Source organism: Sturnira hondurensis, unplaced genomic scaffold (assembly GCF_014824575.4).
Source record: "Sturnira hondurensis isolate 20B ecotype Veracruz unplaced genomic scaffold, ASM1482457v3 Scaffold0022017, whole genome shotgun sequence".
In the NCBI taxonomy this organism is placed as follows: Eukaryota; Metazoa; Chordata; class Mammalia; order Chiroptera; family Phyllostomidae; genus Sturnira; species Sturnira hondurensis.
The window spans coordinates 5,662,187-5,806,365 of NW_028094648.1; the positions used below are offsets into that span (position 1 = coordinate 5,662,187).

Here is a 144,179-nt window from a genome sequence, read left to right on the forward strand (position 1 = left end):
TCTAGGTCGAAGAAATGGAATGAACATGGCAGTGAGGCTTGAAAATGCAGGGCATGTTCAGGTCATGGTCCCTTGAGTTTGGGGTGTGGAGTGGATGGCTAGAGCCAAAGTGTTGAGGTTATGAAGACAGGCTGGTGTCAGACTTTGAAAGGTCTCAAACGCTGTATCAACAGCATCGGAACTTTATTATGCAGGCGAGAAAGACCCGTTCACGTTTTCTGAGGGGACCAGTGACCTGACAGGGTTGTATTCTATCGACACCATTCTGGCAGCAAAGAGTGAGTCAAAGGGAAGAAGTTGTGGGCAGAGAAACCACAAAAGAGCTTGTTCAAACAAGAGATAAGGACAGCCAAAACTAGGACAATGAAAGGGACGCAAGACTATTTTGTCAACCTAATTTACTCAATTCTTTCCTTTATTTTAAAACAGATTGACTTTCAGTAGCACTTGAAGAATGAGGATGACAGTTTAATTTTTTTAAAGCAGGCCTAAAGAGGGCATTTCTAAATGCTGTGTTAGATTGCCAATATCAGAGAAGCATTTGTTGAAGCCCTAGCGTTTGTAAGGCCTTCCTGGGGGTACACGGGAGGACAGAGGCTTCACAAGACACAGTCCATTTTGAAGACCCAGATGCAGTGTCATAAGAAAAAAGCCAAGGACTGCAAGCACTGAGTCCAGTATGAGGTTCAGATAATAATATGCTCCAGGAAGATCATTCCCCTCCAACCATTTTATTTTATTTTATTTTTGTAAGAAGAATTCAGTTAGCTTCCTTTTTTCTGATAGCATCACAGCAAGAAGCTGAATGTAGAAGAAGCAGTTGGATATTTTCAAGAGTACCTGGTGGAAAAGCAAAAGCTTATCATTGCCAAGGCCTCAGATCTTTGTTTGCTTTTATAAAAATTCGATATGAACATTCTTCAGGAATGCATGACCCATTCAGTTCAATTCAACTCACTTCTGTGCTGTACCTGCAGTGTTCTAGAATACAAAGACCAACACCAAGGAAGTGCCGGAGTCTTTCCTCACCGGTGGGAGGGCCTAGGCGGGTGCTTACACCACTGTGTGCGGTTGGAAACCTCACTGGCACACTGCTGCTCAGATAAGGAAAACGAGTGGGGGGCAAAGGAAACAGTGGTAGTAAGTCAGTTCTCTGTCCTCTTGTTTTCATGTTGTTAGAGATTTGGCGGAATTGGTTTTTTTGTAATCACTCTGTAAAATTTATGGAGTCACAGTTTATTTTCCTCATCTGAAGTATAGGAGTCATAATTATAAATGTGCAAGTGCCCAGTTTTGGGTCCCAAGTACTCAATAAGTTAATTTTATTTCCTTTTCCTGTTAGATCTAAGTCCTCAGCATCGGAATTTCAGCTCTTTCTCAGATGAATTTATTATTTTCTCTGAGGCTCCATGGTTGTTTCTTTTTTCCTTTTTCCTCATTCTCCCTCTCACCCCCTCTCCACCACCCCCATCCCCACATGAGATGATTTCTTTTTGCCTCTGACTCTTTCCTTCCTTAGTTGACTTGCTGTTTATTCTTTCCTCTGCTTCTTGATACTGTCTGCCTCTTTGGACTATAAGAGGGATTTAAGTTTCTACTTTATGACTCTATTGTATCTATTATATAAATTCTTACGTTCCTGATTCTATGCTTAGAAGTAGGTGAATGTAATGTTTCGTGTTTATTTCAGAAAACCAAGTGGTACCTTGTATGTAGCCTTGTCATTTCCCATTCTTCGCGGAGAGGTGACCTAGGGTGGAAAGTCTGTATCCCAGCGTCTGTTGGAGATAAGAATTGCCCTAGTACACTTTATAAATGGATTAATCTGTGTCTGATTATTGTCTTAGGTAATTGGCCAAGCCAGCTTTTGCCAAGGCACCTCACTGTTCATTTCTCACTCTCATAGGCAGCCAGATTTCAGACCAGCTATTGAGCAGAGCTGAGCTCTGGAATAAATTTTGAAAGGCAATTCCAATGAAGTTGCTTTGCCTTTGCCTTCTAAGAGCACATGTTCTCTGCTTTGGAGAGGTGAACTCGTCCCCATAGATTAAAGTGAATGCCTGGAAATCTACATATATTTTTCTTGCTTTACATGAAGCATAGTAGCATTCATTTGTTCATCCGTAATGCGTGTCGATTTGCAGCCGGCCGTGTGCCAGGCGCTGCATGTGGACCCTATCTCATACAGCTCTTTATAGAAGAGGAGACTGAGCCTCAGAGACAGTAATGGTGTTGCCATGAGAAGTTCTATGAGGTTTAGGCCCGGCTCTGTGTGATTTCTATGCCTCCTCCCATTTTTTAAATATTTACCAAATGCTTACTTCCATGCCAGGTGAGTTTGTGGTTAGTTAACATAACAACATAATAAAGAAATAAAGGTTATTAATCCATTTTACATGTGAGGAGCTTGGAATAATGACTTCAACTTAAATACTGAAGACAATGGTTTTGAGACGGAGTGGAAGGCAGGATTAGGAGGGCTGATCGATCAGGGGCCTGGTTATGGAAGGACCTGAGTACAAAGTGAAAAAGTATAGACTTTAGCTGAGACGTATTGTGAAGAGTGGAGTTTTGGGGTTTTATTTTTTTGCTTTATCCCCAGAAGAGGAGTAGTATTCCCCCCAATTTTAAAGCTTAGAAGTTATTACAAACATATACAAAAATTCTTCTTTTCTTTAGAAAGGAAACTTCTTAAATTAAAGGTATTACTATACTTTAATGTTTATAAAACATAATATATATTTTTGGTGGAATTTATAAATGAAATAAATGAGAAGCTGGCTGTATGGACTGATAAAAATTAAAGTCACAGCAAAAAATAAAATATGAAGAAAAAGCAAAAGAACTACTCACTGAATTTAAAAAAATAAGTAAATCTATTCCAAAGAAGGACCTTACTTAGAGATGTTTCACCAGAGCAAGGGCCAAGGATATCTGCAAAATCCGCATTGAGAAATGATGGAGCAATCTTACCTGACTGGGATTTTACTCTAAGCTGAAGACATTTTCATTAATTGGACGCCATGGATTCCAAATTCATAGAATTTTACTTTTGTGCTATGAAAAAAAGGACTGCCAAATAATTTAATAATCTGAACAAGAGGTCATGAAGATATTTAAAGTGCTTGAGAGCGCAAATCCGAATTAAGTGCCTCCACGTATTTCAGAAAAACATTTTATATACAATTTATTATCTGCTAAAATAGTTTTCTTAGGCCATTTTCTAAGCCTCACGTTAATTATTTTGGTTTTAGTATACATTTGAAGGTAAATGGGCATATTTATAATCTTTTAAAATATTAATTAGTGCAAGTAGAAGGTTTTTAATCTTCAAAATGTATGTGTACTTTTAACATATTATACCGAATAAATCAGGTTTCAAAATGTAAGACAAGTTACATGAGCCATGCACACTCATTTGGAGAAATTGGCAGAGCTGTGACTTAATTTCAGACTTGCAATCTGCTTAATATATTTGCAATTAGTATCTGATGATTAGGACTAGAAACTTCCTTTTACTAATGGTGTTCAGAATATTTTGGAAAATAAAGGGTCTGAATCTTATTTCGTAAATTTGTGGCATACACTTACATATTACATATGAAAATGGTTATTTTTAATTTGACACAAGAACTAGGGGATTATGTGATCCAGGCTGAAAATATCATCATAAAGGAGTAGTGTAATATGTACAGCTGACTTTAATCTTCATTTTTTTCCTTTGTAAAACTTTATGTATGTAGGGTGGAAAGGGGATCCGAAGCTATTATCCTTAATAAACAAAAGCCTTCCATTATGCATTATCTTCAATTTCCTTTGTGCTTCAGGTAGAGGAAGTTTTTATTTTTTGCCTATATTTTTTCAACATTTATGTAAATTCTCCATTCAGGTTCTATCGATACTTAATGCCCTTCATTTTGAAGCTGTTTTCAGACTAGCTCTGTTGTGCTCAAGGATAAAGAGCCTGTGTTTCCTATACTTTGCATTTCCCCAAGTGCCTAGTACAGAGTTCTGCATATACTCAAACCTCAACAAAGTTTTTAAAATGGTAGTATTAGAGTTGATAGTGATGGTGATGGTGGTGGTGATGGTGATAAAGATGGTCCCATACTGACCACATTGCAACACCAAAATATGAACTTAATATATTTAGAAAACATACTGAATTTTTTTAAGTATAGCATATAGGGTAGGAGTATAGACTCTGAAATTTGACTGCCTGAGTTAAAATCTCTGCCACTCTACTTATTAGATCTGCAACTTTGTGCAAGTTTCATAGTTACTCTGTCCTTCCGTTTCCTCCTCTGTAAAATGGGGATGGTGATGGTGCTTACTTTTTAGGGTTATTACAAAGATGAAATGTTATAGGGTTGAGTATTACTGATATATAAAGGGTTTAAGAGAGTGCCTGCCATAGAATGGACATTTGATATGTGATAGTTATTATCATCATCATCAGTATTAAATAGAGTCTTAAAATAAAAAGGTACATGTTTATTATAGAAAACTTAGGAAGCACAAAGACAGAAAGAAGGAAAACCATCCAATGTGCCGTCCTCCAGAGCAACCACTTATTAATGGCTTGATGTATTTACTTTAATTGTATATCCAGCTGTGCAACTTAGTAGTGTAGTCTTATAATACATAAGATATCCAGTTTACACCAGTGATGGCAAACTCGGGTGAATTTTAGATAAAAAAACATTGATCAGTTATTATAAAAATGAAATGGTGTGGCCATGTGGAAACATGAGGAAGTGTTTAGCATAATGTTAAGTGGAAAAAGATAAATGTAAAATTAACATGCACATACAGTAATATTCAATTTTATAAAATTAAATATGCAAAATAAAATTAGAGTTACTGGGGTAGAATAATGTATAATATATTATAATCATCATCATTATTAGACTTGTTATTGGTATAATTATTGTTACTTGAACCTTTTCATATCAAATTAATTTTTTAAAACACGGTGGCTGGTTGAATTGTAATTGTTCCATGGCTGAGTCATCAGATGACAGTGTGAACTCTCCTGTCCCCTCGTACCAGAGGCCTGGAAGGCACATGTAAAAAACAGCAAAGTGCTACTTGCTGTGCACTCGCAAGAGACCAATGCGTTGGGTTACTTTGAGCAATCGTATGGTCTGAGTTTGTTCAGGGGTGTATCCTAGGGTGTGTGTGTTGTGTGCGGAAAGAAGAGAGGGAGAGACAAAAGATGCAGAAGAAGAGGCTAGAGGAAGCAAGATCTAAGATAAAAAGGGGTTACGGTGGTTCCCTGGGCTAGAAGTTGAGGAAACATCCAGACAGCCAAGAACTACGTATTTTGTTTTATGTGGTAATCAACGCATCCTCCCAATAGCTGAATTTCCATTGCCACTTTTTGACTTTTAAATAAAAACTCATATTTGAGTTGAAGGCTACATGCCATCTGTATTGCGAACCCTTAAGTGACATAGCGACTTGGCAGAGTGGACTACGTGGGACGTTTGTAAAACTTATAAAAATGTCTCACAATAAATAACTTTATTTAAACTGCCTGAGGCTGTCCTAAAGAAGCAGCCAGGTTATTATGCTGTGTGTCTTACTCTGTCAATGCTAACTTGACCCCTGGCCCAGGACGAATGACAATGTTCGCCAAGTTCCAATAGCAGTCATTCTCCTAACTGTAACTTTGAAAGGGGCAGGTAGGAGGCGGAGGTTGGTGAGAACCCTAGGGTGCTCAGAAATATTTGTTCGTTGGACTCATTTTAGAAGATGGAAGAATGAGGTGCTTCTGTTTCACAGAGTGGCTGCCTGCTGCTGCCAGACCAGAATTTTCCCCCGTCAAACCTCTGCTGTTGAACAGCGCGGCAGCAGCAAGCAACTCAGAGGGGGCTTCTCTCAACTGAAAGAAAATCCTTCTTTAAAATTAAAGGCACATTTAAATTTTACCTCTTGGGATAAAAGAAGATAATGGCAATATCTATTTTCCATTTTGCATAGTTTTATAACACTTTCTCTTTAGGGCCTTTACGTTACCTCTAGCTCTTGGAGGGTCACAGTTTCAGCCTGGCAGCCAGCCTCTTTTGGGGGTGGTTGCTGATGCTGTGGGGAGGCAATGTTTTATTAAAAGTGACATCAAAATACAGAAAATAGTCCCTGTGAAAAGGAGCAGAAAGTGGCTTGTGCCATGACACTTGCCAAGACACGTATGAGAGCAGTGAAACATTTAAGACTCAGAAGGAAAACGGGGAGGACAAGAAATTCACTTTCGGGGACAGCCAGAGGACTCGGGAGAACTTCCTCCGTAACCCTATCTTCTCTCCCTGTGTTTGTGTAGCTAACAGCCTCCATCTGTGCAAACAGATCAAGGGACCTGTGTCCTTCGGGCTGTTTCACTGGGATCTGGGTTGAGGTGGAGGACTTTGGCACTAACTTTGAGACCATCTTAGATGGCCGGATGGATAGTTAATGGGCACAGTTTCCTGGGCACGTTTCAGAAAGAGTCTGCACTAAGTTGTGGGGGGCGGAAGATGAGTTGAACTTTGGAGGTTCTCTACCCTATCACTTTTCCAGCAGTTTACTGATTGACCAGATACTTACCAGCAAATTAAAAACCCAGTAGCATTAGGCAGACAGACACAACTGGGCTTTTGGTCATTAACTCAGTGGGGCCCAGTGGATGGGGATGTCCGGAACTGATTTGAATATTCCACCTCACTTTGGGTAACGGAGGCGTTGACGGGACCAGGCCAGGCGTGTGTCACCCCTGGGTTAGTAAACATAAGATTCTTGTGTTCTCTTCCTCCACTTTGCTCTGTAATGCATTTAATCTTTTATTGAGTACTTGTATGTGATATAAATATTTGATTTTATCTATAGTATATATATCCTCAGGCATATGGGGTAAGGCAGTACAGGAATCTGTATTCTAAGAGCTCAGGCATGGTTGGGGAATGAACACACAAAAAACCAACTGCAATAGTGTGACTATTGGAATAATTCCAATGTGTAGAAACTGGTAAGTGCAACCAATTTGAAAAACCCTTTAGCAACACATGCTCAAGGAAAGTACACCTGTATACCCTGTGACCTAGCAATTCCACTTCGGCGTATATACCTAATAGAAATGGGTGCACATGCCCACTGAAAAAGGTACGTACAAGAATGTTCTTGGCAGCTTTACTCATAATAATAGCCCCTGAGTTGAAGCAATTCAAATGCCTAGTCACAGAAGAATAGACAAACTGTGTTACAGTCATGGAATAGAATATATGTAAAAGTATACATAGTGTGTGATATCCTTTATAATAAAGTTTAAAGACAGGAGCGTTCATCTATTATCACAGAAGTTAACAGTGGTTACTTTTGGATGTCCAAGTACTCCTAGTCAGGAACAAACCAGGGTTTGCTTGGCTGCTGAAATGTTCGATATCTTGATCTGAGTGGTAACTACAAGGGTCCACCTTCTTCAAAATCAGTCAAGCTGTATAGTTAGGATTTGTGCCTTTTAGTATATGCAAGTTATCACTTAATAAAATAATTTTATTTTTATAGATTTTATTTATTTATTTTTAGTGAATGGGGAAAGGGAGGGAAGAGAACGAGAGGGAGAAAAGCATCAATGTGTGGTGGCCTCTTGCACGCCCCGTACTGGGGGCCTGGCCTGTAACCCAGACATGTGCCCTGATTGGGAATGGGACCAGTGACCCTTTGGTTCTCAGGCCCACACTCAATTCACTGAGCTACATCAGCCAGGGCTCAATTAAATAATTTTATACAACAATTATGTTAAAATAAAGGAAAGTGATACGGTAACGTTGATGAGGAAACCATTATTTTTCTCCTGGGAGAATGAGAGGCACACACGAGAGACATTCGACATAGTGTTGGGGCGTTCGGGCCTTCCGATGAAGATCCCAAGGATTTGGGAATGAGCCAAGGGCAGTGTTAGTGGTCCTGGGAGGAAGTTGACTGGGGCCAAGAGTTAGGCCATGGGAATGGAGGCAGAGGGAGGGCACTTCAAGGTAGGATGCCAAGGGGTCTCCAGTGACTGAAGCTGTGTGTGTGAAAGGTGGGGAGCCGGAAAAGGGGAGGATAAAGACCAGAGGTGCTTTAAGTGCTCTCCTTTTTAGGTGACTGGGTTGCTGATGCCCTCACTAATAGAGAAGTTTGGAGGAGGAACGCATTTGGAACCACTTTAAATCATATGATCAGTCAGCTTAACTTGGCAGCAATCAGACCAGCATTTAAGATAATTAACAATATGGACTTCCGCCAAGATGGAGACATAGGTAGAAACACTGTGCCTCTCCCACAACCAAGTTTGACTACAACAAAGGTTTGGAGAACAAAGACACAGTCAAAGAACAGAAAATTGAATTATACGGAAGTCCAACAACAATGGAACCATTCAACCGGGATGGTAAGAGGGGCGGAGCCAGCAGCGGAGTTGGGTCGGGCAGGAAAGATCCCGGCCGCGCAGGCAGCCTGGACCCAGTTGGGGTGCAGGGCAGACTGACTGCGGTTGCACATTTGTGCACAGTGAGACGGACCACGCAGGCCCCAGAGGGCTAACCCAGTGGTGGAGGGCTGACGTTGGTGGCACACTCGCGTGCAGTGGGATGAAGCGCGAGGGCTCCCAGTGATGGTGGCAGCTGCGGCACCTGAGGCGGCAGCGGCGGGAGGCGGCAGACGGGACACCATTGCTCCTCTTTGGCCCCGCCCCCACATACAGTGTCACAACCCAGCGACTGAGTTGCCCTGCTCTGCTGAACACCTAGGGCTCTGATCCTGATACTTAACAAGCATGAACAGCACAAAAGATGGTGCAAGAAGAACTCAAAGTCCCAGAGCTGATAACTCTAAGTGACCAAGAGATTGCCAGCCTCTCAGACACACAGTTCAAGACACTGTTTCTCAGGATGCTCACAGAACTGGTTGATTATAGTCACAAATTAGAGGAACATATGAAGGCTAAACTAATTGAAATGAAGGGAGATGCACAGGAAACCAATAGTGATGGAAAGGAAACTGGGACTCAAATCAATGGACTGGACCAGAAGGAAGAATAAAACATCCCACCAGAAAGGAATGAAGAAATGAGAATTCAAAAAAATGAGGAGAGGCTTAGGAACCTCCAGGACACCTTTAAACGTTCCAACACCCAGATTATAGGGGTACCAGAAGGGGGAAAGAAACAGTCACGAGTGGAAAACTTATTTGAACAAATAAGAAAGGAGAACTTCCCCAGTCTGGCAAAGGAAATAGACTTCCAGGAAATCCAGGAAGCTCAGAGAGTGCCAAAGAAGTTGGACCCAAGAAGGAACACACCAAGGCACATCATCATTACATTAGCCAAGACCAAAATGAAGGAGAGAATCCTAGAAGCAGCAAGAGATAAGGGGACAGTCACCTACAAAGGAGTGCCCATCAGACTGTCAGCGGATTTCTCAAAAGAGACCTTACAGGCACGAAGGGGCTGGAAAGAAGTATTCCAAGTCATGAAATCCAAAGACCTATAGCCAAAATTGCTTTATCCAGCAAAGCTTTCATTTAGAATGGAAGGACAGATAAAGTGCTTCTCAGATAAGGTCAAATTCAAGGAGTTCATCATCACCAAGCCCTTATTATATGAAATGCTAAAGGGACTTATATAAGAAAAAGAAGATGAAAAGTATTAACAGTGAAAGGACAGCAAACACACAGTTATTAACAACCATACCTAAAACAAAAGCAAACCAAGAGGACAGCTAGATCAGGAGTGGAACCATAGAAATGAAGAACACATGGAGGGTTAGCAACAGGGGAGTGGGAGGAGAAGAAGGGAGGAAAAGGTACAGAAAATAGCATAGACAGTAGGTAGAAAATAGATAGGGGGGAGGGCAAGAATAGTGAGGGAAATATAGAATCTAAAGAACTTGAGACACGTGGTTATAAACTAAGGGGGGAGAATGGTGGGGGAGGGAGTGTGTGGGTGGAGGGGAATGAAGGGGGGAATAGAACAACTGTAATGGTATAATCAATAAAATATATATTAAAAAATTAGCATACGTGATTAACTGAAAACATTCTATGCCAACTTTTATATAATTTATAAAATACAGTTACATTATTTTTGTTTAAAGTAGAAAAAAAGATAATTAACAATCTAATACACAGCTTGAATTCTGTTTCTTTTTGTTCTACATGTGTGGTCATGTCACAAGGCCCTTATAGCATGTCTGCATAATGTAGATCATAAGTAGGGTCTTTTCAGCGCCCTGAAAAAAAGTTTCCAAATGTTTCATTGTGACATTTACACACTGATACAGTTTGACATGTTCAACACTTGATATTCTTATATTTCAAAACTCAGGTTCATTCTGGAGTATTGTTACATTTTATGAAAAATTTCTAACACAAACTTTCCAGCTGTGGGTGCCCCACTGTACCAAGTCTAGGAGGCTAGGCACAGTGATATGTGTGTGTATGCGTATGGGAGCATGGGATAAGTTTTCTTATTACTGCTTTATTTGCTAGGGGGTGCTGTAAGTCATCTTACTGTTTATGCTCATTTGAATTCTTAGAGTTGACTACTACTGTGATGTAGCATAGTGTTCACCCAGAAGACTTATGGGCTCAATAAAAGCCTTTTGGAGATGAAAAGTAGCTTGTCTCCTGCTTGTTTACTGCTATTATGTCCCTTTTTGTTTTAAACCTGCTTAATGTGTTTTTAGGGGATAGTTCCTTTTCATTTCCTCCGTATTAACACTGAATGGATGTCACCAGGATGTTAGGAGAATGATGGGGGTTGCAGATGCCTTCTGCTCTCTACCTAACAGTCCAGGTCTATAGACAGAATAAACCATTTTATTTCCTGGGATAGGTCAAAGTGACTGATGTGGCTCCTCCTCCTGCTTTTCCTGCTGGGGGTGGGGGCAGGGTAGGGATGGCTGACAGTTTCCTGTTTCCTGTTTGCCTCTAGGAGAGTACAATTCTAAATGGCCCCATTTCTCTGCCTTTGCAAAAGCAATTGTCCTCTGCTCTTAATCAACCCTCCTGGGAAGTCACCTGTGATTCTTTGGGGGGGTCTAGCCTTCTAGAGATAACAGTGTTGTGAAAAATTTCTCACTGTATGGCTTGTAAGAGGGAAAAAAATGAACACGGTAAAATTGATGATTTACAGCTACTGTTATAGCTAATTCAAGAGAGACTTCCTGAAATTAAAACTTTATTAACTAATCTTTTGAATGTTTTTATATTTTATTTATTTTAGTATGTAAGGAATTATGTCTTTTATCTGGAAAGCCTTATGATAAATTTTTATTACATTTTTAAAAGTAAGAAAAATTATTTTTTTAGGTCAACCTGTTCAATTCACAAATTTGAACAGATTGATTTTATGACTCATGAAATCAATGAGGGTTTTCATGAAGTAATTTACGTTGTGAAATGCATTGAGAAGGCCAACAAATTTACATTCAGAGGTAGAAATGTACCTGTGATGTGACCCTTCCCTTGAGACTCCAGGCTCTCTCTGATTCTATCTGTGTAGTCTCCGTGTTCTTAGGTTTTAGAATCCTCTACCCTTGTGAAATCCATCCATTCTCAGCTCTCTGAACCTGCTTGCCCTCTTTCCAAACTCTAGAACAATGGCTGTTGGAGCGGTTCAGTGCTTATCAGAATCTCCCGGAGGGCATTTTACAACGTAGATTGCTGGGCCTCAGCAGTGTTTCTGCTTAGTGGGTCTGGGGTGAGGCCTGAGAACTTGCACTTGTAACAAATTACCAGGTGATGCTGACCTTGTTGGTCCAGGGACCACACTTTGAGGACCACTGCATTAGCCTTTTGCTTGAAATGTCTGTGGTAGACTAAATAATGGACTTCCAAATATGTTCATATCTCAGTCCCCAGAAACTGGTGGAGGGACTTTGCAGTTATGATTAAGGATCTTGAGATGGGGCTATTATCCTAGTTTTTCGGTTGGGGCCCAGTACAATCACAGTGGTCCTTCTTGGAGGGAAAAAGAGATCAAAGGCAGATAAAGGAGATTTTGATGACAGAAGTAGAAGTTCAAGCGATGTGCTTTGAAGATGGAGGAAGGGGCCACAGACCAAGAATTCCAGGTGGCCTGCAGAAGGGGGAACAGACAGGAGACCTTCCCTCCCGTAGCCTCTAGAAAGAAGACCACTCTGCCACTGTGCTGATTTTAGCCCTGAAATTCTCACTTCAGACGTCTAACCTCAGGACCATAGGACAATACATTTGTGGTGTTTTAAGCCATTCGGTATGTGGTAATTGGTTTCAGCAGCAATAGAGATGAATCTGACATCCTACCCCACATTGCAGGCTACCTAACTCCTATCCACTTTAGCTCTAATGTTAGCAGCTGTCTACCTAAACATGCATCTTCATGGTGTTTTACTCAATGACCTCAGAAGTTCTCAAAGTTCTACTTCAAAGTTCTCTATCCTCCTGTGAATTCCTAGAGTATGTAATATCTTGACCACTTATGTAGACTTGGAAGATCTCATTTGTCTAACATTTGGCCACGTTGCAGATGTTGAGCTGAGGCTCATAATGAAAAGCTAGAATTCCTCTCTAAAGGCGCTTCTCCTCCATCAGGGGAGGCAGACATACCTCCTTAATCATCCATAGCAGATACATGACTATGTTCCATAACTGCATGTGATTTATATGTGTGGCATATATCATATATAACATAATGTGCTGTATTAGGATATGATCATTCAGTTACATGTCTTTCTATAATACATAGAGATTATATACTTCTGGTGAAAAGGGACAATTTCCTTTACCATCCATTTTCTGAAGATGGAAACAGGTCTTCTTTGAGCTACGTTCATTATTTCAAAAAGCCTGATCCAAAAGGATACTTTTCTTAAGATTATATAAATCATCATTTCAGAAGTACAAATATGGTATAAAATCTTTCAAAACTTTGGGTCCATAGTAGGAGAGGGGAGAGAGAGAAAGAAAGGAATCTCTTTTTCAAACCAACTTCATCATGAAACTTCAAACTCCTACTTCATCATGAAAAGAGTACTGAATGGGAGTTGAAAAACCAAAGTTATTATTTTAGAGCAAATAAGTCTTCTGTGAAATGAGTGAGTCTAATTAGATGATCTCTAAGGTCCATTCAGATCGGCAGTTTTGTCCTCTTTTCTCACAACTGAAGCACAGTGTTTCCCAGGCGAGGAGGGCTGGGCGAATGAAGCATTCTCGGGCTGGGTGCCAAGTGTCCGGCCGCTCTGCGCTCCACGCAGCGCTGAAGCGCAAGTGTGTCTGCTTGTGCAGCCAAACGGGCTTCTCAGACACACATTGAAGTGAATACTTACACTCAGGAGAAAGTCACTTATTTGAAAATGAATTCAGATAGGCTATTGTACTGTAGCAGTTTAGCATATATGTAATATGTTTTGTCCTCTATTAACTCAAAAAAGAAAAGGGGGTTAGGAGAGACCGCGAGTCACTGCAGGGCAGCTGGCCAGAAATCCTCAGTCAGGACAGTTCTGGCCGAACTGTGGATCAGTTCTTCAAATGGCGACAATCAGAAATGATACATAAAATTTAAAACTGTATCTTGATATCTTTGAAGGCACCTGAGAATTCGCAAGACAGAGTTCGAGGAGCCGAGGTGCTGGGGAGAAGAAAAACGCAAAGCAAATCCAACTTTTTGTTGCCAGTATTTCCCTCCAGGCGTTGGGTGATTCACAAGTGGAGGGTGGAATGTGAAGAAACGGAACAGGAAATGGTGGCCGGGAGGCTCAGTTTCTACTGTGTTGCATGGCTGATGGGACAATATTGGAATCAAGGGCCCACCAAGAAGTGGGGGAGCTCTTGTAAACACTCCAGGCTTTCATTTGGGATCCCCCTAAAGTTGCAACCCAGGAGTGAGGCTAAAATAGACAATCCTTACAAAAACAAAACCCTTTTTCATGCCAGCTCAACTCTTAATTGGATGACAGGGATCTGTGAATACTTGCTAGGAGCAAAAGTAAATCATCTCTGTAGGACTACAGTATCACACAGAGCTCCAAATCCTCTCTGTAACTTTTTATCTTCAATGTCTGCCATGCAGTAAAAATTTGCCAGAGATAGTAGCAGACAAAACCAAAACTCAAAGAAAATGGTGGTAAAAAATCAAGACAAGAAAAACAGACTGTAGATACAGAGGGACACAGGCAAAGACACAGGCTCCAACAGGATGTGTTTGAAAGATTAGATGATGAGATGGAAAGTTTCTGGTAAGAACTAGAGCCCATGCAAGAAAGCTTAACCGAAAGCTTAAGCTCAACTGAAAATTTCCGTCATTGAAATGAAGAATTGACTAGATGGGTTTGAGAGCACATTAGACAGAGCAAAGAAAAGGTTAAGAAACTGGAAGTCGGATCAAGAGAGAATATCCAGACAGAAGAACTGTGAGAAGGCAATGAGACGGATACAAAACCAAACACAAGAGACACTGGGACACAGCGCAGGGACGTAATATGTGTGGCTGGAGTGCCGGGAGACGGTACAGCAAGAGCAGTGTTTTAGTTATGACCAGAGTTCCCTGGACTGATGGACGATATCAAAGTACAAATACAGAAAGTGCTGTGGACCTCAAGCAGAATCTTCAAGCAGAAGACTCAGTCTGGGGCCAGGATTGCCAGATTGGGTTACTTAGGCCTAGTGCTAGTTCACCCAACTAGAATATTACAATTTTCAGACTGTCGTGCAATGAGGGGTGGCCACTGAGATGTAGCAGAAGTGGTTGATTTGGTTCCCCAGGAAAATTCTTTAAGAGAAACAGACACTGTCACATGCCCTTTGCCCTTGCACATTATCCCCTTTCTGTTTCATAGAATAAGGCAGGACAGCTGGGATTCAGCAGCCTTATAGGTTCATTGTACCACTGTAGTGGTTAATTTTGTGCCTCAAACCTGTGGAGGCCACAGCGCCCAGACATTTGGTTTAACACTAGTCTAGATGTAGCTGTGAAGTATTTTTTAGACCATGTCAATATTTAAGTCAGAACAAGCGTAGATTTCCCTCTATAATGTGGGTGGGCCTCACCCAATCTGTTGAAGGACTAAGAGACAAGAACTGGTATCCCTCAAAGTAAAGGAAGTTCTGCCTGCAGTTTCCCTTTGGACTCAAATGGAAACGTTAACACTTTCCTCGGTCTGTGGCCTGATGGTCGCAATATCCTACAGATGTTGGACTTGCCAACCTCCATACTCATGTGAGCCAGCTCCTTAAAATCCCCCTTCCCATAGATTATACATGCCTCCTATTACTTTTGGTTCCCTGGAGAACCCTAATACAGCTGTGAAAATCATATGCCAAGGACAATGTAGGAGAAAGGCACGAGTTATCTGGTATTTTCATAGCAGCTCTAAATTGCCTCCCTAAGGACTTCTTTTGTGTGGGAAGCAAGTACATGCTTAAACCTATATATGCTTATGGGTTTTTCACAAGTTTTTTTTTTATTAAAGACATAGCCCAAAATAATACTCATGGAAAAAATGCATTTAAAAAGTACCTGAGGTCTTGGCTGCATAGCTCAGTTGATTGGAGCATCATCCTGATACACCAAGGTTGCAGGTTCGATCCCCAGTCAGGACACATACAATGTTTGATATTTCTCTCTCATTTTCTCTTTCTCTCCCACTCTCTCTCTCTCTGCCCCCTCCATCTTTCTCTCTCTGAAATCAAATAAAAACTAAAAAAAAAAAGGAAAGTACCTGAATGATGACCAACTTTTATTTTTACTCATACAGACATGCAAGGCAAAAGTCCAAGTCAATTCCATTTTCATCATGTGTGTATTAGTCTCTATTTACTTTAAAATATGTGAAGGGACAAGGAACATAGAATCTCTACTGTGTGTTATTAAGAGTGAATGGCCATAAATCAGACCAACTGAACATTTCACATTTATCTAGTTCTAGCACGTGAAGAGAAATTTCTCTTGATTGGTATTAAATGCTCTACATATGTAAAAAAGTCTAATCAAATTTCCATTTGATTCATATATGACAAGTGAATTAAGGCATTAAATGACATAATATGTTATAAATAGCGTTTATAGAACAATGATTTTAAGACAATGACTCAGATACTTATTTTTTAATTCCTTTGAAAGAAGAAAAACAAACTAGTTCAACATCACAAAAATGAAGCAAAAATATAATTTAGACCAAACCTAAAACTAAGAAAGACAGGCTAAAATTATTTACTTTTATTCAAAGGTCAATTTAAGACTAGAAATTAAATATCGTACACTAGAATGTCTTATATCTGTAGAATCAAAATAATATTACTTAACATGTATTTTCTTACACCATTTGCCTTGCCCCTACTGTGTTCTTAATTGTATCCATCACGACAGTGATTTTATTCTCATCTTTAAGGAGATATTTGGCTTTCCTTTAACAATTTTTTCATGAAATATGTTGGAAGGAATTTATAGATGCTCTTGTTACAGGTTTGGTCTGGATTCTGAGAGAAATTTCCATCACATAAATTGTGATGTGAATAAATGCTGCATCACTGGCCTAAAAGAAATTATGTCAAAATTTAGCAAAGTCAAAAATAAACAAAATGCTTTGTGGCTAATGCTTAATTCCCTTAATTAGGATAAGTTTTATCACATGCATCCTATCTAAAGTTGGTGTGGCTGGGAAATACATACCTGGTAATTTTTTTTAACGGCCCAATAGTGATATTTTTCCGAGGCTGACTGTAAAAATGTAAAAAGCTTTCTTTGAGAGCAGCGTTTTCCAGGCCCAAGAGCCGTTCTCACTTTCGCGTGCCATAATCTGGAAAATTAACTGGGTGTTCAAATTGCAAAACCACTATGTCCAGAAAGTGTGAAGGCCGAGAATAGAGAAGTCTTTGAAAATCCAGTGCCAATGTGAAATTGGGTTTCTTTATTCTCTTTATTTAATCTTTTAATTAAAAAATACTTGTTTTCTGTTCTTTTGTCTATCATAAATACCTCTCGTAGGCCTTGCAGACTCACAGGCCAAACTTAATTAACCAGCTGAGTGACATATCTCTACTTTCACTGGCCCCCTGGTTTATTTTCCCACCTTTATCTACATCCTGTTCTACTGTAACTTTCAACTCTTTTCATGTTATGATTAGCCAACTGGCCTGAAAACCCCTTCAAAAATTTCCCTCTTATTGTGTCTTTTTGTTTTATCCTGAAGAAAAGAGTTTTAATAGTTTGAAAATAAAACAGAAGGCAGAAACCGTACAGGGGGTGGGAGTGCAAAAGTGGGTTTGCAGTTGTTCGTATGGAAAAAACATGAAGATTATGGTTATTACGAGAACTCTATTAACTCAAAAGAGTGTCACTCACAACTGTAAGTCCACTATTTAGTTAACTTCCTCTGGGGTTTTCCTTCAAGGCTGTACCTTGTATTTAATTTATTTATTAAACATTTTTCAAATACACTTTGTACTTTGAGATAGCTGTGGATTCACATGCAGTTGTAAGAATAATAGAGCAATATTGTATTTTTTTAACCCATGGTTCCTAATGGTAACATCTTGTAAAACTATGGCACGATATGATCAGGATATTGACATCGATACAGTCCCGATACAGATTCCCTTCACCGTGGGATCTCTCATGTTGCCCTTTCATAGCCACAGCTGCTCCCCTCCCCCACCCCTTACTCCCTGGCAATCAGCAATCATTGTGCATTTCTACAGCGCTGTCACTTCAAGGATGTTATGTAAATGGAAACATAGTAATAGTAACCTTTTGTCTGGGTTTGGCTTTCGCTTTATTTTCACTCAGCATAATTCTCTGGAGTCCAAGATCTTTTCGCATACTTACTTGCCTTTTGTGCACCTTCTCCAGAAAAGTATTTCTTCATGTGTTTTACCTATTATCTAATTTTCTGTTTACTCATTTCTGTTTGTCATTTTTTTACCATTGCTGGTGATTTTTTATCATTGAGTTCTGAGAGTTCTTTATATATTGTAGATACTAGTGCTTTTTAGAATTTGTGGTTTGAGAACTTTTTTTCTAGCTTGTAACTTGCCTTTTCATACTTTCAATAAGGACTTTTACAAAGTGAAAGTTTTGAATTTTGATGAACTCCTATTTATCAATTTTTCCTTTTATGGCTCATACCTTTGGTATTAAGTGTACACACTCTTTGTATGAACCTTTGCATAAACTCTTTGATTCCAAAGATCGCTTCTCTTTACTAAGTTTTATGTTTTACATTTAAGTCTGTGGTCAATTTTGAGTTAATTTTAATCTAAGTATGAGACTTAAATAAAGATTTTTCCTTCCTTCCTTCCTTCCTTCCTTCCTTGTCTATGGATGTCCAATTTATCGAGCATCATTTTTTGAAAAGCCTGTCTTGTCTATTGAATTGTTTTGCACCTGTGTCAAATACCAGTGGAGTGTGTTTCTGTGGGGATATTTCTGGGTTCTCTATTCTGTTTTATTGACCTATATGTCTGTCTCTCTACCAATACTCTACAATCTTCATTATTATAGCTATTAAGGTATTATTAATTGTAATAATAATTAAGATATTATATTTTAAATTTGGGTAGACTAAACTTCTCACTTTATTCTTCTTATTCAAAATTGTTTTAGCTATTCTAGTTTCTTTGCCTTCTCATCTAAATTTAAAAATCATCATGTATCCACAAAACAGTCTTGCTGGGACTCATAGGAACTTCGTCAAGCCCTTACACCAATTTGGGGACAACTGACATCTGTACTATATTGGGTCTTCCAGTCTATGATCATCCTGCCTCTTCTATTTATTTAGATCTTCTTTGATTTCTTTCATCAGTGTTGTGTAGTTTTTATTATACAGGTTTTGTACATGTTTTGTTAGATTTACATATAAGCATTTCATTTTATTAGAGTTACTGTACAATGACTTTATTTTTAATTTATGTGTTCATGTGTTTGTTGCTAATATTCAGAAATATGATTGAGATTATTTTGCTTATTTTATATCCTGTGACCTTGCTGAACTCACTTATTAAGTTTGGGAATTTTTTTTGGTAATACTTCTCGAGATTTTACTATGTGACAATTATGTCATTTGAAAATAAGAACAGTTTATTTACTTATTCCTTCATGGGCTTCATACCTTTCATTTCCTTTTCCTACATCATTGTGCTAGCTAGAACGTCCAACACTGTGTTGAAGGGTGGTATTAGCAGACATCTTGTGACGTTTCTTTTCTTAGAGGAAAAGCACTTTCTTTCATGACTGAATATAATGGCAGCTGCAAGTGTTGGTACATGGTCTTCATCAGGCTGAGGAAGTTCATTTCTATTTTTTTCAGATAGTTTTTAACATGAATGTATTGTCAAATGCCGTTTGGGGTATTTATTTTTATGATAATGTGATTTTTCTTCCTTGGCTTATTAATATGATAGATTACATTGATTTTCAAATATGAAATCATTTTTTACAACTGAAATAAATTCTACTTGGACATGATGTAAAATTCTTTTTGTATATTGCTAAATTCTATTTGTCGCTATTCTGTTAAAGATTTTGCATTTATTCAAGGAGGATGTTCTCCTATAGTTTTGTCCTGTAGTTCTCTTTTATTGTACTATCTTTTCCTCATTTTGATATTTGAACAATGCTAGTTCTAAAAATGAATTGGGAAGCATTCCTTCTTTTTTCTGTTTGTTGGAAGGGAGTTTATAGAACTGGCATGAATTTCTTCTTCAAATATTTGCTGCAATTCTCCAGTGAAACCATGTGGTCCTAAAAATTTCTTTGTTGGCAATTTTAAAATTGTGAACTCAATTACCTTAATAGTTAGTTATATGCTATTCAAGTTCTTGGATAGTGTTTGAGTTGTGGTAGTTTATAGTTTTTGAGGGCCTGGTCCATGTTGTCTAAGTTGCTAAACATGTGTGCAGACACTTTGGCAGTGGTCCTTTCTTCTCCTTTCATGCGTGCAGCCTCCCCAGTTGCATCTCTTCTGATACTTATTTTGGCACTTTGTGTCTTCTCTTTTTTTTTTCCTTTGTCAGGTTTGCCAATTTTATGAATCTCTTCAAAGTACCAATTCTTTGTTCTGCTGATTTACTCTACTGTTTTTTTTCATTTTCAAGTTTATTGATTTTATCTTTTTATTATTTGCTTTCTTCTTTTCAGTCTGCCCTCTTCTCTCCACCTTTCAGAGTCTTTTAATGTTTGTTTTCTACTGAATGTCTGAGTTTTCAGTTGTAGCTAATGGGAGGAATACGCTACTCACCTTCCCTATCTGCACGTTCTGTTTATATGTTGGATAATGTCCTTGTGTTTCACTACTGGGGCATAGGTCAAGTTCAACCTTATCCTTTGCTGTGTTAAGGGACAACCTTTGGAAATACGGGGCTTGTTGAGAAATAGCTTTATATGTTGGCTTTTCGTCCTTGTGTTGGATACTCGGCAAGTGAGTATTGGAAGTGAGCATAGAACAGAAGACAGTGAATTCAGTGACTATTTACGGTGGATCTAAAACTTCTGCTAGTCAGCTGCTGCTAGTAGGACTGCCCCTGAGTTCCCGACTTTTGGGTGGACAGGGGAAGGAGCAGCTGGCTCAGAAACCTTGTTGTCAACTCCCCTTCAGCCTCATATTGTTACCTCTTCCTTTGCTTCAAAATTATCTCAAACTTGGAAAAAGAAAAGTAATGCATTTTCATGACAGAGATAACAAAAATCACTCGTATTTACAGTCATTTTTATATGCTTCAATGACCCATTGAATTGTATTCATTTAAGGTTTTATATTACTTGTGGGTTACTTTTACACTGCAATGGTGCTCACATTTTGGTTACCCTTTATCATTCTGATGTAAAAATCATGTTGAAGGGAATATTGTTTGTGCATATAATGAGTATAACTTGCATCCTAGGGGCCTTGAAATGTAGTTTACTAAACTAAATATGACAAACAACAGTCTAAACATAGATTTGTCCGTAGTCAGGCTCTTCCTGTGAAGGCTTAAAAAAAAACCCCAAACCTAGGGAATTGTCACAGTTCCCATTGTTATCCACACGCTTGTTTGGGATCCCATGGTAGCAGCTGCCAGAGGCCTGACCTCTCAGCAGGGAGGAGAGGCAGGGACAGAGTTGAAAGTCTCTGGATCTAAACAGCACTGCCATGTTCACTGTCACCCTTGGGCTCACTTGAAAATACGGTAATGGTTGTAGAATTTGATTAGATGATTCCAGTAGTAAAACAAATTCAATTAGCTGACAACACACATGAACGTTGCAGAATACAGAGTTAAAATGCCGTTTTAAACTCTGCTTTTTAAGTGGCTAGCCATCCAAGTGAACAAATATTTGTTAAGAAATGGCCATGTGCTGGGCATTATAACAGGGGCTATTGGCAACACAGTAATGAACAAGCCCCAGTCCTTGAATTTAAGGAATGAGCAAACTAGAGGGGAAATAAAAATGCATACAAATAACCACTGTACAATGCGCTGAAAATGAGGCTTCATGAAGCAGCTGCCATTTGAACTGAATCTTGATGGATTATTTAGTGGCTGCAAGCAGCAGAGATGGACTCTGGCTAAGTGGAGAGTTGGAGAAAGGAATGGGGGGATCTATAGAGAATTGTGGGTATAGCTCCTGAATTGAATTGAAAACAGCCTCTGAGGGCACAGGCACTGGGGATTGGTGGTAGATTTTTCTTCAGAGTGTGGCTTATAGGATGGGTCAACGCTAACACTATCGGGCCCAGTCACTCCTCTCAAGATGCACATCTCAAGGCCAGAAGGCCTGGCAGCCATGACTTGGACCCTGTGTCCACCTCTTGGCCAGTGCAAAGCCAGGGGAGTCATTCCTTAAAGGAAGATCACAGGGTTAAAACCAAATCCAGTAGCTCTGATGTTGTGCTGCACAAACCACAGACAGACAGGTGGAGGGAATAATTGAGTAAAGACAGAGAGGTAGGGAAATAAGGAAATCTTTGAGCACAGCAAAAAGCTAGTCTGGCTGGGGCCTAAGGTGAGGGAGGGGCTAAATTGGCAGAGATGAGGAAGGAGAGGCAGATTGGAAGTGGGCAGTGAAAGGCTTTGGCCACTATGTTTGGAATTGGTTTTAGAATCAATGGCTGTGAGTGGGAGGAACCGGTCTGATAAGATCTGTGCTGGAAGAACAGTTCTCTGTAAATAGCCTTGGGTTGTTAAAAGGAAAGTCTAGGGCAAGAAGATTACAGAGGAATTTGCCTAGGTGAAAACAGGGGGAGAGGGCGTATAATATTATACTTTGCTTACCATTAAATAAACACAGCAATGAACCATTTTATATGCTTTATTTTTACCCAGTAAAAAGGACAGGGTGTGTATTATCACTCCTTTGAACAAATATAGTACCAGAAGCTTGAGAAGCTAAAGACTTGCTTTAGATCCTGTGACAGGTAAGCAAGAGATCGGACTCCCCCTCAGGTGGTCTGGGCAGGGCCCCTCTCTAGCAAGGGAGACCTTGCAGCCAGATCTGTATGACTTGGCTTCACTGCACCCCCGACTGTGACCCGTTTTCTTCATGACTAGGAGGATAGAGGCTGTGCCCTAAAGTAAATAACCCCAGTGCACCTGAACCTTGGCTTGTGCTTGACTTGCTTATATGCCCCGAATGGGTTTTTGTTTTCTTTCCCTTGAAAGAGGATTTTCCAAAAGGAGTTTCAAAAAGAATCTGTGTGAACCTGTGCTTAGCAGGTGCATGCGAGGACGATGGTAGGGCAGGAGGAAACTGAATGGTGGGCAGTTATGAACATGAGGCTGTGGGATGTCAGGTTACCTAGGTTAAAACACCTGCTCTGCCTTGCACTGGCTGTGTGACCTTGGTCAAGATACCTGACTTTCTGAAGGTCAATTTCTTCATCTGTAAAATGGAGATAGTAAGGGATCTACCCTAAAGAGTTGTTGTGAAGTTTAGTTGAGATAATGTTTTTAGAGACCTTGGGAGAGTGCTTGGTACACAGTAAGTGTTTCTAATGTTGTTATTATGACTATTGTTATTATCTCCTTAACAATAACCAAAATAATATGGCGGGAGAAGTGTTCCAAATAGTTCTGTGACATTTGAGCTTCGGTGCCATCTAGTGGCCAGGACATTTCAGAATGTGATTTCAGTCTAGGTATTGTGCCCACAGGTGACTGATCCAAGGACCTGTTACTCTGTAGCTGGATGAATTGCTTCTAACTGATGTCAAAGGTGAGTCTTGGGCGTGCAGGCCAGGGTCAGGAATGCTGTATGACCTCATTACCAGTCTCAACTGCATAAAGAAGATAACTTTGTTTCTATAGACAAAAAAGGAAGTGGAGCTTCTGGTGCCTTCCCTCCCTTGGACTGGCCCCACAATGGACCTGATTGTGCTTCCAGTGGGTATAGCAGCCTCTTGGAGGGATGCAGGCTACTAGCTGACTTGCCATTGTAGTGGTTAGGAGTGTGATTATGGTGGTCATGAGTATTATGACTCATCACTGTAATGACTTCAGTAAGTTACTCGAGCTCTTTCAGCCTCTGGGGGTGTGGAAGGTAACCATACCTACCTCACAAAGTTTTCAAGAGAATGTGCATATGTGCTTAGCATAGGATCTGATGCATAGAAGGTGCTCAGTAAACATTAGTCAAATTTATTTTTCACTTTTGCAGTAGAATCTTACGTTAAAGGAGGACCATTCATTCATTCATTCAACTGACACTTGTTGAGTGCATACTAGGTGCCAAGGACTGAGCTGGTTGAAACAATGCATAAAACAGACATTGCTCCCTCTGGTTTGGGCGATGGCATCAAACAAATGATTCCCAGGGAAGCTGGGTGTCATTGAACTTGATTTGTAGACTGAACCAAGGACTTTCTATTGGACATCATTCACATCCTGACCATTGTGGACTTGAACTTTATGTGGCGCTGTTTCAACAGATGGGAGTTACGTTTCTGATTCTTAAAAATGAAGTTGGTATGTTAAAAATCACTCTTCAGATGATGAAAATAAAGTGCATTGAAGAATGAGTAGTTCCTTTTCCTAGTTTGCCTAAAAGGGCTGTATGGGCTGGTGGTGGACCTAGCAATTACATTAAGAGATATTGTATTCATGTTACTCTCCTTATGGTTCAGGTGACTGCTTTCATTTTGTTGAGGGCGAAAGACCATGGTAGTTTTTTTACTTGTCTATATAATCAAACCAATCCTCTTTCTTCTTCAGTTTCTCTCCATATTAGCCTTATGTTCTTGAATATTTTCTTACTTCATTTGACAAGAATTCAGCAGGTTCCCTAAGTTCACTGCTTTAGAAAACCACCATGCAATATGTATCAAAGATGGACTAATTCTCCTAAACTAAGTTCCAAAGCAGCTATTTGTATGAAGGGCTTGGTGAGGGGTTGGGGAGAGGAGCAAGTCACCTGTGTATGCTTGGGAAAAGCAGATCAATGTAATAATATATGTAACATACAAAGCAAACTAGCACTATGTACATGAAATATTCTATATTATACTGAACCATAGAAAATATGCACTCTTTTCTTAATATAAGCAACAAAACAGTAAAGCTCAACAAATTCTTTCTGGCTGGTGAATGAACACAGATGATAGACTCCCTTGGGATTCCTAGGGTTATTCCCACACAGTTAAAATCTAACTGAGACATTGACGTAGCTTTTCTTTTTTCAAAAAAAGGAACATGAGTTAAAGGAAAATTGGCCAAGAAGCCCAAAGTCTGGAAAACAGTTGATTCTGAGTATCTCCTGAATGCACTTTGCTTGGGAATGTCCAGACAACAGCCATGACCATGACGGTGACGGCACTGATTCTGTGGCAGGCTCTGTGCTCGGAACGCACCACGTGGCACCTCTTTGCCACATTTACTCTTTGGCACATTTACTCTTTGCCACATCTGGGAGGTAGGTTGGTTAAGAAGAGTTTTGGTGCGGAGGCTGCTACCGTTGCCACATCAGTACTTCCGGCGGTCAGTGGACTCTCCTTCCTGGGCCCTGCGCCCCTGCTTTGGGGCTGTTTGCTCCTGAGCAGCTAGCATCTTCCTTGATCCTACTTGGCAGCTTGTTCCGTAAAGTAGTTTCCTTTCATTTAGAGACGTTCTGAAGCCCCTAGGGGATAATTAAAAAGTTAATTTTATAATACTTTATATTAGTGCAGGTTTTCAGGGTCAGGATCTTTTACCCAAATCCCATCCTCTGTATTTCCATTTCAGCCTCCATTGTTGAGTTCTGCGAAAACAGGCTCCTGTTTACATGCTGCTGGCACAGAGAGAGTGCAGTCTTTCCCACAGAGTTGTTTTTTGACTTAAAATTTTTTTTGCCTAAAAATGTGGTCTTGCCTCGTAAAAGCGAGATCTTCTTTTTTACTTTGCTCTATATAAGTGATTTATTGCTACTGTTTGGATTTTACCTAAGAGTTAATATTACTGAATACATTTCCAGTCAATCCTAGACTGGGATGGCATAACTTTCAGAAATGCCTTCTAGGCAGTTAAGATAGGGAAGAAATATCCACATGGTTAGAATGAAATTGTTTAAAGTGTTGCCCCATAGTCCACGTTTTCTGAAGCATAATGATGGTCTAAAATCTCACTCCCCACTATGCCCTAAATGGTCTCCATTGTTGCATTGGTTGCCATGATATTTTATCTTGAGCTATAAATCTTGTTTCTTGATATTGTAATGTAACACCCCTTTGTTCTGTGAAGGCTGGGGTTTTAAAGGACTGTACTCGAGTCTATTTGTTGTTGTTGGTGGTGGTCTCAGGGAGTTAATGTTCCTACCTGCCCTGATGACTTACACAGGAAGCTTAAGGTGCAATCACACTATAAAGTTCCAACCAGAAAGGAGACCATAATTTCAGCTATACACTCAGCAGATAACAGACATTGGCTATCCACTAGCCAGAAAGATAAGGGAATGAGTTTGATTCCTCATTAAAAGCTTCACGCTTTAAGTCAAAAGCAAGAAAGCTCTGGGTCTTGGCTTATTAAGTTACATAAACAGAGTGAAGTGCCATGGGGGAGAATGGAAACTCTTGGTGTGACCTATAATTAGAAAATTTCCACACAGGGAATAAAAACAGAGACCGTGTGCCACTTCCTGACCCCAGTCACCCAGAGAGGCTGAGCCATTGGTGGGAGCCAGATAAGAAAACACCAAGGAAAGGAAACCTGAGCAGTCAGTCTGCCTATTTGCTCTGACGGGACTCAGCCTGAGAGCTGTGCTTGGAAGGTGCCCTTTCAGTTTAAATCACCCCCAAGACAACAGGAAGGATGAGGGCTTCCTGATACCGAGGTCTCTGCGAGGGAAGAACAGGCTGTGAGGTGACTCCTGGGAGGAAGGCAGATGGTCAGAACTCTGCTCTCCCGCTTGTTTGTTGTGTGACTTTGGGAAAATATTTCACTTTTCAGAGCCTCCACTTCTTCCTGTGTATACACAGTAAGTCCTCACTTGATGTCTTGCTAGGTTCTGCAACTTAAGCTCTATGGTGTATAAGGAAACCAGTTTTACCATAGACTGTTTGATATAAACCAGAGTTACATTCCCATGGCATCTCGTCAATATTATAGTGAAAGGGCAATGAACAAAACAACCTTAATCAAGGACCTGCTGTATCTTCCTCCTACATATCCCCACATATCCTGGAATGGAGTAGAAATGTTGACTCTGGTGGTTTGTTGGAAGGTTCCATGGGACAAAGGACCCAAACCGTTTGGGAACAGGGATTGCCTCCCAGGCACATAACACAGTGACTCGCATGTGGTAGACACTCAGTTAATATTACCTGAATAAAAATGTTTTAAAAAATCCTACTATGGTGACTAGCCCATAATTGCTGCTGGTTAGAACTGTGGCTCCACCATTGTGCACTGCTGGAGGGAATGTGGATTGGTGGAGCCACTATGCAAATTCCTCAACAATTAAAAATGCAACTGTCTTATGGCCCAGTGATTCCACTTTCAGGTGTATATCTGAAGAAACCTAAAACACAAATTCAGAACAATATATGCACTCCTGTGTTCATTGCAGTATTATTTATAATAGCCAAGGTATGGAAGCAGCCCAAGTGCCCGTAAGTAGACAAGTGGATAAAAGGGAGGTGGTACGTATGTACAATGGGATATTACTGGACTATAGAAAAGAATGAAATCTTACCACTCGTGACAGCATGGGTGGTCCTAGAGGGTATTATGCTCAGTGAAATAAGTCAGACAGAGAATGACAAATATCACATGATTTCACTTATATGTGGAATCTACAGAGCAAAATCAATGAGCAAACAAAATAGAAACAGACTCATAGGTACAGAGAACAGACTGATAGTTGACATAAGGGAGGGGAATTGAGGGACTGGGTGAAAAAGGTGAAGGGATTAAGGAGTACAAATTGGTAGTCACAAACTAGTCTTGGGAATAGGAAATAAAGTAAATAATATTGTGGTAACTAACTATGTATGGAGCGAGGTGGTTACTTGAAATATTGAAGGAACCACTTTGTAAAGTATATGATTGTCTAACCACTATGCTATACATCTGAAACTAATACAAAATAACATTGAATATAAACTGTAATCTTAAAAATAATTGTAGTTTTATTTCATATATATATATATGAAGATGTCACTAATTGAGTGACCTTAAATCTTTTTACCTCTCTGGGCTTAATTCTTCATCCATTAAAAAAAAGTTAGAGCAGTCTGCTCTATCTAACAAAGATTTTCTCTTTTCAAAAATCAATCCTACCCTACCCCCAATGGAGGCCAGTCTGTCTCTAATGAATAAATTATAGCTTTGGAGTTTGGCCTAAAAGTATATGGTATAAACGAGGAAAGCCTTAACATTTTAACTGACTTCAATGTCCACCTGAAAACTCTATTACTCCTCAAATAGTCCCGGTTTCTTCATATCCCATCCAGTTAGTGTACTTTCCACTCTTAAAAGTGTCGGGTTTGGGAGGTACATTATATGGTCACCAAAGTATTGCTGATGCGGAAAATTGGCTCCCTGGCCAGTGAGTGCTGTATTCCCCTAAGCTCTCTGGCAGGAAGGTCGGGCCTGGTTGTTTGTCCTCCACTCTGGCTCAAGCAGCTGTCCTGGACATGCTGTTGGCTTCTGGGGACCCAGAGAAACTCCGGCACATTTAGAGAAACTTAGAACTCTATCACATGAGGAACAACATTAGGACCCGGAGGTGTTGAGCTTAAAGAAACCTCTCATGTGATAGCTGACTTCTGATGTTTTAAAACCACCGAGATTCTTCAAGTGACGCCAGAAGTCCACTAAGGACCAGTGAGAGACCCACTGATGAGAAACAGATTAATCACGGCTTTTGCATGTAGTGATATCAATTCCTATGTCAGGATATGGGACTCTGTCCACAATACACAAACAAAATTTTTAAAAGCTGATAGCAGAAGAATATATATAGAATCTGATTCAACTTAAGTAAAGATGCATACATACGAGGTTTGTCCAGAAAAAGCCCAGTAAATTGTTGATACGAGAAGAATGGTTTGTGTGACATTTATGTCAACTGGCAGCCAAGGAGAGTGGGCTGGAATGTGCAGGGGTGAACAATAATGACTTCACTGTACTAGTCAGTGCGGGTGGTAGATACTGTTGAGTGAGTATGTGTACTGTGTGGCCATTGCATTCAAAATGACTGAGCGAGTAGAGCAACGAATCTGCATCAAATTTTGTGTGAAGCTTGAACATGCCTCCATGGGAACTATTCAGATGATTCCAGAAGGCTACAGCTGTGGGCCACTGGTGATTGCCCACACAACAATGTACCCCCTCACACATCATGTATTGTGGCAGAGTTTTTTGGCAAAACATCAAATCACCCAGGTGACTCAGCCCCACTAGAGCCCAGATTTGGTGACCTGTGATTTCTGGCTTTTCCTGAAACTAAAATCACCTTTGAAAGGGAAGAAATTTCAGACCATCGATGAGACCCAGGAAAACACAGTGGGGTAGCTGATGGCATTTGCGAGAACTTCGTGAGGTCCTGAGGCGTCTACTTTGCATCTCGTATCTTCTTCAATACGTGCCTCTATTTTTCACATTGGATGGCATGATACTTTCTGGACAGACCTTGTGTATAACTTTGTTTAGAAATGGAAAATGTCTGAGTAAATAGAATGGAAAAACCACTGTTAAAAGAGTTACCTCTGGAGGGTAGAATTTGGTGGTGCGTAGTGGGGGATCTGTAATATTTTACTCTACAAACTGTTATAATACTTCACATTAGAAACTGCTACTCTTTGAATTATCATGGCCTTTTAAAAGAGTAAAGGAGAAAACATTGTGATGAGAGAAAAATAACATAATGTAAGGAAGAGAATTAGAACATCCGCACTTAAAAGAAAAAGGTCAGTTGCCCTTGGAAGTAATGAGGTCCCCTTCTCTGGAGATAGCCAAGTTTGGAGAAAGGCTGGTCAGTCTGGCAGGAGAGCCTAAGGTTTGATGGAGTGCTGAATTAGTGATCTGTAAGGACCTGTCATCCCTGAGATTCTACTGCATTTTGAGACTCAATAAGATTAAACCACTCAATGGTTGCACTTATAACCATTTCAAAACATAGTCCTGGGCTAAAAAAGCAAGAATTAAGCTATTAAGCTATTATGATTACTCTCTCTCTCTTACTATTTCCTCTGTTTAATGTTGTTCTTATTCTTTTTAGTTACAGTATTAAGGGATATTTCCTGAGTGGCTACTGTGTTGCAGACCTTTTGCTTTTCATATGTGATTTTATTTAATTTTCACTATACTGCATGGTGGCATTATTATTTCTTTTATTTAATGGATGAGGAAACTGAGGCAAAGAGAGGCAATACAACTTACTCAATGTCTCAGAGCTAGTAGGGTGGCACAGACTTTGGGTGACAACCCTTCAACAGCCATTTGATCCCCTCTCCAATTACATACGTATTACAAAAATGTAACTTGAGAAATTACTTCCTCTCTAAAGGCGGCTTCTGATTAATTGAAGCCAACAATTGTAATGAAAATTCTAAAAGTTAACATTCCCCCTTCATTGTATAATGATTGGGAACTTGTTTATGTACTTTTTCAGGTTAATCTTTCTGAGGCAATGACCTTGGCCCTGGTGGGACCAGGGCATCCATCTGCTTGGGTGGGTGGGGTGGGAAAACATGAAGGGAGGGTGTGAAGATTAGACATTTTATGTATAGCATGTAAAGACAAAGGTGCAAGTAATAATCCCTCCCGCTGTCGGAAACAAATTGCATTCTGCTGGAAGACAGCTATTGTTCTGAGGAGGGATTTTCTAAATTCCTTAGTTTTCCCCTAAAGTACACTGAAGAAAAGTTCTTGCTTTCTCAACTAGGAATGAGATACACTAGTTACTAGGCTTGTTGCACTGCCATATAACATGGACACAAGATGATTAGCCCACCTTTTTCCAACCCCAAAGAGTGATGGGAAGAGAAGTGGGTGGTAGAGAAAGGGAGTGAGGAGAGAGATGAGGAGCAGGCAATGTTACATTGTTTTTTCCACAATAAAAAATAACAGCTAAAATTGAAAAAAATTTCAATCCCCCATTGTCACCAGCCATATCTCAAGTGTCTAATAGCCACACATGACTCGTGGCTTCCATGTTAGACATTTAGAACTAATGCACCATTGTAGAGTGTTCTGTTGGACAGTGCCCCTCCAGAGGATGCTCAATCTCAGGTTTATGAGCCATCCAGCCCCTTCCTGGTTGGTGGGGATTGGGCTGTCCCCTTCTGGGTTGAAACTTCTGAGGGAGGATATGTGTTAAGTGCAGCCAGAGAAATTTTAGGGAGCCTGAGCCCCAGGGCCTTGCCCCATCTCCCAGGCACGGCCTGGAACAATTGCAGTCTCTCTGGAAAAGCTGGGTGTCCTGCAGACTTAGGTCAGAGATGGCTGAGGGAGGCTTCTGATGCAATAGAGGTCCGGTTTCCTGAGATGCGGAGGCCAGAGTGACAGATGGGCAGAAGAATCCTGGGGGACTAACTGCCAAGGACGTCTGAGAAGATGCTGGCTGAGGAACATCAGAGAAGGTGGGGTGAGGAAGGCTGGCTGGCTTCCCCTTGCCCTCTCAGGCCTGCCTATGAACTGGGGCAGTGTGTCAGAAGAATGAAGAGAAATTCAGCCTCTGCAAAACCCTTTCCATCAGGAAAGTTGAGGAAAGCTGTCTTATGGGTGACTGAAGACAACTGAAGAGCCCCAAAGTCCAAGAAGCCCAAGCTCACTGAAGGCCTGCCCCAGACCACAGGACTCCTGACTGCCAAAGCTAGAAGGAAGGGAAACCACGCCCCTTTTCCCACCTGCCAGAACCCCTGCAGATCTCACCCAGACCCCACCCAGTCCCCACCAGCACAGGAGGGGCAGATGGCTGAGGACTCTGACATCGAACGTTATCTGGAGTGGCACTATCTTACAGGACATTCTACAAGGATACAGACATTTTAAGTATCCGATATGGTATTTATGAGCTGTGTGTGGTTGTTAAACACTTGAAACGTGGCTAGTGACACTGAAGAACCATAGCAGTTTTTATTTCAAAACAATACAACAACACTAAAGGAAAATTCAAAACAAAAAACAGTAACACATAAACTACTAAAATTCTTCAGTACACTAAAAAATATATATATATTTTCTGATCTGACAAAAATAGGTATAACTTTGATTAATTTTCAAAAAAGTAATAATAGTAATTACCTACCCTTTTTGCTCCAAAGAGACCTTTTAAAAAAATCAGGCACCTATATTTGAGTATAAGGATTTCTGGTACCACGAATTAACCAATCGATACAACCTTATTATGTGACCTGACCAATAAGATGCAACTCTGTTACATGACCTATATATTTATGGTTGAGGACAGGGCATTCACACCAGGTGGCTATTGTGTTGGATGGCATATTTTTTTTAATTTGACATCTAAGGAAAAAGAGGTCAGTGCTCCTGATTAAAAAGTCAGATATTTCATATTTTAAAAATTCTTGCAGCATACCTGTTGACAATTGTTGCTCCAACATAAGATTATTTGTGTATTCTCTTTGAGCCTTTATTTACTTGTATCTCTATTTTACATTGTTTAAAATTCATGGGACACAAACAAATAAAAATAAACTTTGAATTAATTTTCCTCTAAGGGTGTCTCAGAAGAGAGCTAAAATATTTCTGAGTACAAGGCTGTAAAAATAAACTTTGGTATGTTTTTGAGGATGATTTTAAAGACTCAATAAAAAAATCAAATAATGTAGCTGTGTAGGGGTATTGAATTTTAAATATTAACTAATTAACAGGTAAAAGAAAATAGCCACAAACATACTCTATAGGAACCATTTAATGTACCGACTGAACTGTGTTTTAAAGTAAGGAGGATGAAAAGATCACATTTCCCCTCTGACAAGTGGGGGTTGTAAGGAAAAGTGGGTTAATTACACATCAAATAAAGAAACTACCTCTTCTTTGTATGTCCAGTGGGTATGAGATAAATTTGTGATCCCCTCTGCATTATTGCTAATGAATATATGCTCATTGTTGAAAACTGGAAGATATAGGGAGCTAGAAGGAAAAATTAACTAGTATCTATAGTCCCACCACTTCCCTCTTTATTTTCGTAAACATCCGTCCAGTCAAATGTGTGTAGGTACTGTGTGCACATGATTATTTTTAAGAGTGGAATTATACTGTCCTATTGTTTTTGTCATTTGCTTTTCCTCCTGAATTATGTCACAAATAGCCCCCCAAAGAAGCTATTAAGCCCCCACTGTTTTCAGTGGGCTTGGGTCATGAATGTGGGTCTGATAAATGTCTTAGAGGTTAAATCTTGTGGATAGTCACAACCTGTCTCTTGGCTACCGATCTCCTGGGGAGACCCCATGTGCCCCAAACTTCGGTGGAATGTTCTTCCTGGCACATGCCATGTCCCCTTCCGTTCAGGAATCATCTGCCCTGCTCCCTCTTCCCACCCACCCCAGCTCAGGAACACCCTTCACCCCGTGCCCCCCGTGAAGGAATTATAGGAAGATAATTTATCTCATTTTAGCTCACCAGGATTAAGCCTGGTTGGGAGTAGGGTTCCCCACTTATCTCCGCATGAGATTTAAGAGGTAAAGAGGCCATACGGTTGTTTCCTGTTTGTGGAAACCTCATCTTTCTTCATGTGTCCTTCCTGTTCCCTTCTTCCTGTCCGCGCTTCACGTGCCCCCCTGATTTCCTGCTCTGTGTCCTGCCATGGAAGCTTCTCTGAGCTCACGGTGGGGATGTTGGAGAGGATCCTTACCAGGTAGGATCACTGTATATTTTCTGCTTACTCAGTCATAAATTAGTTAAAAGCTCCCTTTCTAATCTGACTGATTCCCACAGTTTAGAAATATTTCCCCAGCCTGGCTCCACGCTCACAGTGCCAAACCATTGCTCTATGGTCACTTCTGGGAGACAGATTCTTTAAATGATTAAACAATGACAAGAGTAAGCGGAATAGGAGAGTCATTCATTGCTGATAATTCTCTTCACACTGTATGAATCATCTGTCCCTGTGTGTCTGCCAGAGTGAATAAGAAGTTACTATAAAGAATCGTAAAAATTATTTTATTCATTGTGTTTTGAAAAGGTGATACATGCACAAGGCAAGAAGTGAAGAAAGCACAGAAAGGTATAGAGTGAAAAGTAATTCGACCGTTTACCCCCATCCCCAGAGAGACTGGTTCTTTGCAGAGGCAACTGCCAATGTCCTGCGGAGATAACTGTGCTTGTGATGTCCGGCGAGGGAGCTGCCGGCCGCCTGTGCCAGTGCGTGCGTAGCTGCCTGGAGCACGTGAAATGCAGTCAGTCCAAACTGAGACATGTATAAATGTAAGACACACATCCTATCTTAATGACTTGTGAAAGGAAGCTTGTAAAATACCTCACACATAATTTTGTATTGATTGTTAACGTTATATTTTGGATATTCTTAAATGCATTTTACGTGTTTCTTTTACTTTTTTGTAGCTACTAGAAAATTTCAGTTACATATGTGGCTCACATTTGCAGCTTGCATTATGTCTCTGTTGGACATTGCTGGGCTACACGGAAGTGCATACACATACACACATGGTTGTGTGTGTGTGCCCACGTGCACAACCACATATGGCAGCCTAATACAAACTTTGTTCTCCACCTTTCTTTTTACACTTAGCAGTAGGTCTTGGAAAACATTTTCCATCACTGCATAAAGAGAATTTTTAAAAGTTGATTTACGGTTCTGTTGTATAAAACTCTATTAACATAACTAGCCCCTTTTGTTGAATCTTTAGGTTGATTCCATTTTTTTCTCAATTTCTACAGATGACGCTTAATAAATGGCCTTGTATACTTTACATTTATGCAGTTGAATAAACAGATTAAAGAATATTTATTTATGTTTTTGGCCAATAGGCAATTTTGATGAATGTCAAGTTTATTTCCTTAGAGGATATGCCAATTTGCACACCCATTAGCGATGTATGAGCAAGCACATTGCTCCTAACTCCCTCAACACAATGCGATGCCAGACATTTTACCATTGCCCACATGACGATTGGAAACTATGTGACTAGTTTAGATTAGCTGGTCATATGTATGCTTTAAAATACATCTGAGAATAGTAATGATGAATTTCATGCAGCAAATTACGGTTTTCAAAGAATTTCAGGTGTTTTCTCGTTTAATCCTTATAATAACCCAGTGATATAGGCATTTTACCTGGAAGGAAACCAAAGCTGAGGTAAGGAGGAGAAATGGGTTGCAATAAATATTTATGCACATACATTCATTTAATTCTCAACACAATATGGAAGCAGATTTCATAGTTTGTATCATTCCCATTTTACAGGTGAGGACACTGAGGTTCAGCATGGTTAGGTGACTCACAGAAGTCCCACAGTGAGCAAATAGAGACGTGATGGTGTAGCTTTGCTGTCAGACAAGTGTGAATGAATTAATTTATTAGCTGTGTGAACTTGAACAAATACATTAATATGTAAAATGGGGAATATAGAAGTACCTATCCCATGGGAGTTATCAGAATTAATCAAGATTGTGTATTTAAACACAATGCCTGTGTTTAGCACGGTGCCTCGTGCACAGTAAGCCCCTAAACGCATGTGTGCACGCCTGTGTATGTGTGTGCCAAGACTTAAATCCAGGTTCTTCGTCTCCTGAGCTCCCACTTCATTTTCCCCTCCTGGTGACTCAGTCACTTCTGGGCAGCCAGTTTGTCAGATCAAGTTATCTTTGTGTGAGTTGGGGAGCAGGGCAGGAGCAGAAAGGAGGCATTTCCTGGCTGTCATGTGCCTGCCACATCCTCTCCAGCTAGGGAAGGTGCTGATCCTGTCTGACCTAAGCATCGTCCTCATCCAATGGGTCTTGGGGTAGCATTGATAAGGCAGAGACTCCTACAGTCTTTCTTTGACATCTTGGAGCAAACCAAATTGTAAGCCACATAGACTTACGAACAAAAACAGGGGGACACTCATACGGGGCCTCCTGTGGGAATTGCGCCTGGCCTGGGGCCACTGTTGATTAAGTCAGGCAAGCCACACTGCATTGAGATGGCCCCCAAATCAAGTAAATTATTACAATACAACAAACTACAGTTTGAGCAGAATTACTGTGCTTTTAGAATGGTCTTGACTCTTTCCCTTTTGAAAAAAAGACAGGAAGTAGGTGATCAGGAAATGCAGGAACAATAGCCATTTCCTGGAAGAGTGGCTCTGAAGTGATGACTAAATGTTCAGACACGCGGGGCTTAACTGGCAGAGCCCGAGGCCCTGGGCCACTGCAGAGTGAAGGGCCAGAGGTGACTATGGGAGCGACACAGAGCTGCCCGCTTCGCTGAAGTATGTTATTTACACATTTCCTTATCTGGTGGGAATGAATGACAAATTGTGGCAAGGTTATATTGCACCTGGAGACCATCAAGTTGATAATTGCAAAAAACCAGGCAGGAGCAGCCAGGAGGGACTGCCTTTGTTTGCTTCAATAAAANGGCCACTGCAGAGTGAAGGGCCAGAGGTGACTATGGGAGCGACACAGAGCTGCCCGCTTCGCTGAAGTATGTTATTTACACATTTCCTTATCTGGTGGGAATGAATGACAAATTGTGGCAAGGTTATATTGCACCTGGAGACCATCAAGTTGATAATTGCAAAAAACTGCTACCTGACTTGAAGGCTTTAAAAAGTTCTTAGTATCAGGCAGGAGCAGCCAGGAGGGACTGCCTTTGTTTGCTTCAATAAAAGAAATGTCCTAGAGGTTTTTGAGTGCTTTAAGGTGGTAGCTCCTTGGGCTGGGCAGAGGAGGGCAAAAGGGGAAGAAGTGGGACAACTGTAACAGAGAGACAATAAAATATTTTTTAAAAAATGGTAGCTCTACCAGCAAACGATGAAGCTTTGTTGGCTTGTTGGTCTTCAGTCTTTTCAATCCGCTGATTTCCGTGTTTCAAACGCTTCTGTATGATTAACAGCGTTTATTAAGCCGAGAGTTGTTTTCTGTCTTTCAAACTAATGAACCATAATTTGTAAAACATGAAACTACCCTTCTGAATGTCTTATCAGCCTTAGGATATCAGAGTTAATCACTCTGAATTAATGCCACTCCAGGCAGGAGCACAAGCACAGGTTGCTTTAGCTATGCCAAGCGGCCTTATTGCCAGCCAATGCGCAATTTCTGCTAGGCTTTGTGAAAGGTCGGGAAGCCCTCCCCGAGGCCCTCTCTCCTCCTCCTCCGACCCTGCTGGGGACCTGGCACCACAGCACCGGTTTTGCAGGGGCCCCTCCGAAAGAAGGAAGTCTCTTTCCAGTGGAGCATCGTGTTCAAATACCATCAATGTTTTCATGTTTATGAAAACATTTTAAAGATGAGAAATAAAAATTATTCATAATTCCACGACTTGGATGAAATAAGAGTGTCTTCTTTACCTCTTCTCATGCCATTTCCTAGAGGTGACACTGTACACGATTTGTATACATTCCTCCATTTCTTTTCCTGTGTGATTAAATGTATATTCACTTTCTTAAACAATGTGGATCCAGTTGGCTACTTTTTACTTAGATTTTCCACGTCAGTACCTAGAATTCTTCCTTTTAAAAATGGTTGCAAAAACCGTTGACGTTTAGCTAAGTTTACTATGTGCTATTTATTCTTCTAAGCACTTTACAAGTATTAATTCACTTTAATCTTCATAGTGACCAATGAGGTAACCACCTTTGTTATTTCCATTTTACAAAGGGAAGAATTTGCCCAGGATCATATACAACATGAATGTGGCCAGGATTCTAACTCAGGCAGTTTCACTCTCTCGTCTACACAATCCGGGTCCGTTGCTCACATTCGCAGCCGCCACGGCACGGAAGGATCACAGTCTTGTCGGCCATTCCAGTTATTTTCTTCTTTGTTATTCTAGTGGTTAATGAACATCCCCAAACATCCTTCTTCATGCAGTTGTGCTTTACTTTCTGAGGGGTTATCTGCTAGAAGTGGGATTGCTGGGTCAAAGAATAGGTGTATTGAAATTTTCAATTGAATATTCTTTTTGAGCACCTGCTAGATGCCAACTATATTTTCTTGTTCACTATCATGTTTAACCTTCATGGCTGTCTGATGCCTATGTGTCTTTTAACCTCTGTGGGTTATTATCATCCTCATAACTCACAGAGGTTAAGAGAGTTGTCTTGAATCCCACAGCTGGTCTGTACCTGAACCCCCAGCTCTGGTCTCCTGGCTCCACATCCTGTGTGAATTCCACAGTGTGCTCGCTTTTCGTGCCGTAACTGCAAAGTTGTTTCTTTTTTTTTTTTAAATTTATCTTGGGAGCCAGACTTTAAGCCTAAACCACCAAACCAGTCACTGCCATACAGTCTCTGCCCTCTCCCAATTAAAAGAAGGATTTGCACTCCTAGGGAAAAATCCCACATATTTCCTTGGAGCTTACTGTTACTAGAATATGTTGATCTTGAAAAACGATTTGTAGAGTTTTAATTATTTCTAATGTTTTAGCATGTCTTTGATAGAAGGCATTAAAAGTATTTAACACATACAGTCTATATACTTGTATCAAGGGTTTGCTTAGTAAACACACTAAATAGAGAATCATAGGTTCATTTAAAAATATAAATACAGTGTGAGCAGGCAACAATTGTGGGTTTTCTAGGTTTCTTCTTTCTCTTCTCCCTTTCTGAGACCTGTTACTACTACTACTCCACTGCTTACTGATGGGTTAAGCTCGGGTAAGCTATTTTATCATTTTAAGCCAAATATCTTTATCTGGAAAGTGGGGATAACAAAAGTACCCCCCTCTGATTTATTGTGAGGGTTGAACCAGGTCATTCATGCCCAGTGTGAGCAGGCAGCTGTGGTAGGAGCACAAACCACTCCCAAGGCTGCACAGTTATCAAGCAGACTGGGTACAATATGCAGTCCATGTGAAAATTTCCAAAAGACAGTGTGGAGAAAGCTAGTGAATAAATGAGGTTTTTGGCAATTGGAGCGAGTGTGGTGAGGAGAGTCTAACACAAAATAAACCTGACCCCTGAGCCTGGTGCCTACCACTGGCCAGCCCCTGCTCAACCAGCCTCCACTGTGACACTCCTGTGTGGCGTTCCCAGCTTCTCTGACTACTGTTCCTTTACTCAGCCAGCTGCTCCACAACCTCCTGCCTTCAAGGTTCTGTCTCCAACTGTTTCCATTTCTCATTTGCAACCTCTCTATGGAGATCTGTTTATGCTTAGGTAATTACCAAAACTTACAGATGAATTAAGGGTAGATCAGAAAGAAGAAGTTTTATGTTATGGGATGGCCTGAAAATGGCCAGGAGGCTGGGCTAATTTGGAGATGGGGGTAAGGCAGGAAGGAATTCAGTTTAAAAGTGTCCATTTTTGTGCTTGATTTTCACCATTGGCTTTTTGAGTTCTTGGTTAATTGAATCTTTTTGTCAAAATGATAAAATGCTCCTCTTCTGAATTTGGGTGAGTTGATAGGAACAACTGAGACTCTGTGAAGTGTGCTGAGGAGTGTATGACCTGTCTGGGTGTGTGTGGGAGAGCAGTTCCACCGGCTGTGAAAGCCAGACTAGTTAGCATTGCCACTCCCTGCAGCTGGGATGAAGGTTATCTGGAAAAGAGGCCGAATCTGTTGGCTGACACAAGACTTTGGGTTTTATACACGGTTTTCCACATTCTGTGTCATTTATTAAGAGTTGGCTCGATATGAGTGATGTGGGAGCCTCAGAACGAATATGTGGGAGTTTGGGTGAATAACATTTTAATGCTTAATAATACCTGGAGATGACTATTGGGTCTATAAGACTAGCCAGGAAATCTCATGAAAGAAGTTCCTGTGTTGACATATTGGCTCCCGTTTTATTTTATTTGGTGCCGTGATCCAATGAAAATAATAATTTTTACTTTTCTGGTTTATCTGTGGGTTGAACTCAGAAGCTAAGGAACACAATCCTGAAAGAGGACCCGGAGAGAAAGGAATTAATGAAGCCTCCCCAAAGCTCTGAATGAAGAATGCCATAGTGATCATCTGTGGTCTGGCCTGCCCAGTGTCCTTTTTCTACACACAGAGTTTGTTTCATTCTTTAGAAGAATCGCATCTCTCTGAAACTTATCTTACTGTGTAAATAGAGATGGCGCTGCTCCCTGGCTGGAGCGGGGACTCAACTTCAACCAATTAGAACACCACATCCTTCTGGGCATCGTAACTGATTCTGGGGTGGGCCTCTGACCAACACTGGATTAAAAAGAGACAACCCTGAACCTCTTGCTCAGATTGTTGGGAGAGAGATTATTTCTTTCTGTTGGCTTGCTGCACTGGCAGAATGTGTACCTGGAACTGCTGGAGGTTTATCTGCTACCACACAAGGACAGCCTACCAGAGAAGGAAGCCAACATAAAGAAAAGCAAAGTCAGGGATGGATAATTCCTGATGACACCACATGGGTATCTGGATCCAGCCATACTGGGAATGAGAACTACTTGGATATTTGTTATATGAGCAAATAAAGTCTTTCTTTTCTTTTTTTTTTTGTTCAAGTGGGTTTGCACTTTTTAAATCTCCAGTAATTTAAAATCTAAGGATTCTACTCCCAGAAAGGAAGAATTGATCAATAAAGAAATTTGTAGCCTGGAGAAATAAAATGTCAGAATAGTCTGTTAATTTACTTGGTGTTAAAAACATGATGAGACTGGTTTCCTATTGGCTGGTTTCCAAAATATGTCAGGATGAGAAATCATGTTATCCTTTTTCTTTTCTCCAAATGTGTTTTGGACAAACCACATGGCGATCAGATAGCCATGCCCATTTCCAAATCCCCTGTCTGTCCAGTCTTATCCTTTCCAGTGTCTGTTTTGCAAAGACTAGGTGTCTCTTGTCACCCTTTTGTCTTTGCTCTACACATCCTATCTTATCTGACACCCTGTGACTGCCAAGTTTCTCTTTGCAGATGAGCATCTTCCCAATATGAACACATGAATCACACTAACCTACAAGTTGTCCTTACCCACCAGGTCTTGAGGAAAGTCCTCAAGACTTTAAAGGTATTTAATGAATACAGTCTATATACCTGTATCAAGGGTTTGCTTAGTAAACACACTAAACAGAGAATCATAGCTTTATTTAAAAATATAAATACCCTCTCTGGAGGACTTACAGAGATATGTGGTGGTAATCTATAGGGAGAGAGATGAAACTGCTGAGACCACAAATGCAAATGGAGGTTAATGTTACCTCATGTTAGAAGGATCATTTTCTCCAGAGAGCAGTTAGTGCCACCCATCGGTTACCAAGAGCTGTATCTTAGACCTTTGATGTAGGACTATAAAGTAGAGTTGACCTAATGCCAAAAGGGCATTGACAATGGAACTTCCCAACTCCAAGTGTCCAACTTTACACTGTAGGAAAACCATGCTCAACGGGTAAGAATTTATTTCATGTTCTGACCAGTTTGCAATGGGCAGATGAGACCCAGCACTGGCCTGAGCATCCCTAGATTAGGAATTGAAAATGTGAACGTCTGCTGGGGGCCAGGCAGCTGGCGGAGTTGGGCAAAGTTCCCCAGGTTGGGGTCTGAGCTCTGGCTTGTATGACTGAAGGGAGCTGCCGCTGTTCAGCCCCAATGAGAAGGCATGTACCCATGTAGCATGAGGCCTGCACTGCGGACCTTCAGTGCTTCACAGAGTGGGTGGAAACCCAGAAGGCATCAGTTTGTAACATCTGACTTGATGACAGCATCAGCGACTGTGCCAGGTGGCTGGATTTGAGGTTGTGTTTAAACTTCACTTAGTTCACTTTGAACAGAGCCCACAGTGTCATGGTTTAGACTACGGACTCCCAGGTCAGGCTGACCTGGGTTTGTGGCCTGGCTGGATGCTCACTAACACCATGACCATAGCCAGAGAACTTCATGTCTTAGAGATGAAGCTTCCACATCTGTAAAACAGAGCTGCAATCTCCACATCAGACCTATGTGGGGTTGGGGATGGTAGAATTGAGGATAAATGACATGATACTCTTAAAGCTCTTATGCGGTGGCTGTGTAAGAGTATAAAGCTTTTAATAAATGCTGGTAATTGTATGACCAGAGCAATACAGTTTTTGTACTCCCAGAAGCAATCAGAGAGACAATATGCATAGTGGTTAAGAGTGGAACACATCTGGAGTCAAATCTTGCTCTCTTTCTAGGCATGAGCCTTTGGCCTCAGTGTTCTCATCTGTAAAACGAAGAGTTAAGGTGGCCTGTTCCATAAGATTCTGAGGAGGGTTACATGAGTTAACACATATAAGTGAGCTAACATTCCTAAAACATTTAGACGAGAGCCTGGCACACAGCAAAGACTCCGGGAGTGAAAGGTTATGATATTATTATTGCAGTAAAGTTTAATAGCTCTTATGACTTGTCACTCGAGTTAAGACTGTTTACATACCCTGGAGCTTGCGGTTTACATTATGATACCTTCAATAACACCTAATGCAGTTATTTTTTTAACCAAAAAAGTTGGAAAAGTTTACTTACTATTAGAAGGGCCACTTCAAATCTACAGTGAAAGGTATAAAAATGTAGAATGTAAAAAAATCAATGCAGTTCTGTCAAGTTCTCTAAAAGCAGGTTTTACAAAGCTGACCTAGGTTAGGAAAGAATAATTTGAGAGGCTCTTTCGTGCAATGCACCTTGCTGGGTCTGGAAACAAAGCTAAAACAGTAAACGGGGAGGTAAGCACCTCTACTTCACGCAGGGTTCGTGTTCACACATGCTAGCATATGGTTGATGTGGGGGCATTTTCTGAGACTTAGTTTTCCTCTCAGAGGTTACCGGGTAGTGCAGGTGCGCAGGGGATAAAGGTCAGTATTGAACTCAGAAGCAGTGTAGATGTGGATGCCCAGGCTGGTATGGGGAGCACGGCAGGACCCCTCAGGGTGGCTGGGCAGTGAGGAAGTAGATCCGGTCAGGGGGTGAGCACTCTCGATGAGTTCTCCTTCCCAAAGTCTAGGGAGTGAGACCTGGTCTCCGAAAGATTTCCCCCTGAACTTCGTGGGCATTTGACACTCTCTGTCCTGGATGGAAGTGTGAGTGGACACGCAGCTCCTGGAACGGGTGCAAGAGCCCAGGGAGAAAGGGAGTGAAGGAGCGTCTGGGGTGAGAAGTAAGCGGAGTTTCACAGTTGGAGAGGCGCGTTTCCATCCCGCAGTGAGCTGAAGTCAGATGTGGCTGGGGGTGGGAAGGGGGACCCACTGAGGGCCACTGGGGCAGAGGCAGGCCATGGCAAGGCCTGTGGAGGCCTCCACGAGGTCACAGCAACCCACAGCTCTGAAGGTCCATGAAAGAGGACCTCCGCCTCGCCATGCACCAGCAGGGATACTTCCCCATCTCACCCCTCCTCTGCCACTCCTGCATCCAACTGCAAATCTAAGCTCCCCCTGCACTGCCTGCTCCAGGAAGGAAGGGAGCCAACTGAAATGAGACTCTTTATTAATCAAAAAGTGATGGGAAGGCAAGGTTTCAGGCCGAAGTGATTAAGGGAGGTGCTTTCCAGTTGGAATAAAATGGGGAGAGGTCGTCCACAGGGTAGTTGGTAGCAGCTATTTGAAAAAGTAAAAACAATTCAGGCAGGTAGTATATGCATACCTGATAAATTAAGAGTCTTCACTCAACAGTTACATATGCACAGGGTGCGAAACCTGAGGACTGCTTTCCCAACTCAGCCAGAGTGCGGGATAGCGTCAGAGAGCTGGGTGCATTTGTGGGGTGACCTCAGGAGAGTAGAATCATTAAACCTCTCTGAGACTCATTGTTGTTGTTGCTCTTCTTCTTCTTCTTCTCCTTCTCCTTCTCCTTCTCCTTCTTCCTCTTCTTCATGTGAGGACTACAGTAACATCTTAGCTACTTTCCATTGTTCTGTTTTGGGGCAAATGAGGCAATTTGAGTAAAAGAAAGTTCTTTATGATCAAGTATTGCATACACAGTAGCTATTATTAGATTCATTTAAAATTTATTGCTCTATGCACTGCCTGATTCTTCTCATATTTTGAGAAGTATAACTGCTTAAAATGGAGAGTTGAATTTTTCGCTTAATTCGGTAGCTATTTAGTGAATGACTCCTGTTGTAAGCAGCTGTCTGTATGGTTTGATCAGTGTGGACAGCTGGTCTGAATAACATGAACCTCCTACATGATTTTGTCAATAGCTTTTGGGAGGTTTGGGGAAATACTATTGACATATTGTCTTCAACTGTTCACTTCATTTTCTCCATGATGGCCTGTTGACCTTCCTTTTATTTCCTCCTATGGAAAGGTGTTATAATAAATAATTGGTGTTTTTTCTGACTTATTTCCTACACTAGCTCATTCTTATTTAGAACTATAATTAAACATTATTAAAAGGTTTAATGTGGGGTTTCATAGCTCAGGCTAAGACGAACTATATGTGGGGAGAATATAATCCTATTTACTTTATTTCAGGTCAGATTATTTTCAGATAATTGAATAAAGTTAAATAGATTAATGTGTACATAGACTTAAGAATTTTAAAGAGAGAAAATCCTTCCCCCAACAACTATATAAATGAGTTTGGAGGAGGAAAAGTCTCAAGTTGTATTTCAAGAAAAAGAAGCATACTTTCATTAGAATAATTTATAATTTAAAGAACTGACCCTGTAGTTTGAGTTCTACATTATAATCTTTTTATAATTAAACCCAAAGAACTATTTTCTCCCTTATTGGAAGTCCAATTGCATATATGATCTCTACATAGTTTTAATAGTATAATTATATATTGCCTCTAATTTGTTGCCTAAACATTATTCTAACAAGAAAGACAGTCCTTCCTTTCTTCCTTCCTTCCTTATAGATTTCATTTATTTATTTATTTTGAGAGAGAGAGGAAAGGAGGAAAAGAGGGAGAGAAACATCAATATGAGAAACATTGACCAGTTGCCTGTAGTACGTGCCCAACCAGGGACTGAACCTGCAACCCAGGCATGTACCAGACTGGTAATTGAACTGGTGACCTTACCCCAGAAAGACAGTCCTTAGAGGGGCAAAGTTATGTGGCTCATTATTATGCCCCTCCACCCAGACCTTTCCCTTAGCTGAGCCCAAAGTCAGTGCATAATATCCAGATGTATTTGTTGTATTGTAATGTGTTTCTATTGGGCAAGGTATTGTTTTCCCTAATTTAGCTGAATTTGTACATTGTCAATTTGTACTTTTTGTAGATTTAAATGTCTAATAAATTGCCTTGGTGGTCAGGCTTCTGTAACAATTTCCAGGGGGTTATCACTTCTCTTCTTTATTCTGTGTAAGATCTAAAGATTAAAGTCTCTTAGAGATAGTTTTGGATGACACTCAGTGTGACCGTCTTTGAAGAAATAAAGTGGAGGAAATGCCTTGCAATTATGCCCAAACATACCCACTGTCATTTGCTTTGAGTTTTGGTTTGAGGTTCGTAGAAAACCATCTCCTTAAAGAGAGCCATCTTGGATGATATTTAGCCTCTATTTTCAGTGTATGGAAGGGGTAGGGAGTAAGAATCACGCTCCTTTCATCACTGATCACTTTGGGTGACATCAAAGGCTTAAGGGAAATGTTTTTTTCTGGGCCTCTCACCTACTTCTCTTGCCCCTTCCTCTTCACTCTCCATAAAGCTTATCTTGGAAGCCAGGCACCATTTGCCATGTGACAGTAAGGTGTGTATAATATATGTTCTGCTAGGTTTGTGTTTATAACCCAAATACATGGGGCTGTCACTGAGGTAGGAATTGCTCGCTATCATGAGGTGCCTCCTGAACGGGGATTACCCAGGCTGGCCTTTGGTCAGACTGTCTTCCTGACATAGTTCTCTCTCCCATTTAGTATCTATATCTTCACATAGGAGATCCCCCTTTTTGTTGCTGTTGTTCATTTTCTTTTCTAATCTCAACCCATCTGTGCATAAACTTTTGTTTCATCCTGAGTCAAACAATTTCTTACAATTTCAGGGGTGGGGGTAGACGTGAAAACAAAATGAAACGGAAAGCTGTTCAGATAACCCAGGAGGGTTTTAAGACCCCTTTGTTATAACAATCCTTTTATGTTTGAAATATTTATTGGGCCTCTTCCTGGTCACGATCGGAAGGGAAACCTGAATTGGTGCCCTCTAAGCTGCTTGGGCGGGCAGATGAGTACATGTTTACAGTTAAGATGGTGCTTGATCTTGAAACGACAGGAAATGATTTTGCAAATCCAGATAAACTATTTTATCCTAGAAAGCATACATGCCAAACACAGTTTAAAGTCAACACACGAGAATTCTTCTATATTGTCCCGGGCGAGATGACCCTTCTTCATATTAAGGACAATTTGATGCAATAATTGCCTTTTAGTGGTGTGTTTTGCCAGTGTGTCTGTCCTCTTGCGGATGTAAAATTTTATACTTCAATGAGGGAGCAATGCATAGCGAAACAGTGAAATTTGTGTGAATAAATGAATGCAGGAATGAATGAGATAGATTTTCAGCCATCCTGCAGCTTTTGGAGTTTGCGTCCTCATGCCGAAACTTGTGAGCACCTTTAAGTGAATCACAATAGCTTTGAGCTCCACTTTTTGTACTAGTTTTGTATTAGCTCACTACTAGTTTCCTTCTGGAGAGGGTAGAGCAAGTGTCTTAGTTCCATTTCTCCATCCAAAAGTATTTTAAAATTATTTAAAGTTTATACTCATGAGTAACAAGGGAGAAGATTATCTTGAGGTTTATATAAATGAATATTATGGGAAATTACCAAGAAAATTTTGTAAAAGAAGATTAGGGAGAGGCACTTTCCTCACCAGATTTTTAAATTTGCTGTAAAGCTAATAATGGAACAATTTAGTATTTATACATAGATCAATGGAATACAAGAGTATGGAACAGATTCAAGTATATTTGCTGACTTCATATTGCTAAAAGAAGCATTGTTGATAGAAAAAATTATTTAGTGAGTAGTGAAGAGTTGAAGGCAATATGTCAATAATATATCCCCAAACCTCCCAAAATCTATTGACAAAATCATGTAGGAGGTTCATGTTATTCAGACCAGCTGTCCACACTGATCAAACCATACAGACAGTTGCTTACAACAAGAGTCATTCAATAAATAGCTACTGAATTAAGTGAAATATTCAACTCTCCATTTTAAGTAGTTATACTTCTCAAATCATGAGAAGAATCAGGCAGTGCATAGAGCAATAAATTTTAAATGGATTTAATAATAGCTAATGTGTATGCAATACTTGATCATAAAGAACTTTCGTTTACTCAAAGAAATTGCCTTATTTGCCCCAAAACAGAACAATGGGAAGTAGCTAAGATGTTACTGTAGTCCTCACATGAAGAAGAAAAAGGACTTTTTAATTAGATCAGTTAACATCCAGCATTTAGTGCCTATTTACTGTCTGTCAGATACTATTCTAAGAGCTTTTCATGTATTAACTGAAGCCTCCTAACAACTCTTTTAGATAGAAACTATTATTACCCTCAATGGAAAAAACAAACTCAGGGAGAGTCCAAAGTCACAGCTCATAAGAAGTGGAGTCAGAATTTGAACCTAGGCAATAAAATTAGATCATTGCCTGGTTAATTCTATATGTAAACAATTGAATTACAGATGGATCCCTTTAATTTTGTAAAACACAATAATAAGAACATTAAATATAGTGAATACATTTATATTATCAAACATAAAAATATGACAAATATATAGCACACTATTAACATAAGGCATGCGTCATAAACTTCAATGGCTCCCAGGAGCAGGCAGAAGGTCAGTGCAGCAGCCTGGGCACTGAAACGTCTGCAGGAGAAGGACTGGTGTTGCCGTTAAGATCCCAGGATGGTGGCAGAGGATGGGTTCCAAAGCACAGAAGAAGGGATTATTTTTAGATTGAAAGAAACAAAAACAGGACAGGAACAGAGTAGGTAGGTTGGCCTGTTAGAGAATGGGAGATGAGATATTCCACCTGATGGCCTTTCTCTTTTCCCTAAAGTCGGAGTAAAGGGGCTAAAGGAATTGAAGAAGGCTTGAGGAAGGTTTCCCAAAGAATGAGAAAGGAAAATAGTAGGACTGCAACGGGTCCATTTAAGGTTGGTGAGCGTCAGTTTAGAGTGGAAATTGTATGCTATTTTTAGATTTGTATGAACACAGGAAGCTGTATTAGAAATGATTAAAAATTTCTGATAAGAAGTTGGGAGCTTTACTTTTCTAGGGAGAAAAATTCTGAAGTCCAATGTTGGGAAAAATACCAAGAATTGAAAGGAGTTACTTGCTCTTTTATGTTAGATAATTTACTTTTAGTCATAGAATTTTTAAACAGCTTTGTTGACACGTGACTTATATACTATACAATTCAGCCGTCTACACCGTACAGTTGAATGGTTTTTTAGTATATTCATAGATATATGCAAGCATTACCATCATCAATTTTAGAATATTTTTATCTCCCCTCAAAGAAATTCACACTATTTTTAAAAGATTTTATTTTTTTTATTTTTAGAGAGAGGGTAATGGAGAAAAAAAGAGAGGGAGAGAAACATCAATGTGTGGTTTCCTCTTGCACGCCCCCCACTGGGGACCCGGCCCATAACCCAGGAATGTGCCCCTAACTGGGAATTGAACCGGCAACCTTTTTGGTTCACATGCCCATGAGGTCCATTTCTGCCCTGAGCCATACCAGCCAGTGCAGAAATCCATACTTTTTAGACATCATCCTATGCCCTAACCTCCTCATCCCCTCATCCCCTGGCCCTTGACAAGCATCAGTCTATTTCCTGTCGCTGTGAATTTACATAGTGGGGACATTTCGTATAAATGGAATCACACAATAAACAGTCTTTTGTGACTATATTCTTTCACTTAGCATAATGTTTTCAAGGTTTATTGTAGCACGTGTTGGTACTTCATCCATTCCTATTGCTGAATGATATTCCGCTGTATGAATACACCACTTTTAATTTATTCATTCATCAGTCGATGGGCATTTGGGTTGTTTTAACTTGTGAGTAATGCTGCTATTAACATTCTTGTATAAGTTCTTACGTGGGCATATGCTTTCATTTCTCTTGGGTATATACCTAGGAGAGGAATTGCTAGGTGATATGGCAACTATATGCTTATGCTCTTGAGGGCTTACCAAGCTGTTTTCCAAAGTGACTACGATCATTGAAATTCAGGGGTAGGTAGAACCATGAAAATTTTTATAGTTGCTTAATTCATCTCTAATAACTATTCCAGGGCAGTTAATGGACTTAACCTCAGTCAGAAAGCTAGTTAGTAGATTCTGATTTTTTGTTTAATTTTGTTGTGTTTTATTTCTTTAACTTTTTTATCTTAAATATTTTAAATTTCTTTACACGTCCTCACACATACACATGGATGAATTCGCATGTGTTTTCACATACATTAGTTTTCAATAGCATGATGACAAACACACTATTTTTAATATAAACTTTGCATTTTTCTTTCTCTTTTCTGTGCTCATCTTCTTTCTTCCTCCCACATTACCTTCATTCCCATTCAGGTATGTTATACCTGTTAGTATAATTAATTAATACTAACAACCTAAAAAACTATTCTCTCATGTCTTCTCTACGGTGATATTTTTGCAGACTCATGCATACAGATCACATCCACAGAGACACCCGAATGGAATTCTTGTCACTATTTTACAAAAATGGGATCATGTTATGCTATTTTCTGCATGTTGCTTGTGGAATTCCCTCCAAATCAATCAGTAAGCCTTTCTTTCTTTATTACAAATGCCTGCATAATTCTCAATGATGTGGATATGTTATAATTTATTGAGCCTGTTGATGAGTGTTCACTCATTGTTCCTGGGTTTTAATTTAATTCCTGAAGGTGGATGCCACAGTAAACATCCTTGCTACTCAGGTGTGGTCCACGGGCTGGCAGCACTGGCGTTGCCCAGAGCTTTGTAGACAGGGAGCTTCTCTGTAGCCCTGGCCCTAGTGCGTCAGAATCTGCATCGAGTCCCCCAGAAGATTCCTGTTAGCACTGAAGATTGCACACTGACCTAGCACATGTAACCTTTCACCTTAGTGCTATCATTTTTTTTAAGATTTTATTTATTTATCTTTAGAGGGGAAGGGAAGGAGAGAGGGAGAGAAACATCAATGTATGGTTGCCTTTCGCGCGTCCCCTGCTGGGAGTTGGCCTGCAGGGAACTGGCCTGCAACCCAGGCATGTGCCCTGACTGAGAATTGAACTGCGATCGTCTGAGTCGCAGGCCTGCGCTCAATCCACTGAGCTACACCAGCCAGGGCCTATCATTTTGATATTTAGATTCCAGAAGTGAGATTCTGGGCAAAAGGAGGTATACACACTTTAAATTCTAATAGGTGTTTTAACAAATTGCTTTCTCTAAAGACTGCAGCATCTGAATTGCTACCAGTACTATCTGAGAATATTCTTTTCCTGTGTTCCCATTATAAGTGAGTATTAATGTTATGATTTTTAAGGACATTTGCTGTAACAGGAGCATTTAGGTTTTGTTAGTTTTTTTTCCCATATAACTGAGCAAATTGTTCATAAGATAGTATTGTTAGATAGTACCAATGTAGAATTTTGGATTTTTAAGTAAAATGATAGGAGAAACTCAAAACAAAAAAAATAACAAGAATAAGGCTATAACAACCCTAGTAGAAAACTACTCTCTTTTCCAACCTTTCTTGTGTAAACGTGAGGAAATGAGAACCCAGAGTAGTAACCACCCAAAAGCTGGGTATTGCACAGTGCCTTGTTCACACTTACTGGCAACATTTTCAGATAAATACTTGGCAGAAAAGGTAAAGCACAGTAAAGGTTTGCACAAAGCTTGCTCAAGCTCCAAATGAGTCAGGGATTTGGAATTTTTAAAAAAATACCATAGTTTGCCCATCAGATTGGCAGCCTTAAAAATATTAGCAATATCCAATGTTGGTAAAGGTGTGGAAAACCAGACAAGCTTACAAATTGTTGATGGGAGTAGAAATTGATAATGTCCTTTCAGAGAATATTTGGCAAGGCATATAAGACATCTCAGCACACGTGCCTTATGACTCAGCAAGATAGGAATCTGTCTCACAGAGATGGTCAGACCTGAGGAAAAGAAATATTAAAAGATGCCCATTGAAAAATTGTAAATGTCCATTAGTAGAAACATAAATTCATATATTTTATATATTGATAATGTCTATGTCAGAAATGGGATGCTCTACAAGGCATAGTGCTCAGCAAAAAAATCTCAAAACAATATATTTTGTACTACCCACTTTTGGAAGCAATAACACTAGATGTGTGTATGTGTGTCACAGGAAAACACACACACACCGGTCTTCTAGTGGTGGTCAACTCTGGGTACGTGTGTGAGGCAAGGGGTTGGTGACCAGAGTGATGGCGAAGGAAGGACATACCTAATGTTGCCTAAGTAATAATAATTATAATTGTTAACCTTTATGGAATACTTACCACATATCTGGTATTATGCTAAAAGCATTACATGAATAATCTTACTTAATTCTGACAACCACCTTATTGAGGTATTACTATTATTATCTGAATTTTTCCTGTGAGTTAACTGAGTCACAAGTAGGTGGTGTAGTTGGCTTGAGATGATTCAGCCAAGAAGTTGTTATGCTGTGTTCTGAATGAAAGTGGTGTGACTCCAGAGACCTTGTTCAGAACCTGGACTCCATCTAGCTGCCCAACTATACATCTCTGCATCCATTCTTCTACCCATGACCCACCTACCTATTATATCTATCTATCATCTATCTACCTATCTTTCTATCTATCTATCTATCTATCTATCTATCTATCATCTATCTAACCATCCATTATCTCTCTCTTCCATCTCTTCTGCCACACTAAGCTTCTCAGGTTGCCTTGAAGAAAATTCAACCCAGTTACTCACTTCTACCATTGACATATAACTTATGAAAGTACATTAAGTTTTTCAGAGAGTCGCACAATTTACAGGTGATGTAATTGGTTCTGACTCCTATCCAATGTGAGGAGGATTTGCCTCATTTCAGGACATTTGTGTGACGGCCTGATTGTAGGTCTTTGAACGGAGTAGAAGATATAGCCAAGTATAATCTACCCCCCTAACTGGCCACTGATCCCCAGAACAGAACATTTCATAATAAGGAGACCTCAGTCAACCTCTTCCTTATTTTGCTAATGAAGAAACAGGCCCCGATTATGGCAGTGGCAGAACCCGTGTTGAAATCAAGTTTTCTGACTCTTGGTTTAGTGTTCTTTTCTCTGTATTAAGATTTGGGACTGGGTCGATCATGACACACTGTTGCTTCTCGTAGGGTGTCACCAGGCAGATGGACAGAAAGTACTAGCCCACTCCTGCGTGTGGAGCCCTCCAAATTTGTCTATGTTTATGTAGAAGAAACGAAAGTACTGAACAGCCAGCGTTGAACAGATGTTTCAATCATCAGCCATTGATTTGGCCAATGTATGCTCCTTAAAAATTACGGAGGTCAAACTAATTCCCTTGGGGTTATGTTTAACTATGTAAATGAGCTAGTTGGTTTTTAGAGACCCACTCCAACTCTTTCATTTTAAAGGTTTCAGTTTCCCATGAACGAGAAAACCAGCCTGGCGATAGGGTTAAGCGATGGGCAATCAGACAATGGTGGACATGAAGCCAGTCATCTGCAGAGGCCATGGGCAGACTGATGAAGCACAACGGTGGTTCTAGGACACAGAGAGGGGCAGGAAGTCATTTTCAGCTAAGCTCATGTGCAGGTGACAGAACAGCAGGTCAAGGGTCAGGAAACATGTGGACCCTGAGGAGAGCAGAGTAAGAACTGAGCCTAACCCACTTTTCCTGATTTTATTCAAGCCAAGCGGAAGGCAAAGGGCTGCATCGACTAACTTTTCCTGAACTGGTGCATCAGCAGAATGTGCGGAGCCTCAGACACCGGGGTCCATGACCACCTGGCTGCTCTGCTTCGGGCTCCAGCAGGCGAAGGGAAGGAAGGGCCACTTGGACACCTAGAAGAGCTCAATCTTTCTCAAGAAAGATGGCAGCTGTCACAGAGTGTCATTACCCAATGGAGCATTTCAACATGTTCTGCAGTTTATAAACCTTTAGCCTCTTATAATTTATGATAAATTCCACGAGTCATATTGTATCAGATTTAAAATTCAGGCCTCTGAGGCTTTGGATGTATATTAGCACCAAAAAGTCAAAATATTTATCCATCTATTAATTGAGGAAAATAGTATTTTAAGATTTATGTAAATATTGTTTAAAAACAATATTTATTGCCTTTTTCTAACCCTTACCCAAGGATATGTTATTAATGGATTAATTGAAAGAGAGAGAGAGAGAGAGAGAAATCAGTGTGTGAGAGAAATACTGATTGGTTGCTCCCTGTATGCACCCTGAGTGGGGATCGAACCTGCAACCTAGTTATGTGTCCTGACCGAGAATTGATCCCACAACATTCTGATGTACTGGGAGACGTTCCAACCAGCTGAGCCACCCATCCAGTGCCCAATGCTCTTAAATTTAAAGAATCTGTGTATAATGACCATTCTTCATGCCTAATGGTTGAGTTTTATGGCTTTTTTGTTAGTATTCCACCTCAGTTTCAGTGGCTGTTTCTAGGTCATCTTTGGTAAAGCAAAAATGTAAATATTACATATAAGTATGTTAATTAAATTATTTTTAAAATTATAAATGTAATACATTTTTAAAAGTCACCACCAGCATAGAAAATAATAAGACAAAAAGTAGAAGTCAGCTGCAAATCTCATGAATATTAACATCTGTACAATTCCGCACATTGCCTTCTGGAATGGGTTTGCGCATGAGGTGTATTTTAGAGGTACAGATGTGTTTTTTAAAAATTAAATGGGATCATACGAGACACGCTTACTGGCAGTTTGCTCTTTTCCATTAGCAATATATTTAACTTTTCCCTATTGATAAATATTAAGGCTGTTTTAATTTTTAAATCTTTTAAAAATATTTTAATGGAATTTATTGAGGTTACATTGGTTAATAGAATTATATAGGTTTCAAGTGTACAATTCTATATCATCTGTATATATATAAAATGTTGGATCACTTTAATTTTATTTTATTGTTGACACTATTATAGATGTCTCAGTTTCTCCCCCTCTGCCCCCCTCCACTCAGCCCCTCCCCTGTCTTCTCCCGACCTTCACCACACTATCGTCTGTGTCCATGGGTGGCGCATGCAGCATATATGTTCTTTGGCTCATCTCTTCCAGTCCCACCACTCCCTTCTCTCTGAGATCCATCAATGTGTTCCAGGTATCCACACCTCTGGTTTTATTTTTTTCATCAATTTATTTTGTTCATTAGATTCCACACATGATTGAGATCATGCAGTATTGGTCTTCCTCTAACTGGCTTATTTCGCTTAGTTTTAAAGGCTTTTTAATCATCTAACACTGCAATAAATACCGTTGTTATAAGCACCTTTGTATACTTGTTACCAACTTGTTACTCTAGGTAAAACTTTTGAAAACTGGAAACAGAGACTGAAGGCAAAAATAAAGGCTATGACATCTCCATAGATTTAGCCACTTTGGTCTTTATCCTCAACTGCTGCATTTAATTGGAAGCTGACTATAGGGAAAGAAGAAAAGCAGAAAATAAGTATATTTGGGAAATATGGACAAGGATTTTTGTATTTGTCATGAGGTTCAGCTCTTAGTGGATATGTGACTTGGTAATTTTCCTCCTGGTATACTATTTAAAAGGAAGTGATTGCATCTGCCACAGAATAAGTTACTTTTTTCTTCTTTAAGTCTCACCACCACTGAGGTTTTTGTATCCCCCCAGCCCTTAGTTTTGCTCCTTCTGAAGAATCCTGTGATAGTCATTGCATATCCTATAAATTTGAATGCTGTGTATTTGCATATTTATTTTCTAATATACCTATTCTGAGCTGTTAATTTCATGAACCTCTTTGGCAAGCTTTATACCTCTCTGTATCTTTTGTAGCAACTCTGCAGCAGTACACAAAGCTTTGGAAATGGTAGTGAGTACTTAGTCACTTTAAGAATTGATTTCTCTAGACTCCAAGAGTCCTACTTTATCCTCTATTCAGCAGCAGCAGATAAATAAGGGAAATATTTATTCCCATAGACCCTTACTAATGTAGACCTATACTTGGCATCCCATTTGAGTTTCTCAATCTGTGTTTCCAGGGTCCAGGTGGACAATGACCATGAACTTTTGTTTTGTTTCCTTTCACAGGTCAGGTGGCCTTAAGCTGGCACATAAGTAGAAACAGATGCTGAAAATGGTAAGGAGGTATGTGGTGCCAATGTCTCAGTTCTGGGAAAAGGAAACACTTCACAGAGAATAGGTGCCACCTGTAGGGGTTGCAGGCTGCCAAGTGAAACCAGTTGGGTTTAAAGATAGTGAGAAATAATCCCCCAGGGTGTAAGTGATGTTTGTTTATACATGAAGTTGAGTGGGTGTGTGCGCGTGTGCGCCCAGAGCTTGCTCCACTCCAATGGTGCCTGTGACCTCTCTATAAATCGCAGTTGCTGAAAGAAGACGTTTTATTTAATATTTGACCTATTCAGAAGAAAAAAGTGCTGTTAAATCTGTTTTAACAGGCATAAAATAAATAGTTTTGAATTTCCTTCTGTTTTTAACCATCTTACTTTTGTTAAGTTCTCTAAAAAAGGGTTTAGGGCTTTGAGGAGCTGTACAACACAAAGATTAAACATTATTTACATCTTCTTTTCAGCAGAACTTGGTTATATTTGTGGTATTAATTTTACCCAAGGCCATCGGATGAAATTTAGTATAAACTCACGTCTCTGGACACATTACTAAGCTTCTTTGTGCCTCAGTTTCTTTATCTGTAAAATGGGTATAACAATTGTCATGTGGTTACTGAGATGAGAAAATGTTGTAAGAAAGTCAGAGTATATAGCACGTAAGAAATTTATTACTACTACTCCCTTATTACTTTTACTGTTGCCATTACTGCGGCTACCACAGCTGTCCCATTCCTTCATCTCTCTCTCTCCACCCTTCTTTAATTTACAAAGGTCTTCGATAATTTAATTTAACTCCAGCATTCCACTGAAATTTGTGGAATATTTCCTAGGTATGGAATCCATAGTTTTCCTTGAAATTGAAGTTTCAGTCACGAGGCTTGGTGTTGTACAAAGAGCGCTATATTATGAGCTGGGTAATATAGCAGCTCTGTCACTTCCCAGCTGAGTGACCCTGGGGAGCTGCGTCTTTCCTGGGCTTCTGTCTTCTCACTGCAGGATGGGAGTGGGTGAATGAATGAGATGATTTCTAAGGTCCTTTATGTGGGAAACTCAGGAGGATTTGGACTAAATAAAACCAAGGTATAGCCCTGGCTGGTGTAGCTCAGTGGATTAAGCGCGTGCCTGCGAACCAAAGAATTGCGGTTCAATTCCCAGTCAGGGCACATGCCTGGGTTGTGGGCCAGTTCCTGGCAGGGGACGCACAAGAGGCAACCATGCATTGATATTTCTTTCCCTCTCTCCTTCCATTCCCCTCTAAAGATAAACTTTAAAAAATCTTTAAAAAGAAAAAAAAAAACCAAGGTGTAGAAAAACACCATAATATTTTATACTACAAAATTAATTCATGCTACAAGATTGTTCATTTGTTTTACAGAAGCAGATTTAAAAATAATCCAATAGAAATGAAACAAATTAGAGTTGAACAAAATTTTTCTAAAATTAATAAACAGGACTAAAAATAAGGACATCAGATGATGAAATTTTCAGTAGCAGGAGCAATGTATTAATACATGTCCATGTACCTTCAGAAGCTAGCAGAGGGCCAGGTACATGACACAGTAGATGTCCAAACACATTTGCTGAAATAAATTAGATACAATTTAGAGTCATTGTAGCAGGTGAACTGAAGAATATTACATTTGGATTGAACCTGCAGTTTACACTGTGAAAAGCCTGTAATTCTTGAAATATGAGGCTTCACATTAAAGCAAAGGCTTTCTTGTGGTTGCCAAGCCAACATCATCATTATTACCTGGGAACTCGTTATACATGCGCGTCCTTGAGCTTTACCCCAAACCTACTGCAGGTTATTTTTTTTAGCAAATCCATGATAACAATATTGCTTTGCCTGCAACTATATATGGCTCAGATGAATAGGAGAGAAGGGAACACTTCCCAATTAATTTTATGAGGCTAATATTGCCATGGTCACTATACCAGAGAAAACATTACAAATAAATTATAGACAAATGTCCCTCCTGAACATTGATTCAACAATCCTTCACAAAATATTATCAACTCAAATGAAGCCATATATAAGGAAGATAGTATATCATGACCAAGTGGGGTTGAATTCCAGGTATGTAAGTTTGGTTCAATATTCAAAAATCAATCCAGGAAATTTTCCAGAAGAGCCATATGATTATCTCAATAGAGTCAGAAAAAGCATTTGACAAAATTCAGCATCCATTCATAACTTCCAATAAACTAGGAATAGAAGGAGACTGTCTCTGATAAAAGGAATCTACGAGAAACTTATAGAATTATAGTTAATGATGCAAGACTATATGCTTACGTTTTAAGCATGGATATGAGGCAGGGATGTCCACTCTCATCACTTCTATTTGACATTATATTAGGGATCCTCACCTATGTAATAAGCCAACAAATAAAAGCATACAGATCAGAAAGGAAGAGACAAAACTGTCTTTATTTATAGAAACATGGTAATCTACATAGAAAATCCCAAATAATCTACCAAAAATCTATTGGAACTACAAGGGCACAGGTTATAAGAACAATAAAAAACATTAACTGTATGTTTATATAATGGCATAAAACAATTGAAAATTAAAACAAAAAAAGTAACATATGCAATGACATAAAAAACATGAAATACTTTGGGATAAATCCACAAAAATATGGTAAAGACCTATATGCTAAAAATTATGAAACACTAATGAGAAAAAATATAGCCAAATCCACGGTGATTCTCAGTGACTGCTATCCTTCAATATTTGAGCCCTGGTAGTGATGTTCTCTCACAGCGAATCAGTCTGAACCATGTAACTAGTAGGATATTGTGGACACGACAGCATAGGGCTTCTAATTCTGTGTCATAAACCACACTGTGGCTTCCACCTTTGTATCTGGGGTCACTTGTTCTAGGGAAACCAATTTCCATGTCATGAGGACACTTCAGTAGTCCTGTGGACATTCCCAATGTTCAGCAAGAATCTGAATCCTTCTGTCAAAAGTCATGCAGGTCACACCAGAAGTAAGTTTTTCAGCCCTAATCAAACCTTCACATGAACTTAATCCCTGGGCTGAATCTTGACCACAACCTCAAGAGAGACCCGGAACTAGAACAATGCAGTAAACCACCCCCAACTTCTGAACCACACTCATGAACTACGCAAAACCCTGTGGTAATAATCGCTTATTTTAGAAGCCAATAGCTTTTAAAGTAATTTTTTTATGCAGTCATAGAAAACTAACGCAGGTTTTGGTACCTGGAAGTGAGACTTTTTTTGAATGTTTAAAATGTGGGAGTGACTTTGAATGGAGTGGTCAGAAGAGGCTGTCAGGAGTTTGAGGAATATGTATAAAAGACTAAAGAATATTGATGAGATGATAATGTGATTTTTATCCTTCATCCTGTTAATGTGGTATAGCATATTAACTGATTTCCCTGTGTTAAACCATCCTTGTGTCCCAAGGACAGATCCTTCTTGGTCATGGAGTATGATTATTTTAATGTGCTGTTGAATTTGATTTGCTAGTATTTTGTTGAAGATTTTTTTATTTTGTTGCAGATTTGTGCCTTATTATCTACCAGGAATATTAGACTGTTGTTTTCTTGTGGTGTCTATGTCAGGCGTTGGCATCAGTGTAATGCTGGCTTCATCAAATGAGTTTGGAAGTGTACTCTCCTATTCAGTTTCTTTGGAATAGTATGGGAAGCATTGGAGTTCATTTTGCCTTAAATGTTTGGTATAATTAAATTTCAGTTATTCAAAATGAATGCTTTTGCAGAGATCTACTGTACAATATTGTTCCTATAGACAAAAATTTTCTTTTTTACATTTGAAAATCTAGTAAAAGAATAGATTTCATGTTAAGTGTTCTTAATACAGTAAAAAATAAAGTAAAACAAAATAAAAAAAGAAAATTATGGCTCAGCATGGTTAAAACTGTCCAGGTAGCAGAGCTGAGAGGCTAATCTTGGTTCTTCTGGCACCAAAACTCCCACCCCTTAGTACTGTACAGTACCATATTTTCCTTTCAAACAAACCTGGAAAACTGGGAAGAGGAAAATGTCTTTAGGAGATTCCATTGGAAACTAAATACCACAGATTTTATTGTGTAGGGATCTGATTTAAAAAGTAGCAATGACAGGCTATACCTGTAAGCTAATGTGAATTCCCTATATATTTTGAGTATTTTCCCCCTTTCACAGCTAGGTGGAATACATTTTGAAGGATTTTTCACCCTTTTAAGTCATATGAATAGTTATTAAATATCTCATTATGAAAGAAGGACCTATGCTGAAGAATTGAATAAGCATTAATAAAAAAATCAATCAATCAATGTAAAATTAAAAAATATGTGGACCAAACCTTGTATATCAAATCTTCTCTACATAAAATTGTATCAAGCCATTAAAACATGTACATGTAGAAAAATTATATAAAGAAGAGAATATTCATGAGACTTGAGTGTGGTCTTAAGGGAAAATACTGGATATGAGGCAGGAAGTTTAGCAGAAAGATCTAAGATCTTGTCTCAGAACTTATTTAGTTAAACAGTTGGGTTTCTAGGAAACTTCAAGGCCATCGTTTCCCAGCAGCCTGAGCAGAAGCCCTAGGTAAAGAAACCCTTATCTCAAAGAGATTTGTGGATGTGGGTTTTGACTTATAGAGTGACTATCAGGAAAAGTTGTAAAAAAACTACAAAGTTTTTATAAGAATTATGTCAGCAAAATTATATACAACTTAGACCAGTATTCAGTTATTGTTCAAATTTCCTCATTGCTTCACAATTTTAATTTAAGGACTCTGATTTATGAAGCTAAAAATGTGTAGATTTAGTCCTGGCTCTTCCATTTATTAGCTGTGTGGGTTGTCAAAGGTGCTTAAATTTTCTGAGCCTCATAGGATAAGTTCTGAAAATAAGTGAGATAATATATAAGAAAATATCTTGTACAGCAGGAGGTTCATACATTTTAGCTTTTAAAATGAATTATTATTGAAAACTTGTGTCTTTTCTGAGGTCAAGATCTTGTTTTGACACTACCATAAAACCCATGAGGAAGCACGAAATATTACAAGAGAACTACCCCATGCTGTTTAAGCTGGAGAGAGAGAGCCAAGCACCGCTCTACGCCTTCCCATACCCATCTGGGCAAATGAGGTGTTGAGTGTAGCCTTTAATAGCTTTCTAAAAATTCAAAATTTATACCACATGTTTATTAATGTTTAAAATACAAATTATCAGTACAATATTCAAAATATGAGTATAGGGTAATACATAAAATCTCTTCTGTCTTCCCAAGCCAACCTTGATCCTAAAGGATAATTATTTTTAAGTTTGATGCGTGCCCTTCAAGAATTTTCCTCTTTGCATATACGTATAAAAAGTATTATGTGACTCCTGCAGAAAATTTGTCATCCGTATTTTTCTAACTGAGGAATAACCACTGTTAAATTCTGATGCACATGTTTTTAGTCTATTTTCTGTGTACAAGGACACACATACAGATATTTTGAAACTTTTAGAAATACAACCTCATAAAGAATTTTAAGGATGATTGTGGTTCTGGGGTCCTCATTACAGACTGTAATTAATTCTTGAGACTGGATGTAAGAGCTAGTTCTACATGTTACTCCAGTTCATTGGAATTTGGCTTTTGACTTCCGGAGCTAGGAAGGGAGAAAGACAGTATCATGTACTGCCTTGATTTCAGCAGTGTTTCCAGACCAGAGAAACTGATTTAAATGATTCATCCTTCTTGAAACTCAATTTTGGTGTCTTCCTCCCTCTCAAACTCCCCCGAGCGGTTCTTTCATTCAGAATTGCATTTAACAAAAAGTACAACTCAGAAGAAATGGGAGAGTAGCTTCAATAAACATAAAAGCTTATCTTCTGTTTGAAGCTAAGGGCTGGGAAGCTGTAAATCTTTCTATCGAAATCAATTGTTGTTATCAAACAGTTGGCTTCAGACTCTTTTATTCCTTGACATTTTCTTCAGCAGCAGATAGGAACAATTCATACCATAAATATTGAAACGTAATTTGAAATATTCAAGAATACAATATGACCTTTTATTTTATTTATTTATTTTTAAAATTTGTATTGAACTCATTGGGTGATGCTGGTTAATAAAATTATGTGTTTCCAGTGTACAATTCTGTAATACGTCATCTGTATATTATATTGTGTGCTCACCATCCAAAGTGAAGTCTCTTTTTATCACCACTTAACCCCCCTTTATCTTGTTCTGCCCATCCCCACCCCCTTTCCCTGTGGTTGTAAGACCTTTTTATATTGCAGGTGCTCTTTACGAAGACTCCCCCTGAATCATGGCAAATACACTAAAATGCATTCACATCTCACATTAAGTGTATTTTTTGTTGAAGAATATTTAAAACTGTTTTTAATAATTTAGAATTTGCTAAGAATAAATTATTTTGTTCTTATTAGTTACTTTTTACATTTCTCCCATATTTTTGGTATTCTTTAGAAAGCTCACAGTGACTATAATACACAATGGGTGAAGTAGTCCTGAAGCTATAACGAATGTTTTTATTTCTAAGTTTGGAAGGATGTTTTTTATTCTCATAGACAAGAGTTTAATGTGATTAGAACCACATTAGTACACACACACACACACACACACACACACACACACACACATCCATTGGTCAGGTTTCCTCCCAGAGATTCATATTTAATTGATGTGGGATGGTGCCAGGTACCAGTATTTTTTCAAAATGCCCCAGATCCAGGGGATTTTAGCCAGGATTGTGTAGCCAGGATTGAGAACCACTGGTTTAACATTAATTAATACTCTAGAAAATAAATAAAATAATAAATGCATAATAAACACTAGTAAAAAACAAGAATAGTATAGTACATTTACTTCATGAGTAAGTTTTTAAATGTCTACATTTCTATTGTTTTCATAGATATGTCATAATTACCTTGCTATCAAAAAGAGATGGATAATTTGCTGAATAAACAGGGATTGCTCAGTAATCTGTCACCTATACTTTAGAAGCAGATCTCTGAGCTGAGTGTGAGACAAAACCTCATAGTATTGATGTTTTGGGAAGACTGTGGCAGTCACATGCTAGAAGAAATGCTATGTCACCAAGCATGGTTGTGGAGAATCTTTTCAACCCCTTTTTCAAAATGCAAATAATCAAGATCTGTCTTCAGCATCTTATGACTTATTGACTGAAAACAGGAAACTTGTTTGTATAATCTCTTGAGGGCCTCCACAGTTCTAGGAGTTCCGTTTTGGGAAGAACAGCATCAAGGAGTCAATTGACACACTGTCCATTAAGAACTATTGTCAAGAACAACTCCAAACATGATCCAACATTCATTTCTCATGGTTTTATTCCTTTATGATTATGAGCTGAAAGACATTAAACATTTGAGATTGGAGATCATGTAGGGAAGAAGAGTACTGGGGATAGGAGGATCGTTTTGGCTGAAGATATGAGATTGACTAATTCTAAAATACATGATTCTAGAAGTCTAGCAAAGAGGTGGTCAGAACCTCAATGGTTCATTTAATAGAAGAACAAACTAGAAAGAACAGATGTTAGGAAAGAAGAATTGGCAAGATTGGGTGATTCTCTGAATGAGAGGGCTGAAAAACAAGAAGTAGCTTTTAAGAGATTGTTTTTACCAAGGAGTGTATTTGTTTTTACCAAGGAGTCTATCTCATTGAGAGAAGAATCAGCATAAGAGTTGGCTTTAGAGCATAGCTTTGGACTCATTCTGCATTTGCTCAAATCCTGTATCCACCCCAGACAGCCTACATGGCCTTGGGCAAAGTATTTAAAGTCTCTGAGCCTTAGTCACCACATCTATGAAATGAGGATAATAATAATACCTACTTTACAGGTTGGTGGTGAAGATGAGGAAAGTCAGCATATGCAAAATTCTTACAATAGGGCCCAAACACATGATAACTCAATTAGTTATTGTTATGATGATACCAATGGATGAAAGGAAAGTATTTCAGAGAAAGAATGAAAATACTTGTCTTCAATTGACTGGAAGTTTAGAGAAAATACTTATGAGAACTACACTAAGCCTGCTCTCTATGTCACAATATAATGAGGAAGACAGAAATACATATCCAAATAAATCTGATATAAAGTAGGATATCATATTCACTACAACAGATAATGAATATGGGTTCTTGGAGTGTGGGGAATATAGTGGTCATTGGTTTGTGGTCTCCTTAAGATCTATTTTCCCTTGCTTTCTAAAAAAATCTTCATAGCTTTCTTTGAGAAATAGTCCCTTCCTCATTTTAATGGTGTGGTTTTGATGCTATAGACAGCACTTTTCATTTCAGAAGCAGATTAATTGATCTAAGCCTATTTGTATCAGTTCTGCTTGCTATATGGTCTGAATGTTTGTGTTCCTCTCTCCCTCAATTCATATGTTGAAATCTTGGTAGGTAGAGTCCTTGGTAGATGGACTTGGGTGAAGGGCTCACTAATGGGATTAGTGCTTTTATATAAAAGATCCCACAAAGTTCCCCAGCCTCTTCTGCCAAGAGAGGACACAAGAAGAAGTCCGCAGTAGAGGACCCTAACTTGACCATGCTGGAATGCTGATCTCAGACTTCCAGGCTCCAGAACAGTGAGAAACACATTTCTGTTGATTATGAGCTACTCAATCTATAGTATCTTGCTATAGCAAGATAATTGATGTAGCAATGAACAAATGAGATGAAAAATATTTGCTGATTGGGCTTCTGCAAAAAAACATTTGGGCTTCTGGCAAAGAGTTTTCTCTTTCTGTGGACAGTGTGGGGTAAGTCCAGCCATTTGTTTTGTACTATGATGAGCCTGTGAGGGCTAAAGTCTAAGAATCACAGAGAAAAATAGCAGGATGACATGATGAGACTGACAAAACTAGCTAAAGCCAGCCCGTAACTTACAGTACATGATCTTACACATGTAAGCCAACTTGAGTCGATTTTTCTGTTGCTTAAAACCCAAGGAATCCCAAGTATTATATCAGTGAGAGAGTAACTCAGATGCGCAGGGCAACAGGGACAGGGAGGGAAGAGATGTCTTGGGGCCTGGTTTTAAAGGAGGGCCAGCCTCCTAGAAGCAGATCTTGGAATAAAGTACATTCTTTTTAAAAGATTTTATTTATTCATTTTTAGGTAGAGGGAGAAAGAGAGGGAGAGAAATATCAGTGTGTGGTTGCCTCTCTAGTGCCCCGTACTGAGGACCTGGCCTGCAACCCAGGCAGTGCCCTGCTGGGAATCGAACTGGCGACACTTTGGTTTGAAGCTCATGCTCAATCCACTAAATAACACCAGTCAGCGGGGAATAAAATACATTCTTAACTAAAAGAGCACTTTAAGCATAAGCCTGAGACACGGGAGTATATAGCATTTTCTGTAAGTGGCTGGTGGACCTTATATGGCTGGAATATTGAATATGTTTATGGTACATTGGAAGGTAAGCTGAAAAAAACAGCAAATTGGCAACCAATGAATCTTTTGAACATCAGCCTTAGGTTTGGGGGCTTTATGCTATGTGCAAATGTCAACTGTCAGAGATAAATGACAGACGAACCTTGTGTGTTAGGAAGAGAACTTCAGCAGCAGAGCGATGGACAGCTTGGAATAGTCTAGGACAAAAGCAAAATGGTCATGAATGGGGGCAGATTGAGAATGAAAGTGGGGAATAGATACAAGAGATGTGAATAACGCCCACAAGATTGGATTTGGGTGGAAGGGGAAAGGCAAGGCAATAACACAGCTGCCAGGTATGGAGTCTACAAGTCTGGAAGGCCTCTGTGCTTGGCAAGGCTGACAGAGCCAGTGTAGGAGTGGAGAGACAGAGTTCACTTGTGGACACTTTGAACTTAAGACATCGATAGAACATACACATGGAGACATCCAGAAAGAGTTGGAGATCAGAGTCTGAAGCTATGGTAGGAAATCACAACTGGAAAGCACAGTTTTGCGAGTTATACTGACAAAGAAGATAGTTGAAGACACAAAGGGGAATGAGATCCTTGAGAAAGTCATGGACGAAGACAAGGGATGATAAGCCAGAATGGATTTGGAGATTCCCGATGTTTAGGGTTGAGTGAAGGAGCTTAGGCTACCGAGGGGTCTTGGCTGGGTAGCTGAGGCCGTTCAATGTAAGGAGCATCAAGCGGAGACGGGGCTTGAGGAGGGGGTGGTCAATGGATGGCTGTTATGGAGATGCTGGGCAGAGCCATGACTGAGAAGAAGTTACTGTGTTTGCAGAGACAGGGTAAGGGATGACTTCTCTTTCAAAACATTTCCTGATGAAGGAAAGAAAAAAAGTAACAGACAACTAAGTAGCTTTAGGGAGAAGTAGGGAAAAGGTTTTTTATGATAAGGAAATGTGTTTTTGTATACAATCCAAAGGCCGATTTTATTGTGTAATATTTTCGATGTGTTGCTTTCTTACTGGACTCATTTTCTCCACATCTGGAGCTTCTATTTATATTATGTGGTCAGATGCATGAAATGACTCCCTTCTGGCTTTTCATCTGCCTATAACCAGCCTGACCAATTTTTTATGATTATCAGTTAGATCTGAAGTTGTATTTTTCATTTTGCGTATAAATTTCTCCCCGTGTGAGGTGTTCCTTGGTGAATTGTTTCATTTGGTTTCACTATGTGCACCAAGACAGTGAAGTATTAGAAATGAATGTTCAGAAACACTCCTGGAGAGAGAGCTTTTATTCCCGCCTCAGGGGAATACTGACCCATGTTTTGGAAACTCTGGAGACCAAACATATACAAAAAACATAAAACTCTTCTGCTGTCACTGACTAGCAATGCTGGTGAAGCAATATTATTGGGAAACACTACCTTTATTCTGTAAAAATGTGAACACTGCAAACTAACACAACTAAACTGGAGGTTTATACATGTGAAGGGGGACCCCAAAATACCGCGGAAACATCTTCTGGAGGAGGGGCCCCTTGTAGTACAGGTGTCCCTGGCTAGGGTAGTGTTCTGGGAACCCATCTGTATCAGTGAAACAGGTGAAATTGTTGTGAGAGGCTGTGTTAGGCTCCAGTGAATATTTTTTTGGAGGCTCCTTCAATGCATTTGCCCACTTCATGATGGGCAATTTATGAGGGCACCTGCCCACAGCTCGCTGAGTGTTCATCAGTTTTTGACCAAATATGCCACGACCCGTGTGCCCCATCCTCTCTATTCACCCAATCTTGCCTTGAGTGACTTTTTTGTTTATTTGTTTCCCTGGATGAAAAAAGTCCTCAGAGAGAAACATTTTGCCAGTGTGGAAGAGGTGAAACAAAAGAGCAGAAGCCCTGAAAGACATCAAAATTGACGAGTTCAAAACTGTATTGAGCAGTGGAAAAAAATGTCTCAATAGGTGGATTGTGTCAAATGGAGAGTGCTTTGGAGGTGACTGAAATTTAAACATGTAAGAATAAATACACAATTTTTATAAATAAATTCTGTCTTGCCCTGGCTGGTGTAGCTCAGTGGATTGAGTGTGGGCCTGCGAACCACACGATCACGGTTCAATTCCCAGTCAGGGCACATGCCTGGGTTGCAGGCCAGTTCCCAGCAGGGGACTCACGAGAGGCAACCATACATTGATATTTCTCTCCTTCTCTCCTTCCTTTCCTCTCTAAAGATAAATAAATAAAAATTAAAAAAAATAAATTCTGTCCTTTGTGGGGTCCCCCCTCACATATCCTTCTGTGAGGGATGAGTAATTTGTAATGATTTGCTTGGAAACAAGAGTGATTTTCTTTTTTCATTATTTGGTTCTTAAAAAACTCGATAAGCTTTTAAGAGGGAACATGGTATTAATTTGTTGGAAAATGGCTACAGTCTGCAAAAGGCACAGCCATGAAGTTCAACACACACATTTCTTACATAGCACATGCAAATCTTAGAAATATTCTTTTCCTTTTCCTTCATTACTCCAAATCAAAAACAAAACTCCCATCCCCACTGCTTAATAAATGAAGGACTTGTTCACTGTTTGTAACTATGTTGCTGTTGTATAGTCATATTTATTCCAACAAGTTTCTCTCTGTAGATAATTGTGATGGATACTCAAGAGGCATGTCATTATGGAGGGTGGGGAAGGGAAGAAGAAGGAAAGAGCAGATGAAAGGGAAATGATGAAAATTACTTGAAATTCATCAGTGTATTGAGAGGTGAGTGTGCATAAAGACTGTGTTTGGCACTGAGAACCCAAAATAAATTTGACTTAATTCCTGCTTTTTAGGGAAAATCGTTCATATAACTACATGAGCATATTATCAGCTATCATCTATCATATCATGTAAGTGTTTTGTGTATATAGAAAAAGGAAAATAATTTCCTAGCTCTGTGAATAACAAAATAGCCCACATTAATTTGCCTAAGATGAAGTATATATTCAGTGCAGCCCTGGATAGATTTATTAAATGTGTGACATTATTTAAATATCAACTTAAAAGTGATCAGGTAAAGTGCATGATACATAGCTAGCATGTATTTTTTAATTGAAAAAATTTAATTGTTGTTCAAGTACAGTTTTCTGTCTTTTACTCCCATCCCAGCCCACAGCTAGCACATATATTTTTAACCCCATGGTATCTTTCACAATAACTCTATTTAACCGGACACAATCATGATAAGTCTATAGTGTACACAATACATTTAATTAAATAAGCATCGTCAGCATATATTTCACCACTTTTATTATAACTTAACAACCGTCCTTCTAAATCCAATTACCTGCCCAGGTAAGATTTAATCTCTGCCTACTTTTTCTGAATGGGTCTCAATTGAAGAAGACAGCTGAATACAAGCTAAAACATATCACTTGGGAAGGGCATGGAGCTGGGTATTAAAGGATGACTTCTAGTTTTTTCAGGAGAATAAAAGACAAGAAAATAATCCGTGGGAGAAGAGAAGTCCCCCAAATGCACAAGTACTTTGGTGTGTAGAAGCAATTGTTTTGCTTCGGAGGAAAAGACCAGTGTTCATGGGTTGGGTAGAAGGTCAAGATCCAGTTGGGTTGGGATTCCTGGGGAGGGCGCTAGGGGAGGGGGATCTAATTATCTGCCTTTCATTTTTCCTTGGACATTTGTCTCAGAGTGATTTTCAGTGACTCTTGGCCTTCCACCCACCTAGGAAAATGAAAGTGGTTACCACAATGAGGCTGAGGAAGCCAGTGGCACCATTTCACTCAGCCTCATTCCTTGAAAGAAGCCAGTCCTCAGCAAGAAACTGTCAGTGTTGGAGGGGTGTGTCCTGTGTGTTTCCATAACTCCCTGCTACTCAATCCCGGTTCCACCTCTCACTTTCTAAATCTTATCTCTCCCCAGCCCTGACCTGAGAATAATGATAGTATCTTCTCCATTCAGTCACTGAGAACATCGCAGTAAGAGAATCCCAGGAAAGTGCCTGGCACATAAGATCTACTTCTTCTTATTTTCAACAGCAAAGAGTGTCTGGATTAGTATTGTGTCATTACCTAGTGGTGAGAAAAACTATACATTAATTGTTTGAGAACAGATAAAACAACTTATTTTTTGCAAGAGTTTTAGGAAGGCAAAGGAAGATTTACTTAAATGAATAATAAATAACTTACTGTCCTTATTCTCTTCTTTTTTTAGTTTTTATTTAAATTGTTGCTCAAGCACGGTTTTCTACCTTTTACCCCCATTCCAGCCCACCCCCTAGACCTCCCCACCTCCCTCCCATTTCCACCCCCCCTCTTTGTAATTGCCCCTATGTCCTTTATACTCATTCCTGCAAACCCTTCCTCTCACTCTCCTTTACTAAGGACTACTAATAGTGCTTACTGCCCTCCCAGGATGCTGTGGAATGAAGGAGTGGTGAAGGGAAGCATTCAGAACGATGCCTCAGTGGGCATTGGCTCCTTTCATTATTTTCTAGCATCCTTTTCTGGTGCCATGTGGATTTCCAGTTAATTATTTAAATTCCCTGAATGTTTTCCACATTAAAACTTGTTCTATTTATCCACATATGAGATATAACAAGAGACTAAATGGGAGAGCTTTGGAGGGCACATAGGCATATATATTTAGAGTGACTGAGATTGTTCCTTTGCAGGTGAAGGTCGTGAAGTTCTGTCTCATCTGTCTCCCACATGGGATGGGGAGTTGTTTCATATTTATTAGATTTTAAGACTTTATGAATAAAACCAAACACTGATATACCCCTCCAAGGCAAGCCTGGCTTTATGGTGACATAACCTTCTTTATCTTGAACCTACAAATACATTTTTGATTGGTTATTTTTTATTGTTATTGTTATTCTCTTAGAATTGTCTCCAATTTTTTCCCTTTGCCCTCCTCCACTCAGCACGTCCTGCTCCCACAGTCCATCCCCACACCATTGTGCATGTCTGTGGGTCATTCAAACATGTTCTTGACTAGTCCCTTCCCCTCCTTTCCAACATTATCCCCCTACTCCCCCCGCTCTGGCCACTGTCAGTCTTTCCATATTTCCACGTCTCTGGTACTTTAAGTTAAAAATATAAACCAGAGACTTCCGCCAAGATGGAGGCATAGGTGGAAACACTGTGCCTTCTCCCACAACCAAGTTTGAATACAACAAAGGTTTGGAGAACTAGGACACACCCAAAAACTAGAAAAAGGAATTATACGGAAGTCCGTATAACATAATTATACAACTACGAACCGTTCAATGGGGACGGTAAGAGAGGCGGAGCCAGCAGCGGAGCTGGGTCGGGCAGGACAGATCCCCAACCTAGGCACGCAGGCAGCCCAGAACCAGTCGGGGTGTGGGGCAGACTGACCTCGGTCGCACATTCGCGCACAGTGAGATGGATCACGCAGGCCCCAGGGGGCAAACCCAGTGGTGGAGGGCTGACGGCGGTGGCACACTCGAGTGCAGTGGGATGAAACGCGTGGGCCTGGTGACAGTGGTGGCTGCGGCGCCGGTGGGGGACGGGGCAGCAGGCGGCAGATGGGAAGCCATTGTCCCTCTTTGACCCCGCCCCCACATACAACGTCACAACCCAGCGACTTAGTTGCCCTGCTCTAGTGAACACTTTAGGGCTCCAATTCTGCTACAGAACAGGCACGAACAGCCCAAAAGATGGTGCAAGAAGAACTCAAATTCCCAGAGCCAATAACTCTAAGCGACCGAGAAATTGCCAGCCTCTCAGAAGCACAATTCAAGACATTATTTATCAGGATGCTCACAGAACTGGTAGATTATAGTCACAAATTAGAGGAACATATGAAGGCTAAACTAATTGAAATGAAGGGAGATGTCCAGGAAACCAATAGCGATGGAAAGGAAACTGGAACTCAAATCAATGGAATGGACCAGAAGGAAGAGCAAAACATCCCACCAGAAAGGAATGAAGAAATGAGAATTCAAAAAAATGAGGAGAGGCTTAGGAACCTCCAGGACATTTTTAAATGTTCCAACATCCGGATTATAGGGGTACCAGAAGGGGGAAAGAAACAGCCACGAGTGGAAAACGTATTTGAACAAATAATAAAGGAGAACTTCCCCAGTCTGGCAAAGGAAATAGACTTCCAGGAAATCCAGGAAGCTCAGAGAGTCCCAAAGAAGTTGGACCCAAGAAGGAACACACCAAGGCACATCATCATTACATTAGCCAAGACCAAAATGAAGGAGAGAATCCTAGAAGCAGCAAGGAATAAGGGGACAGTCATCTACAAAGGAGTGCCCATCAGACTGTCAGCGGATTTCTCAAAAGAGACCTTCCAGGCAAGAAGGGGCTGGAAAGAAGTATTCCAAGTCATGAAATCCAAAGACCTACATCCAAGATTGCTTTATCCAGCAAAACTTTCATTTAGAATGGAAGGGCAGATAAAGTGCTTCTCAGATAAGGTCAAATTCAAGGAGTTCATCATCACCAAGCCCTTATTATATGAAATGCTAAAGGGACTTATCTAAGAAAAAGAAGATAAAAAATACGAACAGTGAAAGGACAGCAAACACACAGTTATTAACAACCACACCTAAAACAAAAGCAAACCAAGAGGACAGCTATCAGGAGTGGAGCCATAGAAATGAAGAACACATGGAGGGTTAGAAACGGGGGTGGGAGGAGGAGAAGGGGTAGAAGGCACAGAAAATAGCATAGATAGTAGGTAGAAAATAGATAGGGGGGAGGGTGAGAATAGTGGGGGAAATATAGAATCTAAAGAACTTGAAACACGTGGTTATAAACTAAGGGGGGGAGAATGGTGGGAGAGGGAGGGTGCGGGTGGAGGGGAATGAAGGGGGGGAATAGAACAACTGTAATGGTATAATCAATAAAATATATTAAAAAGTAAAAAATAAAAATATAAACCACACAGAGAGTAAAACAAATGTGAGTGTGTAAGGGAGGGGGATAATGGCAGAGAAAGGGTATGCTCATAATCTCTTAGTGCTTTGCCCACACCTGGTCACAGGTTATGGTAAGTTACAGCATAAATAAATACTGAAAACAAAATAAATGAAGTAAACATGAAACAGGAGAGAGTTTCACGCAAATCTGTAATCAACAAATGGGAATATTTGAAAATATCACAGGCACTAGAAGACAGAGTTGATTGTGATTTACACCTTTTGTTTGTAAAAGTAACAGTCTTATTTTGACAAAATGTTATAGAAGTACATGTAGTCAAAAGCGCAAGTTTCCATCCACCTGCCTCCCTGCCTCAACCATTTCCCAGAGATAACACTGAGACATTGACAAAGTAAAAACGCCAATGGTGTTTTACAACACCAGGTACCACTTTGATTCGCTTCTTAACTCACATTGTTTCAATCATGGAGAAACATGTAAAAGTGGAGAGAATGGCAAAATGAAAGCTTATATACTCATCATCCAATGTCCACAATTATTAACCTTTTGCTTATTTTCCTATTTACTTCTGAAGATGTGAAGTCTAACATACTGGTGGCAATGGAACCAAATCACACAGAGCATAACTTAGGCAGTGTGCTTCGGTGATGTGAACAATGCATGTTCTGGGTGCACAAAACCCAGAGAAGTAGCTGGAGAATACAGGGCACTCTCTGTGAGTAAGTTAACTTTGCCCTGAGTGGAGCTACTATGAAGACCACTCACTGTGCTCTTATTACCTTTGTTGTCATTATTGTAACTTTAGTCCTTAGTTCAGTACCTACCGCATCGTAGGTGCTCAAAGACTGTTGTTGAATGAATCAGCCTCATTTGCAGTTTAGGTCAGGGCAGCAGGATGGAGACCATGCACTGCAGTGTAACTGACCTGTGCAGAATACTTCCTATTGTGTCTGGGGTGCTTACTACATGCTATGCCTCTGTGCTTACCAGATGTCAGGTCCTAGTCTAAGTGCCTTACACACAGTAAGTCATTTAATTGTTGCAAAAACCCTACAAAAAGGCACTATCTATGACCATTTTTGGTGTATTTTATAAGTATGCAACCAATAAGTTACCCATGGATAGTAAAGGGTAGATCTGGGGGTCAAGCCCAGCCAGTGGCTCCAGAGTCTGCGAACCTAGTACTGCTTTTTGTTGTTTTGCCCTCGAATGTGTCTGAGCACTGTTTACAGAGCACTGAACACACATGAATATTTTGGTAAGAGGGAGGCATACCTGAACTGAGAGATTAACTCATAAAGTCACTCATTCCCAGTAGCGCCTAATAATGGAACAGACTTTTTTTAAAACGGATACTGTCATTTTTCATGAACACAAGGCACGTCTGAGTGCTGGGTGGGAGGGGATGCCCGAGACTCGTTTCATTGAGACCCTGCCAACTTCTGGTCTTGTGGCCATCAAAGGCGCATCATTTCCTTCCAAGACTTCTAAAGGGGATTATTACCACAGCCTGCAGGTTCTGGTTTGCATTCAGAGGAGACACTATCTTCTAAAGTGAGACGTGAAAAAGGAAGTGTCATGAATTGTAACTAAGGCTGAGAGAGAAGAATTGTTTGGAGATACAGATGGAGAAAAATTGCCTTCTCCAAATCAGGCTCCCTCTCCCTCCCCCTTATCCAAGTTTGCCAGATCCCATCCTGTTTTCTTTGCTAAGTTTACTAGCAGGAAGCGAGGAGTTTCTTTAAGGCTACTCCTGCCCCCCTCCCCGCCAAATAAGTAAGTCCTGGACTAAATACCAGTGCATGTACACAGTGGGACACCATGCCACCATTAAAAAGAACAAGACAGAGCCTTGAGGGTTGATGTAGAATGATCTCCAGGTTATATTTTAAAGTGAGGAAAGTCAACTCTCAAACAGTATTTACACCAAGGCTACTTACTCTTTGTGGCCTGAGGAGAGTGATAGAGTTATATTTACACATGCCTAGACTTTGCTAGGACAAAAAGGAAAGGTAGAAATGCTTGCCTCTGCCTAAGGAAGGGCTTTTCATTCTAAACATTTTTACATTATAAAACCCTTTAATCATATACATACATTATATTTCAGAGCTAAACGATTTCAATTGTTAACCTGGATAAGTGGGAGAGTAAATACAGTAAAATATTTTTTTAAGTAGCAGAACAAAAGCAACATTGATCATGTGTTTCAGAAAAGGTCTGGACTCAATGTAGAAATAATACTAATTCTACCTCTTCATCTCGCTAAAGGATGGTCTTTTAAGTTGTCATTCAAAGCACCTGAGAGCTAGGAGACATGGATCCAGGACCCCCTTAAGTTAGGGGACATCTAATGTCATTCCCCACATGTGGGGAGAAATGGAGAGGAAAGAAGGAACAAATGTGGTCAGAAAAGAATCCGAGTTTTCCTCCACACGAAGTCTACACAGGCAGACAGAGTTGTGAGGTTAGGTCCAGAGCATTCTGGGTGCCCAGGGTCTGGGAATTTTCGCTTCATTGCTTCTCTAGTGAAGCCGGCTGCTGGGCGTCTGTCCCCTACACCTAAGGGTATCTTGGCTGGACGCTGTGCTCCGAAAAGGGGCCTGGTTTAATGCCCAATAAGAGTAACGCTAGGGGTCCTTGTGGGTTAACACTATGGACAAAAGCCCTTTCTCAATGAGCGCCCCACTGGCGGGACCAGGGACGCTCTTGTCCGCCGCGGGTACGCCAGGGTCCTGGGCACCTCCAGATCTCTGGAGGCCCGAGGTAGGTTTTTGGAGCAAGCGGGGTTGGGGTAAGGGGTTCAAAGTTAAATGCCTTTGGTGGCTAGACAGGCAATTTAGAAACACTTGAAGCCGCCAGGTAAAAGAAAATAGCGAGAACTTTGGAGAACTGGGCAAGTGCGTATTGTTACTAAAGGCATTTAGATTCAGGTTTTTAAACTACACCCGAACCATCGGAGCTTGAGATACTGGTTCCCTTTCGCATAGTATCCGCTTTTCTCTAGTTGCCTCAACCTGCTGCCAATCCTCAGCCTGTCTGTCCCCCAGTCACTTGAAGCTCGAGTTGCGCCTAAGACAGTACCAAAGTTTGGCCCGCGTCCTGAGGGCTCAGTGTCCCTCGTTGAGCTCCCAGTATTGCTCCCCAATATCTCGGTGGTCCAGCAACCGACGCTTAGAAACTGTTAATGGCTACATTTTACTTTTGCCAGAAACAGGGTTGCTGTGCCCGAGACGTTTTTTTCTCCCTCTGGTGACCCAGGGCCAGGAGCGATTCCGGGCCCAGTGCGGGAGATAAGGTGATGTAACGGGTGTTGGAAGCCCGGGATCCAGCCCGGTACCCGGCTAGGAGGCGGGGCGGTCAATAGGGTGGGGGGAGCCCCGCCTCCTAGCCGGGTGCTGGGTCCTGCCCCGCCCCTCGTCCCGACCCGCGTCGCCCCGCCCCCGGGCTCTAGAGTTTCGGCCCTGGCTCTCACCCAGCACTGAGTCCCGGGACCCCGGGAGAGCAGGCAGTGTATGGTTTTGTTTCCTCTGCCCGCGCGGGGCATCACTCGCGCGCTACAACAAGTCCAGGGCTGCCCTGCGGCCGGGATATCCTCGCATACCGGCACCCTCATAAGTCCCTGCATCCGCGGCCGGAGCCGAGACACCTCCGCCTTACTCGCCCCCGAGTCTTGCGCTGCGGAGCGCGTTCCACCTCCACGCCTTCTTTGGCAGGGCGGGTCCCGGGAGAAAGAACCGTGGTCACTGCGCTCCTCCGGAGGTGCAGGATGGAGAGCAAGGCGCTGCTGGCCGTCGCTCTGTGGCTCTGCGTGGAGACCCGGGCTGTCTCTGTGGGTAAGGAGCCCGCTCCCTAAAAAGAAGGCGGAGAGGTCGGGTGCGGGTGGAGAGATGGGGATTGGGAGAGAACCTGGAGGCCGGATCTACCTCGGAATGCGAGAGCTGGAGAGTTGAAAGTGACCTGACACTGAGTGTTCTTTCATTTGCCAGTGAGGAAACAGGCTCAGCGACTGGCCCAAGATTACCTCGAAAGTTAATGGTCCCCTGAGCCCGGTTCCTTTTACACGACTCCGGTCTCGGACAGGAGCTTCTGCTGGAGCGCATCCCGCTGACCTCTAGGCTCTCGGGAGGCGGGTGAGGAAAGGCGCCCCAGGCTGCCAGGCAGGAGGTGCTCCTGCAGGCGGGAACCTGCGCAGAAACGTCGCCCCGCTGCTCGCACCACCCTCGTCAGGGCGCAGGGAAGGAAGCCTTAAAAGCAACCCCAGGCAGTTCGCAGGGATCGCACCATGCACTTAGGTCTGCCTCTGTAGGAGGCGAGCGGAGACCTGGGGCTGCTTCCCTTTTGGCTAGAACTCACGTACGTATCCACTGTACGAGGTGGAGTCCAGGAGGATGAAAACATTTTTTTCCCTTCTTGGTGCAGGACGTCACTTACATCGCACAGAGAAGGAGAAATTGGGGCTTGGGCCCTGGACTTTGACAGCTTCCCAAAGTGTCTCCAAGTAACAGTCACCTAGTAAAAACCATCTTTCATTGCGCTTTGGTCCTTGGGATAAATGCAACGTCAGAAAACTTACTCCAGATGATGTAGTACCTAGATTTAGCCCCGTTATAACACTCCTTATCACCAAATACCTCCTTCAGGATCAGGAGCACATACGCTCTTGATGAAATAAATTCTCTTTTCTTTTCTTTCTTTCTCTCTCCTTCCTTCCTCCTCTTTCTTTTTTTCTGTCTTCCTTTCCTTTCCTTTTCTTCTCTTTTTATTTTTGCTCTCCCTCCACCCTCTGCCCCTCTCTGTTTTCTGCAGCCACAGTTTGCTGATTCCCAGATTTGCACTCTTTGCAGGGTGAGAAAGGGGAGAGGGTGAAAAAATGGGGAAAAAGGTCAAATAACTCAGGAAATTCCTTATATCACAAGAAAAGAATTAGGTCTTTAAAAACGACACACGTATAAAGTAATGCGATCATCTGTCTCTAGTCATTGAATTTTCTTAATTATTTGGTTCACCAGGCCCAGCTCCACCATGGACACTCATTTGTCCCTGACGAGCCCTCTCTCTTTCCCCCTTTATGGGGAGAGAATGAAGGTCTGGGACGTGTGGTTCTGTACCCCACAAAGGAGTGAGTTGTGTTTAAGCCTGGGGTGTTTCCTTGGGTAGCAGCAGTGAACTAATCGCGTTGTCCCAAGTAAAATGATGAGGTTGCCCTTTTGGAGTGTGTGACTTGCTTAATTGGATTGGACTATAATTGGTGCCATCAAATTTTGGGGACAGAGGCACTGTTGTTTTTCCTTCCTGTCTTTGGAAGGGTAACAGTGCACAAATTAATTAATTTTGGCTATGGGATTTGAACATAAAGGGGCTTTTTACTGAGTAGTAGCATATGTACTTCTCATAATTATTTCTTTAGAATTTCTGAAGAGTAGAACCCAAACTTACCAATGAAAATGGAGCAAAAAATTTGTTTGAGTGTTGGCTACACATAGAAGTTGAAAGTTACCATTATTGATAGCCTTGTTGCATATTTTTTGTTGTTGTTGATGTGGCTTTAGAATAGTATGGTGTTGTTTTGGCTTCCCATGAAAAATACCTTGACATATGTTTGACATAGGAAAGTACATCTAGAGTGTGAGATAGTCTGTTGCAGAAATTTATGAGGATCTTCAGGAATCTCTTGTTTTGGTGGTGGGCGGGCAGGGCTTAGACTTTACTTCCATTTTTTATTTTTCACATGAATGTGCCCAAATAATGGATTCTTTGTCATTTGGATCATTGTGCAAATTATTTTAAGTTACTGTTTTCAACGTGTTTCTCATGTTGAAAAACATAGTGGTTTTTGGTCAAGTTTTATATCTGTGTTTATCCAAATGAGTTGTTTTCATTTTCCTTTTCTGAGACAAAGTGGGACTCCCTTATTGGAAGGTTTTTCTTTTGCTTTTAAACATTTTGCTTTATTGTTTGTCTCTTTTAGGGGTAGTTATTCCGTTCATATTGGAAAGTGCTGTGCTAATTAAATGAATATGGCCATCCAAGACCAGTGGTTGTCCAAGAGTGGCCCATAGGCCATATATGATTGGGTTACCTGAAATGCTTGTTAAAATGCAGATTCGTAGGCCCAGGGATATTCTGACACATCCTAAATTCTAGGGGCCATTGCCTGAAACACAAGTCAGTAACAGTGCCAGTTAGTTTCTGAGATTTGTTGACATAAGTTAATTTACAGGCTTTTAAGATTTTTAATTACATATTTTTACCATGTTCTTTTTCAACAAATCTGCAGTTGTGTCAGCAGCCTATTTTGCACGTCTGGGTGAGTCTGTCAGAACACGTGTGATCAGTTGCTTGTTTTGCCTGCAGCTTATTCACAGTGGGATCCATAGATTCAATGCATTGGGTATTTGCACTGAATATTTGCTCATTCTCTGTTTACTCATACTCTCTCATATTTGTTAATACCCTCTTATTTGCCCAACAAGGTCAATGCCAGTTTAGGCCTAGAGAGCCATTTGTACTTAGCTGATAGGAGTTAACGATCATACTAAGCTTGGGTGCTTTACCAAGCATTAATCTCTTTTTAAGGTGGTGTTTTGAAGATCCGGATCTCAGTTAAGCCTATTGCAGCATGAACAGTTTTTCTTTCTTTGATGCTTTTTCAAGCATTTTTCAACACCTTGTAGCTGGTTGCACTTAGTTGACAGAGGACTCAGTTTTCTTGCTGTGGAGTAACTTAACCCACGGTGGGGAATCTGTCCCATGGTATTTTTAGGTAAAATCAGGTTTCTTGTGTTCCAAGCTTGGTATCAGGAGGAACTCAGAGGTTTGATTATCAAGTTAAGACTCCCCAGTTGTAGTTTATTAGCATTACACTTTTTCTAGTCCCATTCTCTGAGGAAAAGTATATTAATAAGCATGACATTGGAAAATGTTTTCTTTTATTCAGTTCCTCTCACCTAGTTTTAATATAGTCTTTCAACCTTGGCAGTTCAGTTACCAGAGGAAGTACACTAGAAAATTGATAAAGAAAAATGAGACAAGTTTGTGGATACTCCTGCGCCCTCCAGGGTACATACGAATTAGGTAGAAATCTCTCTAAGTAGTATTCATTAATCAGCACTTTAGTCAAATGTGTGTATCCTATGTTTTATAAGAAATGTCAGTGGGTCCTTTCCCAAGGGAGTGAGATCATCAGATGGAGGTTCATTTGGTTTCAATGTCCCATATCCTTTTGTAAGACCTTGAAGTTGGCAATGCAGGAAAACAGGAACTCCACCCTAGCTCCCTGAATTGCAGAACTGTTGTGTTGGTTTATGACCATCTGCCCATTCTTCCTGTTATGACACAGCTTGTGAACTTTTACTGGGAATGGTGAAAAGTAAATTCGCAGGTTCATACAATGATTTGCTGAAAAGGTCTTTTAAATTTATGGAGTGTGCATTGTTTATGGAAGGTGTTTCCTATTGGGTCTGATTCAGTGGCAACTATATTCATTTATTTAATTTGTTTCTAGGTTTGCCTAGTGTTTCTATTGATCCACCTAAGCTCAGTGTACAAAAAGACATCCTTACAATTGTGGCTAATACAACTCTTCAAATTACTTGCTGGTAAGGATTGATTTTAGATATGTATTTCCTGTGTTAAGTGACTCATTATTCAGTGAAAAATAATTTCCATACAGTATAATTGATTTGTATTGTCTGTAAGTAGCTGAGTTTCTAAGAAATTATGTAATAATGAAAAAATGAGAAAGGTCTTTGTGCAAAATTGTGCACAATTTTGCTGGCATCTTTTTTCTAGTGCCTTTTGCCAACACGTACACACAAACACACACACACACACACACACCAATGACCAGGATAGCATATAGCATATAGTATATAGTAGAAACTCAATAAATATTGAATGAATAAATGAAATTGAGTATATAACCTTAAGCAATAGACTGGAAGAAGTTTTGGGCCATATTTTATAAAAATCAGAGTGGCTCTTGGGCATCTGTTTAACTATTTTTAAGAACTTCACGTCACGATAAAATTCTGACTGTAGTAGCAATTTGATATTCAGCTTTTAATGTTATTGAGTGCTTGTTCTGCCCAGGTGATGACTTCATAACATGGCTTGATAATCTGGAATGCCTCTCTTCTCATTTGCTAGCAAGAAGCCATGGTATTACTAATTTTTGCTAAGTAGGGAAACATTGCCTTTATGACAAGAAGAAGAGGCCTTCAAATGTTACCTTTCACTTTTTACCCTAGAAAGAAAAGTCAAAGACCTTGGGGTTTAACGTGGTGATTATTCAGAAGCCTGTCAGGACCAGCTTGTTTCGGCAGAATGATGGGTAGAGGCAGTGTTGCTCCCTGAGAAGAGTGCTGGAGGTTCACCAAGAACCTTGGGCAGCTTATTGCCATTGTTTACAATTGTAGAATATCAAGTGTCCAACACAATGACACAGATCTATTTTAGAGCGCAGGCGGTAAAGGATACCCTAGTCTGTTAGGGAGAGTAGGTCACTGACACCCAGCCCTTGGGGGGGAAAGCACATTAACAGGTGCTCTTTCTCTAGCTTTGCTATTTCAAGACACATTTCTCAGTAGATTTTCCTTTTACTTTCAACAGTAAGGAATATTTAAAGTCTTCCAGATTTCATACCACTTTTTTAAACCCTGAATAAATATTACTTATATTCTGTAAAAGCTATGGAAATCCATGGATGTAGTTGCAATTTCATGAAAATTTCAAATTCTTTGAAAGAAGGGCCAATGATGTTACTTACTTACTGACGTCGACCGTCTCCTTTGGGACTTAGTAGAGAAGTGCTGCGGTGAAAGTAACCTACATCTCAGTACACTCCTTACAAGGCCCCACGAGGCTCCTGGACAGTTGCGGCCCCTTCCTTCCTTCCTAACCTCGGGTCTTACTCTTCTGCTTGCTCGCTCTCATCTGGCCACTCTGGCTTGCTTGCCATTTCCCTAATACGCCAGAGATGTACACACTCCAAGGCCTGTACGTTTGTGTTCCCTGCACCCGGAATTCTGTTCTTTCCAACATTCATACGGCCCGCTTCATCGAGTCCCCTCCTTCCAGAACTCTTCACTCTTGTCTTTGCATTATCTGTATTTTGTCCATGTTAGTTATCACCACTGTTTAAAGAATACATAGTGATTACTTTTAAAAAATGTCTGCTTTCTGGAAGTTTATTTACTTTTTAATTGCTGTCTCCTCTAATTGGACTGAGATTCCATAAAGGCACTGATTTTTGTGTGATTTGCTCACTGCCGCATCTCCAGTCTCTCTATGTTGGGCACACAGTACGTACTTAATAAATATTTGTTTAATAAATGAGTGAGCAAATTAATAAAAAAGTTATGAATCCTTATGAGTGATTTCTGAAGCTGAGTCTACGGCTTTTTGTCATTTGTTGATATAAGCTGTCATTGTTGGTAGAAGTCTGTGTGACCGAGTATATATATAAGTTTGAGAACAGAACCTTCTGTGTTGCTATTGTTGTTTCTTATTAAGAAACAGCCTCATAGTGTGGCATTTTACAGTCATACTTTCCTGGAATTAATTTTTCAGGGGAGAGAGGGCCGTGGACTGGGTCTGGCCCAACAATCAGAGTAGCTTTGAGAAAAGAGTGGAGGTGACTAACTGCAGTGACAGCCTCTTCTGTAAGACACTGACAATTCCGAGAGTGATTGGAAATGACACTGGAGCCTACAAGTGCTTCTACCAGGACACTGACGTAACCTCGGTTGTTTATGTCTACGTTCAAGGTAAGTGGTTAAAAGAAATTCATTTCCTACATTGATTTACAAGTTATAAAAGACAATACACACAAAGAAGAATTGGAGTACAACAAAAGGCTCATCCTAAAGGCTCTTGGCCAACAGGAATATACAGAATTCTTCTCTACCAAGGCTTCTCTGAGAATAAGACTTATTGATTTGTTCTGGAGCTTGGGCTCTGTTACATCTCTTTTGTCCTTGCCCAATTAGTTTTGTTCTGATCTTCACTTCTAAGGGAAATCTGTGTTCACAATTGGCTATGGGGATTTATAAAAAGGCTTCTGATGTTTGAGAACCCCCCCCCATCCAGAAATACTTAAAAAGAAAGCTTCAGAGTGAATTATGGAGAGGTTTCTGTGGAGAGATAGGTTATCTGCAGTGGTAGGAGATTTTCGCAAGAATGCACAGGGAAACAGCCAAAGACTCTGGACCTTTTTTGTACATAGGAACTTTTCTTTTCCCTTTTGTACTTTGTAATAAACAATTCCATCATCTGGTGCAAATGAACATGCTGCATCGAAGGGCCTTGGAGAACAGAGTTTCTTTCCTCGGTTTGTGTGGTCTGAGATATTGGATGATAGGCCCCATCTTTCTAGAGCTGACAGTTGGGATTGGCACACCATGGAGACCAATTTAACATCCATGGAGGATCAAAACACAGTGTTACATGCATTCAGTATTTGTGATGTGAATGATTCTCGCTTCTGTGTTTCAAGACTCTTCTCCTACCCAAATTTTCCTCTGAAAACCTGTCTTAACTAACAAGATACCTATCATATAATTCAGAGGAATGTAAGTGTTGTATGTAGTATTTTGCTTGGATGTACTAAATATTTTTTTCAGTGAGGATGAGCTTTTCAGACATATTATTTGTACATGTACATGACTCTTTACCCCTTAGAGGATTTGAGGTAGGTGAAGAGGGCTTCGACTTTTTTCCACAAGCATCTTTTACAGAACAAGAGTTTCATCAGCTTTGGAAAACGCACTTGCATATTTCCACTTACATTTCAAGAACGCAGTATAGTCAGTGCAATGGAAAAGTGGAAACCACATCAAAATAGCGTATGTCATTCCTGGATTGCAAAATATTTGAGGGTTATTTTTGCTCAGGGTGAGCGCAGTCCGAGGCAGAGTTCTGTGCCCTCCTCCTCGCCTGCAGAATTCGAAAGAGACAAGGCCCAGCTCTTCGAGAATCTCTGGCTCCTTTTGATCTGGTGGCCTTGGGAGACCAGGCTTTCTCAGAAGACTGCAAGGATTTCCTGCTTTCAGCCTGTCTGGAAATAGACTACAAGATGAACCTCTCCCATAATATCTCCTTATTTCCTTCTCCCTGGAGTCAGGAAACCTGGAGACATGTGAAAACTCATTTCATGCGTTTCAGTAAATATTTTATTTTGAGAGGATGGGTGGTTGTTTGGGTTTCTTTTGTTTATTTCCTTTTTATGGGATACTGAAATAGAATTGATTTACCAAATAGCGTTGGTCTTATGTCAAGGGGTTAATTCAGTTTCCAGAGGCTTCTGTAAAGCAAGCAAAAGACTACCTCTGTAAGATTTATAACATTTCCTAGCATACAGATAAAAGGTAGTTACTACGAAGAAGTAGCAAGCTCTAGCACTGTTTATTTGTACACTGCCCATCTTTTGTAGGCCATCAAATTCTGTTTCTTTTCTAAGAGGGGAGCTGTTCAAGATTTTTGTCATGAAGCTTAACAATGGGAAAGAAAGCACTTAAGTATTCCCTATGGACAGCCCTTTAATGTCCCTTCTGGTCCCCACCTTACTTCCCTAGTTTTCTGACCCTACTCCTTCCAGCAATGGATGGAGCCAGGAAGTGGGTCCTGGCCTCACAAAATAATGGCTGTGGCATGTGGTGGGCTGGATTGGCTGCCTTTCTGTGCTTTCCAGCTGGAAAGGAAATCAAACTTCTGCTGTTGCAGAGAATTAGTGGCCTTGTCCTCTTTGGTTTAATTAACTCTTCCTTCACTTGGACCAACCGTCTTGAAAAGCCCTGAAAATGCTAAGTCAGGTGTGCTGGGCATGGCAGCTTGAACCATTATCCTCTGAGGTTTGAAGCGGGACTTGGCACCACATCAACTCCACCTCTGGGGACGGAAGAGTATCCCAGGAACGTGTAAAATGTATGAACAGTGTTTGTACGACATTAAAATCTCTTTTGTTTCCTTCTCACTCTTTGCCGTGGTGGTTTTTCGTGTTGTTGTCATGGAAGATATTCATGATTTCTGAATTTTAAACTAAATGCAATAACTAATCAACAACATTTTGTAAAGAATCTCATATGTAGTTTTCACCATTTTAAAGTACCCACATAAAACATTTCAAAAATCGATAGTTATTTCTTGTTTATTTTAAAGGTCTTTTGGGATCCATTAATTTATTTTCATGGCATTCACATTATTTGCCTAAGGAAATAAAACATGAAATTTTTAATGTATTTTTTATTGTTATTCAAGTACAGTTGTCTCCATTTTCCCACTACCACTTCCCCCCAACTCCCACCCTCAATCCTATCCAACTTTGGCTTTGCCCATGTGTCCTTTATACATGTTCTTTGGCAACCCTTTCCCTTCTTCCTCCCCTTATTTCCTTCCCTCCTCCCATCTAGTTACTGCCAGTTCTTTATTTTAATGTCTCTGGCTATATTTTGCTTGCTTATTTGTTTTGTTGATTAGGTTCCACTTATAGGTGATATCATATGGTATTGGTCTTTCACAGCCTGGCTTATTTCATTTAGCATATTGCTCTCCAGTTCCACCCATGCAGTTGCAAAGGGTAGGAGCTCCTTCTTTCTTTCTGCTGGGTAGTATTCCATTTATTTAACATCAGTAAGCTCCATAGGTAAAGTATAAAGATTTAAGTTTACATTTACTTAAAAATTTATATGTGAAAAATATAGTGCATATAAAAATGTATATGTGTATATAAAAATGAAGACATATGCTGCTTTGTTTTAAAAAATTATAATGACTGATCTGTTTCAATGTGAAACCTATAAAATGCACTGTAGTGATTGATGATTCTTGTGAAAAAAGTCAAGCCCATTCTGAGAGGTTTTTTTTCAGGTGTTTCTCTCTCTCTCTCTCTCTCTCTTACACACACACACACACACACACACCCCTCCTGCAGGATGTCTTTGGAGCCATATCCTGACCAGCAGATTGATGTGTGGCTAGTGTGAAATGTCATTCCCAGTCATCACTTCTTGGATCAGAGTTTTTGAACCTGAAAGAGAGTCATTAACTAAATGGAATTAAATTTTCTAGTAAATACCATTAGCTAAATGGAATCAAACTTTCTTTTAGATTACAGATCTCCATTTATTGCTTCTGTTAGTAACCAACATGGAGTTGTGTACATCGTGGAGAACAGAAATAAAACTGTTGTGATTCCGTGTCGTGGGTCCATTTCAAACCTCAACGTATCACTTTGTGCAGTAAGTCACATCTTCAATCATCTCATACATTTTCATAATTTTGAACTAATGTTAAGATGGGTAGCTTGTTTATAATATAACATCAAGAATGAGATTGAAAGATACTTTAGGTAGGGTCAAAATGACAATAAAGAAAACTTATTTGTATTCTTAAAACTGTCATTTTTTTAGTGATCATTTTACATGGTTTCACTTTTGGATGGCACCCAATTAAATATCTGATGTTTCTTCTTCCCCCCAGAGATATCCAGAAAAGAGGTTTGTTCCTGATGGTAACAGAATTTCCTGGGACAGCAAAACCGGCTTTACCATCCCCAGCTACATGATCAGCTATGCCGGCATGGTCTTTTGTGAAGCGAAAATTAATGATGAAAGTTACCAGTCTATTATGTACATAGTCGTGGTTGTAGGTAAGAGGATGGTTCCTTTCTAATTGGTTATTACCGCACACAAAAGGTTGGTTTCCTATATTAAAATCCTGGAGATTAAGGTATAGGGGTGAAGGACAAGGGGTTTAAAAAATATGTTAACTCAAGACATGGTGTTGGGCAGCTCCTGATACCTACTTTTTAAAAATCAAATAAACCTATGCGCAATCCAGGTTTTCTTTTCTCTTGCCAAGTTCAAGGATGAAAAAGAGTACTATTAACTGAAGCATATTTTATGGAAAATTTAATGTTCAGAACATGGCTTGGCATCGATTATTTTTATTAGACCTTTTATGGAAAGGTCAGCAGTTTACTAAAGCTGGCACATTGGCTATCGACTACTCAGATTTTACTGTTTTTTGTTTTTTTTAAAGATTTTATTTATTTATCTTTAGAGGGGAAGGGAAGGAGAGAGGGAGAAAAATATCAATGTATGGTTGCCTCTTGAGCATCCCCTGCTGGGAACTGGCCTGCAGCCCAGGCATGTGCCCTGACTGGGAATCAAACCTTCGACCCTTTGGTTCTCAGGCCTGTGCTCAATCCACTGAGCTACACCAGCCAGGGCAAATTTTACTATTTTCCTATCCATGGGGCTACAACATCTTTGAGATCCCTACAGATCTGCTTTGTAAATCTCTATAGACCATTTTTCTGGGAGTTCCCAAGTATTGGTGGAGCCCTCGGGGAGAGAAGAAGTGACACGTTTTAAAGCTGCATCATTTTTGGAAGAACTCGTGCCAAGTCATAGATTTGTTTTCCTTCTCACTTTCTGTTTTTTCAACTTACTTGCTCCAGGGTCCAAGATTTATGATGTAGTTCTGAGCCCCCCTCACAGAATTGAGCTGTCTGTTGGAGAGAAGCTTGTTTTAAATTGTACAGCAAGGACTGAACTAAATGTGGGGATTGACTTCAACTGGGAATATCCTTCTTTGAAGGTAACACTAACAATTTAAAGCCAGATCTCTAAATACATTGATAATCAGTTACAATAGAGTCTGTTTGAGAGAGATAGGAATCGCTCTAGCCACATAAATTGTAAATGCCTTAACTCACACACACACACACACACACACACACACACACACACATTTTAAGAGGATTGCCGAACAGACAGCATTAATGGAAAGGAAGGTGCCGCGCCGAGAACTGTCCCACTCTGCTACACTCAGGTTGTGAAGATTAGTTTTTTCTGGGTGATTGCATCTTCCTAGTTTGTGTTATTTCTCTGTCCTGAAAAGTCCTTGATGTATTTTCCCTTTAAGAGAATGTCTCTTCAAGAAGTGCGTGAGCCACGCTTGTCCTTAAACAACAGTCCTATTTGCCTGTTTCTGCGGTTCATACCCATCTCATTCCCTCTGTCTCAGGTTTCAAAAACCCTAATTCACTTGGTTCTATTTATTTCTCCTGAAGCTAAATGTATTTGTTGTCTACCTATATTAAAAGTTCTGAAATCTTTATTAGTAGCATTAAATACTGTTCACCAAGGGCCAAGACTTGATGTTCTGGGTATCTAGATGCTACTGGGTAATGTTATGCTGGACTTTGGAAGTTGAGTAAACTGTTTTTCAGCATCAGCATGTGAAGGTTGTAAACCGGGACCTAAAAACTCAGTCTGGGAGTGACGTGAAGAAATTTCTGAGCACCCTGACTATAGATGGTATAACCCGGAGTGACCAAGGGCTGTACACCTGTAAGGCTTCTAGTGGGCTGATGGCCAAGAAGAACAGCACATTCGTCATTGTCCATGGTAAGCTAAGATCTCCTTTGGGATTATGCTATACTTTGGAAAATGAGATGATTTAAATACATTTAGATCAGCTAATGATTCCAGTTTTGTTCATTCAGAAGATATTTTTGAACTCTTGCTAGGCAGGTCTCATGACCTAGAGGTCAAGAGCATAGCTTGGGTTTAAGTTCCAACTTTAATGATGAGATGAGCCAGCATACCACTAATGCTCACTAAATAGTACTTGCAGTAGCTGCTGTTGCTGCTGTTATTGCTATATTGTGCAGAATGTTATTATCTAAGATGGTTTTTAAATTTTCATTTTACTGCAAGGCAGAAGATCCTACCGGAGTAATGGCCTTGTAGTTGGAAAAACCTGGACTGAATTACTCTCTGTGGGGCTTTGAGCAAATAACTTAATTACTCATGACTCACTTATCCTCTTTCACTCACATACATGTCTCAATTTACATGATAGTTTATGTGGCACCCAACTTATGAGCCTTAGCAAGGATTTGGAGTTTTATAATGTGGGAATGCATAGAAGGATTTCAAGCCAAGACAGAGACTTGTTCCGGATTATGTTTTTATAGGATTACTGTGTTTTTTTTTAAAAAAATGTGGTATACTTTAGGGAGGTAAGGGCAAAAGTAGAGAGATAAGTTAGGAGGCTAATTGCAATAATCCAGATGACAGATGGTGGGTGGCTTGGACAAAAGTTGTGGAGGTAGAAGTGGTGAGAAGTGATCTGATTTTTAGAAGTTAGAGCCAGTAGAGTGTGCCTATTACTTTGTTGGCTGTGGAGTGTGAGAGAAAAAAATGGAAGATGACCTTCAGGTTCTATATCATGAGCAGCTGAGTGATTGGTGATCTCACTTGCTGAGATATGGAAGACTGAGAGAGGAGTAAGATTAGGGGAAACCAGTTGGGAGATGCCCACTGAACATCCCAAGGGAGATATGTAATGTATAAACCTGGTACCCAGACAAGTCATGGCAGGAGATGCAAATTTAGAAAAATGAACCTGAGGCTGAGGCAAAGGGTAGATCTGATGACTGAGTCCAGGGGTGCATGGTGGGGCCTGTAGAGAGTGCCATGAAAGCAGAGGAAAAGGAGTACTCAAGTGTCCTAGAGGGACTCAGAGAAAGCTTCACGGAGAGAAACCTGCTTGAATGGAGATTTCAGCAGTTGGTAGCTTGTGGAGTACATTTGCGAGAGAGAATGCAAACCTGGTGGTGTGGGAGAAGCTGGGATGTAACCAATAGCAAACAGTATGAGGAATCTCTGAACTTTGGTCCCCAAGGCCTTCGACCCTTCACTTGAAATGAAATAATAGCCCAGATGACCACTTACAATAAGTTGACATTTTTGAGAATAACTCTTTTTGTTTCCTTTCAGAGAAACCTTTTGTGGCTTTTGATAGTGGCATGGAATCTTTGGTGGAAGCCACTGTGGGAGACCACGTCAAAATCCCTGTGAAGTGCCTTGGTTACCCAGCTCCAGAAATAAAATGGTAACTCATGGAAATAAATGCAAAGCATTGTTCTACATGGAAGTAGATCTGTAGATTGCGTAATTCCTGTTTTTTTCCCCATAGGTATAAAAATGGAAGACCCATTGAGTCTAATCACACGGTTAAAGTGGGACACGCACTGACTGTTATGGAAGTGAGTGAAAAGGACACAGGAAATTACACTGTCGTTCTGACCAATCCCATCTCAAAGGAGAAGCAGAGCCACGTGGTATCTCTGATTGTGAATGGTGAGTCTGTGAAGTTTTCCTTCTCTGTCCAACATTCATTATAAAGAGTGTGACCATGTTTCCCTAAACAGCCAGGCTGCCATTCCTTTGTTGCCTGCTGCTTCAGTCCCAGCAGCAATGGGGCTCCTGTGTATAAAAACGCTCCAAAATAGCACGGTTGAAATGAGGAGTAGGAGAGTGTGTTCTGGTCATGTTTGCTTAACAGGCCATGCAGATGGACTGCTAGGTGGTCAAAGGCAAGGTTAAAGTAGAAGGTACCCTCAATGGCTAAAAGCTGAGAATGCCTGCGGGGACAGCTGACAAGCCCAAGCGGCACCACCTTTGTGCCTGTCTCATGGAATCGCGCCACTGGCATTGCAAATGTGTAAGACTCTTCTTGAATTTTGTGGGAAGCTTCCGGTTTGACTTTGTAGTGGACATAGTAGTGATGCCAAGGCAGGTCCACACTCTTAGCTGGTTGGAAGCTTTTCCATTTTTTTTTAAAACAAGAGTCTATGATTTGACTCTGAGGCTGTAAAAGGAAGATACTAAGTTTTTGTTTTAAGGATATTATTTGAACTTCATTTTCCCAAACTGAAAGATGTAAATAAATCTCTAGGTGGGGGAAAATGAGTTTTATGGTCCAGTAAGTGTGGCAAATGCTAGGTTGATGTAACACAGGCATCTTTATTGCAGGGCTTCTAGGGCCTTTATTATGCAAATGCATATTGCCATTCTGCAAGGGGAGACGCATAGTCTTCCAGGTTTAACAAATTTGTTTGACCAAAGCATCCTTCCCCCACTAAACTCATTAATATCTTGTTCCAAACACGTTTGGGGAATGATTCTCCGTTGTAATTCTTTATTCTCCCTGCTGGCATGCATGTTCAAACTTCAGGGACTTCTCATGTGACATGAAGGTGCTTCCCCATATATCCTGCCACCTCCCTGTGTGTCTCTTGAAGTTGCCTTTATTTCTTTGCTGGGACATCAGCTTCAAGTATTTTAAAAGTAACAACTTCCAGAAATGTCCCTTAGAAGCCACTCGGGAGCTGGGGATTGAGAAGTGAAGTTGGAGAGCTGCTAAATTAGGTGGGGAGAAGGAAATGAACAGGAAAGAAAAAGATGTAAAAACGAACAGTGAATAATCCTATCTCATTAATTCATGAATTCACTGAACATTTGACTCACCCTGGCATTTACCCAGCTATATAAAATCAGCATAAAAAAAGAAGTCAGGTTTTGAAAGTATAATCTAAGGCTTTAAGTTGAAAGTGATGAGAAAATAGTTTCACATTAATGACTTTGGAGCCAAAAAGGAAAGAAAAAAGGACAAAAGAAGGGAGGGGAAGAAGGCAAGGGAGACAGTAAGAGAAGAGACGAGAGTGACTTTGGACACATCATTGATCTTTTTTATGTTTTATTTTTCTCATGTAAACTGGAGAATAGTAACAGTGGTTGTGTGGATTAAACAAAGTAATCAATGTAAAGCACTAAAAACAATGCTTGTTGCATAATGAATGTATTCACTGTATTATTCACAACCGTTGCCTTTCTCTTTGCCCTGATTTGTGACATGGGAAGGACAACGAGAAATATCCCTGTAATGAGATGAGAAAAACAGAGGCCCAGCGTGGTGAGATTGTCAGTCACTCAGTTTATTCGATTATTACTGTCATTAGCAGTGGTGGTAGCGGCAGTGGCAGTTATCACTGAAAGTCAGTGGCAATATCCCTGTTTCCAATCTAGATATTCTTTGAAAAACCAAATGGGGGCAAAATTACCTGCTTAGAAAAACGTGGGCTTTAGTTGCTCAAAACTCCTACTTTCCATTCCACAAAGTTAACTGACATTTCAAAAGTCGTTTTTCCCATCTCCAGTCCCACCCCAGATTGGTGAGAAGTCTTTGATCTCCCCTGTGGACTCCTACAAGTATGGCACCACCCAAACGCTGACGTGCACGGTGTATGCAGTTCCTCCCCCGAGTTCCATCCTCTGGTATTGGCAGCTGGAGGAAGAGTGCACCTACAACCCTACGTGAGTAGGGCCACACCCTCTTTTTTCTTGCCATCTTGCATTTCTTATAGCCGAGCTCTGCTAAGACTCCATTCTGAGCTGAGTAGGCTGTCTCTAATAAAAAAGAAATTATCCCTCAGGGAGTGCTCTTAATGTCCTTTCATCTTTCTCTGCCTTATGTTTTAGATGTCTTTCCTTGGAGCATCCTTCTGTGAGGGTAGCTGTCCTCGTCATAGGTCAGCCCTGATGTGCACCTCTCCAAATGCAGGCTCTTGGCTTACTTTGCTAATCGCCAGTCTTTAGGTTTTCTCCTTATACCAATTATCCAGCCAATGCCTCATCTCTCCTTATCTGGGAGAAGGTTCATCTCGAGGAAGTGCTGCTGGATTCCAGGGAGCAATAGAACTAGCTGCAGCCAGCCCTCAGAGGCTCCGGCCCAGCTTATCAGGTTCTCACACAAGTACAGACATCCTTAGGGAAAAAACCCCGACAACAACAAGCCACCTACACCACCCTAAGCAGTTCGCTTCCTGTTGTTGTTTTTGAGATGGCCACTACTAGATTCTTCCTCCAATGCTGACAGTTTCCTACCCAGAGGCCACTGTCCCATGGAGATTACTTTAAGAGGCCGAATGGTTTCTTAGTTTCCTTGCCTTCCTTTGAACTAAATTAACTTGAATTGTCTTGTCGACCCAATTTATGAATGGAGGTTTGTTGCCAGAATAGCTGCTTCCCTCCTGTATCCTGAATGAATCTACCTACACCTTCTTCCCTCATTGTTGAGACCTGTTTTTAATTGACCCCAAGTCTTGTAACAGAGTAGGATTCATTGGAAGTTACTTCTTTTTAAAAAAATTTGATTTTTACTTATAGAGAGGAGGAAGGGAGGAAGAAAGAGAGGAAGAGAAGCTTTGATGTGAGAGAGAAACATTGATTCGTTGCCTCTCACATGCCCCCAGTGGGCACCTGGCCTTCTGAGAATGTAATAACGAAAGTGTGACTCCATTCCTCACTATAGATGTGAATTAAAGAAATGTGTAATCATTGTGTGATCTGTTATCTCTTTCTTCTAGGCAAGCTATCTTAATGACAAACCCATATACCTGTAAGGAATGGAGAAATGTGGAGGACTTCCAGGGGGGAAATAAAATTGAAGTCAACAAAAATCAATTTGCCCTAATTGAAGGAAAAAACAAAGTGAGTTTGAAATGCTTTGATATGAAAATCTGTCTCTCTCTTTTATGGAAGGATGGCATGGAAGCAGAGTATAACAGTACGTGAGGAATATTGGAGACTGATAATCAAATAAATTGGATGATAAAATATTGACATATTAGTCAGTTTGAGAACACCACTGACTTTTAGAAGCACCATTGACTTATTACTAGCATAGAGTAAGATAAAACACATACGTCATTAAATCTATACATCCGTTGTAAGGTGACTCTGATTTTACAAGTATGAAAATGAGAAAATAATGTTATATTAAAACACATGGTTTCCAGAGCCCATTTTGTGTAACATGTGAGCTAAAATGACGCAATTATACTTGCGTCAGTTTGAGAGTGGTCAGTTTAGTCAGGTGAATGCAGTAGGCAGGTCATAGCTGTTCGAGGATGGCTGTAAATTAATCTGAGTGCATGTGCGTAAACACAGTGTCCATTGTTTATGGCTTGGGATTTTTTTTTCATAGACTGTAAGTACCCTCATTATCCAGTCGGCAAATGTGTCAGCTTTGTACAAATGTGAAGCAACCAACAAAGTTGGGAGAGGAGAGAGGGTTATCTCCTTTCACGTGACCAGTGAGTACTGCTCTCCGGCAGGGCGGGGGGGGGCTGGATCTCTTGCCAAGGGGGTGCTAAGCTGTCTGATAATCCATGGCCCTTGATATTCCTTTGAGTGCCATGGTGTTTAGGAAGAGGATTTGGGCTGATAATTGATGCTTTTGTTTATAAATGGAAACCCCTTAGGTAGCTCTGGGGATCATGTAAAGTAGGTATATCCAACTTCACTGGAGAGATAATGGTTTCACACAGGCTTTTAAATCACAATTCAGGCATCATATTTTCATCAGAGTTCAGACACAGTGCTTGGGTTCAGTCAATATTGGTAGCCTCGCTGCTGACCTGTTGACAAGGTTGGGTTTTCTGGACAATTGAAATGACATAGTAACAGTACCCTCCAAATGCTGGTGATTTTGTCTGTTCATCTTAGTTTTAGCTGATATTTGATAAATATTTGTAAAAATATATTTACATTTCTGAATAATATATTTTGATAAAATGATACTTTGAGGGACCTGAATTGTCCATTTGGGTTGTCTTCTTTTATTACTTTGTCTGAGATTGCTAGAGCTTCGTGTCTCTTTGTGCTTTCTAGTAGCCTGAAGGCAACAGGAAGACAATAGTGTGCTTCCCAAGTTGAATGACTATCTTCTAACCATGGGTTTTACATTTCAGAGGGTCCTGAAATCATTCTGCAACCTGGCACTCAGCCAACTGAGCAGGAGAGTGTGTCTTTGTGGTGCAGTGCAGACAGAGCTACATTCGAGAACCTCACATGGTACAGACTTGGCCCACAGGCTCTGCCGACACCTGTTTGCAAGAGCTTGGATGCTCTTTGGAAAATGAATGCCACAATGTTCTCTAACAGCACAAGTGACATTTTGATCATGGAGTTCCAGAATGCATCCTTGCAGGACCAAGGAGACTATGTCTGCTTTGCTCAGGACAGGAAGACCAAGAAAAGACATTGCGTGGTCAGGCAGCTCACAATCCTAGGTGGGGAGGCAACTCTGGGTCATCTGGAGGCCTTTGGAATGTCTTGCATGTCCTGTTTTCAGGGGCTGAGTAAAGATTACTGCCCTCTAGGAGTTTATAAAGTCAACTGGTGCACACTTATCTTATTCACTTAAAGTCCTGGAGGCAGAAAGAAGCTAATAATGGTGAAGTGATACAGGGGTGTCCAACTTGAGGCCAGTGGGCCACATGTAGCCCAGGATGGCTGTGGCTGTGGCCCAACACAGAATTATAATGTGCTTAAAACATTATGAGATTTTTTTTGGTGGTAACACGTCATAATGTATTTAATGTGTGGCCCAAGACAGCTCTTCTTCCAGTGTGACCCAGAGACACCAAAAGGTTGGACACCCCGAGAATAGCTTGGTTCTTTCCAGCCCTGATGGTGGAATAACTCACTAGTATCTGCAAAGGATACCCCGAGATGATAATTTTCATAAGTAGATAGCTTCATGAATTTCCTGTGAAGTCACCGTCTGTACCTCATCTAACCCTGGGCCCTGCACAGAGTCCATGTAGCCATGACTCCGTCTCTAAGGAGAGCAGGCAAATCTGGCGAGTTTCTCTTTGTGGCTACTCCCTCCATTTTCTCCTATCCTCAGTGCTTCTTCCAAGTTTCTAAGATGTGTGTGTTCTGTTTGTTTGCTTGCTTGCTTGTTTGTTTTTTGGAAGGGGAACTTCTCAGGTAAACTAATCTATAGCAAAGTTTTAGAGGAATAATATCTTCAGAGGCTTTGGCATATTTTAAGAGGTATCGAGGACCTCTTAAAAGGATGTGTTTTGCTAGTGTTAAGACTCAGATGTCAGAAGAAGAGGCATTTTTAAGTGAAATTCCTGGGCCTATTAAACCCACCACATGTCATGTTTTCTGTGCTTTTTGGCGGCTGGTCTGGTGTTCAGCTGCTGGAAGAATTCAGAAAGAGATGCAATGGAGGCTCCTGGCCTGGCCACGCCCAGGAAACGTGTGCTTGTAAAGAGCTGGTTTGCTTTCCTAAGGACTCTCAAGTTGTTTCCCAAAAATTATTCTTAGAAATTGAGTAGCAACCGGAACATTTGCTAACCCCCCATGTCATTCACTGCTGAGGTAATCTCCTTTTGCTAAATGTTAAAATAGATTATTTCAGCAAAATTCCTTTTGATGTTCAATTGGTTTGGACAAACTATTTCCATAGCATTTTGATTACTTATAAGAAAAGGGTAAATCTAAGTTTTGCTGTGCATGTAACCAAATACCCATGGGCTTACTTTTCTTTAAATCTTTGACTTTCTGTGTTGCTTTTGTTTGTGTTTTACTGGAAATAGCATTGGTCTGGACTTTTAGGTTCCACCAGATTCTATTAGTTCACCTATTCACTCAACTATGAAGACTTGGGCAAATTGTTTAACCCCCTTAATAGTAGTTATTTAATTTGTAAAATAAAGCTGATACTCCCTTCCTACCAATCAAAGGACTGATAGTGAGCAACAGAGGTAGTATAAATGAGTTTGGTAGAAAGGACCAAATAAATACAGGGCATTCTTTGTGTGTTGACTTCGGTGTTTGTTACACTGAAGTTTTGCACTTTCCAAGAGAAACATGGAAGAACTCTGGGGTGTCAGCAGCTAGAACTTTCTTGGGAGGACACCATGTCTAATTAGGGGAAAATCTATAAAGGTGACAACCTTCATTTTGGGATATGATTACCAGCTTAAATCACTAATGTGAAAGTTCAAAGCGATGCAGTGACCTGCATGAACTGTCTGCCTATTGATTTCACTTCACTTTACTCAGTGAGCAACGGCACTTGCGTGAACCTCTGTGTGTTTTCAGCTCAGTCAACCAACAGTGTGCTGTTTACTAAATTTAAATGGCTTAATAATTTACTGGCACTCAAACCATTTTTGAAGTTACACCTAATCATCACATTTTCTCTCTGTCTGCATAGAGCGCATGGCACCAGTGATGACAGTGAACCTGGAGAATCAGACAACAAGTATTGGGGAAACCATTGAAGTGGCGTGCACAGCCTCTGGGAATCCCTCTCCACAGATTACCTGGCTTAAAGATAATGAGACACTTGTGGAAGACTCAGGTGAATAGAACGTGTCTGTCTCCTCTTGGCTGCAGAATTTTCCTGGAGATGTTGTCTAAAGTCCACATTATATTTCGATTTGTTTGAGATAGAAGAAAGTAACCATCTTAGTGTCCATAGGAATGGGAGTGTTCAGGGTCTTGTCGAAATCTCATGGAAGCCAGGGGTGACGAGGCAGCGATTGCTTTGGAGTTAGATATAATAGTCCAAGCTAAAGGATGACATTTATAGTTTAAATTTTTTCCTGAAAAACGCCACCAGGCCACATCATAAATGCAAATCATCATTTTCCTCTTCTCTTAGGCATTGTACTGAAAGATGGGAACCGGAACCTAACCATCCGCAGGGTGAGGAAGGAGGACGAGGGCCTCTACACCTGCCAGGCCTGCAGTGTCCTTGGGTGTGCCAAGGTGGAGGCCTTTTTCATCGTGGAAGGTCAGTGGGCCTCAACCGGCACCTCAGACTTTTCAGAATTAGCTTGTGTCTCATAGACACTCATACACTTTGTGTGGGAAGAGTAGAGGTGGTTTTTAAAATATTCTTTGTATTTTGTAAATTTTCTATTATGAATATACATTATTTTAACCAGAAACATAATTACTGTCCTTTTAATTTTGTTTGCATCACATTTTTATCCCTGCAGTTCTCATTGTGGAAAAATTCTTAGCCAGGCCAGCAGAATTTCTGCCTTTCACCGATTCTTTCTTTATTTGAATGGCTCAGTGAGCTTGTTATATGGAATTATACCCTTATGTTTATTTGGAAAATCACTAGAGTAACTGCCTGGTCATGAAAATCAATGCTATCTAGACAGTCACAAATGGTCATAGTTTTCTCGAGACTAAAGATAATTAAGATTCATTTGTGAACAATAGACCATTGCTTCTCTGAAATGAAAAACTGGGGATTCTCATCTAAATGTGAAAGGATACTGGTATGTGTGTGCAGGACTGATGTGAAATCTGGCATGTTGTCAGGTGGGAAAGGAAATCTGTGACAGAGTGTTTTATCTTCAGGAGTGTATTCCTGTGCCTTTTTTTGGTTAATAACCCATCAGGGGACAATGACAGTGTCTTGTGCAGGTGAAGGGATGATATGCGAAGGGGGGAAGAGGGGTGGTGACGGATGGAGGAATTGGCGGATCTCTGTGGACTCCTCACTTTTCTCTCCAGATCTAGATTGCAGACCCTTTAATCTGTCAAATCTCTGCGGCCCAGTATTGCATCTTGATACCTGGACTTATTTTCAAATCTGGGTAGGCTTATTACCATTTCACACACTGCACTGGCAAATGAAATTTCAAGTGCATGAAATAAATAAAGATTTCAAGTGACATGGTGGTGTTGTCACTCCCACGGTGCTTCAAGCGTGGGGTGGAGCCTAAGTGAGACGTCTTTTTCTCCTCCTTGCTCCGCCTCACCTTCACTGACCGCCGCTGGTCGCCAATAGCTAACTAGGTAACTTTGGCACAGGGATTAGATTTACTTCTCACCTGAATAAAATGTTAAGACAGGAAGAGGTAAATGTTTACCTTCCCTGCTAGGTTCCCAAATGTTATTGTGGGAATATTAATACATAAACGTATCTAGACAATTGAATCCCTGAACTTTTTACCTTGTGTAAATCGACTTTTAATCTCTACATATAGAGAATGACTTCAGTATGACCACCAGAGGAACAAAATCTGCTTCCAGGCATCTTTGGTGCTTCTCTCAGCTGTGAACTCTTGTTTTGCTGGCGACTTAGTTACTTGTCTTTCTGCCTTCTTGAGGCCAGCCTGGGCCATTCACAGCTGGTGGCTGGTTTGGTTCACACTGCCCTCAGCCACTGGGGACCCTAGGTGATAATTGCTTCCTTATCACCTCTTTGCTAATCACTCTGAGTGGAAAGCACCCTCAGGCCTTAATTTCACCCAGTCAGAGCCGTCCTCTGGAGCCCTGAGCTTCTGCAGCTTTTTCTCCTCTTTCTCTCCCTGAGAGTTTTTTAATTTTTTAGTTGATGTGCAATTTTGTATTAGTTTTAGGTGTACAACGCAGTCATTAGACATTGATGTAATGTAAGAAGTGATCACTTCAATAAGTCTAGTACCCATCTGACACCATACATAGTGATTACAACATTATTGGCTGTATTCCCTATGCTGTACTTTACAGCCTGAGACGGTCTCTGTAACTGGCAATTTGCACATCTTAATCCCTTCCCCCTTTTCATCTGGTTTTGCCCAAACCTCTCCCATCTGGCAAACATCAAAATGTTCTTTATGTGCTTGTTTGTATTTTGTTTGTTTGTTGTTAGTCTTTCTTAAACACCATACACATCAAAACGTAGATTATCAGAGTGAAACCGGATGTTTATCTTCTCCCATTAGAAGTACTTTTCTTCTCTGTAGAACAGGACCTGTCTTCTTTCATCAGTCTTCTTTCAAGCACTTTCTATGGTTGTCTTTGAAGGCATTAACATTTCTATCCTTCATTGCTTTAGAATTTTGTTGTTGGAAGCTTTCACAAGAAAAGTTTTGCAAACCTTAAATTACCCATGAAGAATATTAGAGTCCATTCAAGTCAGAGGCGTGGGACTTTTTATTTAGGATGTTTCCCTGTTGGTAAGCTTGAACTTCGTCATCTTACATCAAAAGGTGTGAGTCTCCAACGGCTGATGTTCATTCAATTGTGTCTTTCCAGGTGCCCAGGAAAAGACGAACTTGGAAGTCATTATTCTAGTAGGCACTGCAGTGATCGCCATGTTCTTCTGGCTGCTTCTTGTCATTGTTCTACGGACTGTGAAGCGGGTAACAAAATAATTTCTCTTCCACCCCATGCACTTTGGTTTTCATGATTAATGAGAGCTGACTGGGGCGCTTTGAGTTGTTTCTTCCCATTGTTAGGGGCCCAATGAGTACAGTTTATTTCAATACAATAACATTCTTGCCTGTTTTCTTTTGGCTGGACCACTGGGCTTTAATTGACAGAAGCCACTAGAAGAGAAAAGGGCTTGGACTGTCTAGTGTAATTAAGATTTAGTAACTTAATTCTGAGCTCATTTAGTTGAGGGAACACTGGAAACAGGACGATAATAGGACTATTCTCACACTCCGTGAGTTTTATTTAAAAATTAGACAGCAGGAATGAGGCTTCTATCAAAATAGTAACAAGCACACAAAACAACAGCCAAACAACAGAATGTGTGTCACTTAAAGGAGTCGTGCTTTCCAGGCCAATGGAGGGGAACTGAAGACAGGCTACTTGTCCATCGTCATGGATCCAGATGAACTCCCCTTGGACGAACACTGTGAACGCCTGCCTTACGATGCCAGCAAGTGGGAATTCCCCAGGGACCGGCTGAAGCTAGGTGTGCTTTCAAGTGATACTGACTTGATATTGGGCTTATTGGACCATCTCTTCTTTCTTTAGGATGATGACAAATCTAGTCTGTGCAAAGGTTGGATTCTAGTTCAGAAAGCATTTCATCCCTTGAATTTGAATAATCATCCTTTTAGTCACCTAGAAGTAGGGTCCCTTATAATTATCCAAAGCAGGACATTTGGAGGGAAGAGATCCCTAAATAGTTAAGCCAGGAGCAGGAGTAAACTGGACTGTCCATGTTAAACTAGGATGTATGGTTACCTTACTTAGTTGGAATCTGTGTATCGCGTTGGTCGTATAGTAGCCCAAGTCCATTTTGTTGCTCCTGTCATTGTTGACTGTAGGTAAGCCTCTCGGTCGTGGTGCCTTTGGCCAAGTGATTGAAGCAGATGCCTTCGGAATTGACAAGACAGCAACTTGCAAGACAGTGGCCGTCAAAATGTTGAAAGGTAAAACTCAAAGTTATGTGGTGGTGTGACCCTCTCTCTCTTTCATCTGGTCTTTACACACGATGAAAAGCTTGTAGCAGTGGCTCTGTGATTGGGTGGGCCCACCAGCCCAGCATTCAGTTGACCTATATACCTTTGTGCAAATTGGAAAAAAAGTTCTCTTATAGCCTTGTGCTAGGGTGCACGGCCAGGCAGGCAAAATTGGGGGTGGGTTTCAGCTGCCCTCTCCCTCCTTCTCCACCTCACCTGGGAGTCCTTGTGTAGGACACAGCTTGCATGACTGTCCTGAGTGGCCTGGCTCTAGGGAGAAAAAAACCACCTTGGTTATATACAAACTGTTTCGTACTATATTATGGTGCATTGGTAAGATAATTATAGACCATCCAGAAACATGAAGAGAAAATTGATATAATGAGTAAAAATAGTAGAGTACAAAAACACCATGTTCCCTATAATTGGAATATGTAAAGATTTCACATATAATAATAATATGCAAAATATGAATGGTAGTGCTAGGGAAAAAGGATTGTGGGTGATATTTAGAAAATTAAAACCTTTGCAAACAATTGTGAATCCTAATAGTAATGGGATTCTGGTCTTGCCATTTCAGTTTGGGGACATGATGCATACAGCACCTTTTGCTCCAATTATGATGTGCTTTTATTGATGGAGATGCTGCTGCTCACCTTTTGCCAATAGATCTTGTGCATTTCAAAGCCATCTCTCTCCTTTTGCCTATTCTCTTTCATGGCCAAGGGGATATGTAATTTTGAGGTGGCTCATTAGGACCTGAGGTGTGGACCATGTCTGTGAATTACAGGGAAGTGCACCAGCCAGCACTGGATCAAACTCACAGTCTTAGCCTCATCAGCCTCATATGCCAACTGGCCTTACCAGCTGGCCCTTGTTAAGTTTCCTGCTTGGCACAGATTGGTGGGAACTTCAGCAGAGCCCCGAACACACAAGGATATTTAATACATGGTATTGCCTCCTTACGAGGAAGCACTGAAGTAATCAGGCCCCAAGAAGCATAGTAAACCTGGTATATGAAAATCCAGTTTTGTAAAAGAAGAGAATCTGGGCATGATTCCACTTGCAGATGGATTCTCCACTTGCAAAAGACTTCACTATGAACTCTTTTAAATATCAAACTTTTTGAATGCACTTAAAGGAAGAATTTGATTTAGAATCAGAAAATACAATTTATACTTAACTTTTGGGGGAATGCACCTAGTCTGTAAAGTGGGCTACAGTTGGTTTATGCCTGGAGAGGAGGTTGCAGAGATGCGTCAGTCTCTTCCTAAGGCAGCGCCCACGTTTACGGTTGCCCTCTTGGCCCTGTATTTGCAGAAGGAGCAACACACAGTGAACACCGAGCCCTCATGTCTGAACTCAAGATCCTCATTCACATTGGCCATCATCTCAATGTGGTCAATCTTCTAGGTGCCTGTACCAAACCAGGAGGTGAGTATCTGTGGGTGATTCTGGTTCCCTGATTCAGGCATTTGCATCTCTGCTGCTATTTGAGGGAAAACTGCTCAACTCCTACGGCTTTGATTCCCTTAACTTAGGATACTTGGCCAGATTTCCAGATACGGGTGTGGCAAAAGTAGGTTTACAGTTGTGAGTATGCAAACCACAGGGTTGATTCTCATATTATTATTTATGAATTATTGTATGATCTTCCATACGAACAACTGTAAACCTACTTTTGTCCCGCTCTGTATAAAATATTTCATGGAGGTTATACGGGCACTGTAAATTATTCTAGGTCTTTGTGTGAATGAAAAAAAGGTCACATCACTATGGTACAGTCTGTTACTTGTGTAGCAGGTATTTAGATGAGAAAAGTAAACTTCCCCCAAAACTTGAGAACAAAAGATACTGACAGTAGGTCTCCCTAAAATGGACTCATCTTAGGTGATTATGTTGAAAAGCAAAGTGGGTGTGTTTTCTTTTAAAATTTGTGTCAGTCTTGTGGAGTCACCTTTTGGAAAAAGCCAGGCTACCGTATCAGTGGCTTATGACCAGCTGATTTCTATGATCCTGTCCTCGGTGAAAGGTGGTAGCTTTTTTTGATGTTTTCTGGTTGAAAAATACATCAAACACTTAGGGAGAAACGTCAGTGAAATACGTCCTCCTGTCCTCACACGCTGTGCTGTTTGTAGGCCCGCTCATGGTGATTGTGGAGTTCTGCAAGTTTGGAAATCTGTCCACTTACTTAAGGAGCAAGAGAAATGAATTTGTCCCTTACAAGGTATGACATTCCCTACCTCAACTCTGACTGCACTGTAAAATGGGGGAAAACTCAAAGTGGTACGGGTTAATTTTTTGTTAAAATTCTGTGAAAAATGTGTGAGGGGTCTTCTCTCACTACCTTCTGGGTGGACATAGGCTTCTCATGATTTATTTTTGTGGCCTCATCTATGGACCCATGATAGATGGTGTCTGAAGAGAGGGGAAGGTGGGCGTGGTTAAGGAAAGGAAGGGCAGCTCAGGAGTATTCTCTCTCCCATGGAGTGGAAATCCCTCTGTAGAGAGCACACTAATGTTGGAAGTGTGTCTGAATGAAACTTGAACAAGGCATTTACCTCTGTGAGCTCAGGAAGGAACGAGGCTTTATGGAAGAAAATCTATTATATCTAAAATACTTGTCCAAAATTTTAGCCTAGAGACTGCATAATCCTGACATGGATGTCCTTCTGGTCTGTTTCTAAGTAGTTACAACTGTTTTCAAAGTTTGCTGCATTTTAGAGGCCCATTTGTAGTCAAGGAGTTTGTTCATGTGCTTTTTTTATAGACCAAAGGGGCACGATTCCGTCAAGGGAAAGAATACGTCGGGGAAATCAGCGTGGACCCTAAACGCCGTTTGGACAGCATCACCAGCAGCCAGAGCTCAGCCAGCTCTGGATTTGTTGAGGAGAAGTCCCTCAGTGATGTGGAAGAGGAGGAAGGTACCTGCCATTGCTTTCCCATGCATGCTCTCATGGAACAGGCAAGGTGACAGGGTGCTGTGGGAAAAGCACCCTGCCGTGGGAAAAGTCCGATACTACCTAATATTTGAAAGACACCCGGATTTCTAGACTGGCTGCCTTTAGTCTCTCCAGAGGGGAAGTGTGGAAGGTCTACCTAATAGCGGGTGAGGCTGCAGGACGGAGCCTGGCAAGCCTGCACCATCTCGAACCCCAGGAGAACTAAGCGGTTGGCGGCTATGAAGCCAACGCTGTTAAGATGTTGGTTCAGTGTTTATTAGCGAGAGAGGCTCAGTGCTATGTTCCAAAAGGGCAGAGAAGGTGCTCTGGTGGCTGATTAGTCTCCATTGCCCCAGGCAGTTCAGCCCCACCTTGCTTACTTTACCAGCCCAACAGAAGTCCTTCACTTAGTCATACCCAGCCTTCTCCAAGGCAGAGTAGGAGCCATCTCGTACTTCTTCCCCATCCTAAGTGGCTTATCAAACCTTGCTTCCAACCATACTTTCTCAGAGGTGTCTTGGAACATACACTTTTCTTTATCTGGTCATATTTCCGATGATATTTTAGGGTTCTTTCTGAGTGGTGCTACATTCCCAGCCTAACTTCCGGGACTTCTTCAAATTTCAGGATACACTGTCTACCTGCTTCCCCCAGACGGAGCAGAGAGCGCACCATGGAGGCAGAGCCAGGGCTTCCTCACACCTGGCTCCTCCTGAGGCATGAGCTTAGGATACTCCAATCATGAAATAGTGGAGGAACTGGCTTCTGTTTCCCTGGATATGAGGCCAAACATAGTACTGGAATCTGACTTCTTGCTCTGAGAAGCCCAGTGGGCAGTGTGAGGCTGGAAGGCGGTCTGGACGAGTGTGAGGAGGTGGTCTAGACCTCACAGAACTGGACCCACTCTCAGTGGAGCCACCTTGGCCCTGTCCTTCTCTCCCCCGAAACGGTGGCCAGTGGGCTGCCAACCCAAGGGACTGGGCTCGAGTGTCGGAGCAGAAGGAGTGTTGGCCTCGAATTTTGCCTCCATTTCCTCATTTGGAAAATGAAGTGCTCGCACTGGTTATTCACCGAGGGCCCCGTAGCCCTGAGCATAAAAAGTCATTGAGAAAATGGTTCGGAATGTTTTTAATACGCACCAAGTTATTACAACTGAGTTTTCACTTACTGTGCTTTGGTATTTGACTCCAGGAAAGAAGCCATGTCTTACCCTATCTGACTAAAATGAAGAGATCATGTTGAAACACGCATGAATGTCTTAGTGGTTATTTGCACCAGTTGCATGAAAGTAAATACCACCAATTTACGAAATTCACCGTTTGTCTCCAGGTCCCTGCATTCCCTCATCCACGATCCACGTCCTTGAAGGAGAAAAAGCAACCTCCTAGGCCAGATTTACTGCATTTGTAGCTCTTTCTGATCTTGAAAGTGAGAGAAGTAAATCTGTTTCTGGTATTTTTAGTTATCCATTGTAGATTATAATTTGACCTTTGTCCTTTGTCCCAGGACAAAGCCTGAAAAGATTCAGTGACCCTGAATATTGTTGTTTTATTTTTAGAGTTCTCGATATGAAACTATTGTTTATCCCTCTGGGTACACGGGAAAAAAACAAGTTTAAAACAGTAAATTTGAACAAGTTCTCTTTCACCCTGTTATCTCGGCCAATTTCACCTCTATTCTGGCTCCTGGATTCGCTGGTTCAATCTGGCTGAAGTGGAAAAACTAATATTTTTGCTAAGGGGTATGATGAAGGTTAATAATACTGGTTTTCAGCAAATTTACAGAAGATAGAGGCATTTTCTTTCTGCTTGTATTTCCTGAATTTAACTCCCACGTTCTCAAATGAAGACTATTCAAAAAAACCTTACAAATAAATCGTTTCTGTTGGAAATACTGATCTCTCTACTCCTGGATCTTCTTGCAGCTTCTGAAGATCTGTACAAAAACTTCTTGACCTTGGAGCACCTCATCTGCTACAGCTTCCAAGTGGCTAAGGGCATGGAGTTTTTGGCATCTCGGAAGGTAAGAGAGCTCAAGGGAAAACAAAGTCTCTCCGCCATTCACAGATTCGGAAATAAGGTCTCCAGTGCCAGGCGCTGGTGTTTGCTTGGTACTGTAATCCATTCACAAGTCTGGGGACTATTAAAAGAACTCTATAGGGAAGAGCATTTCTGCTCCCTTAAGGGGGTATAAGGATTTCATGAAGTGAATTTCTGTGATTCTTTAGCCTTTGATTATTGAGCACCCATGGACTGGAGACAGTCTTTTAAACACTAAGTGTGTGAATACTGTGTGGACAAACAGGCAAAAGTCCCAGCTTCATGGAGTTTACATTCTATGGGGAGGAGCAAACAGTAAATCCCAGCAAGTAAAATACACAGTAGATTAGATGGAAGTAAGCACTGCGGGAAAAATTAAGCAAGAAAGGTATATTGGAGTGGTATGTTTGTGTGTGTGTGTGCTCTTGTGTCTGTGTATGTCAGCTTTAAACAAAGTGGGCAAGGGAGGCTTTATAAGAATGTGACATTTGAGCAATGACCTAGACGACGTGAGGGATTGAGCCTTCTGGATATGTTGGCGTACGTCTATTTTTAATTTACTTTTACATTCATCACCATCCATCAAAAAACATGTGTTGGTCATATAATTAGAAACCAGGAAGGACAGGCTTCAGATGAGAGAGACGAAAGCGCTAAAATTAGAAAAGTAGGCCAAACAAAGGCTGAGGTGGGGACGTGACAAGTTACAAATATTCAGAAGGTTGTAAACACCCCAAAACAGGGGGGGGGCAAGGTTGATTCAAGTCACCGTTCTGGGAAAGGGGACAGTGGATGGTTTGACATGAAGCAAGAAAAATTCAAGTGAAATTTCAAGAAAATTTGTATTTTGACAAAATGCACTTGTTGCAGCCTGCTGGGGGAAGAAAGACAAAGAGTTTTGGAGTTTATTATTTTTTGTTTGTTTGCTTCTAAATCAGAGCGACATCCCTAACTCGTTTATTTTCCTGAGGTTGCAAGCTCATCCTGGCTTTCGGAGCTTCAGGAGCTCAGATATTCCTGCGGGAGCTCTTGTCTTCTTCCTCCTACAGGGAAGGGAGAGAGGTGGAGTCTCACAGGATTTTGTCGAAGAGCTCTTTGCCCTTCTTGGAGATCCTAGGTTTTTTAAATTACTTTTTTAAGGCCATAGCCTGCCATTTAGTCTGGGTCCTTTTCAGTGACTGGAGAAGGAAGCTAAAGATCCTTTATCTTCCCCCGCTTTATTAAATACCACCTGGTTGTTGGGCTAATAACGGAAGCTCTTAGGCTGGTAAGAAAGTAGGAAGGGCTCTCTCTTTTGGGGAACCTCCTATCTTGCTCAGTCATGCTAGACAACGTGTTTTTAAATACGCCTCCTTCAGAGGAAAGTGCTACCCAGATGTGAGGTGCGGGTGGTCAGGGATGCTCGGCTCATGTGATCACCTCTACACTGACCTGAGAATTCTTGTCAAAGCCTTTCATTCATTTGAAATTGTCCCCCTTGACTTACTCTTTCATAGTTCTATGAGGTGGAGCTAAAGCTGGGTAGCAGTAGGGAGTTAGATGATGTTGGGGGACCTAGAGAAGGGAGGCAGGGGAGCAGAAAAGAAAAGAAAAAGCCAAGGAGAGCTGGTTCTCCTTTGTAGTTCACCAGGGAATCAGCCTGGCTAGTGAGAAGCTGCAGTGGCTTTAATAGACCTTTATGATAATCCCCCCCACTTTGAAAACAGGATGAGCCCCACTGGGAACTGTTTATCAGAGCCAGTCCAGCTTCAGTTACATATGGAATGGGGAAACCAACAAACCAGTGAGAGCCCTTGTTTCTGGTTTCCGTGCATTCATTCAAAATAAATCCCATTCTGGGGCGTCCCTTAGAATAACATGTTTCAACTGTATATGGAGCCAGGCAAAAGGGATGTGTGGATGTGACCAGAAACACATTCTTAATTGTGTCCAAGAGAAGTCTATTTATGACTCCCTCATCATACTACAACTTAATTATTTAACTCCAAAGTCTGGGTCTGTTTGTAGAATAAGCAGATGTGCATCTCAACAAAACTCAGACTTTTCCCCTGAAGTGTTGATAAAAGATATTAACCCAGTGCTTGTTAATCAGTTGGTTTTCTGATGTGGGTTTTTTTTTTAGAGCATGAGGTCATGACAGATGTAGAAAAGATCAGCTGTGCTGAGACCTAACACACACACGATTCTTTCTGCAGTGTATCCACAGAGACCTGGCGGCACGAAATATCCTCTTGTCGGAGAAGAACGTGGTTAAAATCTGTGACTTTGGCTTGGCCCGGGATATTTATAAAGACCCAGATTATGTCAGAAAAGGAGATGTAAGTTTCAAAGATGAACCCAGTGACCTCTTAAGTGGCAGAGTTGAAGCCCCTCTTCGCAGACATCAGAGCCCGCGTTCAGGAGTAAAGGAAGGGCTTTTCTCCAGAAACTTGCCAAGGTGGAAGCTGATTCCTTGTCTTCTACCCTCTTAGGCACGCCTCCCTCTGAAATGGATGGCCCCAGAAACGATTTTTGACAGAGTGTACACAATTCAGAGTGACGTGTGGTCTTTCGGCGTCTTGCTCTGGGAAATATTTTCCTTAGGTGAGTCACTTCTCTTGGTCCTTCCATCTAGACTCCAGAGAGAATGGTAACAGCTAGTGACTCCCAATACTCCTTTCTCTGTCTTGTATTAAACCTTGAATGATACTTGCAAGCTTTGTGTTGTAAAATCTAAAAAAAAAAAGAAAGGAAGGAAGAAAAAAATGTATAGATGATCAATATGTTCAAGAATCAGTCCCTGGCTGGCGTAGCTCAGTGGATTGAGCACGGGCCTGCGAACCAGAGGATCGCGGTTTGATTCCCAGTTGGGGCACATACCTGGGTTGCAGGCCAGTTCCCTGCAGGCCAACTCCCAGCAGGGGATGTACAAAAGGCAACCATACATTGATGTTTCTCTCCCTCTCTCCTTCCCCTCTAAAGGTAAATAAATCTAAAAAAAAAAAAAGAATCAGACTCAGGGCTTCCTATAAGAGAAAATCAAATCAAATAATAGACACCCCATTCCTGTTTTATTCTAGGTGCTTCTCCTTATCCTGGTGTAAAGATTGATGAGGAATTTTGTAGGCGATTGAAAGAAGGAACGAGGATGAGGGCCCCTGATTATACCACACCAGAAATGTGAGCCTCTAAAAGTATCCTTTTCTTCTCTTTCTTTGCTCCCTGCTGAAAAGACTTGCCATCGTAAACTCCTCCTTCATGGCTCAGTCTGTGCCCTACTTCTTTCTTAGAGTCTCTCCTTGATAATTTCAAGCCCCGAGCGATCTCTTCTTGAAGAGACAGCATTTTATCTGTACCGTCCAGTTAGTGTTTATGACGTGTGGATCTGCAGTTTTCCTCTCTGTACACACCTGACTCTCCCAGTGCAGGGAAACATCAAATGTCCTGTGATCCCCTGTTTAACATCTTGCCTCCATCACTCTTTGTAAACATTTACTCATTCAAGTGCATACTTTCAGCTTCGGATCAGGAGGAAAGAGGCAGTTAATGAATGCCTCTAGGCATTATTTAATATTTAACATTACTTATTAAAATATTTATTAATATCAAGCAACACTTACTGCATTGTTCATTAAATATTAAATTATTTATTATTTAATATTAATCAATCAATATGGTGTTTCCCTAGGTACCAGACCATGCTTGACTGCTGGCACGGGGAGCCCAGTCAGAGACCCACGTTTTCGGAGCTGGTGGAACACTTGGGGAATCTGTTACAAGCGAATGCTCAGCAGGTTTGTGACCTCCATTCGAGAAGCTTCTTAAAAGACTACTCGGGTGTCAGGACTCCTCTGCTGACTACACCTTGTCATGGCCACCGTGCTGTTGTTCTCTCAGCCTCCGAATAAGAAGCTATAATCTTCCCGATCTGAGCAGGAGTGGTTTTTTCAAAGCTATACTTACCCTTGGAGACAGACGAGATTCTAATTCATAATCCGGGAGCAGACCACTCTTAGTCTTAATAAGGTTTCTTTCTGTTAAGTCTTCAGATGCTCTTCTGAAGTTAAAATCAACACTGACCAACCAGTTGATCCAAAGAATACCAATAATGGATGGAATTTCAGGGAATGTTTAATATATTCTGCAGGCAAAAACACATCTGAACCCTGCAAAATAGATGGCTTTATTTTTCCCCAATAAAATCCCAGGCCCCCATAACTTCCAGGGGAGGGTCTTAGACTTGTAGCCTTCGCCACTGGGAAGTTATTTAATCTCCCATCAACACCTCTTACTACAGTGAATGGAAGCCAATTTCCTCCAGCTTTTCTTTCGAACAGCTGGGGGACAGTGAGTCAAATCTGTTTTTATCGTGAACCTTCCAAACATTTAAAGGTATCATTTTGCCCTTCATTTCTTTCTTTTGATGAAATAATGTTAAGTTGTGCTGCCTTTTTTTTTTAGAAGACCCATTTTTTCCTGCACGTTTATTGCTTTTCTCTAGACCGTCATCAGTTTTTCCATTGCCTCGAAATCCACAGGCCAGCCCTGGTTGACACGTCCTCTGAAGGAGCTGGCTCGTGTGGGTGGTTTCTCAGCTCTGCGGGGCTCCGTGGGCCCTATTGCTGCGTCCGTGACCGAGCCTGCTTGGTCTTCGCTGTGGCCACAGTGTTCTGTGTCCCCTCACCCATCTCCCTCTTCATGAACTCCTTTAATATACTTTCAGGCACACATCCCTTTCAAGCGCCCATTTGTTTTTTGACAAGCCATTTTTAATGTTGTCTTAAAGTTTTACCTTTTCAGATATGAAGGCAACACACCCCCTGACCAAGAAGGCCCCTTGCCCTTTGTTTCTCATGAAAAGGCCCTTGAAGCCCTGAAGCCATAACAATAGCACTCTGTGTTTATTGTTTCAGGATGGCAAAGACTACATTGTTCTTCCCATATCAGAGACTTTGAGCATGGAAGAGGATTCTGGACTCTCTCTGCCCACCTCACCTGTTTCCTGTATGGAGGAAGAGGAAGTGTGTGACCCCAAATTCCATTATGACAACACAGCAGGAATCAGGTACTGTCTATGGCCAACATCCCATGGGGGTTGGGCCTCAAGGTCAGCTTGGGGAGCGGGGGAGAGGAAGACATTTTATAAAACTGCTGCACCCCCTTGCACATGCAGCCACAGCGCTGAGACCAACACAAAGAGGAGCGCCCCTCGAAGAGGGCCTGGTAGGTGTGTTTCCTCCATCTGTAGCCCACATTGCTGCCATAGCTCTTCCTTTCAGAATTTCAAGCCCTGCAGCTGCAAATAGCTGGAATGCCATAGTTTGTTAATCTCCAGAAAAAGAGACCGATTTTACAAAGACATCTGTATTTAAATGATCCCCATGTACTCTTTTATTAACGTGAATTAAGTAGGTTAGGAACGATTCAGGAAGGAAGAGTTCTAGGCATCTGTGAAAACAGACTTGTGCCTCTGGGGCAAGGAGACAGCGAGCCATGGGGATGTGCCCCACATCACCCTGGACAGCACATCTTCAGAAGCCCCGCCCAAGTCTGATGTTCAGGGTTTTATTAACATAATGAGGCTTCTGGGCTTGTTTAAAACATGTGCACTGCAGCCCTTCCCTGATTTCTAAAGGGATTCTGAAGGCAGCTTCCTTTTTTCTCTCTCCCAGCACCTGTGCATAAGGAAAAAGTTGGTTTACTACATTATGATGCTAAAATTGCTGTTTTCTAAGCCTGGGACTACGTCCCTTTGCTTTGTTTCTTTTCGCACTCCTTTGGGTGTGTTCCTCCGGTAACTGGACCCCCTGACAGCCATGGCCCAAATGCCCTCTGGAGCGTGCTGTGGCTGCAGGGAGGGGCGCAGGCCTTTGAGCACTTGGCCAGCTTGCCCGTAGCAGGGGAAGAGGCAACCTGAGCGTTGGTGTTGTGGCATCAACCACACAGGGCAGCAGGAACCCTGTTAGGAGCCATAAGAAAGCTCGGAGTGGCTGTAGGCAATGTGTGAACCACCTTTCCATTTTGTCAAGAACTCTGGGCATTTTTCAAAGAGCTTTTCCTTATGTTATCAGATTTTGCCCACATGATCACTCTGTGTTAGGCAAGGTAGAAAGTGTGATCTTTTAGGACGTAGATATTGAACATGAGGTTTGGAGTGATTACCTGGGGGAACACAGTATCCAGATTTTGAGTCATATAGAAGTGGCTCACACTCCCAGGTAAGCTTTTCAGCAGCTGTGTGATTGGGGCAGGTCTTCACTGCAACCCAGGTGAGGTCACTGGTGTCATTCTGAGTAATTGTTGTGAGAATTACTGGTATAATGCATTTCTAAGTGCCTGGCATTTAGGGAGCTTTCAGTAAATGATAGCTTTTATGTGAGCTGCTTAAATTTGCATCCCCAGAATGATTCCATTTTCTCTGATATTGAACTCAGTGCCATTTCCTTCCACACCAAGGAGGGCCTATCAGAGAGAAAGAGTCATGGAACGAAAGCCTACAGTTCCACTCCCGTGTTAAAAAATCTTAGTTCAAGTTCAGCCGGCCTTCTGGTACAGTAATTATTCCCACAACACTATTGCCTCCTCCTTTATCAGAAAGCCATTTGATCATAAGCTCTATTCCTTGGGGTTTCAGTGACCAGGTGGAATGAGGACCCAAGTCGGCAGTGTCTTGGCTCACTCGGGCACTTTGCATATGGTGCCGAGAGTCGATGAAGTCATGCTTGTGTAATGGAAGTGCCAAATTCAATGCTGGATCTGAGACAGGGCTGCTAACATTTATCCCCAGAAGCGTGGACAAATGTGACACCACACTCCGAACACAGGCCTGGCTTCTATTTTCTTCCTGTGATTTTTGAATTGGTCTTTCCAGTTCAGTTTCTCTTTTATCCAGCCACAATTTGAAAAATAAAGTGGAAATTGGAATCTTTTGTCTGCGCCCCTTCCCAACCGCCTCCACCTTTTCTCCCCTGATAAAAATGAGACTCCACGGTCACCTTTAAATCATCTGGGCTAAAGGAAAGGCATAATCCAGGCATCTGTGCGTGGCACACTTCATTTTGATGCTCTCTGTGGGTCTGCTTCCCTGCGGAGACAGAGACGAGGCTGGGGCGTGCTCCGCAGACTTGTTTTCTCTTCCTCCACGCTGCCAGTCAAGTAGAAAAGCCGAGAAGTTGTTCTCACTTGCTCCCCGCTTCTAATTTTCAATTCCATTCCTTTGTAGAACTGGGCAGAGACATCACTGTGGGAGCCAACCTGGTGATTTGTTGCCTGGTTAAAAAATATGTGTTCAGCATTTATTTAGAGGGGAGCTGAGAGGTGTGCAGGGGAAGGGTGGGGAGGAAGGACCCCCGGTGTCTAGACTTAGCATTTTCTCTCATTTCCCTGAGGATCAGCTCTGGCCCCAAGTTCACATGCTTCCTGCAAGAAAACACATATTAATTGCACTCATCCTTCTTCAAAGGCAGTTTGGGGACCATCTGCGGTTACTCCATCATTTTCCCTGGGAGTTTCATGTCCCACACCAAGCAACTTATCAACAATTTCTTTTCAATTCTCTCCCAGAAAAAGGTTTTGGCACGGAGCATTTTCTTCATTTTAGTTAATTGTTGGTAATGACTAAATCTTCCTTGTAGAGTGGTGCTTTCGGCTAGAGGTCCATGAATTTGGCTCTGATACTTAGGTAGCTGGAAGCAAAACTGTCTTTTCTCTATCTTTTGCCTATCTTACACCCCACATATCCTCTTCTCCCCACCTCCTCTCATCATGTAGTCAGGTCGCATAAAGGAGAGAACAGTGCTGTGCACATACTAGGTGCTTAATAAAAACTTGAACAATCATACCCGCTGCTTTCTTCTTTTTCTTTCCTGATATTTTTCTAAGGGAGTCAATAGGGAGTAGGGTAAAACAAAACAAGACAAAGCAAAACAAAAAAACCTAACAACAACCAAAAAAAGTCACCTGCATGGGCATTAGTGTCTAAGACCAAAGTCCAAGTCTCAGTTCTAGCTGTCTCCTCCCTAAAGCCTGGATTCCTCATCTTCAAATGAAAAATACAACACTGCCCTGGATGGTGTGGCTCAGTGAATTGGGCACGAGCCTGCAAACCAAATGGTCACCAGTTTGGTTCCCAGTCAGGGCACATGCCTGGGTTGTGGGCCAGGTCCCCAGTGCAGGGTGTTTGAGAGGCAACAAATCTGATGTTTCTCTGCCTTTCTTTCTCTTTTCCTTCTCCTCTGTCTGGAAATAAATAAATAAAATCTTTAAAACACGCACACAAATTTTGTAGTTTTGGAAAGAGCGTATAAAACATGAACATGCCTTTTTAATTGTGAAGGGCCATGCAACTTTTGGAGTGATTGGGCGCAAAAGTCAAGCAGCTGGTCTTTCTAAGGTAGCTGAATTATTGCCCAAGATCACCAACTTTAGTTGATTCTACATTCCGAATAGCTCTTGAATCTATCTACTTCTCCAAACCCTGTGAGCATCACCTTTCTTTAGTCCGGCTGCCCTTCTTTATCTCAGATGAGTGGAATTTCCCCCTCCTTGGTCTCACTGGTTCTGATCTTACCCTTCTCAACCCAGAGTCATCTTTCAAAAGGTTATATCTGAGCTGGTTAATCTCATGCTTAAAATTCTTCAGTGCTTGTTCATTAGAATCTAAAATTATAATCCACATATTTCAGTTCAGTGATTTTGGACATGTTCGTTGACCTCTCTGTGCCTCACTTTGTCATCTGAATTGGGGTCATAGTATCCTCCCCTAGAGAGGTACCATTTGTGAAGATGCCACAAGACAGTGGTTGAGGAGCATTGTGCCCAGTGCTTGGCCCATGGAAGGGGTTCCTGAATGAGTGAGTGAATGAATGATCAACTATGCTACCAGTAGGTCTTAGTAACTGCCACTTTTAGGGACTGAACTTAGGAGAGGAGGGCTTTTCCTCTCCCCTTGTGTATCTTGTCTTGTTTCTGGTGGAGTTTCTTGAGTGAGGATATCACCGATGAACTTCATTGACTTCTCTCTGTAGGAAGAGGAACCCGCTTCCTGGGGCAGGGGTGGGAGACGCAGTTTCCATTCTCGACCTTCAGCCCAAGTGAGTCCTCACTCTAGTCATTCATGGAAAACACAAGGAAGCACAAATTAGCATGTCCAGAAGACTACGTGTGATGAGAAGTACGCTGGGAAAAGAGTAAAGAGTGAATTTTCTGTCTGTTCTTGTGAAAAGGACTTTCCTGCTCTCCACTTAGGCCATTAGTGATTTTAATCAGGTCACTCAGACCCACCCAAAGTCACAGAAAGGGAAGGGGCACCCCCTGGACACAGGCGATATGTGGTCTGACAAGTCCTGTTTGGACTCCTGCAGGAAACTGGCACCCTTTGAATACAAAGGAGGACAACAAGGTCTGGTTTATAGAACATCACTCTTTCTAAGAACACTTACCACCTGCCATTTGTTTACCACTCTCATTGTCCTCATTCATCTTTCTGACTTAGGGAGGGAAAGCTATGGCCAATACATTTTAAAGATGAGGCACAAGAGGCACAGGAATATTTATGAGTTTCCCAAGCTTGTGTAGACTCTGAAATTGACAGAATATTGCATGGCCCTTGGACCGCTGTCCTTTCCTAAGACCAAGAACTCTGGGGGCTGAAAATAGGGAATAGTGAGACTCAGCCCCTCCCTCATCTACACACCAAGCCTTTATTACATGTAGATGGAGGAGATCGTCTTCAGATCCTGCTGACTTCAGCATTTTATAGTGAGAGTCAGTGAGATCTGCAGGGGTGTCCTTCACCCATCTTCCATTGGATGTTTGCTTTGTGAACATTACTTAGAAAAACTTCCCTAGGAGAAGGCCCGGCAGATGTGAGACACTGGGTAACATGTCGAGAACTCAGTGGAAGAGTCTCTTGCAATCAGGAAGCCAAGCAGAGGGCGGTTGATCACTTAGTTTGCTGTTGTTGTCTTTAGTCTAGCCCTGGACTCAGAAGTACAACTCAGAAAAAGAGGGGCTCATCTAGGCTCTTCATTTATATTATACTTTTAAATGGACTTTCACAGGAAATTAAGCCTTCAGTGTGTGCTAGCAGAGAAAGATTTTTGTTTTGTTTTTCTTTTTCCAAAGGATGTTTTGAAGGTCACTATTAACCTTGTGGTTGAAAGATAATGAACTTAGGTATCACTTGTGGTATCTTCAGCCAAATATACCACCACTAAAATATAAATATTTTTCCTTTTGCAGTCAGTATCTGCAGAATAGTAAGCGAAAGAGCCGGCCTGTGAGTGTAAAAACATTTGAAGATATCCCACTGGAAGAACCAGAAGTAAAAGTAATCCCAGATGTAAGTACATCTTTTAAAAATAGTCTTAAAAATTATACAAAAGATGAAACATTAGCTAAGTAAATATTAGCCTAAGTATTAGAGACTTGGAGGCAAATTATAAGGCTTTCCTTGAGGGTCTGTGTCATGGGGTTGCTACTGAAATGAAACTTATTCCGTAAGGAAAGCCTCTGGTACAAATTCAAGGTACTCTACCCTCATGTCCAATTCCACTCAAGCGTAAATACTATCAAGGGAAAAGAAGGATGAAAAGGGGTCTCTCAGCTTCTTCTTCCTCAATTCCTGCCTTCTTCCTGGCCTGGGTCTGCTTCTAGGAAGCTACTCTTGCAGCTTGCACAGTTCCTGGTTCTAATCCCTTTACCTCCCTCTGCAGAACATTGGAATTGAGTTGTCTGATAGGTGGGTTAAGAAGTCAGTTTAATTAAGTAGTTGGTCCATGCACACACTCAATCACCTGTGCCATCTCATTATCTCTTAAAAAGGACAACCAGACGGACAGTGGTATGGTCCTTGCATCAGAGGAGCTGAAAACCCTGGAAGACAAAACCAAATTGTCTCCGTCTTTTAGGTAAGGCTCAGCCAAATAGACTAATCTCAATGGGAGTTTTGGGAAGGAATTTAGGATTTTTGGTGTAGGTGCAGAGCTTTTTCATTTTGTGTCATTGGCTGGGCGAATTTACATCAAATTTGTAAAGAACTTCAACAAATCAAACAATTAAGTGTAGGTCTAAAAACATTTTTAACTGAATCAGAGGATTTTTATGAGGTTTGTCTGGTACTGGTTAAATAACAAAGAGGTCATTGGATGTGATCCCTGAAGGATTTTCAAACCTGTGCATAAAAGATGTGTCTGTTCTTGAGAAGTAAAATATATAAGTAAGCCAATAGCTACTTGTTTAGATTCTTAAATATTATTGGCTGAGCTCACCTTACTTAATTGTAGGAAAGATACTATGTTTTGAATATCATTTTCTCCATGAGGTTCAATAGGAATTTGTAGTTGCTTTGAATAGATGTACCTGCTTTGACTTTACAAATAAATGAAAATTTGAATTTATAAAAATAATAGAATGCATGACCGTAGAAGCAGGGAGTGGGCTGGATGCAGGAGGGCAAAGGGGGAAAAGTTGGGACAACTGTAATAGAATAACAATAAAATATTTAAGGATTAAAGAAAAAATAGTAGGATGCAGAATAATTATTTATTAATGGGTACATTCTAGGTAAGACTAGAGAAGATTTTGATCTACTTATAATCTAAGTCCATAACCCATGGGTTACTGATGTTCATGTTGGAAAAAAAACATTAAAATGTTCTATTATGCTATTTTGTTTGCCTTAAGCCTAAGGTAGGACATTGTGAGAGCAAATCACATTTTATTCACTAATTCAAAATATATCCATAGAGCAATGACTGTATGATAATTACCATGCCATTGCTTGAGATACTAAATTATTTTTATTGTGGTTGGATTGGAAGAAAAATTGCATTTCTAGTGATTTGAAATAACTTTTAAACCGTATATGAGCACAGAAGTTAATAAAATCCTTCTTGCAGTTTTTGATACGAATAATTTGGTAAAGCCCTTATTAAAGGGAAAAACCCACATCTCAGGATGATTCAACAAGTGCAGATCCTAAAGCTCCGGATCAGCAGAGCCCGAGCTTCTAAGCTTTGACACGGTTACTGTCTGTCATGATGCCAGCACCATCGAGAGCATTCTCTTCTTGCTGCCGAGTGATCCAGATCCTCGGTCTTTCCAAAGAACGTGATTCTGATGAGCAAAAAAGCAGTTTCTGACATGTCTGGCTTGGTTGCACACCCCCCCCAACTTATTAAAGTTTAACATTGCTTGAGAACTTTATTGACGCCATACACACGCCTTGCAATCCTCTAATTGACAGTGTGGGGAAGGCACAAGTGGGCCTCAGAACATCCCAATTTTCTTTCATATCATGAAACAGGCCCTTTGACTTTTATCATTGTATACAAACTTGTCAATCCGTAAGGCCATAAAAATGTTCCATTGGTTGGAGCCTTTGCAAAACTCAGGAGAGCTGCCTTTCATCTCATCTCAGGCTTGAAAGACTTGGACCTGAATAAGAGGACTTATCTGAAAGAACAAATTCATGCTGGTACCTGAAAATAGACATTGTCTGAGTAAACCTGATACGTTGATTAACAAGTGGGAGAGATAGGGCTGTGTCTCCAGGGAGATTACAGCCCACATGGGGTCGGGAAGGGGGTTAGGGTAAGAAGCACAGAACTGCCTTCTCTCTGCCAACTCTTGTGGTTACATTTTTTTCCACAGTGGACTGATGCCCAGCAAAAGCAAAGAGTCTGTGGCATCAGAAGGTTCCAACCAGACCAGTGGCTACCAGTCCGGGTATCACTCTGATGACGCGGACACCACTGTGTACTCCAGCGAGGATGCAGAACTGTTGAAGCTGATGGAGCCTGCGCCGCCGCAGGCTGGCAGCGCTGCTCAGATTCTCCAGCCTGACTCTGGGACCACGTTGAGCTTCCCTCCTATTTAAAAGGAGGCACCCAAGTCCCTCACTTCTGGAAATCACAGGAGAGGTGCTGCTCAGATTTTCAAGTGTTGTTCTTTCCACCACCAGGAAGTCGCCACATTTGATTTTCATTTCAAAAAAAAAAAAAGGATCTCAGACTGCAGGGAGCCGGTCCCCTAGGCATTTCCTGACAAGATGCTTGTGACCCAGGAATGTGTTTGTGTCTTTTCCCAGTGTTGACCTTATTCTATTTTTCATTTATTTGAAAAACATGTATGATACTCCCTACTGTGGGTCTCCCCACAGGTTATAACAGAAGAAGTTCAAGAAATGGCTTCATCTTCTATGACGTATTATACCTGGGGAGTTGACACCTCTGTAAAACTAGGTAATCCAGGCAATGGAAGTGCTTTTGGTATTGAAGATGAGAAAGACCTTTAGGGCCCAGTCCATCTAAGAAGCTTTGTTTAGGATGTGGGCCCTGAGCCAAGTCTGACGTGTGGGGTTTGGACCGACAGAAAGGAAGATGCTGGCTTCCTTTGAGAGTGTACTGGAGCCTGCAAAGGCATTGTGTAGGCTCTGGTGGAGGTGGGCATGGGGGCTGTGAGGCAATGTAAAGGCTTCAGGCGGGGTTACTGGTTTTAGAAGGTTGCGTGCTCTTCCCAGTTGGGCTAAATGAGAGTTCCTTGTGCTGTTTCCGACTCCTAATGAGAGTTCCTTCCGGACTCTTACGTGTCTCCTGGCCAAGCCCCAGGAAGGAAATGATGCAGCCCTGGCTCCCTGGCTCCCAGGCTTATCCTTTATTCAGGCACCACAAAGAAAGGACATTCAGACAGAGGCTCCCCGTCGTGTTGACGAGTTCTGACTGTACACACCAGCTTCTGGCTTCTCGTGGATGCATACTCACACATCTGTCCCTGTGTGATGTGACAGCCTGAATGCAGCAGGTTCGGCGCCAAGCTGCGGTGTCAAGGCTCCGGGAAGGAGTTCCCTCAGTGGACCCTTCGCCCTGCGCCAGCCCCCGCCTTTGCCCCGCGCCAGCCCCCGCCTTTGCCCCCAGCTAGCCAGTATTTTAGTCATTTGGCCTCTGCACTCCAGTAAACGTTGATTTGGTTTGTTCTCTCTCTGGATGATTTAGCCAGATTTCAAAATTATTTTGTAGCCAAAGTTATAACAATATCTATTGTATTGTGTAGACTTTTAACATGTAAAGCTATTTCTACTGATTTCTGCCTTTGTTCTTTTCCTTTAAAAAACAAAACAAAATGTATTTTTCATTTGGTACCATAGTGTGAGATGCTGGGAACCATGACTATAAAACATACTATGGCACATATATTTATAGTCTGTTTATGTAGAAACAAATGTAATATATTAAAACCTTATATATAATGAACTTAGTACTATTCACATTTTCTGTCAGTACATGTAGCATAAAAAGGTCATAATGCTTTCAGTAACTGATGCCGTTTTATTAAGAAAAACTGAAAAACTTGAAGGAATCCTTTTGCAAGTTATCATGACTGTATCTATCATTTCTCTCACTTCTAAAATGAAGGAGGGGAATCAGACGTAATTTCCATGTGGTAGTTTTTTATTTTTACTTGTTCTCCTATTTTTCTTATAAAGGATATTTTCATAAAATGTTTATATACTTTATAAACCAATAAAAGTATTCTTAGTAAAAAAAAAACAATGGTATAATATTATCCTAACTATTTTGAAGGTACATACTTATGGCTTGAGGTAGAATTACTTCTCTCCCTCCCCTTCCTCAGGACACAAATAATTTACACACACGTGCACTCTCATTACAGTCCAAGCAGTTTGGGGAGTCTTGAAACACGGACTGATGGAGAGATACGTGATCAGTTCCCTAAAGCATCTGTGGCCTCCAGTAACCCCTATGCCTGTTAGAATAGCCAGCCATGAAATCGGAGGGTGGGAGGTCCAGAGATAGGCAGCCAGATCCAAGCAGTGCAGGGAAGCAGGGAGCATATTAATAGTTTTCCATAATATGTTACTCTTGTACCTACAGGGTCAGAATATCAGTTCCAATGATGCCATTTTTAATGATTACTTTTGCCCGAATTCAGTGAGTAGATTATCTAACAAATCATCAATACCAATGAGTGGCCCTATTCTTTGTGATATTTTTTAAACATTTTATTTATTTATATTTAGAGAGTAAAGGAAGGAGAGAAGGAGAGAAATATCAGTGTATGGTTGCCTCTCATGCGCCCCTTGATGGGAACTGGCCTGCAACCCAGGCATGTGCCCTGACTGGGAATCGAACCGCCATCATGTGATTTTCAGGGCCATGCTCAATCCACTGAGCTACACCAGCCAGGGCTCTTTGTGATATTTTTTATACAAGATTTTGAAATGTTTNATGCCCACAAGGGTGGGGGCTACCTGGCTCGGCTGCAGCATCCTGTTTGGGGCTGCCTCAGCCAAGCCCTCCTGGTGCGATTTTCTTGATGGATTGCATTCACCATCTTTAGGCCCCGACAGTAGATTATCTAACAAATCATCAATACCAATGAGTGGCCCTATTCTTTGTGATATTTTTTAAAGATTTTATTTATTTATATTTAGAGAGTAAAGGAAGGAGAGTAGGAGAGAAATATCAGTGTATGGTTGCCTCTCATGCGCCCCTTGATGGGAACTGGCCTGCAACCCAGGCATGTGCCCTGACTGGGAATCGAACCGCCATCGTGTGATTTTCAGGGCCATGCTCAATCCACTGAGCTACACCAGCCAGGGCTCTTTGTGATATTTTTTATACAAGATTTTGAAATGTTTGTGTAGTCAAATATGCCTATCTTTTTTTTTTTTAGATAGCTTCTAGGCTCTTTAATCGTATTGAGGAAGGTCTTCCCAATTCTAAAATAACCCCAAATTCTAAATTTTCTTCTTTTTTCTTTACATTCAAATCCACTTAGGATTTATTTGTGTACATGGAGTGAGGTAGGGGTCCAGCTTTATTTTTGTCAAACAGGTATCAATCATGGGAGCACCATTTATTCAGTATACCTCTCCCCCTCCCTCCTCTGTGATTGGGGAAATATACATTGTATTGTTTTTTTAAACCTGTCACCTTCCTGAGACATTCTACATGAGTTTACGGTGAGGAGTGAGTGTGGCTATGGGTGTGTGTGGTTTCTGGGGACGGCACTTACAGATTGGGCCATCGTCTGGGATTAGTGCATTGGGGTTTCCTGACAGATGTTAAACTATAGGTCAGGCCCGGCTTTGCCTTGCCCATTAATTACAGTGTTATCCAGTAAGTGAGTAGGAGAAGAGTGTAGATTATTCAAGATAGAAAAGACCTCACAGAAAAACAGAATTTTCTTCATTTTAGGAAAAAAGATTTTGTTTCTCGTGAGCGGCCCCTGGAACCATTTCCAATGCCAGGAATTTGGATTCAGTTGCAAGGTCACACTGTAAAGAAATACTTTCAGCACCTCAGGCAGACTGGTTAGGAGGTGAGGTTTGGCCCCCTCTTTCCTCTGTCATCCATGCCCCTTGTTCTTGGCTGCTTTTCTCTCCTCATTTGCCCCTGTTTATAAGAGAACTCTGTGGCTTTTTGACGTGTTTCTTGCATGGCCTTATTTCCAAAGCTTTAATCAGAGGCATTTGTTGTGTTCTAGATGAGGCCACACTGCCTCCCCTTGGCTCTTGCCCTCCCTCCCCTCACCCTTTACTTGCTTTGCTCCTTTCCCTTCTCCCAAACTCCTGTCACCTTCCCCTTCTGTTTCTGTCTTTGCCACCGCCTCCCCCAGTGGCCTTTCTCCTCAACTACATCAACAGGGAGGATGAGAGTTGTGGGAGGTTCAAGTTTATTACCTGTGGACTAGGATGCCCCATTAATGCACATTTCTTTGTCCTCTTCAATGAAAGATAGAATAAAAATAAAAATCCCTTACCCATATTTTATAGTTAATGAAACCCAATTTTTCTGTCTCTCTTAGCATGTCTTTCTTTCTGCCTCTTACTCAGGTGTGTTTCACCAAGAAGATAAAATGTAGGCAAACCCAGAAAGCTAAAGCCTTTGAATGAGTCACCTCCCACGTGCATCTTTCTGCACTGCATGCCCTTTTCCCTTAGCTGCAGTGGTGCCATGCTCAAGCCCTCCCAGGTAGGTAGTGAGGGCCTCAAAAGGGGTTCTGATCTGTTCCTGTAAAATTGCATTCGTTACACGAATATCTCCATGTAAGGCCTTAGATGTAAGTGGAAAATCTAGGCAGTCTTTGTAAAAGCAATTGAAGTCCCTTTGGGGGTGGGGGGGGCAGTTACAGAATGCTCTCAGGTGATGAAGAGATTTAAAAGGTAAAAACAATTTACTCTGTTTTGAACGCAGAGAAGTGGACAAGTCTGGGAGGAGTAACTCAGAGAGAAATTTAACAGCCAAATTGGCCTGACATTCTGGACTGAAAATGCTAGAACAGACCAGTCCCAGCACAGGTCTGACTCAGAGATAAGGACCCTGAGTCAGGGAAAAAGTTTCCTAAAAAAAAAAGGAAGACTGCTGATAAGACAAGGGTTACAGTAAACTGTGATCGGTATCGAGTGAATGTTAGTGAGAAGACCTCTCTTTTATCTTTCTTGACAACACAACACATGACCTTTTAATATAACTTCTAGACACCTCTGAAACAACATTAAACTCAGTAGCTTCACTCGTTTTTTGTTTAAAAATGAAAGAATGGAAATATATGGCTTAGTTGTTTATTTTAGCCTCACCTGTCATGGAGTCCAGGTCCTTTAGAACCTATGCTCAGTGTACTTACCAGTAACTGGTGATAGTGGACCCTCATACCTTAATTATTTGATGCTCTCGACTTGTCGATGCATTGGCAGGGGATAAGAAAACTGGACTCTGCTCTGGTTTTGATCCAGTCTTTGTTCTGCTTGTGCCCTCCCTTTGTCAGGAAGTGACATTTAGGGGAAATAAATTCAGGAAAGTGGGTTGAGTTCTTCAGTGTCTAATGAACCCTCATTCCCTGACTCTCGGCCCCTGTGCAGCTCACCAGCTACGGGACGTGCAGTGGCTCCTCAGGGACCCTCTGAACTACTCTAACCAGGAGAGGTTTAATGGGCGCCTGGTGCTATTTTGTGTGGGTGATCTCTTTAAGCTGAAATGACTTATCCTGACAAAGGGGATTGAAAACATTCCATTCATTGCCACAGAGAAAGCATACATGGAAACAAAAAACCAGATGCAAAGTAGAGGATTCAAAATAGATGACAGTGATCAAATGCATCCCACATTCACTCCCCAGGTTAAAGAGAAAGTTAGAAGACGGTGTCCTGTAGCACACATTGCAGGGGAGCTTGGCCTCCCATACAGTCAAGTACCAAAGATTCAGCCCTTGATAGTAAGCTTTAAGTGAGCAGTTCTTCATATATGTGTTTGTTGTTTGCTTATATTTAACTGTACTTATAAAATGCTTACCATGTGCCAGATACTTCTTTAAAAGGTTTGTTAATATTAACTTAGTTAATTAGTAGGGACCCTAAAGCAAGATGTGGGCAGCATGGTATAGACCAGTTGGCAAGCCAGAGTAGGATACATAAAAGGATCTTCTCTGATGGTTTTCACAAGCATCTGTTAGGCATTTACTATATGCCAGGCACCTCGGGAGGCAGTGGTCAAAACTACGACTATTTCCTTAGTTGCATGGGTCAAGGGTTAGCAACAGAACCATAGAGAGGAGCAACCCAATCTTATTTCAGGACCATCTATTTTTATGGCCTCACCTTAACGGATTGAGCATAGTCCTCATTATTGACTCTATCCAGTAATTCTTGAATAAAGATCTGATTTCAAGAGCCCTTCTAGGTATTGTATAATACATAGATTCCACCATGGGGGAACGTAGCCTGCTTTAGAGCCAGAATGTGCATGGGAACGACCAAATAAGAAGCCACCTTACTGTGAAAGGCTGAGAAAATTAGGCTTATTTTTGTCCGGCTTACCTCATGTGGCACAATTTGCCTTTCACTTGTAAGTCAACATGGGGTTCTGACAGTGCTCTAGAAGACTACCATGTTGGCAGACAATATATAGAAGAACGGAAGGAATCTTTGGTTTTATCATAAATAACACTGTGGTGTCCTTATATCAGTATTCTACATTTTAATTGTTTCCAGTGGCTGCAAATCCAAAGCACAGAGAGAGTAAATTCCAACATTGTACTTAGTTTTGCTAGGAATTCTTCAGCAACGAGGATTGGTTTATACAATGCCTTTTCCTTGGTCATTGTGAGGTATTACATTATCGCGTGCCTGCACCACTTCTTCCATACATCAGTCTCACACATCCAAGTGTGTAAGCCACCTTGAGACTCTCTCAAGCAGCCTGTACTTCAAATCAATAGAAATGAATTTTCTTTTAGTTCAATCATTATGAATAAACCATGATTTATTGCTGTGCCCCTTTCCCCCCCTTCCCTGTCCAATACGGTTGGTGAATCGCCTTGAGGACCTGTGGTGAAGAGAGAAAAAGATCCCCATTCTTCCCGTATCACCTTCCCCATCAGTGAATTTCAGCGTCTGCCCTGCTTTCATGCTTGTGGTCCTTTGTGCTGGAGAGCAGCTTGTTACAGCTTCTTTACCTGAGGAGCGAGACAAGAGGATGTCATGCCAGAGAACTTCCCTGAGTCAGATCTTGCAGAATTAGTTAAAACTTTTCACTTAAAAAAGTACCAATGAGTATTAATTTGGGATGACATATATTAGAGCAAGCTTAATCACACCATAATAGAATTCTTAGATAAATATACATTATGAATTTAACTTTTATTATGTTCCTATGTTTTATAACAACAGATATTGCAAGTACCTCTGTAATCACTGAGACCAGAGCAGCTTGAAGGGCAGAGAACTAATGAGCATCTACCATATGCCAGGCATTGAGCTATGCACGCCTCACATCTTACCTCCTTAAATTGGAGACAATATTTGAGGACTGTATTGTTCATTCCTAAACTTCTCACTCTCCCTAGTCCATTAAAGTCTTGCATAAGGATTCTTTTAGCCTGATGAACAAAGGGCTGGATGGCATGTGCCTGGGAAGACTGTAGTGCGAGAGAGTCAGGATTCAGAAAGAGCTCAGTTGTGCATAGCTGGTGGGATTGCAAATTGGTGCAGCCACTATGGAAAACGATATGGAGTTTCCCCAAGAAACTAAAAATAGAACTACCATATAGCACAGCAATCCAACTTCTGGACATCTGTTTGGAGAGAACGAAAACACACATTTGAAAAGATATATGCACCCCCAGATTCACTGCAGCATGTTCACAATAGCCAAGCAGCCCGTGTCCAGTGATCGATGAATGGAGAAAGAATGTGTGAGACACACACACGAAGGAATGTTACTCAACCATAAAAAACCCCGAAATCTTTGCACTTTTAACAGTACAGATGGGCCTAGAGGGTATTATGCTAAGTGAAATAAGTCAGACAGAGAAGGATAAATACTGTATTATTTCACTTATATGTGAAATCTAAAAGCCAAAACAAACAACCAAAGCAAAACAGAAACAGACTCATAGATACAGAGAATGCACTGATGGTTGCCAGAGAGAAGGGGGAAGTGGGGGTGAAAAGGTGAAGGGGAATAAGAAGCACAAACTCCTAGTTATAAAATAAATATGTCACAGGGATGGAATGCACAGCACAGGGAACATAGTCAATGGTATTGTAGTAACTTTGTTCAGTGACAGATGGCTATTAGATTTATTACGGTGATTACTTCGCAAGGTACACACATGTTGAATAACTGTGTCGTACACCTGAAACTCATAACGTTGTGTGTCAATTATACTCTAGTCAAGAAAGAACAGGCTCACTGGTCAGGATTCAAAGGCTGACTCAAATCAATTTGATTTCTGTGCACGAGTTTTGGGTGGGGCACCACGGCTTTCTCCCTGGCTTGAAATGAACAAGTATCAGTTGGCCAAAATCAATTAGACCAATAACCAATTTGCTCAAAATCCGTTTTGTCAAATGAACACATAGATTCCACCATCAGTGCATTCTCTCTATCTATGAGTCTGTTTGTTTTGCTTTGTTTGGATGCTTGTTTTGGCTTTTAGATTTCACGTGTAAGCCAGTGATTAACAATGATTAACTCATCAAATTAAAATCATCAATATCCAAACCTTTAAGAGTTATTTATAAACTTTACCAAAATTGATAGTGAAGTTTTCTGTGAAATTGTGGCAGACAGTTTTTTCATCCCTTTCCAGCAGAATTTTATGGACTTTTCTCACTGAAGATTTTTTCATTGTTTTTGGAGAGAGAGGGCGGGAGAGAGGAAGAAACGGAGAAACATATGTGAGAGAGAAGTATCGATTCATTGCCTCTCGTATGTGCCTGGATGGGGCATCGTACATGCCAGGAATGGGGACCAACTTGCAACCTAGGTGTGTGCCCTGTCTGTGAATTGAACCTACAACATTTTGTTACGGGACCATATCCAGCCAAGTGAGCCACACTGGCTAAGGCTGGAATGTTCGATTTTTCAAAAGGCTTAAGTTTCCTCATAAAAATATTTAATCACTTCCAATGATTTATTCAAAGTCATCAAATTCAGTACAATATAACATTATATTATATATTTGCTATTAATTTTGAAATTCTACAAAGAGATCCAAACTAATCACATCAATATGAAATGTTGAAATTTTCTTACCGATAGCTAGAAATGTAAAATTAAAACTTATATGACATCTGGGGTGTGTTGAAATGACAAAGGAATCAGAACTCAAAAGTGTCAGGAGCAATTCCATCATTACCAAGAACGCTCGTTCCAGCCAGACAGGAGTTTCTGTCTTGTTCACCCTTTGTGTCCGGCGTCTAGAACAGTGCCTGACATATATAGTAGGCATTCAGTATCTGCGGAATGCAACAATAAAATCAGTTATTTGGCAAATAGAATTTCAGTCAATTGGCTGTCAGTGAATTGATTTTTGGCATTTTAGCCTACTCTCCTAGTCACGAGGAGGAGAAAAAAAATTCAGGGGCTTTTGTTGATTGTATTTCAGGGCATATTGCTGTTTCCAAAGAGGTGAGGGAAAGTTTAAGCTGAGTAACTAGACAAACATGTGGAGATCAAGGGAGGGAGATGTCCCATTGTCTCCAAGCTGATCAGACCCACTTGAATTCTGTCACTTCATTTTTGTAACCACATTTAAGAGAGAACTTGACAAACTGCTGCATACCCAGAGGAGGGTGACCATCTGGCCTTACATAAGGCATGGTTGGGAAACTGGAAATAGGCATATACAAGGGCTCTCTTAAAAAACGAAGAAGCTTCCATGGAAAGTACTCTGATTCTCTTTTGTCTTCCCAAAGGGTAAATTTTGTCAATGGTCAATGGATAAGGACCACGAGAATGTCAGACCTTGGATCATCTGATTTCTAATCACACGCCCTTTTCTTTGTGACTCACGGGTTCCCCTTTCCATAGAGTAAGTAGAGATGGTCCTGCGAGGTTGTTGGAGAAAAGCTAAGGAGATGTTGTGAGGAGTTAAGGAATCAGAGTACCAATTGGACCAGGCAGTCTCCAAGTTCCTTTCCGCCAGCATATTAGAGATCAAGTAAGACATATCCACCCCTGGGTCCGTATTTGGAGCTGAGTGATGAAGTGCAACTTACCTGAACTCTCTGAGCCTCAGTTTTTTTCATTCATAAAGTGGAGATAATAACAATACATACCTCACGAGGTCGTTGTGAGGATTAAATAAAATAATGGATGTAAATTGCCTAGTATAGTGTCTGGGATGGTGCACACAACACTTGTCTTACCTGTTGTTATGAATCAATGAAAAGAAACATACCATGTCTACTTTTCTTTTTTCAAGAGCTGATAACCAGGGTTTCAGTCTGAAATGGTTAAAGTAGACTCTTCCAGGAGCTCTCCAAGTTCTTCTGAGGGCAGGGAAGTTATTTTTTTGTTTTCCAAATAGCTGCTTCCACAGATGACCCCCGAATGTATACACAGCACTTCAGCCTTTGCCGAGCACTCCAGACTTCTGCTTTGTTCAGCAGTCTGGGCAGACTGGAGACAGGAAGAGGCGCTGAGACACAGTGGCCCAGGAGCTGCAGTCCGGGCTGGGTTAAGCGGGGAAGTCGCGTCATGAGTCAGAGGCTGGGAAGCTCCTGCAGGGCTCTCCCGGCCCTTGAGCTCCTCCCACTGGGAGACTTTTCTTGTTTTTCCCAATCCTCGGCCCTCTCCTTCTACCCCCAGGAGTTCCTTAAGACAAGGTCTTTCACTGAATTGTTACAACCCAAGGGAAGGAGTGTGTTTAGTGTCTGCCAAAGCTGGGAATCTCCTAAGCCTTGAGAAAGCTCTGTGTGTGGCAAGTGGGTCTCCTGCCGGGGTGCACTTTGCTGTCTCAGCAGAAGGAAGGCAGTAGGGTCGACTTGTTCCCTCAGGGGGCGGAGGGGTGTAATCAGCTTGTGAGTTAAAAAGCCCAGTGTCACTACCGATGTAGTCCTTCTCGGCACCCCTGGAAAGGGCAAAGACTTCACTTTGACTTTGGATGAAGAGCCCCATAATCCCCTGGGATTTGCACACTCAAGCTCCACGTTGGAAGGAGGTCAACGTAGGAAGCCCTGGTCGCCTGGGAAGAGGAGATGACGTGGGTCATCGCTGTCCAGACTCAGCCTTTGACAGGTTTATGGAGGATGGAAGGCAGGGAGAAACCTCCCTTGGCTTTGGCCTCATAGCTGGATCAGGTTGGAGCTCGGTCAGGCCCCTCCTTGAGCCCGCAGAGTGATTAGGCCCCAGACTTGCCTGGGGTCGTTTGGAAACTGCACAGGCCCTCCAACACATGGCCCTGATGAGGATCTCCCTCCCAGAGATAAGGAGCTGTTTAAGGGAATCTGAGGAAGCCCGGATTTTGTTTGCGTAAAGCTGGACAATGTAAAGTGTAATCCCTACACAGATGTAATTAGCTGTTAAACATATTAAGTCATGGGGGAGGGGTGTTCTGCCAGTTCATGAGTTACTGTGCATTTGCCCCACAGGAACCGAGGGCAGGTATCTCTTCCTGCCAGATCATGAGAATGGCCACTGCTGATGGATCACGAGGCTGAGCTTCTGGTGGTTTCAGCAAGCCCTTGGCTCCAAAGGAAGAGGGACCTATGGGGGAGCGCAGAAATAAATGGCCAAAGGCCCTTGGCCTCTTGTTTCCCTAATATAAGGGAAAGGGCGAGACAGTTGTCTCTGAGAAAGGCCTTGAAGAAGTCACACCAAGGCCCAATAGAGCAGCCAGCTTGCTTAGTGTTCTCTGCTAGCACAGGGCTTGATGCTGTGGTAGGTTGCCAGGTGACCTTGGTGAAGGCCGAGTGCCCCCCAAACTGCCAGGTGGATGCCCGTTGAGGCCATTAAGCTGCAGCCTGTCAGAAGGAAGGGGACTCTAAATCTCACTTCTGGTGAAGTAACTGCTAAATGGCCCTCAAATTACGTACCAGTTATGGGCACGTAATGGGCACCTCCAAATTCCTTTCACTGATTTCCTATAAATAATAATAACATCAATAATAGTCAATAATTATTTAGAGTTTACTCTGTGGTAAGCACAGTACTATAGTTATATATCTCTTACCTAATGTATATCTCATAATGTATGTCTATGAACTAGGTACTAATATTTTCACTGATTTAAAAATAAGAAAATTGAAGTACAGGCAGTTTATTTATTTATACAAAATTATACAATTAATAAGAAGTAGATCCAGATTTTAATCCCAGCAGCTGGTTCAAGAGGTTACACTCAGCAGGTATTTTAGGGCTCATCGGAAACATCTCTCCATAAGTCCTATAGAGGAATCTGCCACTCCTGATTCCAGGGGGATCAAGATCAACCGAAAGTAGAATGTGTTAGATGAAGATGCTGATAGAGCCTATCACAGTGAGCTCCTTCATGTCCTCTCATTGTCTGGCTGGTCTAGCCTGATCTTTGGAAATTCGTTTGGGGCTTTTCTGTCATAGCCGACTAGGTTGCTGGGGAACGTTCTGAGATGGGGAAAGAGCAAAGCAGTCAGTGAACAGCATTTGCGATCATGTCTTTGAGTATCTCCAGATTTTATAAACAGGGCTTGAGGCAAATAACCAGCAGTTGGGGTGGGATGCTGGGAAAACTGATGCAATTAAAATTTGAGTGTTTATCTTTTTAGGGACTTTAGCCGTTATTTTTTTCTTTTTTAATTAGAGGTGAAATTCAATATTACTTGATGCTGGTTCCAGACGTACAGCATAGTGGTTAGATATTTGTGTAATTTACGAAGTGATCCCTCGATAAGTCTAGAGCCCACCGGCACTGTGCACATTTACTATAACATTACCAGCAATATTCCCTGTACTGTGCTTTAACTCGAAGTGATCATTTTGTAATTACTGATGTGCATTTCTTAATCCCTTCAACTTTTGCACCCAGCCCCTCACCCCACCCCACTCCAATCTGGCAACCAACAGTTTGTTCTCTTTATGAGTCTATTCATGTTTTGTTTGTTCATTTATTGTTTTCCTTAGATTCCACATGTAAGTGAAATCAAATGGTATTTGTTTTTCTGTTTGACTTATTTCACTTGGCATAATACCCTCTAGGTTCATCTGTGTTGTCACAAATGGCAAAATTTCATTATTTCTTCTGGCCAAGTAATATTCCATTATGTATGTACCACATCTTCTTCATGTACTCATCTATTGGTGGACACTTAGGTTGCTTCCATATCTTGGCGATTGTAAAGAATGCTGCAATAAACATGTAAATAACTTGTATAACTTAATGCCAAAACCCCAAATAATCCAATTATTAAATGGGCAGAGAACCTAAATAGACATTTCTCCAAAGAGAACATACAGATGGCCAATCCACAAATGAAAAGATGCTTAATATCACTAATCACAGAGAAATGCAAATTAAAACCACAATGAGATATCACCTCACATCTGTCTGAATGGCCATCATCAGTAGCCATTGATGCAACAAGTGCTGGTGAGGATGTGGAGAAAATGGAACCCTTTTGTACTGTTGGTGGGAATGCAGATTGGTGCTGCCACTGTGGGAAACAGTATGGAGGTCCTCAAAAAATTGAAAACAGCCCTGGCTGGTGTGACTCAGTGGACTGAATGCTGGCCTGCAAACCAAAGGGTTGCAGGTTTGATTCCCAGTCAGGGCATATGCCTGGGTTGTGGGCCAGGCCCCTATTTGGGGGTGTGCCAGAGGCAACCACACATTGATATTTCTCTTCCTCTCTTTCTTCTTCTCTTCCCCTCTCTCTACAAATAAGTAAATAAACTCTTTTTTAAAAAGTTTAAAATAGAAGTACTTTATGACCAACCAATTCCACTTTGGGGTTGTTATCAGAAGAAATACAAAACACAAATTTGAAAAGATATATGCATCCCCGTGTTCAAATTTGGGGTTTTAAAGCAAAATCTAGGGGAAGTCCCTTTCCTTTCCTTTGGTTCGGCCAGCTAGCAGGCCAATGTTCATGCTCTCCGGTGAGTGTGTGCCAGGCAGAATAAGGTGCATAAGGGTGAGCAGTTGGCCTACTGCCTTTGTGGGAGCTGGCATTCTCTTTCTCTCCTGGTCTCCTCTCTGCGTCTTCCAATCAGAAATGTTTGAACATGGAAAATGTCTGATCTGAGATTCCAATCTGCATTCGCTGCAGAGGCAAATTGTGACGGAACTGCTCTCTTTCAGATGCAGTTGGAGCTTTGATCCACTGACTTGCGATGGGACATTGCTAGAGACTGAATCACTCTAAGTGGAAGCTTTAATGATTTCTTGAAAATGACAAGAGATTCTCCCACCAGGAACTTAATTAAAAGTCAGTCTCAAGCTACTACTGACCTCGGCAGCCTGCTGGGGTTTCTCATTCCAGTCTTCCTGGGGCCCCGCACTGCAGAGCATCGAAGGGAACAGCATGACTCTCAGGAACACTCAGTGCAGCAGACGACAGGGTTCGTGCAACAGACTTAGGATGGCAGCAAAGAAGTGGCTCTGTGGCCAGCAAGGACCAGGTAGGACTGGAGCAGAGTGACCAGGTCAGCCAGGATATGCTGAGACAAAAACACCGCTTACTCCATATCTTATCAACTGCCACTCTGTGTGATTTAAGGCATCTTTTAAAAAGCGTATGTGTGGATGGAATGGGGCAGGCATGGGCGGAAATCTAAATGCCGTGGTACTCATTTCCAGAGTCTCCAGGAGGTAGTCTCCGTGCAGAAGCTGTGTGGGGGCCCTTGGGGTAGCCTTACCCTAAGACAAAATAATGATTACAAGGTGATTTTTTTTTTACATTTTCTGATAAAGCTCTCCCTCTCGCTTCCTGGCAGAAGCTGATGAACATCGCATTTGAGTTAAGGGCTCAAAGCAGCAGGGAGTGTTAAGATAAACCACTGCAATTATGAACTTACTTGCTGTTTAACGGCACGAAACCCATCAGCAGTGTGGTGAGCCTGAGCGGCTCCCACAGTGCGCCTGCGTCGTGTGGCCCTGGCCTATTACGTTTTATTGGCAGCCAGCAGCTTGTGTTAATGGTAGAGCAGTCATCTCCACGAAAGGGGTGCAGCTGTCTCTCCTCAAACTAGTTTTCGTCTGAGCACCTGAGCATGAAAAAAATTATTATACGTATATTTAGAATACATATAGTTAAAACCAAATGGTAAGTGAATATATATTCTAATAGTAGAAGCATAGTTAAAACCCAATAATAATGTTATTAGGTAGAAAGTAATAAGTGATTTAAATTTCCTATATATACACACATAAACATATTTAGAATATATGCATTTATATTTAGCATATGTGCATAGGTTATTAGCCAAATATTAATATCAATAACACATATATAGTGTGCATGTGCATATATTCTTATATACATACACATTATACATGCATATGGAAAGACATAATGGGGTTAGACTACGCACGGTGTTTTGCAGATCCGCTTTTTCAGTGCTCATGTACTGCGAGCATTTCCCCACGTTATTAAATACCTCTCTAGATTGTGCCTTCTGGTGCTCGCATAGAATTCTGTACCGTAACAACCAGTTGCTGTGGTTTGAGATGTATTTCTTTTCCAAGTTTTCTTCATTTTAATTAGTAATCTGATCAACATTGTTGTGTCACTCTTTCCTTTCTTTTGGAGACCTATTCATAGAGACGGAGGTGAAGACTTAAGAACATTTTTAAGGACTTTAAAACTGCTGTGAATGTATCAATTCATATGAGTGATACAGCGCCATAGGGAAGCCATTTAAAGAATATATTTGGTTGGTTTTATTGAAGCCTTAAAAATATTTATACCTACTAATCCCATTTCTGGGAATTTATACTGAGGAATTTATCTAAATTAAACAAATGCGGGAGGTGGCTATCTATACAAAAATGCCACTGCAGCACCCTCTGTAAACAGTAGGCTTTGGGGAACAACCTAAATGCTTTAGAAACACGGAAAGATTCTTGGAGATGGTCTAACTCGTGTTTTTCAGATGTAGAAAACTGACATCCAGAGAGTTGAAGTGACTTCCCCAGAATCTCACGGCAGGTTCAGGCATTCTGACTGCCATCCCAGACTATAGCCGGCTACTTCGAGAAGTTTAACTTACTCCTCTCGAAATGCTCCAACCGTGGGCATTATGCATATTCAACTCTTAATGTCTTAATCTCCTTTGGGGGTAATAGAATATTCAAAATATACTTTAAATCCCCTTGCACAAGTATGAAGTTTTAAATGTATTAAATTTACTTGTTAAACTTTGTCAGATATTAAAACATTGAAAAATTACATATCTTACCTGAGCTTTGTTATACAATGCCTATAGGATATATTATTTTTAAGATTAGAAAATAAAAACATGTTTATATAGAAATATTTAGAAACAGTGCTCTATGAGAAAATCTACCTGTTCTGAACAAAGTAAAACATTAATCGCTTTCTTCCTCTCAGGCAACAGAAAAATTAAAAAAAATTAAATTACAGTTTACATTCGATATTATTTTATATTAACACCAATTGTGTAGCATAAGGGTTAGACAATTATATACTTTAGAAAGTGTTCACCCTGATATTTTCAGTATCCAAAGGCACCATACAAAGTTATTATGATATTACTGACTCTATTTCCTATGCTGTACTTTACATCCCCATGACTATTTTGTAACTACCAATCTGTACTTCTCAAAGTTTTTCACCCAGTTTCCTCACCCACTTCCCTTCCGGCAACCTCAGTGTGTTCTGTGTATCTATGAGTCTGTTTATGTTTTGTTTATTTGTTTATACTGTTCTTTACATTCCACATATAAGTGAAATCATATGGTATTTGTCTTTTCTGTCTGACTTATTTCAATTAGCATAATACCCTATAGGTCCATCCATGTTGTTGCAAATGGTAAAATTTCATTCTTTACAATGGCCAAATTATATATGCATATATATATATATATATATATCACAGCTTTTATACCCACTCATCTATTGATGGGTTGCTTCCATATCTTGGCTATTGCAAATAACATTGCAATGAATATAAAGGTGCATATATTCTTTTGAATTAGTGTTTTGGGTTTCTTCAAATGTATACCCACATATGGAATCACTGGGTCATAAGACAGTTCCATTTTTAGTTTTTTGAGGAACCTCCATACTGCTTTCCACAGTGGCCACACCAGTTTGCATTCCCACCAACAGTAGGGAAGCGTTCCCTTTTCTCCACATCCTTGCCAACGCTTGCAACACAAGAATTTAAAAAGCATTGGCTTTAAACTATTCCTGTCTCCATCTGCCATGTTAACTAAACTTAAAATCCTCTAAAATAAGTATTAATTTTCAAAAAATGAATTCTTATTTAGGTTTAATAACACATTTACCATTTTTTTGTTCACTAAGTTTATGCATTTATTTCTTCTGGTTTCAGTTTCTTCTTGCATACATTCCTTTCTATAAGGATCTATGCATTAAAAATGTCCTCAACCTTTGTCAGTATAAAGATGCCTTTATTTCATTTTCATGAGTGATAGTTTAGCCAGTTACACATTTTTTTCTTAACACTGGTTTTATAGCTATGAATATGTTGTTCCACTACCTTTGGGTACTCGCTGTTGATGTGAAGTTTGCTGTCTGTCTAATTGCTACTCCTTTGGAGGTACTTGAGTTTTTCTTTGCAGCTTTAAGATGTTTCTTTTTGAATTTAGTGTTTATAGTTTTATTACAATGAGCCTAGATAAACATTTATTTTTATGTACATTGCTCAGGACCTAGTGTGTCCCTTCACTGTGAAGTATCATTTATTTCTTCATTTTCAGAAAGTATTCAGCTATAATCTCTTTTTTCTCCATTCTCTCTGGAATTTCTAATTAGATGGTTAGAGGTCAGAGATTTTATTCTTTCAGGTTTCCTTGATATTTCTTTCACATTTCTCATCTTTTGGCTTTCTGTATTGCATCAGGGAATGAGCATTTCTGTGCTTTCATTTCCCCATCTGTGACTTGTAGACCAAATAGTTCGCACATGGCATGGTTATGTGCAAGGGTGAATTGAGTTGTGTTAGGTAGCCTCAAAAATAGTGATCCTTAAGGGGGAAGGAAGGAGAAGGAGATGAAGGGGAAAAATGGAGAGAAAAGAGAGAAAATGAAGTTATCATCCTCAACATTTTCTTTTTAAATATATCCCTGTAAATCAAAAGTGCCACAAACATTACGCATGTAGCAATGAAAAACGTTCTCAAGGGGAAGATGAGGTCTTCAGTCCATCTATTCCAGCATATGAGGCAATATTCATAAGGTGAACATTTATAAAAGAGCTCAAAATTAATGTTTTAAAGCAGTAATTGAGCCACAACTCTAAATATTATGTTGAGAAACAGATGTAAGTGGCACAAAGATACCTATAGTTAGAATTCTTACAGTTGAAACCCATTTATACAAAGTTCAAAAACAGGCAAACCCAATTTCTATTGTTTTGAGACATGTATGTAAACATATATAGTAAAGAACAACAAAAAAATTTTATCATTAAAGACTGAAGTAGTGATTACCCATGATGAAGAAGCACAGAAATGTGTGTGATTGGGGAGTGTCCTGTGGGGACTTTCGGGGCACTGGTTATATCCAGTTCTTGAAGTAGATCATTGTTCTCAAGAGTGGATCTTTTTGGGGATGTGGGTATTGAGTATTAACTTTGTAATTATTATTTTAACTATATACATTCTGGATTACGATATATCTCACATTAAAAAGTAAATATATAGCAATTTTATTTTCATTTTTATCAATTTTCATGTCTAATGATACGTGTTTCCAGGAATAGAACTGTGTTTTGTAATATTGAACCTTTATAACATGAGAGTCTACTTATAAAAGCTGGAGGTTTTGACTGTGGCCCAGAAATCATGTGTCCTAACTCAGGACCCTGTATTAGTCAGTATCATTTCTGAGCAAGAGGCCAGTTGGAAAGGACGGTTTTCAATGTGAAGAGAGAATGGTGGATTGCACGCAAGACAAATTTTAGGTATTTCTTGATTCTCTGCAGGAAGGGCTTCTTCCTTGGGTCTGTAGTTCCTGTGTCCCCACAGGGGTACTGTTGTGCTTGTTTATGGATGGTCATGACAGGGCAGGAACACTGACACTTTTCCAGTGTTCAAACAGGCCTTCAGTGGTGGAGAGCAACAGGACTCTGGAGTGTCCATACAGGACATGGAGAAACTCCAAATCCCAAGAGCAGTCCTCTCCTGAGCACAGATATTAAAAAACAAAAACCCAGCAACATCAAACTATGCCAGGGCAGCTATTTCTACTAGGGGTAGGTGGAGTTTTCTGGTTTAGACAGGATTGTGTTTTCTGGAGAGTAAGGAAGAGAGAAGCCAAAGGCCAAAGAGGATGTGCTTCCTTCCTCCTCTTAATTATTTAGGCAGTTACTCCACACACACACACAGGACCGTGATCTGCAGTATGTGTTTGCCAACAGTGAATTCTCCATATATGCACACGGGGAAAAACACCTGAACTAGATCCTGGCCTTTCTAAATTTATTTTGTGTTGTGTTGCACAGACCACTTTGACCTTCTACTGTGCAAGGTATTATAGTTAATAAGTTTTAGAATCAGGCAGCTTGTATTTGAATGCTTTGGATCTTACTAGCAGTATGTTCTTTGCTAAATTATCTTAGCTAAGCCCTGGTTTTCTCATCTCATCTTACTATTCAGGGTCATTGCAAAGATGGGCAACGTGTTAAGGTGCTTAACATTGAACCTCGCTTTATAGTACTTCCTCAATAAGTGGTAGTAGCAGTAGTAACTGTTTTGGTTGTTCTCTTACTAGGAAAACATATTAACTGTGTAGAATAAGATGTAAAATTGTATATTTAATCAAGACCTTGCTGGGAAGTTGTTTCCATTGGTGCTTAGTAGAGAGGGCAGTGGAAATGTGCAGATCATTTATTTTAAAAGTTATCCCAAGATTTCCAATAGGAAGGATCCTAATCCATTCATTTATTTGTTCACCAAACATTTCACAGGGCTTTAATTTGCTCTAGACACTGTACTAAGTACTGGAAATAAAACAGTGAGCAAGACATATACGTTCCTATTTCCATGAGTTTATAGTACAGGGAACATTTTCCCCTTGTGTCCTTTGTAGGACCATTGGCAAACAGTTCGTGGGCTGTATTAAAACAACAAGATCCTTTGAATGTCCATTTATAGGTCTTATCTTCTCAGTAGATTTCGCACTCTGAGTGTTTTCTGAAGCAGATGCTTGCTGCATTTGGGATGCCCTAGCTCAATTCCAAGCTGGCCACCAACCTTGAATAGGCCACAGCAAATTCAGGCAAGGAAATGTCCTGCAACTCAGGAACCTGGACATTTCCGACCTATTCGGGAAGGATTTGAAAACCACTTAATATAGATATCCTGTAAAATTCTATTCTACTGGGATCTTTGTGTAGTCCGTTTTTAAGAAGCGTTTTCTTCTATCCGTAAGGCAGGAATCAAAACAAAGAAGAAGGAGCAACCCCCTAGGTAGTCACTCCGTACCCACATGCCCCTTCTTCTTTTCTAAAAGAATAATGTTTGGCTTCTATTTTTTAAATTATCTTCTATTTTATTTTACTATGAAAAATTTTAAGCTACAACACAGTTGAGAGAATTAGACAGTAAACATCTGTGTACTCTCCACCTAGAACCTTCTTTTAATATTTAACTATATTATGTGTCTGTTCATCTACTTATCCCTCTCTCCATTCATTAATTCACCTTTTCTTTCCTGCATTGCAAGGTGAACTGCAGGCATCACTGTGCTTCTCTATGTATTTCAGCCTGCATGACATTCAGTAGAGTTCAGTATTTGTTTGCAGTATTTTTCTCCTGATGTAAAATGCACAATCAGAGCGTGAATCTTAATAAATCTAAAGTACAGACTTGCTGATTTTGACAATTTATGAGCCTGTGTAACCCAACCCTCTTTCAGAGTGTTAGCACCATCAGGCCCAGGGACTTGTTTTATGCTTTTCCTGATAAAACTTGGCCAACCCCACTGCTGCCAAGCCAGAGTTCTGAATTTTGTCCACCGTATCAGTTTTCCCTGTTCTAACATTTTGTAGAAATGAAGTCATATAGTATACTCTTTGTGTCAGGCTTTTTCCACTCAGTATAATATTTTATAAACATATATTTTTTAAATTTTTACTTTATTTTTTTAAAGATTGTATTTGTTTATTTTTAGAGGTGAAGAGAAGGAGAGAAATATCAATGTATGGCTGCTTCTTGTGTGTCTCCTGCTGGGATCTGGCCTGCAACCCAGGCATGTGCCCTGATTGAGAATCGAACCATGGTTGTTTGGTTCGCAGGCCCACACTCAATCCACTGAGTTACACCAGCCAGGGCTTCAGCATAATATTTTACACTTGATCTTAGCCAAAAGGCAGAGAAGCGATCAGCATAATATTTTAACGGCTCAGTTATACTGTAGTGTGTATCCATTGTTCATTCCTTTATATTACTGAGTAGTATTCCATGGCATGACTATGAGACAGTTTTATGTTCTCCTACTGATAAGCACCTGGACTGTGTCCAGTTTTGGCTCTTATAAATAAAGCCCCTGTGAACATTCCGTACAAGTCCTTAGTAAAGGTATGTTGTTATTTCTTTGGGGTAAATACCTAGGAATGGAATTACTGGGTCAAAGACAGGTATATTTTTTAATTTTATAAGATATTGCCAAACTTCTACAAAATAGATATACCATTTTACACTCTTCAATAAATGCATGAGAGTTGTTTTACATTGTAGATTGATAAACCTTTTCTGTTAATGGCCAGAGAGTAAATATTTTAGGTTTTGTGAGCTATATGGTCTTTGTTGCAACTACACAACTCTGCTAGTATAATGTGAAAGCCGTAGACAATTTACGAATTCAAGAGTGTGGCTGTGTTACAATAAAATTTCATAAACAAAAACAGGGAGTGAGCCTGCTGGTTGTTGTTTGCCAGTTCATCTCTGTCCTCGCCAGTGTTTGGTGTCAGTCTTTTTATTCTTTACATATTTATTTATTTAATTAATTTGTTTTTTATTGTTGTTCAAGTACAGCTTTCTGCCTTTTCCCTCCACCCCTCCTCAACACCCCAGCCCTCCCTGCCTCCCTCCCCCGTTTCCACCCCCCATTGTTATTGTCCCTATATCCTTTATAATTGTTCCTGTAAACCCTTCACACTTTTTCCCCATTTCCTTCCCCTCTCCCCACTGATCACTGTCAGCCTGTTCTCAATTTCAATGTATTTGGCTATACTTCGCTTGCTTGTTTGTTTTGTTGATTAGGTTCCTGTTAATGGTAAGATCATATGGTATTTGCCTTTCACTGTCTGGCTTATTTCACTGTCTGGCTTATTTCACTTAGCATAATGCCCTCCAGTTCCATCCATACTGTTGCAAAGGGTAGGAGCAAATTAAAACCACAATGAGATACCAGTTCACACTGGTCAGAATGGCCATCATAAAGCAACAAACCACAAATGTTGGAGGGGTTGTGGAAAATAAGGAACCCTAGTGCACAGTTGGTGGGATTGCAGACTGGTACAAGCACTACAGAAAACACTATGGAATTTCCTCAGAAAACTAAAAATGAAACTGCCTTTTGACCCAGCAATCCCGCTGCTAGGATTATATCCTAAGAACCCTGAAACACCAATCCAAAAAACCCTATGCACCCCAATGCTCATGGCAGCACAATTTACAATAGCCAAGTGCTGGGAGCAGCCCAAGTACCCATCAGTAAATGAGTGGATAAAAAAACTATGGTACATTTACACAGTGGAATACTGTGCAGCAGAAAGAAAGATGGTGTCAGTCTTTTTAATTTTAGCTATTCTAGTCAGTGTGAAATAGTATCTCATTGTGGTTTTAATTTACGTGTCTCCAATGGCTGATGATACTTTTATCAAGTGTCTGTTTCAGTCTTTTGCCACTTGTTTTAAGGAAATGCAGAGACAGAGACAGAAACTGTGGGTAGAATCAGACATGAATGGGAAGATGTCAGCTTGGAGTCCTGCTCAGTCTAGCCTTCAGATAGTTCCAGCCCAGCCCAGCCATTATCCAATTGCAATTCCCTAAAAGACCCCCAAAAGAACCACCCTGCTGATGAGCCCATGAGCCTAGACAATTCACAGACTGTGAATGATAAATTATTTTAAGCCTCTAAGTTCTGGATGAGTGTGCCACTGCATAATAGATAACTGGAACTGGTAGTTACTAACATTCTCTCTTCTCAGGTGTTCTAAAGCAGAAGACTTCAAAAATAATTGAACTGTGCCACGCCATCATTTAAAGTTTTGCTTGTCTCTCTTACTTTTGTCATTTTGTTATAAACAAGATTTTAGAGCATTTTTCAGTTTGTTTACATCATAATTGAGGAGAAGAGACAGAGATTTCCCATAACCCTTTGCCCCTATCCATACATAGTCATTTGCTACCAAAGACAAACCTACATGGACACATCATAAGCACTCAAAGTCCATCATCTACTTTAGGGCTCTCTCTGGGTCTTGTACATTCTGTGGATTTGGATAAACATAGGATGACATATGTCCACCATCATGGAACCATACTGAGTATTTTCACAACCCTAAAAATCCTCTGTGCTTTGCCTATTTACCCCCCTCGGGCAGCCACCAATCTTTTTACTCTCTATCGTTCTGCCATTTCCAGAAGGTCAATATAGTTGGAATCATACACTATGTAGTTTTTTAAGGCTGGCTTCTTTCACTCAACAATATGCATTCAAATTTTCTCCATGTCTTTTCATGGCTGATAGTTCATTTCTTTTTGGCAGTAAATAATAGTTCATTGTCAGGATACACCACTGTTTATTTGTTCATTCATCTACTAAAGGACATCTTGCTTGCTTCCAAGTTTTGGCTATTATGAGTAAAGTTACTAAAAATATCTGTGTGAAAGTTTCTGTGTGGACATAAATTTTCACCTCCTTTGGGTGGATACCAAGGAGCATGATTGCTGGATTATATGGCAAGAGTATGTTTTATTTTGTAAGAAAATTCCAAACTTCCCTCCAAGGTGACGATATCATTTGGAATTCCTATATGCAATGCATGTGAGTTTCTGTCACTCCACGGCCTCACCACCATTTGGTATTGCCAGTATTCTGAATTCTGGCCGTTCTGAAAGGCGTGTAGTGGTATCTCACTGATATTTGAATTTGCATTTTCCTGATAACACCTGATGTGGACCATCCTTTCATATGCTTATTTGCCATCTGCATATCTTCTTTGGTAGGGTGGTTGTTTTGGTCTTTGGCCCATTTTTTCATTTTGTTGTTTGTTTTCTTATTGTTGAGTTTTAAGAGATCTTCATATATTTTGGATAACAGTCCTTATCAGATGTGTCTCTCACAAATACTTTCTCCCAGTCTGTGCCTTGTCTCCTCATTCTCTCGACATTATCTTTCAGAAAGCAGAAGTTTTCAATTTCAATGAAGTCCAGCTTATCAATTTTGTGCATGGCTTTTGCCTTTGATTTTGTATCTAAAAAGTCATGGCCACCCCACAGGCCCTCTAGGTTTTCTCCCATGTTGTAGAGGAGTTCCCCGGTTCTGTATTTTGCATTTAGGTCTGTGATCCATTTTGAGTCAATTTTTGTGAAGTGTGTGAGGTCTGTGTCTAGGATAATTTTTCTTTTTGCATGTGGATGCCTTGTTTCTCCTGCACCATTTGTTGAAGAGACTATCTTTGCTCCATTACGTTGCTTTGCTCCTTTGTTAAGATCAGTGAACTATATCTATTGGGGTCTATTTCTGGGGTCTCTATTCTGTTCCATCGATCTGTTTGTCTGTTCTTTTGTCAGTGGCAGACTGTCTTTATTACTGCTGCCTTCCAGGAAATCTTTGAGTCTTAAAGGGCACCCTCAACCTCCAACTTTGTTGCTCTCCTTTCATGTTGTGCTGGCTCTTCTGGGGCTTCTGCGTCTTCATGTGAACTTTAGAATTAGTTTGTCAATATCTATAAAATGACTTGCTGGGATTTTGATTGGAGTTGCACTGAATCAATAGATCCAGTTGGAAAGAACTCATGTCTTGACAACATTGAGTCTTCCTATCTGTTAACTTGGCACATCTAGTCAGTTTATTTAGCTTTCCTTTGATTTTATCTATTAGAGTTTTGTGGTTTTTCTTATGTAGAGTTTGTACACATTTTGCTAGATTTATAAGTATTCCATTTGAGGGGTGATACTATAAATCACAAGGTATTTCAAGGAAATAAGCAAACTATTAAAAACTAATCTTCTAGATGGTCTTGGTCATCTGATGGAAGCCACACCGCAGCTGGCCCAGACCACAGGGGTGTGTCGTGCAGGAGAGCTCAAGCAGGGAGACTTCGTGTAAGCTGACCAGGCACACTGGCTCTGCCAATGGAGTGGCTTTTCACCCCAGTGAACCCATTGTTTTCTCATCACCCAGTGACAAGAGATGGTGTTTGAGGGAGATTCAGAGAAGATGTGGACTGGAAGGCTCCAGACTGCACCAGCAGCCCTGAACAGTGCCCAGGCTGGCATCTTTCCTTCAGACAAAGATCGCTACCAGCAAGAAGCAGGAGGGGGCTGAGTTCTGACAACCGTATGTGTCCTGTTTCGCCAGGTCTATTGAGGCAGGCTTCCAGTGGACTCTGAAAGCCACCTGCTGCATTTTGCGAACTGTTTTTTTCACCTCTTCATTTGGGAAAAAAAAGATTTCTTCAAAGGGACAGACATTAGTTGGTTTGTAGTTTCCTATTTTCTAATCCTGGCTGAAGATGGGGAATGTGACTAGAATTTGTTTTTTAAAAGGGTTTTTTTCAATGAAGAGTGGTGAAAATCATCAACTACAGCCCCAAAAGCATTAGTAAAATAAAGGTGTGTTGAAGTGAAAAGTGTACGTGTTTGCATTTTTATCCCCCTTTATTCATTAATCTTACAGTTCAGTATAAAAAGAAAGAAGACATTCATGTTCTTCTACTAAGGTTGGCCACTTGGAGCTGAATCCAATTTGTTAGGCAAAACTCCTCCAATGCATTGTCTGCATTGTTGGAGCTGGGAAAACACTCATGGGGGGGGCAGGGGGCAAGCAAGCAAACAAACAAACAAACAATCAATGGCAGCGTCCAGGATACAACAGTGACTGTGTCTCCCTCGTTTTGACAGTCCTGTTTGCTGCATTGGAAAGAAAAGAGGGACTCTACAAGGAAGGTGATTCTGGAATATGAAAACACAGATTTCCTGATATTTATATACAAATAAGTTTCTCTTTGAAGTGGTTTACATGGAAATTCAAGAACAACACTGTTCTTCTGAAAACTTTCAGGATTCCACACATCTCACTCACATTCGGATACAAGCTTCAGCAGTGGTGCGCTGGTGGGCTGGTTCCCTGGGGAAAATGCCTGTTTGTGGCACCCACTGAGTTCCGGGATGTAAAAACTGCCACCGTGGTTGATGATAAGCTACCAACATGACATCACTGAACATGGAAAAGCCATGAACGATCGCTAGCTCTTCAGCCGGATCAAGCTGGCTCTGACACGGCTCGGAGCTCGAGGCTCCTGTTTGAGGATAATTGCTATTGGCAAATTCACCTCGTGTTGAAAATAGACATCATCGAGTTCTAGAATTCACTGCCTCTTGCTCTATGGCCTGCACTTTGGTCATTGTTTTTCCAGCGTTTTGAAGCAGCTCAGTGTATCTCATCGCTGTGGACCCCGACCCTTTGACTTAATGAAGATTGATGTCTTCATTAGATTCTGAAAAGAATGCTCGGACATTTTATTACCTGGTCAATGGTGCCCAGTACTTACTCTCTGTTCCACAGGCCATCTCCCCTACCTCCTGTGACACATTCCTGAAAGGGCTCCAGGAAAAAAAAATGTTACAGCCTTGGCAGGTCAGCGTTTTCTGATTGTGCAACGTCCTTCCTGAGAAGCCCATTCTCCAGAGGCAGTCATCTGAAATAGGAGCAAGAAATGGGGGCACCGGCCGGCCCCTGGGAGGGCAGCATTGGAGGCCAGATGGTGGCAGCTGGGATGGAGTAAATCTCTGGGAAATGGCATCCATGTGTCTCTCAGCAGTTTATGGGTTTAGAAAAACTGTCAAAATGTTCACCGGAAAGAAGAAAGGGATGAAAGGGTGGTTACTTTGCCAAATACTCTACTTCCATTTTAATTAATTTTTGATCTTTACGAAGCAACTTCACAAGTGTTATCTCATTTGCTCTTCACAGCAGGCTGATGAATAATAATGACAACAATATTGTTAGTATAATACTATATTACATGTACTGTATTACATTGGTATAACATGTAATATTATATCATAAATGTTATTAATACTATTATAAATGTGATATTTCCCTTTTACAGATGGAAGATGTTGAGACTTGGAGAAGATAAACGACTCTCTTAGGACAACACAGATGTTAATGGCAGTGGAGTAACTTGAACTCTGTGTGTCTGATGCCAGGCTGGGACTCTCTCTGTACCAGATCCTGCGTATGAGGGGGGACCCAAAACCCCCAGAATTTATTAGTAGAAAATTGTGTATTTGTCCTCATATGTTTACACTTTAGTCACCTTCAAAGTGCTCTCCATTTGATGGGGTACACTATCAAGACATTTTTTCCACTGACAGGTTTTTGAATTCATCAATCTCGATGTCTTTTAGAGCTTCTGCTGTTTTTTGATTCACCCCTTCCACACTGGCAAAAAGTTTTCCTCTAAGTACTTTTTTCTTCCAGGGAAACAAAATAAAGTTGTTTGTGGTGAGATAGAGTGAATAGGAAGGATGGGACATGGGGGTCATGCAGTTTTGGGTCAAAAATGCTCAACACTCACTGTG

At 40.9% G+C, this 144,179-nt stretch overlaps 1 protein-coding gene across 1 annotated transcript; it reads left to right on the plus strand.

Moving 5' to 3' along the window:
* The first annotated feature begins 74,595 nt into the window (after positions 1 to 74,595).
* On the plus strand, positions 74,596 to 118,185 carry KDR (kinase insert domain receptor). The gene is made up of 30 exons (XM_037034073.1): positions 74,596 to 74,946; positions 78,618 to 78,711; positions 80,684 to 80,880; positions 84,218 to 84,348; positions 84,590 to 84,758; positions 85,572 to 85,711; positions 86,346 to 86,523; positions 87,901 to 88,015; positions 88,100 to 88,263; positions 90,123 to 90,279; positions 91,332 to 91,455; positions 91,952 to 92,060; positions 92,718 to 93,038; positions 94,982 to 95,128; positions 95,432 to 95,563; positions 97,810 to 97,916; positions 98,341 to 98,476; positions 98,835 to 98,939; positions 100,290 to 100,403; positions 101,108 to 101,196; positions 101,740 to 101,893; positions 103,836 to 103,933; positions 106,146 to 106,268; positions 106,422 to 106,533; positions 107,010 to 107,109; positions 107,618 to 107,723; positions 108,843 to 108,994; positions 114,172 to 114,271; positions 114,754 to 114,839; positions 116,584 to 118,185. The coding sequence occupies exons 1-30, from the start codon at positions 74,880 to 74,882 to the stop codon at positions 116,807 to 116,809; spliced, it is 4,053 nt and encodes a 1,350-aa protein (XP_036889968.1). The 5' UTR covers positions 74,596 to 74,879; the 3' UTR covers positions 116,810 to 118,185.
* The last annotated feature ends 25,994 nt before the right edge of the window (positions 118,186 to 144,179 follow it).

Coding starts and splice junctions, on each gene's coding strand:
- KDR (XM_037034073.1), top strand. CDS start 74,880: ATGGAGAGCAAGGCGCTGCTGGCCGTCGCTCTGTGGCTCTGCGTGGAG. Junction 101,197..101,739: donor ATGAATTTGTCCCTTACAAG/GTATGACATTCC, acceptor CTTTTTTTATAG/ACCAAAGGGGCACGATTCCG. Junction 107,110..107,617: donor GATTATACCACACCAGAAAT/GTGAGCCTCTAA, acceptor GTGTTTCCCTAG/GTACCAGACCATGCTTGACT.